This window comes from Dama dama, chromosome 22, assembly GCF_033118175.1.
Source record: "Dama dama isolate Ldn47 chromosome 22, ASM3311817v1, whole genome shotgun sequence".
NCBI classification, from domain to species: domain Eukaryota; kingdom Metazoa; phylum Chordata; class Mammalia; order Artiodactyla; family Cervidae; genus Dama; species Dama dama.
The window spans coordinates 9,569,109-9,702,409 of NC_083702.1; the positions used below are offsets into that span (position 1 = coordinate 9,569,109).

The 133,301-nt window shown below is 48.5% G+C and overlaps 3 protein-coding genes, 2 long non-coding RNA genes and 1 pseudogene across 11 annotated transcripts; 2 read left to right on the top strand and 4 right to left on the bottom strand.

Moving 5' to 3' along the window:
- Window positions 1–8,991: 8,991 nt before the first annotated feature.
- Window positions 8,992–25,479, bottom strand: LOC133043566 (uncharacterized). Its single transcript, XR_009689723.1, has 3 exons — window positions 25,262–25,479; window positions 21,172–21,374; window positions 8,992–11,251 (listed from the first exon to the last, which is right to left on the bottom strand). It is a non-coding gene; the product is annotated as an uncharacterized LOC133043566 (long non-coding RNA).
- Window positions 18,398–38,595, top strand: CBX7 (chromobox 7). 3 transcript variants are annotated; one of them, XM_061124524.1, is made up of 6 exons: window positions 18,398–18,527; window positions 21,017–21,060; window positions 27,745–27,810; window positions 31,795–31,861; window positions 34,504–34,855; window positions 35,237–38,595. In XM_061124524.1, the coding sequence occupies exons 1-6, from the start codon at window positions 18,459–18,461 to the stop codon at window positions 35,392–35,394; spliced, it is 756 nt and encodes a 251-aa protein (XP_060980507.1). In that variant the 5' UTR covers window positions 18,398–18,458; the 3' UTR covers window positions 35,395–38,595. The 3 variants fall into 3 exon arrangements, with proteins under 3 accessions (XP_060980507.1, XP_060980508.1, XP_060980509.1); XM_061124525.1 differs by having other exon boundaries at window positions 34,681–34,855; XM_061124526.1 differs by having other exon boundaries at window positions 34,783–34,855.
- An 18,132-nt stretch (window positions 38,596–56,727) lies between these two features.
- On the bottom strand, window positions 56,728–71,337 carry LOC133043567 (DNA dC->dU-editing enzyme APOBEC-3B-like). Of its 3 annotated transcripts, none has more exons than XM_061124530.1 (8): window positions 71,124–71,337; window positions 69,464–69,620; window positions 66,298–66,577; window positions 66,030–66,144; window positions 59,467–59,623; window positions 58,287–58,554; window positions 57,913–58,028; window positions 56,728–57,187 (listed from the first exon to the last, which is right to left on the bottom strand). In XM_061124530.1, the coding sequence occupies exons 1-8, from the start codon at window positions 71,186–71,188 to the stop codon at window positions 57,176–57,178; spliced, it is 1,170 nt and encodes a 389-aa protein (XP_060980513.1). In that variant the 5' UTR covers window positions 71,189–71,337; the 3' UTR covers window positions 56,728–57,175. The 3 variants fall into 3 exon arrangements, with proteins under 3 accessions (XP_060980513.1, XP_060980511.1, XP_060980510.1); XM_061124528.1 differs by lacking the exon at window positions 56,728–57,187 and adding an exon at window positions 57,194–57,694 and having other exon boundaries at window positions 58,287–58,551; XM_061124527.1 differs by lacking the exon at window positions 56,728–57,187 and adding an exon at window positions 57,194–57,694.
- Window positions 71,338–71,501: 164 nt separating this feature from the next.
- Window positions 71,502–84,622, top strand: LOC133043569 (uncharacterized). 3 transcript variants are annotated; one of them, XR_009689725.1, is made up of 4 exons: window positions 71,502–71,639; window positions 71,778–72,030; window positions 82,741–82,970; window positions 83,757–84,622. It is a non-coding gene; the product is annotated as an uncharacterized LOC133043569 (long non-coding RNA). The 3 variants fall into 3 exon arrangements; XR_009689724.1 differs by having other exon boundaries at window positions 83,769–84,622; XR_009689726.1 differs by having other exon boundaries at window positions 82,761–82,970; window positions 83,769–84,622.
- A 3,962-nt stretch (window positions 84,623–88,584) lies between these two features.
- LOC133043568 (DNA dC->dU-editing enzyme APOBEC-3G-like) lies at window positions 88,585–92,388 on the bottom strand. Its single transcript, XM_061124531.1, has 5 exons — window positions 92,302–92,388; window positions 91,826–91,970; window positions 90,512–90,800; window positions 89,439–89,554; window positions 88,585–88,923 (listed from the first exon to the last, which is right to left on the bottom strand). Exons 2-5 carry the CDS (start codon window positions 91,961–91,963, stop codon window positions 88,909–88,911), a joined length of 558 nt encoding a protein of 185 aa, XP_060980514.1. The 5' UTR covers window positions 91,964–91,970; window positions 92,302–92,388; the 3' UTR covers window positions 88,585–88,908.
- LOC133044088 (U6 spliceosomal RNA) lies at window positions 90,132–90,227 on the bottom strand (annotated as a pseudogene).
- Window positions 92,389–133,301: the final 40,913 nt, after the last annotated feature.

Here is a 133,301-nt window from a genome sequence, read left to right on the forward strand (position 1 = left end):
CAACCTAAAGGGTTGGGATGGGAGAGAGGAGGGAGGGATGTTTAAGTGGGCCGGGACATGGGTAAGCCTGTGACTGGTTCGTGTTGATGTTTGGTAGAAACCAACACAATACTGTAAAGCACTTATCCTTCAATTAAAAATAAATTAAAAAAAAAAAAGCAAGTCAAATTACAAAAAAAAGAACCCTCTCCCCTATTGGTCCCCTAAGTCTCTCCTTCCTGGGTTAGGGTTTGTCTGCTTCTGTGATAGCCTGGGGTGAGTGGGATGGTAGAGAGAGGGATCCCCTGTCCCCCTAAGTCCAAGAGGCACCTCAAGTGGGATGCTGTTCTGCCAGGCCAGGACAGCATGGCACTGGGCCAGCACCCCCGGCAGCGCCTGCTCCAGGCAGCTGGACAGGCTCTGGCCAAGAATGCCAGGAATGCGGAGCGGCTGTGTCCTTCCCGCTCCTTTTCCTCCCCCCACTCCGAGAACAGGATATTCCCTGTCCAGGGAAGCCCGCGGCCATCCCCTTTATGGGAAAACCACAGGGCATGTGGTGGGCACCGCTCCTGCCCTGGGATGGGCACTCAGTACAGAAGAGCCTGGGGGGGCTGGCACCACGGGGGAGCACACAGTGGGTCTGGGCAGGACAGGGGTTTGTTGAGGACCTACTATGTACCCCGTGCTTCATTCATGGGTATCAACTCAATCACACCAACCCTATGAGGTTCTCTTTCCCAGGTGAGGAAACTGAGACTCGGAGCAACCAGGGAACATGCCTGAGGGTACCAGCTGGCAAGTGGCAGAGGCAGACTTGGTCCAAGCCAGTCTGATAGTTGAGCCAACTTGCTCTTAGTGGAGGCTCTTGCTCTTAGCCACCAGGCTGGTTGGCCTCATCTCCACTGTGGCCCCTAGAGGCTGTCTCTTGGGGCCCCCCATGACACCTGCAGAATATGGGGGCATGCTGTGGAGAGGCAGACCCTTCCTCCCATGGGCAGCTTGTCTGTTTGGCAACATGAAAAGGGTCAAGGTGGGAGGTTGTCTCTGAGATACAGGGGCTGATGCTCAGCTCTGACCCCCACCCCCACCCTTGTTCTTGCAGGAGCCAAGCATCGGGGAATCCAGGAGTTTGACCAGGGTTCAGGCCCCCCGGATCCAGGAGGGACTCTTTCTGGATCCTCGGTGATGGGCAGGGTGGTTGTCACTTGTCGGAGGGGCAGGGATAGGAGGTAGCCTTCTGGGAAGGCTGAAGGGAGATTCAGGGGTGGAGGGGGGAGAAGTGAGGGACTCCAGGCTCCAGCCGTGAGATTCTAGAGGTGCCCCCACACCCCAAGCTGCGGACCCATCTCTCCCTGCTTGCTCCAGCCCTGGGTCTGGGCCACCCCTCTCGGACATCACCCTGGCCGGATCAGGTGCAGCCTTCCCATCCCTGACCTGGATCAGGCCCTGTCGGTGGGTGGGGACAGACTACAGCGCCTCAAAGGGCTGTGCAGCAGAGGTTGCCTAGAGACAGGCCCACCCGGACCCAGGCCCAAGTGATGGGAGAACAAGGGGTCATTGACACCGGAGGACCGCCCCATTAGAAGCAGAGGGCACCAAGGCTCGGGGGGCAAGTGGCCTGCTTGAAGTTCAGAGCCGTCACCTTGCAGCTGGGCCCACCAGCCCTCACTGGGGGGTCTGGGCTGGAGTCACTAGGCCCCCCACCTTGCCCTGGCCCCTGAGGCCTGTCTGGTTCTGTTCCAGCGTGTTGTCCTGCACAGGCTCCTGGTCCCCCCGGGGGGGGGGCAGGGTCAGGTAAACAGGATCCCCGGCCGCACTCCCTGACCTTGTTTACCACCCGAAAGAATGTGAGGGCGTTCTTCCCCTTCCCAGGCTATGAGTCACCCCTCAACAACGCCGCCAGGCTCCCGCCACTGCCTGCCCGGCCTCCATTCACCGCCCCCCCCCCGCCCCCAGACCCCGGCCCCTTGCCTCCTCACCCGATGATGTCAACCCTGTCTCCCCCCCACAACCCCCCCATCCCCTCCCACCCCCCGTGGAGCCCACTGGCGGGGGTGGGGGGGCTCGAGTCGCCATGGCAACCGCTCACAACAGGAAGCAAGGCCCCCTTGGAGGCCTGAGCTGGGGCAGAAACACAGGAAGCGGCGCTGAGCACCGCGCAGCATTGTCAGTCGCGGTAAAAAACAAAACAGGACAAAAAGATTTAATGAGAACAATTAGCCCAAAGAAAAAGGAAAAAAAAAAAGGGCCGAAAAAACAAACAAAGCCAAACAGCCTGAAGGCAGGAGGCTGGCTGAGCTCCAGGGACCCCATGTTTCCCCTCCCAACACAATGTCGGTTAAATAATACTTCCTTCTCAGAAGGAGGCTCCTGGGGGGGGGGGGGGGGGGCGGGGCGCGGGGAGGAGGGATCCTTCCCAGTGGCCCCTCTGTTGAGCCCCTCCCCCAAATTCTGGGGAGCAGATGGGCTAGTTCCCCACGCCACCCCAGGTATTATTACTCCCCAAGTCCTGCGCGGGGTACATCTAATTCAGGGGAAAGAAAGGGCAGAGGCCTGGGGCACAGAGATGGAAACAAGTCCCGGCTGCCCCCCACCGCCCACCCCCGGCTGGGAGATGCTGTGTGGTGACCTGTCTCTTTGCAGCCTCAGTTTCCTCCTTCATTTCCATCCTCGCTGTCATCGCCACGTCAGCATCTTCCTCCCGCCTCACTGATTGGCGCATGTGCATAGATGCGCGACACGTGTTGCATGAACTCGTGAAGGAATGAATGAATCAGCAGAGGTTCATGGAGGCAGTTTTCAGCTCAGAATGAACTAAGAGTCAGAGACGGACAGGCAGCCCTGTGAGGGGCAGCGCTGTCAATGGAGGTGGGCAAGCAGAGGTTGGGAAGACTTGGTAGGATCCTAGAGAGAGGACTGAGCCCTGGGTTGGGGGGTGGAGGGTGAAGGTTCCTCTGGGCTCTCTCCCTCCCACGTGCTGAGGGCTCTGCCTGGATGATAGTCTGGCCCCTGGGCCCTGACAGTCCTGGAGGGCAGCTGGAGGCACTGTGCCTGTTACCTGGAAGGGGACCAGGACCTCGGACGAAGCTAAGGCTCAGGGGCAGAGGGGCCAGCATCCAAGGCCTTGGGAACGTGATGAAGGTGAATGACACTGGCTGGACGGTGGCAGAGTGCAGGTCACCCTCCGTAATGTTCGCCCCAGTATGTGTGATGGGCCCAGCAGTTCCTGCCAAAGCTGGTGATGGAAGGAAGCAGTGTGTGTGTGTGGCTGGGGCGGGGGTGGGGGGGGCAGTGGTTGGGGTGAGGTGGATGCTTAGATGAAGAGGCTGACCAAGCTTCACAGCCACCCCCATGCAGGCAGTGGGGGCCGCTGGAGGAAACAGGCCAAAAAAGTTGATAGGAGTTTATTGGCAATGATGAAGAGGATCGGTATTCTACCCAGGGCCACCAGACACTCAGAGGTGTCACAAAATAAGGGGAGACCTCGTGGGAAAGAGAGGTGAGAGCTGAATCAGGGATGACCTTGAGGGCTATCAGACCTGGGAGCTGGGGTCTGATACTCTAGGCACCAGGGGGCTACTGGTGGCTTCCGAGCGTGGCAGGAATATCTGCAATTGGATAATTTAGGGAGACATCTTTGGACAGGGGCTTCTCCAATGGCTCAATGGGTAAAGAATCTGTCTGCAATGCAGGAGACACAAGAGATGTGGGTTCGATCCCTGGTTTGGGAAGATCCCCTGGGGAAGGAAATGGCAACCCACTCCAGTATTCTTGCCTGAAAAATCACATGCACAGAGGAGTCTGGCGGGTTATGGTTCAAAGGGTCGCAAAAGTTGAACGTGACTGAGCAACTAAGCTTGCTTGCTCTAGACAGATTAGGAAAGGGTTGGGGGGGACACATCAGGAAAGAAGAGGATGGGAGATCAGGGAACCTGGGCACTGCTGACTCGGTTTCTTTTCTTTTGAACTAACTGAGAATGATGCATAAGTGTTCAGTCAATATTTATTGAATGAACGAGTTATAGCCACCTTACACTGAGATATTTATCTTGCACGCATTGTTTTGTTCATTCTCACTACAGCCCTGTGAAGTAAGTCTTGTTCTTCCTAGTTTACAAATGAAAAAAAAAGGAGGCTCAGAGAAGTTGTGAATCTTACAGCACAGCATGGTGGGTCTGGATTCCCACTCAGCTGACCCACCTGCCACCTCAGACACGTCACACTGCGCTACTTGCCCCTCTGCTGGCCCACGGGGACACTCAGATGTCAAGCCCCTGCCATGCCTCTGAGGAGCCCCTGGGTTGGTGGCCTCAGCTTTCCCAGCCGTAGATTGAGGGGCGATAGAGGAAGGCCAAGGCCCCTCCAAATTCTCCCACCACTAGCCTCAAGGAAGCAGGAGCCAGATGGTCACCAGAGAGGGCAGGGAGGCTGCCCCAGGCCCAGGTGGGGGGAGGGAAGACTGGGATGGAGGAGGGGACAAGGGTTCTGAGAAGAGATCAGAAGATCAGAGAACCGCGGGGTGTCCCCCCCGCAGGAAAAGGAACCGAGACCAGGGCTGGGGGTGGAGGAAGGAGAAGCAGATGTGGTGAGGGCCGGGAGCAGGTGCGCTCAGGGCCCGGGAGGAAATGAATCTGAGTCCCAGCGCCTGGCCTTCGGGCCCTGGGCTCGCTCAGTCGGAAGCCGGGCCCCAGACACAGCAGCGTCTGGGCTTTGGGGCTGCACCTGAGGCCCTCAGGTGGGACCCGGAAAGGACTGGCCTGCCCACACCTGTCCTCCTGCCTCCTCATCCGGCGCCCCACATGCACCTGCCCTGGGAAATCCTCCTGGGGGCTGCTGAATGAGCCACAGGAAAAGGGATACAGGCTGTCTGTGGGCGGTTTGTGCCTGCAAGAGGGAGGGAGAAGGGCTGGGCATTGCAGGGAGGGGCCCCTGGGGGAATGGGATGGGTCTCCCAGGACAGAAGGTGGCAGAGGGTCATCACAGGTGGCTAAGAGTCCTGTTCTACCCCAGGGGTGGGGCCTCTGTCGAGTTGTTCCCCTCTGGGCCTCAGGTTCCCCATCTGTGAAATGGGGGCTCTTTTTCTCCGGAGAGACAGGAGGCTGGCCTAGCATTTAAGGGTGTGTTAGCCCCTGGACCAGCCGGGGCTCAGTCCTGCCTCCGCAGCCACACCAGATAGATCCAAGGGTGAGAAGTTCTAATAACACAGAATCCGATGTGGTCTGCAGTGTGGAATGTTCTGGCTCTGTCGTTCGTTCACTGTGTGGCTTGGACAAGATGCTCAACATCTCTGTGCTGTTTTCCACCTGCAAGAAGAGGGTTGTAACAGGGCAGGCCTCCTGGGGTGCTGGAGGACCAGAGAAGTAACACACCTGTGAAGACAGGATATGGTTGTAAGTGCCTAGAAACCATCCTAACATGCTTTCTAAGTGGGGATCCCCAAGACAACTCCATTTCTGGGCTCTGTGCCCAGCCTGGCCCTGAGGACAGAGGGCAAAAGGCCGAGAAGAAACAGGGAGAGAAACTGGGAAACTGTCTGACCCAGAGATCGGAACCGTCCCCTTCAGCCTCGGCCTCCTGGCCCTGATCATAGGCATTGTAGGTGGGATCGAGCCCTTGGGTCCTGCTCCATGGCCTCTCTCCCTGGACTGGGTGGGGGCTTGGCACACAACAGGAGTCGCTGGGAGGCACCGGGGCCTGGGAGGAGAGTGCACAGCCTGGGGTTCCCAGTGAGTCACTGAAGGCCTCCATGTGCTCCTTGTAGAGTGAGAACTGGAAGCATGAGGATCAGGGACATCATCGACGTGGGCCGCTCACCCTGCACCCAGGAGGTGCTCCCGGTGCTGTTCGTCTCCCCCAGCTTCCAGAACCATCAGCTCCTCACCTCCCACCAGCTGCCTCCTCTCTACTGGTTCTTCCCCACCTCCCTCCTCTACAGCCCAGACACACCCTCAAGTGTCTGCCCTGAAAACAGACAAGCCCCTGGACCCCCAACTCCCACCTATGCCTCTCCCCTATTCCTTTTGTCCACACCACCTCTCCACCTTCATGGTCCCTCTTTAGCCCGATAAACCTCTCATCAGCCTTCAGCATCTTCCACGTGTCTCTCCCTCTTGGTTCCAAAGTGCCCCTCCCCAGCCGTTCTTCTCTGAGCCCTGGGCAGCTCCTCCTCAGTCTGGTTGGCCTCCCCTCATAACCTGGACCCGCTGGCCTCCTTCCTGTGCCTCCACGCCCGCCCTGTTTTCTCTTCCCAGCCCCGGGCATTGCATCCACACTTAATCCCTCCCTGGCAGGACCCACCTCCTGGCTGTGTAATCTTTAGCTACTTAGCTTCTCTGTGCCCTAGTTTCCTCATCTGTAAAATGGAGCTAATGGTGGTTCCTACACCATAGCGAGATGGAGAGATTAATGGAGTAACTCAGAATGTGCCTGCTCATAGCAAGACCCAGCCTCAGTGCTGGGTACCTGTCACACGGCCAGTAAGTGTCCGAGCAGAGACTTGAACCCTGGGACCCTGGATCCATGTCCCATTCTCTTCTGCTGTTCTGGTGACACATGCATTATCCAAGGCGCTCCTCTGAGGAGCAGGGGGATTGCAGTGTAGTAGAGTCATCCCAAATCCAGTAGGTGGGATCTCAGGCACAGAAAAGCAGATGGGCCAGGACCCCTTGAGGACCTGAGGTGACACCAAGGGCCGGCCTAGAGGAACCCTCTTGTGTTGCTGCTGTGGGTCCTGCAGGTTCTGGCTCTGGCTTCCTTGGGCATCTATCCTATGAAGGAAGTCGCGGAACATGTGCTGGGCAGTCAGACACTTGGGAGCCTGGCGCCACCTGGCGGTCAGAGCACATCTTGCTATGTTCCCAGGCTTAAGAGGACACCTGAGATAACTGTAGCCTTCCCTCTGCAATCCACAGGGCTTCTTCCTCCCACACTCCCCCCCCCCCTTTTTTTTTTTTAGTGATTGTGCCAGTCTTTTTTGAAAAAAATGTATTCATTTATTTGGCCGCATGGGGTCTTAGTTGCAGCATGCAGGACTTTCAATCTTGAATGAGGCCTCTCAGATTTTTAGTTATGGCATGGGGATCTAGTTTCCTGACCAGGGGTCAAACCAGGGCCCTCTGCATTGGGAGCATAGAATCTTAGCCACAAGATCACCAGGAAAGTCCCAAGGCTGACTCCAGCAGCCTTCCCGCCTCCTGCTGCAAAGCCCCCATTTAGTGCCCTCTTCCCCTGGCTTTGCGGAAGGCCAGCCTCTCACTGAGCATGTATTTATTCACTCAACAAATGCAAAGCCCCTCTTGTGAGCCTGGCCTTGGGCAGAGCACCAGGATGGTGAGCTGAATCAAACATGTTCCCTGTCCTCCAGGAGGAGCTCCCAGTCCGATGGAAGAGGCGCACACAGACAGACAGCAGGATCACAGCTGTCACTGAGTGAAGCCCAGAAAGTTTTGCTGGGGCAGGAGAGAGCGGCCCAGGAGGCTTCACGAAGGAGGAAATGTTTGAGATTCATTTTGAAGGATGGAAACAATAGTGACTGGCTTAGGCCCCTAGCAATCAGAGGAGGGATGGGGGAAACAGTCACGAAGGGAACAGCGTGTGTATAGAGGCCCTGAGCTGAGAGTCACTGAATGGTGATCCTGGGTGTTTTCCCAGCACCACCAAATAGGGAACAATTCTACCCTGAGACAGTGTCAAATCCCATAGGTCAAGGGCTCAGTCCCACAAGGCCAGCCGTCCCCACCCCATCCCCCATTCCAGAAGCTAATAGTAAGTCCAGGTTGTCATCTGTGCTTCTGTGCATCATTTCTGGACTTGATTACTTTGCTAGAGCAGTTCACAGAATTAAGGAAAACAGCCTACCCACTGGATAACCAGTTTATTATAAAAGAATACAACTCAGGAACAGCCAGGGGGAAGAGATGCACAGGGCAAAGTATGGGGAAAAGGTGTGGAGCTTCTATGCTCTCTTTGGGTGCACTATTCACGCAAGACCTCCAGGTATTCACCAATCCAGAGATCTCTGAACCCCATGCTTTTGGGGTTTTATGGAGGCTTCATTACATAGGCATGATTGGTTAAATCAGTGGTCACTGGCTATTGATTCAACCTTCAGCCCTTCTTTCCTTGGAGCTAAAAGCTCCAACCCTGTAAGCCTCTGGTTAGTTTCCTTGGCAACCAGTCCCTACCTTTAGTCACTTTCCAGAAGTCACCTTATGAATATAAACTCAGATGCGGTTGAAAGAAGTTTGTTATAAATATCAGGATACCTTTGTCACTCTTATCACTTAGGAAATTCCAAGGGATTTAGGAGCTCTGTGTCAGAAATGGGGAAACCAAACTGATATTTCTTATTAGAATCACAGTATCACAAGTGGTTAGTAGGGAAGGATATGGTCACTCTGGCTACAGTGCCAGATGAAAGAGGTGGCAAGGACTGAAGTGTGACATTCTGATGGCCTGGTTTGAGAGGGTGGTGGTAGTGGTGGTAACCACGAGGGTTGGGAGGAAAGGACGGAACTGAGAGATGAGTCGGAAGTGAGTCAGGAGAGCCTGAGACACCCCTTAGGGCCTGAGAGTATCTATTTTAATACTAAAAAATAAAACTTAAAAATATATTTAACTTTATTATTGATTTAGAAATCAAATGTTAATCCACCCTGTTAATGAACAGGGAAAGCCATGGGCTCATCCCAATAGATGCAGGAAAAGGTATTTGACAAAATTCAATGCTGTTATAATAAAAACTCACAGCAAACTGGGGATAGAAGAAAGCTCTCCTAACCTAATAAAGGGTGTCTTCCAAAAAATCTGTAACTAATATCATAAAAACCTGAGTGCTTCCTCCCAAAGATCAGGAAAAATGCTAAGATGTCTGCCCTCTATGCTTCTAGTCAGCACTGCATTGGATGTCTTAGCCAGTGCAACAAAGCAAGAAAAAGAAACGCATACACACTGGATGTGAAGGAAAATTCTTTATTCACAGACAAGATTATCTACATAGAAAACTGGATGGGATTTACAAAAAAAGCTAATAGAACTAATAAATGAGCTTAGCAATGTTGTATGATACAGGTCAATACAAAATATCAAATTTAGTTGTATATAACAGTCATGAACAATTGGAAACTAAAATTTTAAAACACCACTTTTAAAACAGCATGAAACACTTAAGGATAACTCTGACAAAGATATGTAGCAACTACACCCTTGAAATTACAGAACATTGCTGACAATTTTGACATTTTTGAAAAAAATCAAATGAAAACTAAATGTTCAATGCTATTGAATGGAGAGTCATAACATTTTAATGGATTGGAAAATTCAATAATAAGATGTCAGTCAGGGGCTTTCCTGCTGGCTCAATGGTAAAGAATCTGCCTACCAAGGCAGGAGACACGGGCTCGATCCCTGATCCAGGAAGATTCCACACGCCGTGGAGCAACCAAGCTTGTGTACCACAACTATTGAGTCTGTGCTCCAGAGCCCAGGAGCTGCAACTACTGAACCCATGTGCCACAGCTACCGAAGCCCACTCGCCCTAAAGCCCGTGCTCTGCAACAAGAGAAGCTACCTCAATGAGAAGCCCCCCAGCCACAAGTAGAGTGTAGCCCCGACTCATCGCAATTAGAGAAAAGCCCGTGCAGCAACGAAGACCAAGTACGGCCAAAAATAAATAAATAAAATTACATGTATATAAATGTCAGTCATTTCCAAATCAAACTACAGATTCAAAATAATCTTAATAAAAATTCTATCAGTCTTTTTTGGTAGAAATTGACAAGATGGATAACCATGTGGAAAAAATGAACCTGATCCTTATGTCATATCACATACAAATAGTAATGAATCACATATCTAAAGGTAAAAGCTTTTGTTCTTTGAAAGACACCATTAAGAAAATGAAAAGACAAGCCTGTCTGGGAGGAAATATTTGCAAAATATATATCTCATGAAGGACTTGGGATATTAAAAGGAATCTTATAAACTGAAAATAAGACAAAGAACCTGATTTGCCAAATGGGCAAAATATTTGAAGACACATTTTACTAAAGAGGATGTGAAAGTGAAAGTTGCTCAGTCGTGTCCGACTCTCTGCAAACCCATGGACTATATAGAGGCCATGAAATTCTCCAGGCCGGAATACTGGAGTGGGTAGCCTTTCCCTTCTCCAGGGGATCTTCCCAACCCAGGGATCAAACCCAGGTCTCCCACATTCCAGGCTGATTCTTTACCAGCTTAACCACAAGGGAAGCCCTAGAATACTGGAGTGGGTAGCCTTTCCCTTCTCCAGAGGTTCTTCCCAACCCAGGAATCAAACCGGAGTCTCCTGCATTACAGGAAGATTCTTTACCAACTGAGCTATGCAAATAAACATATGAAAAGATGCCCAATATCAACAGTCATTAGAGAAATGCAAATGCTCTATCAGTATACCTGCAATAAATAGCTAAAATGGAAAAGATTGATGATATCAAGTGTTGGCAAGGACATGGAGCAATGGATCTCTGAGTGTTGATGGGAATGTAAAATAGTCCAGCCATTGTAGAAAACAATTTGACAGGTTCTTAGAAAGTTGTCATTTACACTCCAATGATTCCACTCCTAGGTTTCTACCCACGAGACATGAAAATTGCTTTCTAAGCTTGCTGCAACAGGTATTTTCCTGAAATTTCTTTCCACTGGTTGTTGTTCAGTTGCTCAGTCATGTCCCACTCTTTGTGACTCTATGAACTGCAGCATGCCAGGCTTCCTAGGCTTCACTATCTCCTGGAGTTCGCTCAAACTCATGTCCATGGAGTCGGTGATGCCATCCAACTGTCTCATCCTCTGTCACCTCCTTCTCCTCCTGCTCCCAATCTTTCACAGCATCAGGGGATTTTCCAATGAGTTGGTTCTTCATATCAGGTGGCCAAAGTATTGGAGCTTCAGTGTCAGTCCTTCCAATGAATATTCAGGGTTGATTTCCTTTAGGACTGACTGGTTTGGTCTCTTTGCTGTCCAAGGAAGGTCTCCACTGGACTCCTAGATAAATCTCTTTGCTTTATCTCCTACAGCTTCCTCTCAGTATCCACCCTGTACAGAGACTGCAGCTACTCACCAAAGCCCACCAGCTCTGCTTCCTTGGCACCTGGTGATGACCCACTTCTTTCCATCTGCACTGGGTCACATGTATAGTTAGTTCTTGCCAATGGAATGTGCTTCGGAGGCTTATTAGACTTCTGTGAAGATAATGTGTCTTATTTACTCTCTTCCCTTGTCATCCGGCTTGATGTCCCTGTGGAGAACACAGATGGAAGAAGTCTGGGTCCTAAATGAATATGTAGAGCAGACTCTCCCAGCCCCTAGCCTCCTCTAGCCCCTCCCTGGCCTCAGTAACTGTCACTGGCTCCAAGGTGGTCAAGAAATGAATCATTGGTGTATTTAACTACTGAGACTCTGTGTGTGTGCGTGCGCGTGTGTGTTGGTCTAATAGCTAGCCTTACTTACTCTGAGTAATACCTTGCCATTCTTGATGAAGTAGATGCTCAAATAATTTCCTAATGACAGATGCTCAGGAATTACATTTTCAGAGTTCTTGCATGTCTGAAAATTGTCTTATTTAGCCCTCACATTTGAGTTTGGCTAGTGAGGCTAAACTGTTAGTTCCCTACCCGGTACCCATTCCCTTACTTATTTCTTGCCCCTTTTCTGTGTATGAGGCAGCAATGTCATTTGGCTGAATACCCGTTTTCTCAGAATCTCTGGCAACTGGGAGAAGCTCTGCAACACATTTCTGGCAACTGAACCATAAGCAGTTTCTCTGGGTAAGCTTTGTTTTCCTGCTAAAATCAGGATAAAAGGGAACATAGGCACATGGCACCACCCCCTACCCTCCTTCTCAAAAGGAACATGGGTGTGTTGTCTGGAGCTGAAGCAGTCATCTTGTCAGTCATCTTACCATATGGCAACAAATATAAGCTAAAGCCCGTGGATTCACAGAGATGCTGTCCTTGATGTCTCTGATCTACTGAATAAGCAAGCAATGCTTCCTTATCTGGTTAGATGAGAAGAGTAGCCTCTTATTTGTTTACAGCCCTGTAAGTCATAATTTCTGTTGAATAGAACATTTTAAACTGGCCCAGAAGGTATATACTTTTAGATTCAAAGTAATTTTCCTTTAGAATTCAAAGACCTTTCTCTGCTGTCTTCCGGCCTCTGTTACTGGTAATGCCAGACTAATTTGTATTCTTTTCTTTGCAATCTTTTTTAAACAGAAAGCTTTTAAATTAATGTTCTTTTTATCCTGATGTTCAGACATTTGTTACTGTGTGTCTACCCTGCTCATCACTTGATAAATCCTTTCAACGTGATGGCCGTGTCTCTACTCACGTCTGGGAAATTCTTTTCTATTTGGTCATTTCCTCCCCTTTGCTTTCCCTGCCTTCTCTTTCTGGAACTCCTGATACAGATGTCAGACCCCATAGATTCCTTTTAGCTTTTGTCTTTTCTTTCATATTCTTTTTTTTTTTTTGGTTCTATATTCTATAATCCGCTAACTCTTCTGTTCATTTTTTAAATTTCAGCAATTTTTTATGTTCAAGAATTCTTTCTTATTTTCTGATTGCTACCTTCTCAAAGCAGCTTGTTTCTGCTTTTCACATGTGGGATCTCCTAAAATATCTCTGAAGAGGTTTCATCCCAAACTTATCTTATACCCTGAATTATTTTGAGTCAGTTTTTCTATTATTCTTTGTATTGCTCTTTCAGCTGCAATTTTTCCTCAACAATCTAGTACTTTTTAAGATAAAGACAAAAATCCTTAACACAGTCTAAAAACGCCCTGTAGAGTCTGGTCCCTAACTATAGTTTCAGAAAGATTTATTTATTTATTTATTTATTTTATGTATGCACAGTCACTTTATTTTTATTATTTTTTTTTTAGCATTCTTTTTTTTTTTCATTTATTTTTATTAGTTGGAGGCTAATTACTTTACAATATTGTACTGGTTTTTGCCATACATTAACATGAATCAGCCATGGATTTACATGTGTTCCCCATCCCGATCCCCCCTCCCACCTCCCTCCCTATCCCATCCCTCTGGGTCTTCCCAGTGCACCAGCCCTGAGCACTTGTCTCATGCAAGAAAGATTTCTTTTAAATTTAATCTTTGGATTGTGACACATCATGCTTACAACAAGAGTATATAAAACTTATGGACATTCCAAGAATAATAATAAAGCTGACATCCACATAAACAGCTTTCAAATCAGAAAAGGGGATATCACCAGGACCGTATGTTCCCGTGCATCCACTTTCACATCTCTCCAAAAAAGAAAACCACTATTCCACTCTCTGCAATCATAATTTTCTTGTTCCCTCATTAGTTTTTACCATCCACACCTGCATCCATGTACAAAGTAGTATTTAGCTTTGCCTGGTTTTGAACTCTATGTGAGTGGCACTGTATAGTTCATATTCTTACTTCTTTTGCTTAACATTATTTTGAAAGACTCATTCACCCTGATGTGTATCACTGTATGTAGTTTACTCAATTTCAATGCTGGGTAATAAGCCAGTGTGTGACTATTCCAGACTTGCTCAGCCTAGTGGATGTTGGGGCGGTTTCCAGGTTCAAGTTTTTGCAAATGTCCTTACCGTGAACATTTTTAAATGGGTTTTCTGTTGCGCATGTGCACAAATCGTCCTCACATGTGTCCCTGGGAGACAAACTGCTGGCTCCCAGGAGATGTGCAGGTTTCCACTTCCTCAGTCGCGCTAAACTGATTTCCGAAGTGGTTGAGTCCACTACTCTTCTCACCATAAAGTATCTGAGAGTTCTTGTCGGGACTTGCCGTTATCAGCCTTTACAATCCTTGCTTAGCAAGTCGGAGTGAAGCTATATCTCATTGTGGCTTTGTATTTGCATCAGTTGTGAGGGTGAATGCCTTTTCATTTGACTGATCACTTGTGTTTCCTCTTTACAAGTGCCTGTTCCAGCCTTTGCCCACCTTCCCCGCTCCTGGATTTCTGTTCTAATTTGTTGTCTATCCTCCTACAGGTTCACAGGAATTCCTTACATATTTTCCTTTGTCCATTTATGGTGTTTTAAATGCTGTCTTCTCTTTTCACTCTCTACATACAGTGTTTTGAAAAAGAACGTTCATAATTTGAATGTAACTGAAGTTATCAACTGTTTCTGATGTGACTTACACTGTTTCTCATGTAAGAAATTAGTTTTGATCTCATATTAATAAATATATTTTAAAATATTATTTTCTAAAGATTTCAGAGTTTTGCCTTTCACATTGAGGCTTGGAGTTAATTTGGGGAAAGGGAGAGGTCTACTTTCACCCCCCCCAATATGGAGAATTGATAATCCCAGTTACCCTTTACTGAAAAGTTCATACCCACTGACCAGCAGTTTCAGCCTCTTGCTCCTTCTTTCCAGATAGATTGATCTGTCTGTGGTTATAGTCCTCTGGGCTTTCTTTTTGGTTTCACTGTCCTATTTATCTGTTCTTGTGTCAATGGTTCACTGTCTTATTTGCTTTAGCTTTATAATGTCTTGGTATCTGCTAGGGGTGATCTCATCACTACCAGCCTCTCTCTCTTCAGCTCCTTCAGGGGCACCTTGACTTGTCCTAGCCCTTTGCACTTCCATAAAAATTTTACATTCAGTTTATCCAGTTCCCAAAAAATTCCTGCAGTGAGTTTGATTAGGCTTGCCTTGACTCTTGACTTAGACCGATTTGGGGAGAATCATCATGGTTCCAGCACTAGGTCTTTCAATCCATAAGCATGGTTTAACTCTCCATTTTTAGATAGTCTTTAATATCTCACAATGAAATTTTATGATTTTATTCCATAAGGACCTAGATGTATAAATCAGTAGATTTATTCTTAGGTCCTTTACTTATTTTTGTTATACTAAAAGTGATATTTTCTAATTATTTACTGCTGCATAGAGGAATACAAAACACAACAGATTTTTGTATACTGACTTTTTTAATCCAACAATTTTGCTAACTTTTCAATTCTAATATTTTGGAGAAACTTTTATTTTCTACACAAAACCAGAAAATAGTGACAGTTTTGTTTATTTCTAATCCTTTTCCCTTAGTTTCATTTTATTATCTTACTGTCTAGTCAACACTGTTCAGAAGAAATCTAATGTAAGTGATAAATGCAGACCTCAGGTATATTTTAAAATTAAAATTAACAGCCATGCTAAAAATGTTAAAAAGCAGATGAAATGAATTTTTGTAAAACAGTTAATGTAACCCAATGTATTAAAATATTCAATATGTAATCAATATACAATTATTAATGAGACATTTTATGGTGTGGGTTTTTTTTGGTACTATTTAAAATTCAACATGTATTTAGTTTTACTCTTACACATCAATTCAGACCAGTCACATTTCAAGATCTCAGTAGTCATAGGGGGCTAGTGGCTACCATGTTGGATAACACAGGTCTAGACTATTCTGTGCCATGTTTAATGGAAATGAGGATTGCAATCATCCTTGCCTTTTTACTAATTTCAACATTTCACTATTAATTAGAATAATTAGGATATTTGCTGTAGGATTTTTGTAGATACTTTTACCAGGATAAAGTCATTCCCTTGTATTCCTAATTTGCTACAGGTTTTAAAACATAAACAGATCTTGAACGTTCCCTGTATCTTTTGTGATAACAATATGTCTTTCTTCCTTAACTAATGGTGAATTATGTTAACTGATTTTTTTTCTTTTGCTTTGCAGTGTTTGTTGCTAATGAGTGGTAGCATTTTCCCCAGGGTTTTCAAATTGAGGTATGCCTGCTTGCTGTTTCAGCTGTGTCCTACTCTTTGCAACCCTATGGACTGTAGCCCACGAAGCTCCTCTGTCCATGGGAAAATTCAATACAACTAGTGTTTTCATAGAAATAACTTTTGCTTTTGCTGATTACTTTCTGCCCTTCACTTTGCTGCTTTTGTGAATATTTCCTATGTCTTGAAAGGAGAGTATTCTGCAGTTGTAGCTACACTGTTCTGAAAAAGTCCCCTAGTCAAGTTTCTTAATATTATCTTCATTAAATATATTTCTGCTTGTTCTGTTGATTACAGAAGGATGTGTTTTTAAATCTCCCATTGTAATTGTGGGTTTGTCTATTTCTCTGTATAGTTCTCATCTTCGTTTTTTTTATATTTTAAGACTATGGTATTTACATATGAATTTGAAATTGTTCTTTCTTTCTGGTCAGTTAGACCATTTTCATTATGAAGTGACCTTCTTTATCTCTAGTGATTTTTTTCTGATACTAAAATAACTGCACCAGTCTTCTTTTCCTTAGCCTTTGTATTATAAGAATTTTTTTTTTTACCATGCATTTCCTTTCACCCTTTCAGTGTCCTTATGTTTTGGAAATGTTTCTTGTGGATGTCTTTTGTAAATTACAGGTAGTTGGATTTTTATCCTGCCTGGTAATCTTCATATTTTAACTACAACATTTAGTCCACTTGGATTGTTTTATAGTACATTTGAATTTATAACTGTTATTTATTTGTCCCACCTATTTTGTATTTTTCTTTTCATTCTTGCTTGTTTTAGGATTGATTGACTTTCTCATTCTGTTTTCCCCCTCTAATAATTTAGCTAAATACTATATACTGCATTTCCATTCTTTCTGTTTACCCTGTTAATGACAACTTACAGTCTTAACTCATCAGAGTTTAAATATATTTGGTATCTATTTTAGTTTTCCTCCTGAGGAATAGAAAGATCTTGGAACACTTTAATCCATTCACCCAAGTTCTATGCCATTGTTGTGTATTTTAGTTCTATTTTTATCCAGAAAACATTGTTATTGTATTATCAATGTTCTTCATTGTTCTTTATTCTCTGTTGCATCAGACCTCTGTCTGTGATCATCTTCCTCCAGCCTGAAGTTCTTCCGTTGGAATTTCCTTTAGGGAGGGTCTGCTACTGGCAAAGTCTTAGTTTTTGTATTTGTAAATGTTATTATTTCTCCTTGTTCTGGAAAGACATTTTCACTGGGTACATAAATCTTGAAATAAAATTTCACTCAGTTTCTAGGATGACGGTTATTTTTCTTTCAGTGCTTTGGATTATCATTTTACTGCCTTCGGGATCCTCGCCTCTCCCGTTGCTCCTCATAAAAAGTCCGTGCAAATCATTTCTTTTTCTTTTCTCTTTTCCTACCCCGGACGCCTGGACTTTATTCTGAGGGACACAGGGAGCTAGGGAAGGTTTTAAAGCACTAGGGTGATCCAGTCAGATCTGCATTCTAGAAAGCGCACTCTGGCACTGTGGACTCGGGCTTGGAGGACGTTGAGAAGTGAGAAGGCGGTTGCTGCAGTCCAGAGGAAGGACAAGGGGTGTGGAGGGCAGGGGGTCAGAGAAGCAGGACTTGGGGGGCCAATGCAGGCAGGCGGTTGGGAGCCCAAGGGGCACGGATGACTCGGGTTCCTAGTGAGGACGAAAGCTGGCGCCGTAGGGCAGACAGAAAGGTGTTGGAGTGGATGGGGATAATGAATGGATTTGTCTGAGACCTCAAGATCCATTCATTCCACAGAGTCGAACACCTACTACGTGCAGAGTGTCAAGTGACCGTGACTGGGGACTTGGGGCTGCGTGGCGTCAAAATCCGTCCCGCTGCGCACCTTAGATTCGCCGCGGCCAGACCTGCCGCCAAGTATTGCCTGGCGGGGGGCCTTGAGGCAGCGGCCGCGTGGGGACCGGGCGTCTCAGCACAACCTCCCGGACGGACAGATGGACATTAAGCATGGACGCAGAGGCGCCTGCTCAGAACTGGCAAACCACGCAGCTCCCGAGCCCGGATCCAGAGAGGCCGTGGTACTGAGACGCCCTGACAGGTTGAGAAACCTTGGCGGTCCCCGCCCTCCTGACGCCCGAGGGTCCGCGGAGCGACCGCGTCTATTCTTTGTGAGAGGTGAGGCAAATGGCCTCACCGCTCTCCCCCGGGTCCTCATATGCCCAACCCTGGCTAGGCCGTTTTCAGACCCTCAGAGTCACCGGGAGGACTTTAGAAAACACTCCTGGGTATTATTAGTATTTCGTCCAACACTCTCTCCTAGCGGAACCCGCGCCAAATAAGTCCCGCGGGCCGCTGGCTTTGGAGAGAGACGCCAAGCGCGAGGCCCGGGGGCGGACCTCCAGAGGGGGCGGAGCCATGGAGGGGCGTGGCCGACTAGACGAGAGCCGAGCCCCCGCTCCGCCCCGCCCCGTCCCCGCCCCCGCCCGGCGCGCTCGCCTGCCGGCTCGCTCGCGCCGAGGAAAACGTTGCGCAGGTTCAAAAATGGAACGTCGGCGGCGTGAGGGAGCGCGAGGGGGTGTGCGCGCGTGCGCGTGCGCGTGCGCGCCCGGGCGAGGGTGACGGGGACCCCGCCGGCCCGAGCATCGCGCGCCGCAGCCGCGGCCCCGCAGCTCCGCCCCCGGCCCGGCCCGGCCCCGGGCCCGCTCGCCCGCCGCCCCGCATGGAGCTGTCAGCCATCGGCGAGCAGGTGTTCGCCGTAGAGAGCATCCGGAAGAAGCGCGTGCGGAAGGTGAGGCTGCCCGGGGGGCGGCTCCCAGGACCCCTGTGGGGTCCCCTTCTGTCCCCAGTACTGTCCCCTCTACCCTGGAGGCGAGGGAGAAAGTGGGGGCGGGGGGACCCAGGCAGCCCCGCGCTGCCGGGCCCGTATCCCCAGCCCGTGCCTCAGTTTCCCCCGCCACCTTGTAGGGAGAGTAGAATTAAAAGTTGTCGCCCCAGGATGTTGGGGGCAGCTAAGCCAGCCAAAGCCGGAGATTAGGATCGGACTGGAGGAACCCCGAACGCTATCCTTTCTCATCCTCCTCTCATTAAATATGGGGAGACTGAGGCCCAAGTTGAAGAAACGGCTTGCCTCGTGTATTCGCATCGGAGCTGGGTCTCGAACTCAGGACTCTGTACTCTTGGTGCCAAGTCCTTTGAAGTTGGAGGAGCTTTGGAAAAGCCTCCTCCCGTCTCTTAAGTTTAACTGCTGGACTTCGACCTTTGCCGATCCCCTCCACACCCCCACCTCCGCGTCTCTCCCCCTCTTCCAGTGCACACCCCCTCAGTCTTCCCCTCCCCGACTCCCAGCCCCGCCCGGCGGCTCAGTGAAGCCGCCTACGGCGCTTCGGCATCCTCAAAGCTCCTCCCCCTTTGCCTTCGCCTCCAAAACATACACCCGGCGATTTAAGGAGGCATCTGTTCTGCTGGGTTCGGTCCCCGCTCCTCGGGCCTGGACTTTGGCCGTGCCCATTTCCGGTGCACACGTTTGCAAAGTAGTCTGGCCCCAGGCTGGAAGTTGGGAGTGGAAGGCTTTGGGGAAATTTCCTGTCCCAACACTTAAAACCACTGTCCTTTTATCTCCTCCCTGCCGCCCCTTGGGAAGCTCTAGCGGCAGGGCTGGTAGTTCACCTCCTCCCATTTGACGGAGGCACAAACTGAGGCCCGGACTGGGGAAGTGACCTGATCAAGGTCACACAGTAAGTTAGAGATGAGTGCAGAGCAGGAGCTCAGGTTGGCTGATTGCCAACTCATCTTTCAAGGGAGAAAACTTAGCCCTGGTATCTTGGGCTAAGGGTCATGGGTTCAAGGTAGGCCATGACCTTTTCTTTTCTTCCCCCAACTCCAATGGGGTTGAGTTTTGTCTTCCTGTCGGGGCTGCCCCTTCTCCTCCCTTCCCTCAGGGTTTCCTCAATTTGAATTTGTTCCTCAAAACCCAATGCTTTCCATGCAGTGTAGCCTAAACACATACATTAATTACCCCTTTCTACATGGGGCCTGAGAAAGTAGTGCCAGAGAGTGAGGAGCACTGTTCCTTTCACATTCATTCAAAATTTTGAGGACCTCTTATATACCAGGCACCAGTCTAAGTGCCAGGGGAGGGAGCTCCAGCCTTTGTGGAGCTAGCATACTGGTAGAGGAGACAGGCAGCAAAAGAGGAAGTAAACAGATGCTTTCCACTGGGGTTGTGTACCACACAGAAAGAGAACTGTAAGGTGGCAGGGAGGGTGGCCAGGGCAGGCCTCTTTGAGGAGATGACATTATCTTGGTCTTAAAGTTCTAGTGTGGAGGGGTATCACCTGTCAGATGGGGTTGGACTGGAAACTTTTAAAGGCCCCTATTACCTGTGCAGAAGGGAGGAACCTGGCTCTTATTTTCTCACTCCTGGAGGGAGGGATGAGCACCCTTTCTCACGGTGGGGACTGTCCGCCTTCTCTGGGGCCCTTCCAGGGTCTTTTGACTTGAGAGTAAGTTGAGAGTCTTGGAGTCACTAGCCTGTCCCCCCTGTCTCACAGGGACGCGGCTGATGGGGCTAGAGGCCTGGGGGACTCCCCAACGAGGAGTTTTCTAGGACTTGGAGACTCTTCTAATTAAAAAAAAGAAAGAGAATCATCGTCTTTGCACTGGCACACTGGACACTAGATCTTTGGCCATGCACGTTCCCCACTCGTGACATGGGCTCCAAGCTTCTACCACAGGTGCCCCTGACACGTGACATGGGCTCCAAGCTTCTACCACAGGGGCCCCTGACACGTGATGTGGGCTCCAAGCTTCTACCACAGGGGCCCCTGACACTGACGTGGGCTCCAAGCTTTTACCACAGGTGCCCCTGACACGTGACATGGGCTCCAAGCTTTTACCACAGGTTCCCCTGACATGTGACATGGGCTCCAAGCTTTTACCACAGGTGCCCCTGACATGTGACGTGGGCTCCAAGCTTTTACCACAGGTTCCCCTGAGGTGTGTAGGCCCAGTGCACTCCTGTGCTCTAGCAGGGAGGACGGTCTGGGATGGACATGGAGCGACCAGAGTTTGAGGATCTCTGGTTGATGGGGATATATGTGTGTGTGTGTGTGTGTGTGTGTGTATATATATATATATATATATATGGGGATATGTATGTGTATATTGTGTATATGTTTTGGGGGACTTCTGTCTGCAGAGGGGATTGGGCCTTCAGCCCTGCAAGTGGTCCTAGGGGCATCTGTGTATCTCACTGTGTCTCCTTCTCTCTCTCCCCAGGGTAAAGTTGAATACTTGGTGAAGTGGAAAGGATGGCCCCCAAAGTAAGGCTCCTTTGTGTCTTGTCTGCCTACGTGTACATCCTTCCATCCGCCTTTTCCCCCCTCTCCTGCCTTGCTTTTCACTCCAGCTGCTCTAGTAATTGGCCAGCTTACCTTGATTTAATCGTCCTCTTGGCTAGGCCTCAGTTTCCCCTCTGCCAGCTGAGGGATCTGGAGTATATGAGGGTCAAGGTGGGCGCCAGCTTCTCTTCATAGTTGTGCTCCATCTTCTGATTGGAGCCTCTGCTCCCCTGCTTCTGGCCTCTCCTGGCATTCAGCGGGTGAAGACGCAGCGTCTTGGCTTCAGAAATGGCCACCTGCAAGGTGGAGGGCCCCTCAAGCTGTAGCATGTACCAGTGCCAGGTGGGAGTTTGTGGTATTGAGCAAGACAAGTTTAGCCAGTGGGGCATGAGTCTTCAGTGCCATAGAGCTGGGGACAGAGCCACCTTTGGATAGCACTCTCCAGTCTACAGAGCAGGTTCTTCCCTTACAGACTTGTGAGACAGCTGTGGTCCTCATCTCTAAAGATGAGGAAACAGGTTCAGAGAAGGTAAGCAGCTTGCCTTAGGTCACACAGCAAGGGGAGGCAGAGTTGGGGCTTGAAGTGAGCCCCTCTTCTATGCCTCCTCCATCTCCCGGTTGGGAGGCGGCCAACTTGGGTCTAGGACCTCTCCCAGTTGCCCCTCCTCTCCTGCTGAGGCCTAATCAGGAACCTTCTCACCAACCAGTCACCTCCCAGCAGGAGTTGTTGGGGGAGGGGAGGGAATGAGCAGGTTGTGGGGCCTCCCCATTGGTCTGTGGGCCCCCCACCTCCCTGCCTGGCTTCCTTAGAGATAGACTCCTGGAATCCCCCCTGGTTCCAGAGCTCCTGGTGTCTGTGCCAGGGGCTTTCTGCTGTGTTGCTGTTGGGGGTGACCTGATGTTTGGGTCCTGGGAATGTCTTGGACACACAGTGGTGAGAGACACAGCGGAGGGGAAAACAGCCATGCTGCCTCAGCTTCCCTCTCTACAAAATGGGTTCTGTAGTCCAGGCCCAGCTCTCCTCTCACAGGCTTCTTCACTTTGTGGGGTGAAAGGTCTGGGGTGTGTCCCAGGTGGACTGCAGGCATCCTGCTGATTAGGGCTGGTGGCTGGCCAACCAGGTAATACACTCATCCATTCCTGCTGCCCCTGCTGCCCTTTCCCAAACACCCTGAGACTGAAGGATAATCCCCTCCTCCACTAGGCAGAGGGGAGGTGGGCTTCCAGTCTGGGTGAAGGGGCAGTAAGAGGAGGTGGAAAACTAGAAAAGGAAGGTGCTCAGAGTGGGCATACTCCCTGGGTACTCACTCCTCTTTTAGCTTCTGCACCAGAAGCCATTGCATTGGACTGTGGACACTAGCCTGTTGGCCTTCAAGGCATTGTTGGCTATTTTTCCTGCTGTGTAGACTCCCTTCTCTAAACAGATGTATTTGTCTATTTCAAGTTCCTTCCCCCACTTTTATTTATCCTGAATGAGTATGTCTGCCCATCAGAGCTTCGGTCACAGGAAGGACCTGGCATTCTAAGAGCGGTCCCTGCGTAGTTCTGCTGGCCTATGCCCATGCCCCTGGGGCCCCCTTGTTCCCTAACATGCTGGAGACCACCAGATGGGCCCTCATGACTACCTTTTGTGACCCACCCCCACGGGAGTTCAGGGAGTCTGTCTGGCCAGAAGACCTGGGGCATCTCCGACTTCCTCACACTTTGGTCCTTGTTCACAGCTAAACAGCTGGGATCCCTTGGACAGGCCCCCAGCAGAGCAGAATCTCTGCTTCCTCATCTCCAAATTGGAATGAATCCTCCAACACAGCAGTGATGTGAGGATTAGATGATAGATACAGAAGTACCTAGTGCATGCTTAACCCAGACAAGGCACTTAGTAAATGTTTGCTATTAATAGTAAGTTACACAGCTGGGCTCCTAGGTCTCTCACCAGCCAGGAGAGGGGTCTGGGGGGATTCTACTCCCATCTAAAGTAGCCTTAGCCCTCATTTAGATCAGTCCTCTCATGTTTCAAATGAGGAAACCAGGGCCCAGAGAGGAGAGGTCACTACAGTAATATAAATGCCAACACAGTGCAGCATGGTACCCACTTTATGCCAGCCACTGCCACCCAACTTCACTTGGGGGACAGCAGATTCAGTCACAGAAAGAAGGAGGAGAACCAGGGCCTCTCTTATCACCCACTTTAGTCTCCCCTCCTCAGGGGGCCTTGCTTGAAGAAGAGGCTGAGAAAGAGGGCGGGGAGTGGAGTAGTTGGACTAGCTGCTCCCTGCAGGCCTGGGAGCCTCGGCTATCACAGTGCCAGCCTGGGTGGGAGGGGGAGTCAGACTCTCCTGCTCCCAGCACCCTCCCCATCCTGGGCAGGGAGCTTTCTATTAATACAGAAACCACAATGTAAACCAGCACTCACTCTGCCCGGCCCCTGTTGAGCTTTAGGGTGCTTTGCCTGTTTGGAGGAATAACTGCCCTTCCTCCCCAGCAGATGGGGTAGAGGAGCTATCCTGCTTGTTCTGGAAAGAACAGCAAAGGGTACAGGGAGGGGCTGGGGGCACAGGGTGGAGGAGCTTAATAATCAGCTGCATGCTCTCAGCCCCACGGAGACCCTCAGATACCGACTCTCATCTCAGCCTGCTGCCCCTCTTTGGGAACACTTTCTTTCCCTCTGTTCTTACCCACTTGTGAATGCTACCCCATTTGTGGGGAGCACGGCCTCCATGGAGCTTTAGGAATGATATTATCCGTGTATCAGGGTACAGCAATAATCAGGCTGATATCAATAAGCCTCTATTAAAATCAGGCATTGGCCCACTTAACTAATTTGCCTAATGGCAACCCAGTGGACAGATGAAGAGACAAACCCTCAGCAGAGGAGGCCCTCCCTCAGATCATAAAGGTGGCATGATTTGAACTCTGGGCACCACCATTTCCTCAGCTGTAAAGTGGGACTCTAGCCTCACGAAGCCCTATGGAAGGCAGCCTGAGACAAGAAAGGGTTCATAGCAGTGCCAGACACAGACGAGGCGCTTCTTTGTCCTCCAAGGCCCTGCTGAGTAGCAGCAGCAGCAGAGTCCTGAGTTTGGTCTTGGCAAGTGTGTGTTTGTGTTCTGGAAGCTTTTGATATTGACTTAATTACTGCTTGTTTGCTTTTATTATGTACCACATTTTATTATGTACCACAAGTGCTGTATGTGGCTTGACACATCTGATTGTCACATCACCCCTAAAAGACATGGACTATTGGTAGCTCTGCTTCACAGATGAAGAACTGGAGGCCCCAACAAGTGAGTCACCTGCTCACCGCCGCCTCCGCCAGTCTCTCTGGTAGCCCGGCACACTCCTTCTCATTTGGGTGGCTGGAAATCGGAGTGGGGGGGCTGCTGGGTGGCCTGGCTCTATGGGGCGCCCATCTCCCGGCACTGCGGGAGCCTACGCGGCAGGGCCCAGGCGGGGCGGCGGTGAGCCTGTTTACCCCGGCTCGGGGGCGGGGTGGCGGTCACGTGGCCGTGTTTACCTCGGAGCCGGCGCGCGCAGTCCCCGCCCCCCGCCCTGCCCCTCATTGGTCGGCCGGGTAATCTGGCGCGCGCGCCCCCGCGTGCGTGCGTGTGCCCGCGCGGCTGCCCGGCTGCTGGGGGCGGGACCCACGGCGCGGCTGAGGGGAGCCCTCTGTCGGCCTTCTTGCGTTCCGGCCCAACCGGCGGCGCGGAGACCGAGTCCCAACGGCCGCGCACTCCTGTCTTGTCTGAACCCGGGTGGTTCACAAAGCGTGACCTACACTCGCCACGGCCTCTGGCTCCCCACACTACAGAGGGCTGCTGATGGCCGCCTCTTTCGGAGGGGCGAAGGTGTCCGAGAGGGTGAAGCGCCCGTCCAGCGACCCCCTCCCGCCTTTCCTCGGCGGGGCCAGGCCTCCTGCTGCCAAGTCTCACCCTTTCTCTGTACCCGCTGTGTGCCAGGCCCCGGGTCAGACGCTGAAGACGTGGGCAATCAGACCGTGCCCCTCTCCCAAACACATCACAGCCCGGTGGGTAGCCAGATACTTCGCCATGTGAGGACCCAAAGGGAGAGGGTGGCCAAGATTCAGCTGAGTTCCAACCACAGACTGGCTACTTACTGGTTCAGTGACCTTGGCAAGATGCTTCGCCTCTCTGCCCAAGTTTCCTCTGTAGCGTCTGTAACCTACCTCATAAAGGTGTTACAAGGGATGGATGAATCCCTGCGGTTGTCTGCTCTGGCATCTAACCATTACGGTGGTGGCGGTGGTGATGGTGATTCTTAAGATGAGGAAATTGAAGTACAGAGAAGGTTAGGGACTTGCCAGGAACCACACAGCAGCTACATCACCAAAAAATGGGCAGGGCAGGGGGGAAGTGGGCAGGGCAGAGGAGACTAGAGCACTGAAGAGACTTCCACAGCTAGAGAATATGGGGGGTGGAGGGCAGGCAGAGGACAGAGCGGAACACAAAATTCCCCCTCTCTTCTTACTAGGTACAATTGAGGAAATTCAGCCTTTGTGGGGAGGAAGGGTTGACGTCTCTGCCAGCTGCTAATTGCTTTCAGTTTGGTCTTTACCAAACTATATATATATTTTTAAAAATCTCAGTTTCACTTTCGCATTTCTTCAGAATGAGCAGAACTCTGCAGTGACTTCTACAGCCATTCCCAGAACACATGGGGGCTGGGGCCTGGCTGGGCAAGCTGGGGAGAAGTCACAACCTCCCAGCCAGGACACCAGCTTGATTCATCAATTTGTATGGCAGGTGCCAACGGCAGCAATAGGGCCCTGGAGAGCAGCTGAGGGGAGGGTTCATTGTGCTTGGAGAGGATGTCAGGGAAAACTGCAGGACCCTGACTCTTAAAGGATGAGGAGGTCACTGGAGGAAGAGGGCCCCCAGGAGGAGAGCACAACAAGTGCAAAGGATAGGAGCTGGGACGGTGCTGGGCATGTCACACTCAGGGCGTAGACCTTCACAGCTGAGTTCACGGGGCCTTACACAAAGTGTGCAGAAGTGTCAGTGAAAGAAAGGAGGAAAGGCCTGTTGTTGGGCAGCTTATCATTCAGATATAGATGGGACTACTGTTAGGTTTCACAGTAACCAGGACAGTTGAAGATGAAGGTTTTAGCTTGGCTGGTTAGAAGATGGCAAGGCCCAGCTTCTCTCTGCCTTCTAATACTTCCCTAATACCTACTCACCTCCCTTCTTGTCCAGCAGTCCTGGGGGCAGCCTTGGCCAGAATCACAGCCTGTTGCTTTGTTTTTTGTTTTTTTTTTTAACATGCCCATACACATTTGTGTGCATATTTGTATACATACATAAATGTTTTCAAGTTACATTTTTTTATGTACTAGCATCTGTTTATAATGAATCATCCTCCCCCCACTTTTGGAAGTTATATAAAGTTTGCTTTTAAAATTATTCAAATAAAATAGCAATCTAAGTTAAAGGCAGATGCTAAGTAAATAATCATGCAGATGGAAGAAGGATGGCTGAGCTCTGGAATTACCCAGGTCTGTCTCAGCTGTCTGGAATGCTGTCTGGCCTGGGAGTGGTGGAAGGTCCCTTGTGGAAAGACCTGGGGTCTGCTGTAGGATCACTGCACCAGACAGTCTCTGAGCATTTACCAGATTTCCTGCTATGTGACAAGGGACCTTCAGAGCTGGCCTTGATGATGCAGGTGTGTGCTGAGGAGGAGGGGAGCAGCTGGGCCAGGCAGAGCCCACACTGGGGCTGGGGCATCGCGGGGGCTAGGGACAGCAATAGTAACAAGCACAGAGCACTTAAACATGTGAGCGCATTTAGTCAGCACAAGAGACCTTTCAGGTCAGTCCAGTCGCTCAGTTGTGTCCGACTCTTTGTGACCCCATGGATTGCAGCATGCCAGGCCTCCCTGTCCATCACCAACTCCTGGAGTTTACTCAAACTCAAGTCCATGGAGTCGGTGATGCCATCCAACCATCTTATCCTCTGTCGTCCCCTTATCCTCCCGCCTTCAATCTTTCCTAGCATCAGGGTCTTTTCAAATGAGTCCGTTCATCACATCAGGTGGCCAAAGTATTGGAGTTTCAGCTTCAGCATCAGTCCTTCCAGTGGATATTCGGGACCAGTTTCCTTTAGGATGGACTGGTTTGATCTCCTTGCAGTCCAAGGGACTCCTAAGAGTCCTCTCCAACACCATAGTTCAAAAGCATTTATGGATTGGGAAATCAGCACAGAGACATTGAGACACTTGTTTACAGTTGTACTGCCAGCCAGGGCAGAGCTGGGGTTTGAACATGGGCAGTCTGGCTCCGGAGCCCCTGTTCTTTACCACATGCTCTTGCCTCTCATGGGAAGGGAATCCAGGGATGTATGGGGCCTGCCCTCTTTCAGTTCAGTCACTCAGTCGTGTCCGACTCTTTGTGACCCTGAGGTGAACATGGGGATCTAGTCGGGAGCTAGACGAAGTCATTTTTAGGGTGACGTGATCAGGATGAGGGGAGTTCTGGTGTTGAAGCCCCCAGAAGGCCCCCAACCTAGTCTGGTGGGCCAGGGACAATTTATGGGATTAGGTGACAATTACAGGCTGGATCAGGAAGGGGCAAGTCCTGCCCACAGCGGCTGTGGCCTCTGAATGGGAGGCAGGGTTGGAGGCGGGGCAGCTCTGACCGCTTGTTTGTCTCCCTAGGTACAGCACGTGGGAGCCGGAGGAACACATCCTGGACCCCCGCCTGGTCATGGCCTACGAGGAGAAGTAAGGGGCTCAGCCAGCCCCGGGGCTGCGGGGGGATGGCAGGCTCTGAGGTTTTGTGGGGAACTGTCGCTGGCTTGACTCCAAACAAGGGTCATGGGCCCCAGGAGACAGGGGTCTGGCAGGGACAGCTGCAGCTGGGGAAAGGTACTGGGTACCGGGTCCCAGGGCAGCCGAGGGCCTTGTCCATTTCCTGCTGCTGGGTGATGTCAGCCGCTCTGCTAACCACCCCAGGCCTCGGTCTCTTGGCCATTGTCGGCCACCCCCAACCACACCTGCCCCGATTTCCCCAGAAGGTAGGGGTTTCCGTTGCCATGAAAAAGGTGAAAATGGGCATAGAGATGCCCTGCATGTGAGGGGTGGCAGTATCAGTATTGTCCTGTCAAGCCCAGCGATGGACCTGAGAGAGATTTCCACTAGAGACCCTCTCACCAAGTCTGATGAAGCTCAAGAAAGGTCGGGGTTGGGGGGAGTGTGACTTTAGAGCCAGTACAGCTGAGTTGCTGTCCCTCCTGCTTGGCCCCCTCCTAGCTGGGTGGCCATGGACAAAGCTGCCCCCAAGTCTCAGTCTCCCGTGTCTGCCAGGGCTCTGCTGCAGTTCTGAGGGTGGGTTAGTGATTGGCAGCTCCTCCAACGGGCTGTGAGGGCACACCTTTAATGGAGAGCTTTTGCTGAAAGTGTCGTTTCTCCTGGTAGGAGGGCTTTTTTAGCATAATCTAGCCATTCCCTTCTGATGAGCCTTGCTGTTCCTGGCCTCCTTGCCAGCAGACTGCCCAATCTTTCTGCCTGTCCCTGACCCATCTCCCCTGTAGAGTGCAGGACCATTTTATAAAGTCATTTTTATTTGGTTCCTTTTAGTAACCTCTTGAGACAGGGCTGAGGGTCTCGTTTGACAGATGAGGAGACCGAGGCTCTGAAGAGCTAGGGGGCTTGTCCAGGAGCCTCACGGCTGGGGGACAGTCCAACTAGGGCTTAGCGGGGTGGGCCTCCTGACTCCCAGTGATGCTGTTCCTCTGCCCCTCCCCACCCCCTTCTGATTGCTTCTCCCCCAGGAGGTCTCCTGCTGCTGGTTCAAAGGAAATGTTCCCACTGGTCTTTCCTTTAAAAATCACAGTGTTCCTGTCCCACAGCTTCTTTCTGTTTCCCGAGTGCTGGTGGGACCTTGATCCAAAAGGGTTGTGACACTGGGAGAACCCTGTGGAATGTCCTGGATTGTGGTAAGACCATTGGGCAGGCATCAAGGGCCTGGATCAGCATCCTGGCTTGGCCACTCCCCAGCCGTGAGGTGCTAGGCAGGGCCTTTTTCCTCTCTGAGCCTCAGCTTCCCTGTCTGTGAAATGGGGAGAACAGTGCTGACCTCGTGGGCTCTTGTGGGGAGCAGAGGTGTGTGAACGCACTTCACGAGCCATTAAGTGTGGACACTCAGGTGCGAATGTCTTCCTCATGGTAACTGGGGGTCACCCAGCTCACACTGTCATTTGTTCAACCAGTCTTAATTGAGGTCCTCCTTTGTGCTGGGCACTGTTCCAGGGACTGGGGCACAGCAAGGCACAAAACCAGCAAGTGTCCCTGCCCTCGTGGGGCTCACGTTCCAGTGTGGAGGCCCACAGTGAAAAGTAGGCCAGTGATAGTATAGATGCAAACGTGTGGCTGCTGTTCGGACAGGGGCGGGGGTGCTGCTTTCAGCCCGGTGGTTGGGTGCTGGCGTTTGACCAGAGACCTGAGCTGAGTGAGGGAGGGAAGGAGCCCAGTGGGCATGTTACAGAAGACCATCCAGGGAGAGAGCGCACTGATGCAGAGACCCTGGGCTGAGGAGTGGCATGGAGGCGAGCGGGGCCCTGAGCCTGGCTGGCTGGACTGGTGTGAGCTGGGCAGGGGTGGGGCATTGCGGAGTGGGCACGGGCAGCTGAAGGAGTGGAGCGCAGCTCAGATTCTACCTCTGAGTCCTGTTAGAGAGGGTTTGGATGTTCCTTTGAATCTGAAAAGTCAGTAGTTAAGGGACAAATGAACCCACTGTCTGGGACCTGCAGACCCACTGTGTGGTTTGACTTCTTCCTCCTCTCTGGGTCTTGGTGAGAAGGACATAGAAGAGGGGTGATGACCATTCTAACACCTGCTTTGCAGTGTTTTTAAGGGACTCTGGTCAGGGAGTCCCTGCGTCCTGGGAGGGGCCGAGGGGACAGAGGCCCGGCTGGGGCCACGATCCCCACAGCCCTGGACACTGAGGAGCCGAGGGTTCCAGGGTTGACAGAGACTGGTCCCTGGGTAGGTCAGGACTGGACGGAGTGGAAGCCCCCACCTTGCCCTCCTGCTCCCCCCACCCCCACAGTTACAGGGCAGAAACTTGGGCACTACAGGAGGGAAGCCAGGTCGTGTGGCCTAGGCTGCAGGCCTGCCCCCACTGGCCCTAACTGGGCCAACAGGCTTGACCTCGCCAGGCCCGGCACCCGGAGCTCAGCATCTTCACCAGTAGCAAAAGTTGTCAGAATTGTGGCACCGGTTAAGTGACTAAACCTCTGTGTGCCTCAGCTGTAAAATGAGGATAGAAACTGTGCCTCCCCATAGGGTGAGGGTTACAGCATTGAGAACAGCACCTTGTACAGCGTGCCCAGGACATGGTAGGAAATATAATGAACAGCACTTATACGGGTATAATAGATACCTTCTTCTTTTCTCTCAAGGCCCTTTCCCTTTCCCCCCCTCTCTATTTCCTCCTCCTCTTCCTCTTTTTTCTTTTTCTTCCCTCTCTTCCTCTCTATGATCTTAGTCTTTCTACTCCCTGCCCCCACTTTGAGAAATGTCAGGGACCTCTCGCTCCCCCCAGGAGCCCCAGGGCTCAGCTAAGAAGGGAAGCTCATGCTCCAGACCAGGAAACTGAGGCCCAGAAAGGGAGAGTGGCCAGCCAGGGTGTCCCCTGGGTCAGGTAGGGGTGACCGGGCTCCCAGCACCAGGCTGTGAGATTAGATTCTCACTCTCCAGGATAGGGGAGGCCTGATTGGGTATCGCATGCCCTTGGTGCTTCTCTCAAACACTGGTTCTGGGACCCCAGAGCAGACCTGCTGAAGCCAGCTCCACAGGGTGGGAGGGACAGCTCCGCCCCCAGCACCCCTGGAGTTTGATGCCTGGAAGCAGGTGGCAGCCACTCCTTCGAGGAGGGAAACAGGAGCCATGGACCCACTGGCTTAACTGGGCTCAGACTGAGAGACTGGCCTAAGGCCTCAGAAAGCGTGAGTGGAATGAAGTCAAGCGCAATGACTTTGAATCATCCCACCACTTCCAGCACATGGTTGGGGTATCTGGTGTTGTTGTGTTGTGTGTGTCTTTGTATGCGTCCTCACGTTGTGCCTTGCATGTGTGTGAAGTGAGGAAGGCATCCGGCAGAGAGTCTGGCATCTACTGGGGACTGAATGCAAGCTAGTTTTTCTCCCCTTCCCCAGCCAGACGATACAGGCAACGGGAGCCTGTCTTCCCCACCAGGTTCGTGCAGATGCCAAACTGGCGGGGAGTTCTGGGCAGAGCCTCATGTGCAGAAGGACTCATCCGCCCTTCTCCTCAGCTCCCCTGGGCCTGTTCAAGACAAATTTGATTGAGAGGTCTCTATACACGTCTCCTAAGAGTGGAAACTGGAAATTGTTCTGGGGGTTGTTCCCAGTGCATGGAGAGCAGAGGTCTGGCCTGACCTTGGGGCCATGCAGACCACATGTTTTTGGAGATGCCCCCTGAGTCCCACCTCAGCGGTTGGGACCAGTGGCTGTGCCCTCACCTTTAGTCAGCTGAGAAGAGGGAGCCCTGGGAGTTGAACACTCCACCCCATTGTCATGGCCTAAAGCGAGCAACGGGAGGAGCCCAACCCCAGGATGGGCGGTAGCCCGTGGTGGGTGCCCCCCTCCTCCGTAGACAGCAGAGGGCCAGGTGGAGCGGACGCCTTACTTACCCTTAAATGTCACCAGTGTTTCCTTTTCTTCTGCCATTTGCTTTGCACACCAGGGAGGAGAGAGACCGAGCGTCGGGGTATAGGAAGAGAGGTCCGAAACCCAAACGGCTTCTGCTGCAGGTAACCCCGCCAGCTCTGGTGCCATCCCTTAGGGCCCCTTGCTCCCCCACCCCCGCCCCTACCATCTGTGCCTTTGCACCGGCTAGTCCTGCTAAACCACTAACCCTCCTCTGGCTCCATCCAGGGCACTGTGGAGGGTGGGGTGGGTGGGGCACTTAGTGGGTAAGTTTCAATGAGAGGAGTTGGGAAAAGTCAGAATTTGGGCTGGTGCCCAGGGGAAGACAGCATGGATGGGAGATCGGTGGAGGGAGGGAGGGTGGATGTATCGCTCATGGGGTCCTAGAATATTGAAAGCTTAGAATCTCGTAAATAAGCCTCTTTGATGCTCACAGTCCCCAAAATACAAAGTTGTAGTATTTTAGAACATTAGGAGCATAAACTTGAGAGTTGAGGAAACAAGGGGAGTCAGGAATGTTAGAATCTAAGAAAAGGAGATTCATAGAATTTTGGAATTGTAGCCTTGGAATGTCCTAGAAACGTGTCATTTTGAGTGAGAAGAAACCCTCTGCTTGAGGTCTTCAGGGCACTCTGCTACCCTTCGCTGGTTTGCACTGAAAAGAGGATGTAGGCTAGAGTGATGTAGTTCTGTGATTCAAGGCATGTCTCTGAGCTCGAGTTTTCTCTTCTACAAAATGCGGATGATAACAATACCAGCTGTCCTTAATTAGGCCCACCTGGGACTTTAAAGCCAAAACATAAGGCTTCTTGGTCCATGTGCAGTGTGAGCCATGTCCAGCCTCCTGTCCACTCTAAATTGTAGATCACATGAGGCTTTTGTAAAATGTAGATCACAGGCTTTTGCCAGATTAGATGGGTCTCCCTTCCTGCAGTGGGTGTGATCCCTGGGGTTTGGTGTTAATTGGGTCCTGAGAAAGAGATAGCACGTCAGACATCTCCATGCTGAGCTCTGTGCTCCGTGCTCTTCATGAACGAACACAGTTTATCTGCACACCAAACCCACAGGGAAGGTGTTCTCAGTCATCTATTGCTGTGTAACAAATTAACCCTTAACTGAGCAACTTAAGGCAGTAAACACTTTACACTGCATGGTCTCAGTCAGGAATCAGGGAGTACTTTAGCTGTTTCCTTAGTGATTCTGGCTCAGATTACAGTCATGTTGTCAGCTGGAAGTCCACTCATCTGAAGGCTCGATTGGGGCTGGAGGATCTGCTCCTAACGTAGCTACCCATGTGCCTCGTGCATCAGTGCTGGATGTTGACAGGAGGCCTGGTTCCTCAGTGCTGGGCCTTTCCATGGGGCTGCTGGCTGGCCTCATAGTAGGGCCACTAGCCTCCCCCAGGGTGGGTGAACAGGAAGAGCAAGGACAAAGCACCGTGTCCTTAGTGACTTAGCCTCAGAAGCCCCACACTGCAGTATTCAGTATAGAGGGGACTCCACACAGGTGTGAATTCCCAGTGGCAGATACTTGGAACCATCTTGGAGCTGGCTGCTATGGTTTCTTCATTTCATTGATGGAAGAAACTGAGGCTCTGGGAGACCAGTACCAAGTCACACAGCTAGACTAAAACCCAGGTCTGACTCCTGGTGCTCCCAGACCCATTAGTAACTGTAATTCTCTCATGGTGAGGTAAAGAAGAACAGAACTCTACGAGAGTTTACTCGGCCTGTGAGCCAGGTTGAAGGAGTGGTTTCTGATAAAGCTGCATATGGGATGAGCCCTGCAGTGCTGAGGCATTGCAGTAACTTCACAGTCTCCTCCCAGTTCAGCCCTCTTCCCATCATCATGACAACCCAGGCCCATGCCAAGTGATGGAGCTTGCACCTGTGATGACCTCTGTCCCCAGCTTGAGATGTTTGACATGCAGGTCGCATCTGTGGGCCTCACTCTCTTCTGGGAACTCTTGGCCTCTGGTGACAGCAGAGGAGCTCCTGTCCCAGAATGGCCCAGGCCCTCAACATCTTAGCACCGAGGATCTTTCTTGGATTTGTATAAATTTCCCCTAGGAGTCAGTAAGACAAGTGCACAAATTTTAAAACTTCAGCCTTTGAATGATGGAAGCACATGTTGTCCAGCCCCTTTTAACATGAATGAGGCAGGACATGGACTGGAGTCTGGACCCAGACAGGACCCCTCCCTGCAGCTCAGAGCCGAGGAGGGCCCTGGGGGAATCAAGGGGTGTCTGTGGCCTGCCAGCAGCACTTCGTCCCTATAGCTGGGTGGCACGGTGCACCCCAATGCTGTGTTAACTTTCTCCAAGAAACTTCAGAGCCCTGTGCCTCCCACCATCTCCCTGGCAGCTGACCGTTTCAGCTTTGGGGGCCTGTTAGAAGCAAAGATTCCTTTCCTATGATGAATAGCTCCTTAATTTATCAGCCGCAGAAATCCAGGTGTGTTTTCTGTTGGTCAGCTTTCCATCTGTACTTCTTGTCTGCTCCTCTGCCGTGGATCGAAGGAACGCGACCTGCAGCCCTGGCCCTTGAGATGAGGCCGTGCCTCGGCAGCCAAGATGAAGGCCGAGCTGGGCCCGGCCGGGGGGCTCGGGTGTCGGGTGGGGTGCGGGCTGGTTCTGAGCCCCGAACCTTGGGGAGGGGACCCCGGGCGGGCGGGACGGCGTGAGCCAAGGCGCGGCCGCGGGCGGGAGGGTGGGGCTGACCCGCCGTGCCCTGGCTTGCCCCCGCAGCGGCTGTACGGCATGGACCTGCGGAGCTCCCACAAGGCCAAGGGCGAGGAGAAGCTCTGCTTCTCCCTGACGCGCCCACTCGGCAGCGGGAGCCCCGAGGGGGTGGTCAAGGCGGGGGCGCCCGAGCTGGCGGACAAGGGCCCCTTGGTGCCCACCCTGCCCTTCCCGCTCCGCAAGCCCCGCAAGGCCCACAAGTACCTGCGGCTCTCACGCAAGAAGTTCCCGCCCCGCGGGCCCAACCTGGAGAGTCACAGCCATCGACGGGAGCTCTTCCTGCAGGAGTCACCGGCCCAGGACGTCCTGCAGGCGGCCAGCGAGTGGGAGCCTGCCGAGCAGCCCCCCGAAGAGGAGGGTAAGGCAGCCCGGCCCCCGGTTCAGACCCAGGGGCCCTCAGAGCTGGCAAGGCCCCTCGAGTTGTCAGGGCCCAGAGAGGGTCCCCTCAGCCTGCAGGGCACCCTGGCACCTAGCCCAGAGTTCTTTCCGTGGTCCCACTCGGAAGGAGTGCGTGTCCAGCTAGGTAAGATAAATGTTGTAATCTCTCCCCGTGTGGCCAGGCTCGAACTAGGCTCTGACCTGGCTGGAAACTCAGAGGAAGTTGTGGTGTTGGGGGCGGGGTGAGGGGGTAGAAGGGGGGTTCACACGCGGCAACACGCCCACCTTCCCTGCCTTGTTGCCAACGCTGGCCTCCCCTGACTCCCGTCTGTCTGTCTATCCGTCTGTTCCACGGCTGCAGCAGAGGCAGATCTGGGCGAGGGGCCACCTTCCTGGACACCCACGCTCCCCTCAAGTGAAGTGACAGTGACCGACATCACGGCCAACTCCATCACCGTCACCTTCCGCGAGGCCCAGGCCGCCGAGGGCTTCTTCCGAGACCGCAGTGGGAAGTTCTGATCCGCCATTTTTAACTCTTAAACTGTTTTCTTTGGGGCTCGGGGTGGGGACTTCCGGAGATGAGGAGGGGGTTAGGGCGGGATAATTATTTTATTTAAAAAAAACAAAAACATTGACCAGGAGAAGGGGTGATGCTCCCAACACTGTCCCACCCACCCGCCCCTTTCTCTGCGCTGACGGACAGACGGACATTTTCAGAGCTGGGGCGGGGCGGGGCCTGGGGAGGCCTGGCACTGCTCTGTCACTTGGGGCGCCGTCTCCAGGGCAGGACGGGGACAGGGCCAGCCTCCCCGGACCCCTCTGGCCCGCTTCTTCTCCGGAGAGACAGCAATTGGTCTCGGGACTAAAGGAGGACTGGAAGACCTGAGCCCTCCCCCGCATCCTGCCCCCGCCTTTCTGGTTGGTTACCCCTTTTCCCTTCTGTGTGTGTGTTTGGGGAGGGGTCTTTCTTTTTAACTTTACACTCCAGCTCTTCGGGGGAGATGGAGGCTGGCTTTGAGCAAAAGCGACGGGGTATGAGAGCTGAGGGGCCGCAGGGAAGGGTTGGAGATGGCTGGCCATAACCCAGAGAGGTCTCCCCCGGGTGGGGTGGTTGCCAGCTAATAAGCCCCTTCCGCTGAGAGCTACTCCCCACCCCACCCCCCAACCTGGCCTGTGAAAACTGCCCACGTGCGCACCCGGCCCTGCAGGTGTGTGTACTGGCCCTCGTGCCCTCGTGACTGCACGCACATGTCCATAGCCATGTGCAGCGGGTCTTGCAAACTTCCTGTTTAGAAACCCTGACCAGGTGAATGGGTGAATGAGGGGGTGAATCACAGCACAAAAGAGCTTGCCATAGGTAACCCCACTCACCCCACCCTCCCTGCGCTTCACCTGACAGGATCTGTCCAATCAGCGTGCTTGCGCCGTCACTGTAGGGCAAGGGTCCGGCGGGCGGGGGAGCGGGGCGGCGGTCAGGGGGCGGCCAAATGGCCTTCAGTGCTCCAGGTGTGGGATGCCGTCTTGTGGTTTCACCTGGCCAGTCACAGGTGTGCAGATGTGTGCATGTGTGCCCTGCACCAGCGCAGTCACGGGTGTGCAAGTGTGTGTGTGTGTATGCCCTGCACCAGCGCAGCCACAGGCGTGCAAGTGTGTGCATGTGTGCCCTGCATCAGCGCAAGCTCTGAGGCAGTTGGGTTCCATTCCTCTCCTGCGCACCCCTTCCCCGCCGGGGCCCCTGTTCTCTCTGACTCAGGTGACTTTCCAGCCCTTCCCCTCCCCTCTTTTTCTGCCCCCCCCCCCCCAAGTCAGCCAACCAGATGTGGGTGTGGGTGGTCAGGGAGGGAGGGAGCGTCCCACCACCTTCTCAGGGCAGCCCTTGACCCCTGACACCCTTCCTCCTCCTGTTCTGGGTCTCCTCCGCACCCACCCTAAATGCTGCAGCTGGGACTAACCTTGTTTCCCCGTGGGGGGACTTCTGCCATGTCTTCCTGTGATTGGGCTGTAGCGGAGGGTGGGTCAGGCTGTGTCCAAGCCCCGCCCCCTGCCCCCGCCCTGGCAGGGCCTGTGTGTGCCAGAAGAGGGGGCGCTGTTTCTAGTTTGCACAGACACGTCCTGTGGACTAGTGGCTTCTCCCTCTAGTGAGGAGTGACCTCTTCCCTACCCTGGCCCTGTAGGGGAGAAGCCAGGTTGGGGGTGGGCACCAGGGGAGCAAGCTCAAGACTGGCTCCCTCCCCTGTCCCCATCTCAGGCCAGGCACTGGGTCCCGCCGCCCCAGGGGCAGCTCTATGCTCTGCTTTGTCCTCAGGAAGTAGGCAGAATCCTGCTGAGGCTCCTCCAATAGGGCAGTTTTTCCCCAGACCCCTTCTTCCCAAGTTCCCAAACCAAAGACACGCTGCACCCCATTTTCCTTTGGGGTGCCTTGCTGGCCAGATCCCAGATCCCTGCGTGTGGGTCCCCCCTTCCTTTGCAGTCCTTCGTTGTCCAGGGTCAATTCAGTGCTTCCATTGGGGGATGGCACCACCCCCCACCCCATGACTTGATTCACCCCCAGCCTAGGGGTTTGTGTCTAGAGGAGTATGGGGGTGGACCGGGGAACCGAGGGGCTGTGGGGAACCCTCCTGCCTGGAGCCCTGGGGAGGGGATGGGCAGCCAGAGTGGGCGGCTGTCCCAGGTCAGGGGCTTCTGGCATAGGGGAGGCTGGTGGCAGGGGCCTCGCTGTGACAGAAAGATGCTGGCCCTGGCTTTGGACTTGGCTGGCAGCTTCCAATAGAAGTCACACTCACCCCATCCCTGGGGACAGGTGGCCTCCTCCAGCCTCACTTTGAAGAGCTGTTTGTGTCATGTGCTGGTTTGGGGTAGGGGGCTCTTTTGTGGGATGAGGTGACTGCTGCGGTGGAACACTGCTTGACTCTCAACCCTTCATGGCACACAGGGTGCCCTGCTGTCTGGAGGGCTGAACCCTGGGAGCCAAAGCTCTTAGGACCCACCCATCCAGGACACAGGACGGAGACCTTTGCAAGGGGTTGGAAGTGGCCTTCAGGCCTCCTCCAGCCCTGAGCATCCCAGCAGGGCTTGGGGTGAGGGGACAAACTGGGCACGACCTCCCTCCCCACCCAATAGCCACCCCAGAAGGCCAGTACTCACTTGGGGAGGGGGCGTTGAAAAAGTTAGACCACCTGTCTTCCCTTCCCCAGCCTCACCTGTTTTGAATGTAGACACCGGTTGGTACTTCTGTTTTGCTATGGGGTGGGGCAAAGGGCATGTTCTCTGCCCCTGGCACGGCCACCCCCCTGCTGATGCCGCAGGCCCCTCGAGGACCACCTCTGCTCTCAGGATGGTGGTCCCATCGCCAGCTTCCTCCTTGGCTCCTGCCCCGGGTGAGGGCGCTTCGCTGGTCCGGTGGTTTTTGCCTTTGCTTTATAACTGGCCCGCCGGGCTTCCAGGGCTCAGCACAAGAACGCTTCCTTTGCACAGAATGAGCGTCGAGCTTTGTTCAGACTAAATGAATGTATTTGGGAGGGGTTGGGGGGTGCGAGTCGATTCCAAGCACATGCCTTTTTCGAGTGAGCGTGTGCGGGGAGAGCTGGAGCAGATGCAGAGCATGGTTTTATTTTTCTACTGATGTTGGTAAGAGACTGTATAGCATCTATTTATTTAGATGATTTATCTGGTAAATGAGGCAAAAAAAATTATTAAAACTACATTAAAGATGATTTTAGAAAAAAAGCTGTTGGACTCCTGATCGTTGCTTTCGATGGCGTCACAGCCATGCCTAGGGAAGAGCTGCAGCCCTGGGGTGATCCCTGCAGGCCTCTCAGATCCATCCCCACCCCAGACCCATCTTAGCAATACACTGGGCCGGCGCCAGGCATCCGTGTAAGCTGGTTAATCTTGAGATCTGGAGGTGCTCTCATATCCATACATTCTCCCTGTCTGGTTAATTTCCCCCTCTTAAGTCTCAAACCCTCCATGCAGTCCCACACGTGGTCTCAGCACTCCTGCTCGAGTGTGTCAGTGGGCCTTGCAGTTCTTCAGAAGGGTAAGGCATTTCCTCCTGTGAAGGAGTGAGCTGTCTCTGGTCAATGCTGGGATCAGGAGGGGAGATGAAGGTGAATTGAGAAGGAAAAGAGTGATCTTGAGGGGTATCTGTCTCAGGTGGGGCCCTCAAATGGGCACCAGGTGGTCCATAGGCTGACGATGCCAGCCAGAGGGGTCAGGGGATTCTGGTGGGCAAGGTTCTTAGATCCTTTATCCCCAGTGTTTTCATCCCAGGGCTTCAGGTTCTGCTTCCTTCCCACTGGCCCCCAGCTTAGCATAAGAGGCCCATGAAGCTGCTGCTTCAGTCTCCTTTGCAGCTCTGCCTCTCTTACGACTAAATATTGGGCCTCACGGTCTGCAGCATATGTCCTATGGCTGCGGGACGTCAGGGGCACGTTATAACACTGTCATAAATAAAATGCAAAAACTGTGATTCATTTACATACATGAGGAGCTTCCCAGGTGGTGCTAGTGGCAAATGCAGGAGACAAGAGATGTGGGTTCAGTCCCTAGGTTGGGAAGATCCCCTGGAGAAAGAAATGGCAATCCACTCCAGTATTCTTGCCTGGAGAACCCCATGGACAGAGGAAGCCTGGTGGGCTACAGTTCACAGGGTTGCAGAGTCAGACACTACTGGAGGGACTTGGCACACACACCACGCACATCTATGAAAAATAACTATACTTTCCAAAACACCATCTAGAAGAGGGACTTCCCTGGTGGTCCAGTGGTGAAGAATCTACCTTCCAGTGCTGGGGATGAGGGTTCGATACCTCATCTTGGAACTAAGATCCCATATACTGCAGGGCAACTACTGAGCCCGAGAACCACAGCTAGAGAAGTCCAGGTTCCGCAGCAAAGAGCCCATGGGCCGCACCTAAGATGCAGCCAAATAAATAAAATATTAAAAATAGAAAAAACCTAGAAAGCCCAAGTTGAGAGCGGGCTAACCTGGGTCTGCCAATTCTTTGTTCGAACTTTCACACTGAGCCAACTCCACATTCAGGGCTATCGTCTTGTATCCAGTGCTTCATCTCTGCTGCCCGTCCCAGTGCAGAGCACAGTCAGGGATTATCACAGAGGTCTGACTGTGGGGCACCCGTGTCCACGTCCCACCCTACAGGTCTGTTTCTGAAACCCGTGTCCATGATCCTCTCTTAGCTTCAGTTTCTGTTACGGGTGGAATTGTGTTTCCAGAACCAGCTCCAACCCCCTCAGCTCCCTGAATCCACAGGTTGAAGTCCCAACCTCCAGGGCTTCAGAGTATGACTTTATTTGGAGATTGAGTCTTTACAGAGATAATCAAATGTAAATGATATCATTAGCCTGGACCCTAACCCAATCTGACTGGTGGGAAATTCGGGCCCGAGACACAGAGGGGAGGTGATAAGAACAGACATGGGGAGAAGGTGGCCATCTACCAACCGAGGAGAGAGGCCTGGAACACATCCTTCCCTCAGCCTCAGAAAGAACCAGCCCTGCCAACACCTTGATCTCAGACTTCCAGCCTCCAAACTGTGACAGAGTAAATTCCTGTTATTTAAGCCATCCAGCCTTACTTTGTTAGAGCAGCTCCTGAAACCTGCTGCTGTATCTGTGAGAACAGAGTCTGAGACTAGGCTTGGGGATAGGTCTGAGACTTTATTTTGGAGGTGGTTCCAGGGACAAGGGTAAGGACTAGGGAGAGAGGGACAGGAAAGGAGGAGAAGCCAAGATAAGGCATGTCACTGAGGTGGATGCCATGGGCAAGAGGGGTTGGTTCCACTTGGACTTTGTGAGAAGCATTCCAGTGCCCCCCTCCAAATGGTCCCCCACCACCCAGAGGACTGGAGATGGGAATGTTTATCCAAAGCCTCCAGTCTGTCATTGGCAAGGGTGCCAGGGCACTGACTCCCTTGTACCTAGAGGTCAAGGGTATCGGGAGAATTCATAGGGCAGGAAGTGAAGATGGCCCGTCCATCCTCCTGTGGCTAAAATCATAGATGAGGACAAGAGGACAGGAGGTGAGCAGCCAGAAGGAAGACGATCCCAGCTTTTTGTTCTGAGTTTCAGGTGGCCCTGGGCACATAAGTGGTAGATATTGAGGCCCTGCCCCCAGGCCACAGGTGCAAGGCCTTGCACCAAGGCCACAGAAGCGGGGTCCAAAACCAAGGATGCCTCTGAAGCTGACTGAGCCCTTTGTAACTGTTGCCCCAACCCCCGCCCCCCCCCCCCCGCCCCCATCATCACCAACAAGCTTCTTGACTCGCAATTAGAAAAAGATGCCCAACCCAGTAAAAACCCTATAGCACCCCAACCGGTCATCTGAGCCAGCCTTCCAGCAGGAATTTTCTTTGTCTTGAGGCTATAAAAATTGGGTACTGACCAACGAATACGGTCAACTCTCCCTGGCCTGTCAGGAGTTGTTGGTCCCCCACGCTCACAGTGCCCACTTTATCTCTGCTCTTTGTTCTTAATAAACTCACTCTTTTCTGCGGTACTCTGTGTCTGGAAATTCTTTTCCAACCCACGCTTGGATTGCCTCAACAGTAGATAAAGCCACAGGGGTGTTGGAGAGGGGGCCAAGGTCAGGGTTGGTTTGGAGGAGGCGAGAAGGCAGCATGTGGGTGAGTTCCAGCTGCCTCTTAGTTCCTGACCCGGGGGAGTCTGGCCTCCGCCCTGGCAGCTCCTTGAAAACTCCAGTTAGAGCTTAGGGGACTTAGCAGGCTCTGCCCTCAGCTCCAAGCCTTGACTCTGATTATGGGTCCCCAAGAAAAGTCACATAGGACTCTGGTATGAATTCGCAGCCTGACACTCAGGTGTGTTACCTGAATGCAACCTGCTGCGGTGGTATCATTACTGCACTTATTTTCATGGGTGGGACAAACAGAGAGGGTGTGGTTAGCTATTCAGGTGCACCTAGCCAGGTCGTAGAGAGCTGTGTCTCACTTCCAATGGGCTTCCCAGGTGGTGCTAGTGGTTAAGAACCCACCTGCTAATGAAGGAGAAGTAAGAGACATGGGTTTGATACCTGGGTCAGGAAGATCCCCTAGAGGAGGGCATGGAAACCCACCCCAGTATTCTTGCCTGGAGAATCCCATGGACAAAGGAGCCTGGTGGACTACCTTCCAGGGTGTCACAAAGAGTCAGACACAAGTGAGTGACTTAGCACAATGAATCCCTGGTTGGAGAAGTAGGATCCTGCATGCCTCAGCCAAAAAAAAAAGGAAAAAAGGAAACGCTGAAAAACAAGAAAGAAGGCAAGTCGAGAAGGAAGATAAAACCTGGACAAGAGAGGAAGGGTTTAAAGCAAGTGGGAGGAAAGGCAAGGGTCCGATGGAGCCCAGGAGCAGGAGGGGAGAAGACAGCGGAGGGAAGGAGCCCACTGACCTTGAGAAGCCTCGTGGAGAACCACAAGGCCAGCTACCACAAAAAGGAGAGAAGAGGACCTGCAGAAGGTGAGGAGGGAGAGGGCCCTGGCCTGGGAACAGGCAACCAGCAGCCTTCCTGACTTTCTGAAGGTCCCCAGCTGTCCTTGAAAGGGGAAGAAACATCAGCTCCTAGCATTAGGGGCTTCAGTATAGTCACATACGGATGTGAGAGTTGGACCATAAAGAAGGCTGATGGTTGAAGAATCGATGCTTTGGAACTGTGGTGCTGGAGAAGACTCTTGAGAGTCCCTTGGACAGCAAGGAGATCAAACCAGTCCATCCTAAAGGAAATCAAGCATGACTATTCATTGGAAGGACTGATACTGAAGCTGAAGCTCCAATCTTACTTCCCTCTCCAATACTTTGACCACCTAAGGCAAAAAGCCGACTCATTGGAAAAGACCCTGATGCTGGGAAAGATTGAAGGCAGAAGGAGAAGAGGGTGACACAGGAAGAGATGCCTGGGTGGCATCACAAATTCAATGGACATGAACTTGGGCAAACTCCGGGAGACAGTAAGGGACAGGGAGGCCTGGCAAGCTGCAGTTGAAAAGAGTTGGACACAACTTAGCTACTGAACAACAACAACAGCCATAAAGCCTCCCCACCCCTACCTTCTGGAGCTTCTGGAGCTTCTACCACTTTTTTTTTTTTAAAGTTAATTAAGAGTGCCTGATGAAATATGGATGGAGGTTCATGACATTGTACAGGAGACAGGAATCAAGACCATCCCCAAGAAAAAGAAATGCAAAAAAGCAAAATGGCTCTCTGAGGAGGACTTACAAAGAGCTGTGAAAGACGGAAAGCGAAAAGCAAAGGAGAAAAGGAAAGATATACCCATTTCAATGCAGAATTCCAAAGAATAGCAAGGAGAGATAAGAAAGCCTTCCTCAGTGATCAATGCAAAGAAATTGAGGAAAACAATAGAATGGGAAAGAATAGAGATCTCTTCAAGAAAATTAGAGATACCAAGGGAACATTTCATGCAAAGCTGGGCTCAATAAAGGACAGAAATGTTAGGGACCTAACAGAAGCAGAAGACATTAAGAAGAGGTGGCATGAGTACACAGAAGAACTGTACAAAAAAGATCTTCACGACCCAGATAATCACAATGCTGGGATCACTGACCTAGATTCAGACATCCTGGAATGTGAAGTTAAGTGGGCCTTAGGAAGCATCACTACGAACAAAGCTAGTGGAGGTGATGGAATTCCAGTTGAGCTATTTCAAATCCTGAAAGATGATGCTGTGAAAGTGCTGCACTCAATATGCCAGCAAATATGGAAAACTCAGCAGTGGCCACAGGACTGGAAAAGGTCAGTTTTCATTCCAGTCCCAAAGAAAGGCAATGCCAAAAAATGCTCAAACTACCACACAATTGCACTCATCTCACACACTAGTAAAGTAATGCTTAAAATTCTCCAGGCCAGGCTTCAGCAATACGTGAACCATGAACTTCCAGATGTTCAATCTGGATTTAGAAAAGGCAGGGGAACCAGAGATAAAATTGCCAACATCCAACGGATCATTGAAAAAGCAAGAGAGTTCCAGAAAAACATTTATTTCTGCTTTATTGACTATACCAAAGCCTTTGACTGTGTGGATCACAATAAACTGTGGAAATTTCTGAAAGAGATGGGCATACCAGACCACCTGACCTGCCTCTTGAGAAACCTGTATGCAGGTCAGGAAGCAACAGTTAGAACTGGACATGGAATAACCAACTGGTTCCAAATAGGAGAAGGAGTACGTCAAGGCTGTATATTGTCACCCTGCTCATTTAACTTATACGCAGAGTACATCATGAGAAACGCTGGGCTGGAAGAAGCACAAGCTGGAATCAAGATTGCCGGGAGAAATATCAAAAACCTCAGATATGCAGATGACACCACCCTTATGGCAGAAAGTGAAGAACTAAAGAGCCTCTTGATGAAAATGAAAGAGGAGAGTGAAAAAGTTGGCTTAAAGCTCAACATTCAGAAAACTAAGATCATGGCATCCTGTCCCGTCACTTCATGGCCAATAGATGGGGAAACAGTGGAAACAGTGGCTGACTTTATTTTTTGGGGCTCCAAAATCACTGTAGATGGCCATAAAATTAAAAGACGCTTACTCTTTGGAAGGAAAGTTATGACCAACCTAGACAGCATATTAAAAAGCAGAGACATTACTTTGCCAACAAAGGTCCATCTAGTCAAGGCTATGGTTTTTCCAGTGGTCAAGTATGGATGTGAGAGTTGGACTATAAAGAAAGCTGAGTGCTGAAGAATTGATGCTTTTGAACTGTGGTGTTTGAGAAGACTCTTGAGAGTCCCTTGGACTGCAAGGAGATCCAACCAGTCCATCCTAAAGGAGATCAGCCCTGGATATTCATTGGAAGGACTGATGCTAAAGCTGAAACTCCAATACTGTGGCCACCTGATGGGAAGAGCTGACTCATGTGAAAAGACCCTGATGCTGGGAGAGATTGAGGGCAGGAGGAGAAGGGTCGACAGTGGATGAGATGGTTGAATGGCATCATCGACTCGATGGACATGGGTTTGGGTGGACTCCGGGAGTTGGTGATGGACAGGGAGGCCTGGTGTGCTGCAGTTCATGGGGTCACAGAGTCAGACATGACTGAGTGACTGAACTGAACTGAATGGATTTATTTACTGGCTGTGCTGGGTCCTATGTTGCTGTGCAGGCTTCTCTCTAGTTTTGGTGCCCGAGTTTCTCACTGCAGTGGCTTCTCTTGTTGCGGAGCGTGGGCTGTATCTAGGGTGCAAGGCCTTCAGTAGTTGTGGTTCCTAGGCTCTACAGCACAGGTTCAAGAGCTGTGGCCCACGGGTTAATTACTCTTCGATACGTGGGATCTTCCTGAATCAAGGTTCAGACCTGTGTCTCCTGCATTGGCAGGCGGATTCTTTACCACTGAGCCACCAGGGAAACCCTGTAGCCACTTCTCGCTGAAGACAGGCCTGGGTGGGCTGAGTCTCTCAAGACCCTGCCCTCCACACCCTCCCACCACCCTGAAGCTGGCACTCCTAGTCTCTGTATCAGAGTCTCAAGGCCACCAGAAAAAAGGACCACAGGCGGGGGTGAGGTAGGGACTGAAGAGGAGGAACTTATGTCCTCACACTTCTAGAGGCTAGGAGCTTGGGGTCGCGGAGCTGGAAGAGCTGTTTCTCCTGAGGCTTTTCTCTTCGGCTTGTAGACGGCCGTCTTCTCCCCGTGTTTTCATGCGGCCTTCCTTCTGTGTGGCTCTGTCCCCTCTTAAAAGGACTCATACCGAACTAGGGTTTACCCCTATGACCTCACTTAATCTCCCCTTTAAAGGCTCTCGCTCCAAATGAAGTCACATTCTGAGGTCCTGGGGTTAGATCTCCAACATGATTTTTTTTTTTTGTGAGGCGAGCAGAAGTAACGCCATGGCAGGCAGCTTAGATTAGGAGTAGGCCTTCCTACTTCTGGGTGGTAAGATTATCAGGCCACCTGGATACAACCAATCAGCTTAACACTGACCGCTGTTTGCCAATTAGGAACGGGGCGGAAACCCCTGGGAAAGTCCCGGGCGCGCTAAAGTTTTGAGTGTGTTTGACCAATGAAATTGCTTTGCAAACTTGTAACCAATCCGCTTAAACCAACTACCAACGGCGTGTGCTCACCCTATAAATTTGTGTAACAGCTTGGGCTTGGGGCTCTCTGACCCCGCACCACTGCGTTGGATGTGGCAGGAGCCCTGACTCAAGTCAGCAATAAACTTCCCTTTTTGCGAGTTGCATTGTCTTGGAGGCCTTCTCTTCCCGCTCGGGGATTCGGACATCGGGCATAACATTTTGTTTTTTGTTTTTTTTTTTAAACTTTTTATTTTGTATTGTAGTGTAGCTGATTGACAGCGTTGTGATAGTTTCAGGTCAACAAGGAAGGGACTCAGCCATACATATCAGTTCAATTCACTCAGTTGTGTCCGACTCTTTTGGACCCCATGGACTGCAGCGTGTCAGGCTTCCCTGTCTGTCACCAACTCCCGAAATTTGCTCAAACTCACACCCATCAAGTCGATAATGCTATCCAACTGTCTCATCCTCTGTTGTCCTCTTCTCCTCCTGTCTTCAGTCTTCCCCAGCATCAGGGTCTTTTCCAATGGGTCAGTTCTTCGCATCAGGTGGCCAAAGTATTGGAGTTTCAGCTTCAGCATCAGTCCTTCCAATGAATATTCAGGACTGATTTCCTTTAGGATAGACTGGTTGGATCTCCTTGCAGTCCAAGAACTCTCAAGAGTCTTCTCCAATACAACACTTCAGAAGCATCAATTCTTCGGTGCTCAGCTTTCATTATAGTCCCTCACACCGATACATGAATGCTGGAAAAACCATAGCTTTGACTAGATAGACCTTTGTTGGCAAAGGAATGTCTCTGCTTTTTAATATGCTATCTAGGTTGGTCATAGCTTTTCTTTCAAGGAGCAAGTGTCTTTTAATTTCATGACTACAGTCACCATCCGCAGTGATTTTGGAGCCCCCCAAAATAAAGTCTCTCACTGTTTCCAGTTTGCCCATCTATTTGCCATGAAGTGATGGCACCAGATGCCATGATCTTAATTTTCTGAATGTTGAATTTTAAGCCTTTTTCACTTTTTTTTTTTAAACTTTTTCACTCTCCTCTTTCTCCTTCATCCAGAGGCTCTTAGGTTCTTCTTCATTTTCTGCCATAATGGTGGTGTCACCTACATATATGAGGTTATTGATATTTCTCCTGGAAATCTTGATTCCAGCTTGTGCTTCATCCAGCCCAGCATTTCACATGATGTACTCTGCGTATAAGTTAAATATGTGAGAGTTGGACTATAAAGAAAGCTGAGCACCGAAGAATTGATGCTTTTGAACTGTGGTTTTGGAGAAGACTCTTAAGAGTCCCTTGGACTGCAAGGAAATCCAACCAATCCATCCCAAAGGAGATCAGTCCTGGGTGTTCATTGGAAGGACTGATGCTGAAGCTGAAACTCCAATACTTTGGCGACCTGATTGGAAGAGCTGACTCATTTGAAAAGACTCTGATGCTGGGAAAGATTGAGGGCAGGAGGAGAAGGGGACGACAGAGGATGAGATGGCTGGACTGCATCACCGACACAATGGACATGGGTTTGGGTGGACTCCGGGAGTTGGTGATGGACAGGGAGGCCTGGCGTGCTGCGGCTCATAGGGTTGCAAAGAGTCGGACACGACTGAGCAACTCAACTGAACTGAACTCTTCGTATAAGTTAAATAAGCAGGGTGACAATATACAACCTTGACATACTCCTTTCCCTATTTGGAACCAGTCTGTTGTTCCATGTTCAGTTCTAACTGTTGCTTCTTGACCTGCATACAGATTTCTCAGGAGGCAGGTAAGATGGTCTAGTATTCCAATCTCTTTCAGAATTTCCCACAGTTTGTTGTGATCCACACAGTCAAAGGCTTTGGCATAGTCAATAAAGCAGAAGTAGATGTTTTTCTGGAACTCTCTTGTTTTTTTGATGATCCAACGGATGTTGGCAATTTGATCTCTGGTCCATACATATACATGTATCCATTCTCTCCCAACTCCCCTCCCATCCAGGCTGCCACATGACATTGAGCAGAGTTCCATGTGGTATACAACAGGTCCTTGTTGGTTATCCATTTTAAATATAGCAGTTCCAATGTGAATATTAAGGGGGGGGCATAAATCAGTTCATAACAGTTGCCTCCAGACACCCAATTCATCTTCCTGCTAACAGAACCTTCATCATTTTGGATGAGAGGAAATGGCAATTATCCAACAAAAGGTTCGTTTCCCCAGTTCCCCTCCCCAGCTGCCCACAGCAAGGGATGCTGTATGACCTATGACAGGTAAGTGAGCGTTCTGAAGTGTGTCCCCGAATTTGGGCTCATCTGATGTTTCCTCTGGGCTTCCCTTGTGGCTCAGCTGGTAAAGAATTCACCTGCAATGCGGGAGACCTGGGTTTGATCCCTGAGTTGGGAAGATCCCCTGGAGAAGGGAAAGGCTACCCACTCCAGTATTCTGGCCTGGAGAATCCCATGGACTGTATGGTCCACGATGTCACAAAGAGTCAGATATGACTGAGCAACTTTCACACATGTCTACGAAAATTCAGTTAACCCTCAAGTTAAGACGAAAAGGGGGGAATTTTAATTGAGCCAAACTGAGGATTTTAACCTGGGGAGCAGAGTCTCAGAAAGCTCTTAGAATTGTTCTGCCTATTAATTAGAAGTCAAGGCAGAGTTGTTTACATTTTTTAAGACAAAGGATCCTACGTCAAAGTGACACCCTGCTATTTCACATAAAGTTCACCGAGGATACATAGTCCAGGTAAGCCTGATCAAAGTGAGCAGTGAGTCACCATGACCCCCTGCAGAGCCGGGAAACACTGCTGTTCTTTAAGAAGTTACATTGCCAGCGTCTGAAGAAAGGGAAAAAGTCCATCTTTATGCTTGAGCAGGCACTCCTTTCTTTGAGAAACTCTGGTTAATGCGTAGTGCAGATGCATATTGCAAGTTAGGGAGGGAAGGTGGAGGCCCAAACAAGCACACGCACACAGAGAAAATTTTATGTTTAATTTTTCTTGTCCCACCCTATTATATAAATTTTATTTCATCATTTGTGATTAGGTTCAGGTCTTGGATCTCCAGCAGGAACATCACAAAAGTGATGCTGTGTTGTCATGGTACCTCGTCCGGGTGCCATTCCTCATGTTGTCCAGTTTATTTGATTAAGAAGGTGCCTGCCAGGCTTCTCCACTGTGAAGTTACTTCTTTTGCTTTGAAATTAATAACCATTTCTGGAAAAGGTTCACGCATGCCTTGGAGATATTACAGATTTGGTTTCAGGCTACCACAATAAAATGAATACTGAAATAAAGCAAGTCGCAAGAATATATGGGATTCCTAGCACATATAAGGGTTTTGTTTACACTATCCTGTAGGCTACTAAGTGTGAGATAACATTACGTTTTTTAAGAATGTACATAACTTGGGAATTCCCTGGCAGTCAAGTGGCTAAGACTGCACTTCCACTTGCAGGGGGCTAGGAGCTAAGCTCCTGCATGCTGCATGGTGCTGCCAAAAAAAAAAAAATTTTTTTATGTACATATTTTAGCTTAAAAATACAAAACAAGAAAAGCAAATTAAAATGGTAATGTCAAAGATCGCTGATCAGAAACCAATACAACTTGGTAAAGCAGTTATCCTCCAATTAAAAATAGATTTTAAAAATAATAAGAAAAAAGATCACAAATCACCATAACAAACAAAATAATAATGAAAACCTTTGAAATGTTGAAAGTATTGCTAACATGTGACACAGAGACACGAATTGAGCAGATATTGTAAGAAAAACACTGCTAGTAGACTTGCTCCAAGCAGGTTACTACAAACCTTCAGTTTGTGAAAAATGCAGTGCCTGTGAAACACAAAAAAGTGGAACTCGATTAAATGAAGTCTGCCTATAATTTGAAAATATATAAAATCCAATTCCTCCTCACACATTCAATGTAGTTATTAATATTTATTTATATTAGTATGGATTCATCGTTCCCTATTTTATTCAATGACTGTCATCCATTATTATCACGACTTGCTTGAAAACTCAAAATTTCTCAGTTTTGGCCAGTTTGAACCTAGTTGGCTACTATACTTTAGGGTATGTTTGACATTTAATATGTTCAAAGTTTTTAAATATCTGACAAAGCAATTCCCCTTTCCACAACACTGCTATTCTTTTTCAGAATTATTTTGGCTATTCTTGCAGATTTTTCTCTTTCTATATTGAGTTTAGAATTGGATTTGTCAAATTATATAAGAATTTCAAATGAAATCTTTGTTAATACTCTTTTGAATTTATAGAAGAGAGGAAAAGTAAAATATTTTCTCTGGGAACATTAAATGTTTCTTCACTTCATGTAGCTCTGTTTTATGTCTTTTATTATATTTTTGCAATTCTGTTCATCAAGTGTACATATTTCTTCTTGGGCTTCCCTGATGGCTCAGCAGTAAAGAATCCAGTTTCAATGCCGAAGACAAGGGTTCCATCCCTGGGTCGGGAAGATCCCCTGGATTAGGAAATGGCAACCCACTCCAGTCTTCTTGCCTGGGAAATCTCATGGACAGAGGAGCCTGGTGGGTTACAGTCCATGGAGTCACTAGAGTCAGACCCGACTTAGCAACTAAACCACCACATATTTCATCTTCGGACTCATCCTAGGCACTTCATAAATTTTATTACAGTTGTGAATAGTATCCCCCATACCAGACACACACAAATATTTTTAAATTAGTTATCACTAATTTGTGCCCACACCTTGATTCCAGACTTCCGCTCTCCAGAAGTGTAAGAGGATACATTTCTGTAGCTCAAAGTCACCCCATTGGTGTTACTTTATTTTGGCAGCCTTGGAAACCAATCCGATGTAAGTATCTACAAACAGTGGTCTGATAAACTAGTGACTGGGCTTCCCAGGTGGCGCAGTGGTAAAGAATCCAATGAAGATGCTAGGGAAGACTCCTTCCCACGTCTTCTCCAGGTAGGGCCTTTCCCTCATGGTGTGCTGATACCCCTTGGCATTCCTGGGCTTGTAGATCATTACTCCAGCCTCCACCTCTGTCCGCACATGAAATTCTCCTTGCAAGTCTGTGTCTTTCCTCTTCTTAAAGGATTACCAGTCGTGTTAGACGAAGGGTCTACCCTGCTTCAGTGTTATCTGTCCGTACATAATTATCTCTGCAATGACTCTATTTCCAAACAAGGACAACATTCTGAGGTCCTGGGAAGAGTATTAATTTGGGCGGATACTGCTCAGCTTGGTGCATACATATTTCACATTTATTATTAAAAGCTTTCTGTCTCTCTGTCTTTTTTCTCTAAATTTTGGCTATACTGGGTTTTTGTTGTGGTACCCAGGCTTCTCTTGTTGCAGTGCAAGGCCTTCTCTCGTTGTGGAGCATAGGCTGCAGCGAATGCAGACTCACTGACTTCTCAAGTTGCCGTGCTGGCTTAGTTGCCCCAAGGCATGTAGGATCTTAGTTCCCTGACCAAGGATTGAACCCTGCATTCGAAGGCAGACTCTTGTTTGGGCTATTCGGAGTCTTTTGTATTTCCACACAAATTTTAAAATTATTCATTGTATTTCTGTAAAAAAAAAAATGCCCATGGTATTTAGATAGTGATTGCATTGAATCTGTAGATTGCCTTGAGTAGTGTGGTCATTTTATTTATTTATTTTTAGTTCTACCACTTTATTGCTACCAACCCATTTCCCTCCACCCTCGTGCACACATGCTCAGTCATGTAATCCCATGGACTGCAGCCCGCCAGGCTCCTCTGTCCATGGACTTTTCCAGGCAAAAATACTGGAGTGGGTTGCCATTTCCTTCTCCAGGAGTGTGGTCATTTTTAACAACATTACCAAGGACACTGTATGTCTTTCCATCTGTGTCATCTTCAGCTTCTTTCGTCAGTGTCTTCAGTTCAGTTCAGTTCAGTCACTCAGTCGTCTCCGACTCTTTGCGACCCCATGGACTGCAGCACGCCAGGCCTCCCTGTCCATCACCAACTCCCGGAGTAATTGTTGGCTGCATTGGGTCTTCATTGCTGCCGGTGGGCTTTCTTTAGTAGTTGCAGCAAGTGGATGCTACTCTTCATTGTGGCACACAGGTTTCTCTTTGCAGTGATTTCTTCTGTTTCGGAGCACAGACATAGTTGCACAGGCTTTATTAATTGCAGCTCACAGGCTAAGTTGCTCCGAGGCAAGTGGGATCTTCCTGGACCAGGGATCAAACCTGTGTCGCCTACATTGGCAGGTGGATTCTTAACCTCTGGACCTCTAGGGAAGTCCCAAACTAAATTTTAAAGGAAAGCAAGAGTGGCACTATTACACTAGGTGGAGTATAAGGCTCAGCTGGTTAAAGAGGAACTAAATACAGTAACAAAGGAAAAATTAAAGAATAAAATGTAACAATTATAAACTTGTATGTACCAAATAACATAGCAGCCAACTACATAAAGGAAAAATAATTGTAAACCCTAGTTGAGTTGGAGTGGCAATGTTTATACCCCAGGGAATGGATCACGGTTGGCCTAAATCTGTTCAACAGTATGAGAACCATGAACTTCCAGATGTTTCCCCCTCAGTCAGTCTCTCCCATCTGGAAGCTTCCGTAAGCCTCTTATTCTTCTCCATCAGAGGGCAGACAGACTGAAAAACACAATCACAGAAAACTAACCAATCTAATCACATGGACCATAGCCTTGTCTAACTCAATGAAACTATGAGCCATGCCGTGTGGGGCCACCCAAGATGGACAGGTCATGGTGGAGAGGTCTGACAGAATGTGGTCCACTGGAGAAGGGAATGGCAAACCACTTCAGTATTCTTACCTTAAGAACCCCATGGACAGTATGAACAGGCAAAAGGATAGGACACTGAAAGATGAACTCCCCAGGTCGGTAGGTGCCCTATATACTACTGGAGATCAGTGGAGAAATAACTCCAGAAAGAATGAAGGGATGGAGCCAAAGCAAAAACAACACCCCGTTGTGGATGTGACTGGTAATAGAAGCAAGGTCCAATGCTATAAAGAGCAATAATGCATAGGAACCTGGAATGTTAGGTCCATGAATCAACGCAAATTGGAAGTGGTCAAACAGGAGATGGCAAGAGTGAACTTTGACATTTTAGGAATCAGCGAATTAAAATGGACTGGAATGGGTGAATTTAACTCAGATGACAATTATATCTACTGCTGTGGGTAAGAATGCCTTAGAAGAGATGGAGTAGGCATCATAGTCAACAAGAGTCTGAAATGCTGTACTTGGATGCAATCTCAAAAACAACAGAATGATCTCTGTTCATTTCCAAGGCAAACCATTCAATATCACAGTAATCCTAGTCTATGCCCTGACCAGTAATGCTGAAGAAGCTGAAGTTGAAAGGTTCTATGAAGACCTATAAGACCTTCTAGAATTAACACCCAAAAAAGATGTCCTTTTTGGTATAGGGGACTGGAATGCAAAAGTAGGAGGTCAAGAAATACCTGGAGTAACAGGCAAATTTGGCCTTGGAGTACAGAATGAAGCAGGGCAAAGGCTAATAGAGTTTTGCCAAGAGGACGCACTGGTCACCCTCTTCCAACCACACAAGAGAAGACTTTACACATGGATATCACCACATGGTCAACACTGAAATCAGATTGATTTTGTTCTTTGCAGCCAAAGATGGAGAAGCTCTATACAGTCAGCAAAAACAAGACTGGGAGCTGATTGTGGCTCAGATCACGAACTCCTTATTGCCAAATTCAGACTTAAACTGAAGAAAGTAGGGAAAACCACCAGACCGTTCAGGTATGACTTAAATCAAATCCCTCGTGATTATACAGTGGAAGTGAAAAATAGATTTAAGAGACTAAATCTGATAGAGTGCCTGATGAACAATGGACGGAGGTTCATGACATTGTACAGGAGACAGGGATCAAGACCATCCCCAAGAAAAAGAAATGCAAAAAAGCAAAATGGCCATCTGAGGAGGCCTTACAAATAGCTGTGAAAAGAAGAGAAGTAAAAAGCAAAGGAGAAAAGGAAAGATATACCCATTTCAATGCAGAATTCCAAAGAATAGCAAGGAGAGATAAGAAAGCCTTCCTCAGCTATCAATGCAAAGAAATAGAGGAAAACAATAGAATGGGAAAGAATAGAGATCTCTTCAAGAAAATTAGAGATACCAAGGGAACATTTCATGCAAAGATGGGTTCAATAAAGGACAGAAATGGTAGGGACCTAACAGAAGCAGAAGATATTAAGAAAGGTGGCAAGAATAGACTGAAGAACAGTACAAAAAAGACCTTCATGACCCAGATAATCACAATGGTGTGATCACTGACCTAGAGTCAGACATCCTGGAATGTGAAGTCAAGTGGGCCTAAGCTAGTGGAGGTGATGGAATTCCAGTTGAGCTATTTCAAATCCTAAAAGATGATGCTGTGAAAGTGTTGCACTCAATATGCCAGCAAATTTGGAAAACTCCGCAGTGGCCACAGGACTGGAAAAGGTTGGTTTTCATTCCAATCCCTAAGAAAGGCAATGCCAAAGAATGTTCAAACTACGGCACAATTGCACTCATCTCATCTCAGTTCAGTTCAGTTCAGTTCAGTCTCTCAGTTGTCTCCAACTCTTTTGAGACCCCATTAACCACAGCATGCCAGGCCTCCCTGTCCATCACCAACTCCCGGAGTTTACTCAAACTCATGCCCATTGAGTTGGTGATGCCATCCAACCATCTCATCCGCTGTCATCCCCTTCTCCTCCTGCCCTCAATCTCTCCCAGCATCAGGGTCTTTTCATATGAGTCAGCGCTTCTCATCGGGTGGCCAAAGTATTGGAGTTTCAGCTTCAACATCAGTCCTTCCAATGAACACCCAGGACTGATCTCCTTTAGTATGGACTGGATCTCCTTACAGTCCAAGGGACTGTCAAGAGTCTTCTCCAACACCACAGTTCAAAAGCATCAATTCTTCGGTGCTCAGCTTTCTTTATAGACCAACTCTCACATCCATACATGACCACTGGAAAAACCATAACATTGACTAGATGGACCTTTGTTGACAAAGTAATGTTTCTGCTTTTTAATGTCTAGGTTGGTCATAACTTTCCTTCCAAGGAGTAAGCGTCTTTTAATTTCATGGCTGCAATCACCATCTGCAGTGATTTTGGAGCCCAAAAAAATAAAGTCAGCCACTGTTTCCATTGTTTCCCCATCTATTTGCCATGAAGTGATGGGACCGGATGTCATGATCTTAGTTTTCTGAATGTTGAGCTTTAAGCCAACTTTTTCACTCTCCTCTTTCACTTTCATCAAGAGGCTCTTTAGTTCTTCACTTTCTGCCATTAAGGGTGGTGTCATCTGCATATCTGAGGTTATTGATATTTCTCCTGGCAATCTCGATTCCAGCTTGTGCTTCTTCCAGCCCAGCGTTTCTCATGATGTCCTCTGCATAGAAGTTAAATAAGAAGGGTGACAATATGCAGCCTTGACGTACTCTTTTTCCTATTTGAAACCAGTCGGTTGTTCCATGTCCAGTTCTAACTGTTGCTTCCTGACCTGCATAAAGGTTTCTCAAGAGACAGGTCAAATGGTCTGGTATTCTCAGACCTTTCAGAATTTTCCAATGCAGGGGACCAAGGCCCGGGTCTTGGTCCCTGGTCAGGGAACTGGTTCCCACAAGCTGCAACTAAAGATCCCACGTGGTGCAACTAAGACTCAATGCAGCCAAATAAATAATTAAAAAAAAAAAAAAAGAAACAGAAATTGAGGAAACAATCCCATTTACCATCACATCAAAAAGAATAAAATACTTAGGAATGAATCTACCTAAGGAGGCAAAAGACATATACTTGGAAAACTGTAAGACACTGATTGAAGCTGAAACTCCAATCCTTTGGCCACCTGATTTGGAGAGCTGACTCATTTGAAAAGACCCTGATGCTGGGAAAGATTGAGGGCAGGAGGAGAAAGGGACGACAGAGAGTATTTTTTTTTGTAAGCAGCATGGGAGTATTTATTCTGTTCACATTTTGTGTTGTGTTAGTCACTCAATCATGTCCGATTCCTTGGGACCCCATGGACAGTAGTCCACCAGTCTCCTCTGCCCATGGAATTTTCCAGGCAAGAATACTGGAAGCAGGTTGCCATTCCCTTCTTCAGGGGATCTTCCCAACCCAGGAATTGAACCCAAGCTTCCCGCATTATGGTCAGATTCTTGAGCATCTGAGTCACCAGGGGAACCCCTCTGTTCATATTCAGTGTGATACGTTAGATTTTACTCTTCTCATCTTATGCTTGTTCATTATTTATTGTAACTGTTTCCTGTCCCCTTTCCTCCATCCTGATGGGACTATTGGCATTGGGGCAGTCGAAGCAGGGGTTCTTTGTTAGTATCCAGCTGCTGTGGGTGAAGCTGTCACCAGCAGTCCTGGTCACTAGAGCAGCTAGCAGCATAGTCTGGAGGCTTCCTGGCAGTGAAGCCTCCAAATCCAGTTCCTTGTCTTTCCTAGAGATTCCATGAACCATCCAACATCATTTTTTGTTTCAATTAGCCAGGGATGCCTGTTGCTTCAACCAAGAACACTGGAAAACACAGTTTCAAGTGTGTTCTTTCCCCAGTCAAGTCTGTGGTCAACTTCATGCGATAAAGTTTTACTTTACCTATTAAAAATATTTGATTTATTATTTTACTTGGCTGTGCCAGGTCGTAGTTGTAACCTGTGGGGTCTTTTGGTTTTGGTTTGCAGGATCTTTAGTTGTGGCATGTGGGATCTTGTCGTCCCCTGATCAGGGCTCAAACCCTGGTCCCTTGCATTGGAGCAAGGAGTCTTAGCCACTGAACCACGAGGGAAGTCCTTATCTTATTTATTTAGACAACTGTTAGATACAGAGAAGGAATAGAGCATAGTTGAACCACAAAATAATCCCACTATTTCACTCTACTAGGAATTCTAAAGCAAATTTTTCCTTAGTGCTGTAACACTAAAGTTCTTTGTACTCATCTTTTAATGAAGAGAAGACAAATCCTAACCTAACCCTTTTAGAAAGTAACCCAAGTTTTACAGACTTTCAAATTGTCTTTATTTTTTTTTCAATTAAAAATATTTTCCCACTTAGAAAACAGAAGAAAGGTCCCTGGGCTCGGGCGAGGGTCAGGCATGCCCATGGAGCTTGTTACTCGATCCTGAGAGTCAGCAGTTTATGAAGCATTAAGATGCCCCAGAAACTGTCATCTTGAGTCACTTCTTAATAACAAAGGGGATGAAAGTCTGATGCTCAAGCCTCTGAAGATCTTTTCTAAGTTGGGGCCTGTTGAGAGAGGAATGAGAAAGCTTTGATTGTCAGGAAACTGTGAGGGAGGTAGGGGAGGAGAGGTGATACTGAAAATGCAGGGACTGGAACCGAGTCACGGTGTACCATGGAGGCCTGGAGAGAAACAGAGAGCTAACGAGAATTTATTAAGGGACTTCCCTGGTGGTCCAGTGATAAAGAGTCTGCCTTCCAATGTAGGGGACTCGAGTTCGAATCCTGGTAGAGGAACTAATATCCCACATGCTGCAGGGCATCTAAGAGGCTGCGTGCCACAAAGAAGTGTCAGTCACTCAGTCATGTCTGACTCTTTGCAGCCCCATGGACTATAGTCCACAGTAGCCCACCAGGCTCCTCTGTCCATGGACTTCTCCAGGCAAGAACGTGGGAGTGGCTAGACATTCCCTTCTCCAGGGGATCTTCCTGATCCAGGGATCAAATCCAGATCTCCTGCGTTGCAAGCAGATTCTTTATCATCTGAGCCACCAGGGAAGCCACAAAGAAGATCTGAAGCAAACAAACAAACAAAAAGGGTCTATCAAGGGAGAGATGGAAGGAACTGCCAACGCCTGGGAGAGGGGCCCAAAAGGAGGTGTCATGAGAGAAGAGAAAGGAGTGGGGAGTGGGAGACAGCAAGGAGATGACAGATGACAGAAGGGGGGAGGCTGAAGCTGGGAAGGGAGTGGGGGAGAGGCCAGGGACCTGCCTCGGGGCCAGCTTCTCACCGTCAGGATCCTCTGGAGCCTTCGTGTTATGCTCGCACTGTATTGCTGCAGCTTCTCCCAGGGCTGGAAGGGCCTTGACTGGTTGTCCACAAACTGTTCCCAGCAGTCTTCAAACTCTTGAGATGAGAGAGAGAAATGGAGTCAGGCCCTGAGGGCGGGGGAGCAGCAAGCAACCCAGGTTCCCTCCTTCCTTCCCCCTTTTTTCTCTTCCTCTCCCTGGAATTTCCCCTTCCAGGTGGTATCACACCTTGTGTCTCAGCTGGGCCTCCATCCTTCCTGCCCAGCCTCCCCTCTTCCCCTCTCCCACTCAGTGGCTTTCCCTCTTGGAACTTGCAGACCCTCCAGGCCACCAACAGCTCTGTCTCTCTTCCTACCTGTGTGGGTCATGACAGCCACTGAGATCCCGGCTTCCTGCAGTTGCTGCAGCCCCCTCTGGAACGGCTTTTTCCAGTGAAAGTACAGGCGGGAGGCAAAGATCTGCAGGTTCAGGTGGTCGTTTCCCATGATGAAATCGACCAGCTCACTGGCACATCGCGGGCAAGGGCTCCATGTGATATAGCAGATGATTTTGTAGCTCTGCCTCGGGTCCAGATTCAGTGAGTTGATCTTGTCAATAAAGCGAATTTCTGCATGCCGCTGCTTCTGGAGAGGGTTCCAGACAGACAGCAGGAAGGGCTGGTTAGAAGGCAGAGGCCAGAGGTCACACATGGAGGGTGAAGTTGGGGATGAGGGGCTCTATCCTGTGAACTTTCCAGTATGTGCGCTTGCCTATAGCACAAGGAAAGAACCTCCTTTCATTCATTATGGATTCCTTCACTCACTCACTCATCCATTAATTCCACACATCTGTATCTTGATCGGAATCTGATCAGGGTCCTTGTGACCAGAGGAGACGGGTTGTAGACCAGACAGCCCCAGGGCTTCGTGGTTATTTAGTCACTAAGTCGTGTCTAACTCTTTGCAACCCCATGGACTGTAGCCCACAAGTCGCCTCTGTCCATGGGATTTCCCAGGCAAGGATATTGGAGTGGGTTGCCATTCTCTTCTCCAGGGGATCTCCCTGACCCAGGGATCAAACCCACGTCTCCAGTATTGGCAGGCGGATTCTTTACCACTGAGCCACCAGGTAGAGTGTGACCTGGTATTTGGACACAATCAGGAGGTTGTCTGGAGATGTTTGAACCTGAGGATACCAAGGAGCAGGTCAGGGAGGGAGAGAGGAAGAACAGACAGGTAGAAAGATGAGCAGAAAGACAGAAATGTGATGGAGATCTTGCAGGTGAGGTTAGGTGCTCAGTCCTTGGAAGAGTGGTTGGCTTCCTGGAGTGATGACTGAGCTGAGACCTGGAAGATGAGAAAACATGAACTTCTCAAAGAGGAGCAGGAAGACATTGTGCCGGAGGGAAGGGCTTCTGTGGTGGCCTGGGGATGGGGAAGAAGGAGGAGAGTTCCCAGGAAGCTGGGTTAACTCAGACTCTGCTAAGCCTCGGGATTTTCCCTGCATGAATGGGGTTAGCCCCTGCCTGCCCTGTACCTGGAGGACCCATTTGGCACCTTGTTTCGGAAGCAGCCTCTGTCAAGCGTTGAGTCGTCAAGCTGCTTCAGCTGGTAACACAGGTAGGTTTTCCTCCGATAGTGAGGTGGTGGGACCCGGGGCTGGTTGCCAAACTGATGCTTGAACAGAGTTTCTCTTAGCAGATTCATTGTGTTTCTGTGCAATAAGGAAGGAGAAAACCCAAGATGCAGAGAGCATTCTTTCTCTGGCGTCACCCTAGGCTCTGAACCTCATTCTGAACCCAATTCCTTGGGCTCGCCTGGGCCCTTAAGGGGAGGTATGGGAGGGTCTCTTCCTTCTTGGCTGACCAAGGGGACCAGGGAGGGAGACGGAAGAATGTGAGTTCTCCCATCTCAGAGACCACCTCCCACCTCTGGCCTGAAAGAGACCCCCCGCCCCACTCCAGCCCACACTAGAGGACTCTGCAGGCAGGATGCCTGGGCTGGGATGGGGCGGGCTGCCCCGAGAATTGAACATGGCATGTCCTTCCTCGGCTCTCACATCTTTGTCCTGAGCCCCAGAGCCCTCTGTGTAGGTACCACAAGCACCTCAATCGCATTCAGAACCCCTTCCCTTTGGGGAGTTGGGGGATGGAAGCTGGCATTTTTTCCTTTAACTCTTTGTGCTCCTGGCTGAGCTATGTGTATCACGCTTTTGTCTGTAGAAAGAGCACAGAGGCACATGACCAGGAAAAACTGCTGTCACCAAGGGTGTGTTGTAACAGACACTTTTGGCAAAAGCACTCACTTAGCTTTTTTCCCCCCACCCATTATGCTTGTACTCTGTAAAGTATTTCGTTTTGTATCTTGCTTTCTTTCATGTAATACATTGCAAAGTGGCCCAGCCCATGTGGGAATGCAGAACCACCAGGTTCTAGTATGTGAGCTTGCCTACAGCACAAGGAAAGAACCTCCTTCTTTCCTTCATTATGTATTCCTTCACTCACTCTCTCATCCATTAATCCCACACTCCTCAAGCATCTATATCTTGATCAGAATCCAATCAGGGCCCCTGAGGCCAGAGCAGTTGGGTTGTAGACCAGACACCCCCAGGGCTTCATAGTTGTTTAGCTACTAAGTCGTATCTGATTCTTTGTGACCCCATGGACTGTAGCCTGCCAGGCTCCTCTGTCCAAGGAATTTCAATAAATCCCATTTCTTTTCAATAAATGCTGCTAGCTCTGCACAGATTGAAGTAGGTGGACACAACCGGGAGCCTTCCTGCCAGACCCCAGGGAGGTGCGTGAAGGCATGCTCTGGCTGGAGCCCAACTGCACGTGCACACTCAAGACCAAGCAGATGCCAGTCTGAACAAGCTTGGGAGGCTTGATGGCCTCAGACCCAGTGGTCCTTTTGGACCCTCCACCCAAGGTAATGTCACTTGGCCTATCATTGCATCAGACACAGGTGATCTCAGAGCATCAGAACAGGCATCTGGACTCAGGAACCAAACCAAGCGTGCCCTCACAGCCCAGACCCCGGGTTGCAACAATCTGTGCCTACAAGGCCGGAAAAGCTTCACCATATTTCCAGCTGACTCACTGAAATACCACCAGTTCCACCAATGAAAAACCATTTCTGGTATCTGTTATGCTAATTAGCAAAGCCACAGATTTCACCAGTGGAAACCTATCTCATCAATGGAAACCTAACATCCCTCATGTTAATCAGGAAAACTTTAGGTGGATTTGGAGAACAACTACTAAAGAGACCATCTCTGACTGCGACCTTTCGTTACCAGCCACTGACCTCCCCTGAAGTTCATACTCCCGGGGAGGGGAACAGGTTGCCAGATCAGAAGGGAAATCCCATTTGCAGCACATCTAAGACAACCACTGCCCCATCTGCCCGGAGTCTTCCTGATTTTAGCCCTGAAGTCCCCCATGTTCTGGGAAACTCCCCAGTCCTGGGGACACACAGACAACTCAAGGCTGAGACCCTTCACATTTCAGACAAGAGGACTTATCTTCATAGCACATATGTTGCACCTTGACCTTGAATAGCTAAAACTGTAGGTGTGACAGAAACAACCTTTAAGAAGTATTTAAAGACCAATTGAATTTTTCACACTTGATAGTGTCTTCATGGGAAATGAGCTATCTTCTTATCTTGGAGAGTATTCCCCCCACAGAGCAGAAATGAGAGTATTCTTTTGCAAAATTGTGCCTTTAAAATAAAGTTTTACAAAAATGCTTTTGTAGCTGACTCCAGACATTGTTTCAATCATCCTTGAACCTAACGTCTAGGATTGAGGGTGCACAGAAAGCTTCAGAAAGACTTGGGGGCCATGTCTATGGAATATGGCCAGGGGCAGACAGACAGATGGCCAGGGGTACAGACAGACAGGCTGTGGCAGAGGCGGGGCTGGGAGGCCTGAGGCAAGAGGAGGAACAGAAGTGGAGTCCTGCAGGGAAGGAGCCAGAGAGAGAACCCAGGGCTGGGAGTGGATGGTGGCAGAGCCCGAGGCTGAGAGGAGAACTGGCATCGACACCTGGTCCCTGCAGCCTTGCTCCAGCCCCCTTGGCAGACTCATCTCGGCTTGCCCTGGCACTGGGCTCTCTGGCTCCACCTTCCTCTCAGCAGGCTGCCCTTGGCCTTGGGAGAGTCCCTTATCTGAGAATGTTCCCCCACAGCTTTCCAAGTGGCAGATGCCCTTCTGGCCTGGGGAAGCCCAGGCGGGAGGTCCTAGGCTGGTTTTCTTTTTCTCCATCCTCTTCCTCCTCCTGGGCTCTTGACTTACCTGGTCCCGGGAGTCCAAACGCAATCTCCTTGCCCAGGAAGGCCTGACCCAGCCCAGCCCTCTGTCATAGACACTCTGCCTCCGTTTCCTCTCCCAGGACCCTTGCTTTTAGGACAGCCCCTGATCTGAAAGCAACCTCCCAGCCAGCTCAGCCAAGGCCCCGCCCCCTTCCTGTTTTGGCACCAGGGGTGGGAGGGCCCCGGGGTGCTTTGCTTCCTTGGGCTCAGACCCACCTTCTCTGGGGCCCTCCCTCTTGGCAGAGCTCAACCTCTGATGGATGGGCAGGACCGACAGTACTGCAGAGGGGAAACAGAAAGTGAAGATGCCAGCGAGGGGGATGGGCCAGACCCTGGCTGTAGAGAGCAGGACATAGGCTGCTCCCACTGGGGGAGGGGCAGGCTGGTGCTCTCTCCACCCCACCCCGGCTTGGTACTTTGTCGTCATTCAGTATCCTGGCAAGACTCTGGGAAGGATGGAAAAGGAGGGCTGGGGGTCAGCACTCCAGATCTTCATCTCCAGCCCTGTGTTGGGCAGATCTGTGCACCATCAGTCACCCTAGCGCCCCAACAGCCTCGAGCAGGGAGGATCGTTATCCTGACATTTTAGATGAGGTCCTAGCACAGCGAGGCTAAAACACTCTCTTGAGGTCACACAGCAAATAAACTGAAGAGCTGGAAAGCTGTCCAGGCAGCCTGGCCCAGCTCCCTCCCGCTGCTTCCCCATTGTTCCGTGAAAAGGAGTGGGCGGAGGGTGGGTACAAAAGAAAGGGTAAGCTGCTTGCTTACCCTTGTCATGTCAAGACCTCCAGAAGAAAAAGTAGCTCTGGGGAAAGGGGAAACCTAGGGAGGAGGTCTTAGAGCAGTCACGGCCACCTCCGGTCCAGACTGCACACAGATTCGACTCCTAAGTCAATTTTTCCCAGCTTATCATCTCACTGCTCTCAGAACCTGCATGTACCCCCTTCTGCCCCACAGGCCCTGGTGTGGCCTCGGGGGCAACAAGAGCTTGGGCAGGAAGTTAGAGGATCTGTAAGAATGGTGTCCCCTTTACCTCCCTTTGTCCTAATGCCCAGGGTCAAAGCCAATGGAAAATTCTAGAATGATCTGGGTCCTTCTGGGAAGACTGATCAGATCTGCATACTGACATGTTGGTCAGACTCAGTGAACTAAGTCACCCCTGGCCTGAGAAGCAGGAAGGATGGACAAGAAGGTTGAAACCCTTTGCTGGCCTTTGCCTGATGACAGCAATCCTCTAGCCCCGGCCCTAGAGATCCCCGTGAGCTGCCTGAGATGGGCCGAGATGCAGGCGTGCTGGGAGCGGGACATTTTGAGCTGGCCACTGTGGCCTTCTTAATGCTGGAGACAATCAGGAGGTGTGCCATCCACAGGTGTACCTCCCTCCTTGAAGGAAACACCGACAGGGAAGGCATCAAGGCAGATGAGCTGAAGCAGCCAGGGACCCCCGGGACTCTGCTGAGGACCCCCAGGCAGCAGTGCAAACAGGAGAGGAGAGCGAATGGGCAAGCGTTTGCTGCTACTGACAATTCACAGCCAGACGCCAAGAGGAGTGGGACCCCCCGACCTTCTCCATGAGGGCTTTATGACAGATGCCAAACCGATGGCTTCCCACTTACTAGTCCTTCCTGTACCTCTGGTGACCCAGAAACCCAGCTCATCAGGAGCTTACTCCTTTTACCCCTCGCCACAGTCCCCACCACCCTTTCTGGAATCTCCACTGAGTTCCTCCTCGGTGCATTTACGTGGCTGCTGGCTCTGCAATCACAGGGCCAGACACTTGAGTTCTGATCTACCTTGAGCAGCTGAGCTGTGGTCTCTGACCTGACTCCTGGCGGCCCTTCCACTTTCTGTTCTGCTTTTGGGAAAATCTCCCATCATCTCAATCCTCATGTGCCCAATCCTACTTTTTCCCCTAAAGGCTTATTTAAATGTAAACTTAACCATTAACTTTCCCCCTCTCCCACTCACTCTCCATCACCATCCTCAGAGCCTCATCACTGGCAGCAATGTGGGGACAGGACCAGGAATGAGCAGAGTGAGCTCGGGCTGTGACGATGTCGAGTGAAGGTGGGGTGAGAGTGGGGTTGTGGGGGCACCCAGGTCTAGAATGGAAGCCAACGAGTCAGGGTCAAGGGGTGGGGGCATGATCTGGAGAGAGGCCCACAGGACCAGGATCCCGCCGCCACTGCGCCCGCTCAGCTCAAAGATGCCCTTGGCCATTGTAGGGGCTGAACTGTGAGCCCCAAATCCATATTCCGAAGTTCCCACCTCCACTTCCTCAGAACGTGACCGTAACTGAGATAGGACCTTGAAGGCAGTAATTGAATTAAGAGCAAGCTCTTAGGGCGGGGGTCCCGAACCTCGGGGCCATGGACTGGTACCTGTCTGTGGTCTGTTAGCAACTGGGCTGCACAGCAGGAGGTGAGCGGTGGGCAAGCAAGCAAAGCTTTATCTGTATTTACAGCCACTTCCCATCGTTCACATTACTGCCTGAGCTCTGCCTCCCGTCAGGTCAGGGGCGGCATTAGATTCTCACAGAAGCATAAATAGGGCTTTCCAGGTGGCATCAGTGGTAAAGAACCCACCTGCCAATGCAGCAGCCAGAAGAGACTCAGGTTCACTCCCTGGGTCGGGAAGATCTCCTGCGGGAGGGCTTGGCAATCCACTCCAGTATTCTTGCCTGGAGAATCCCATGGACAGAGGAGCCCGGTGGGCTACAGTTCATGGGATGGCAAAGAGTTGGAAATGACTGAAGCAACTTAGCTTGCACATACAGGAGTGCAAACCCTACTGTGAACTGTGCAATCAAGGAACCTAGGTTGTATGCTCTTTATGAGAGTCATCCCCAAACCATCCTCTTCCCAACCCTCCAGTCTGTGGAAAAACATTGTCTTCCATGAAACTGGTTCCTGGTGTCAAAAAGGTTGGGGACCACAGTCTTAGGGTGACTCCTAATCCAATCTGACTGATGTCCTTATGTGTGCTAAGTTGCTTCAGTCATGTCCGACTCTTTGCAACCATATGGTCTGTAGCCTGCTGGGCTCCTCTGGCCCTAGGATTCTTTAGGCAAGAACACTGGAATGGGTTGCCATGCCCTTCTCCAGGGGATCTTCCTGACCCAGGGATTGAACCTGCATCCAACGTCTCCTGCATTGGCAGGTGGGTTCTTTACCACTAGCGCCACCTGGGAAGCCCCGACGTCCTTATAAGAAGAGGAGATTGGGACCCACAGAGGGACACCAGGGGCTCCCCAGGGGTCACGCACAGAAGAAAGACCATCTGAGGACACAGCGAGAAGGCAGCTACCTGCAGCCGAGGAAAGAGGCCACAGGAAAACCCAGCCTGCCAGCACCTTGGTCTTGGACTTCTAGCCTCCATGACAGCAAGAGTAATAAATGCCTCTTGTTAAGCCACCCAGTCTGCGGAGTTTTGCTGCTGACGCCCTAGCGAATAAATACAGTCACTCCCATCAGGAATCCTCATTCTCTGATTCGTCAGGTCAGTCTTCAGGGTTGTTTTTTCAAATCTCATTTTCACACGTATACATGTTCATACCCACTTATGTTCAGTTCAGTAACAAGGTTGGGTCAGCGCGCGAGATGGGAGGAGGCGGGGGGCCCCTTGCTGGGGGAGAGGGAGATGCTGGGGGAAGAAAAGAGAGAGGAACCGAGGAAAGGCAGGATGGTTCAAGGGCAGGGGCCCGGCAGGGCCAGGGGAAAAGAGGAGGCTGAGAAGGGAGGTGACGGTGGGCAGAGGTGAGGGGGAGGCCATGGGTCGGGGTCAGGGAGAGGCTAGGAAGCCCTCACCCGAGAATGTCGTCGAGCTCTGCAACCAGCTGCTGATAATTTATGTTCAGTTTCTTCCAAGGCTTGAAGCGCCTCCTCTGACTGTCTACAAACTTTTTCCAACAGTATTTGAATTCTGAGATGAAGAGGAAAGCAGAGCTGTCAGAGCTGGGCCTGCCCTCTGCTGACCCTCTCCCGGTGCCCTGGGCCTTCCTCCCTGCTCCCCAGGCTCCCCTCCCCCGCCCCATCCCTCCCCTCGCCCAGCCCCCCAGCCTCCCCCTGCTCTCACCTCGGTAGGACATAATGTCCACCCTGGCCCCCTGCTGGCTCAGCCCAAGCAGCCCCTGCCTGTACGCCACGTCTTGGAAGTAGTAGAGGCGGGCAGCGAAGATGCTGAGCGTCACATTCCGGTACCTCGCCAGGAAGTTAGCCACCTGCTTCGCGCACTTCACGCAGGGGCTCCACGACATGTACCAGGTGATGTGGTAACACTCGTCAGGGTGCAGCTTCATTTTGCAGAACCAAGACAGGAAGTGGAGTTCGGTGTGGCAGCGAGTCCCAGCATTGACCTGGGCGAGACAGAGGAGGAAAGCGGGGTTGTTCTTGGTGGCAGAGCGGGCCACGTGCCTGGGGCGGATGGTGGGGGAGAGGAGGGGTCAGGGGCTCGTGTCTCAGAGGCAGGTGGCTTCCTCGTTACCCCTTCTTTCCATCTGTCCCCTCCCTTCTTTTTTTCCTTAGATGTCCCTTCACACAGTCATCCACTCATCCATTCACTCCAACATCCATCCTCTTAAGCATTCATTCTACAAGTATCCTGAGTGCCAGCTTTGGGCCAGGTCCTCTTGGGTCCAGCTTGGTTCCCTGGATGCTGTCTGCTGGGAGGCTCACAGAACTGCCCTGCACCTCGGGGAGCCCACCAGCCACACACCTCTACACCTGACGTGTGGCTTGAGTGAAGGGAGATGTGTGGCAGGTGTGAAAATACACAGTTCAGGGCCTTCCCTGGTTGTCCAGTGGCTAAGACTCTGCTCTCAGTGCAGAGAACCAGGGTTCGATCCCTGGTCAGGGAACTAGACCCCACAGGCCGCAACTAAAACAGATCCTGTATGCTGCAACTAAAAGAACATGCCACAACTAAGGCCTGGAATAGCCAAATAAATAAATATTAAAAATAAAAAACACATCTTATTTCAGTGACTTAGTATGAACAAAAAAAGAATGCAAACTATCTCATGGAGTTTTATATTAGTTATGCATTAGAAAATACATATAAATCTATAGCTTAGATATACAGTCAATTATCTGTATCTGAGGGCTGCTCATCTGCAGATTCAACCAACCACCTATTGAAGTTATTCAGAAGAAGGAAATTCCAGAAAGTTTCAAAAGGCAAAACTTGAATTTGCCCGACTGGCAACAATTTATACAACATCTTGTTCATTCGCTAAGTTATATCCGACTCTTTATGACCCCATGGACAACAGCACTCCAGGCTTCCCTGTCCTTCACCATCTCCCAGAGTTTGCTCAGACTCGTGTCCATTGTGTCGGTGATGTCATCCAACCAGCTCATCCTCTATAGTTCCCTTCTCCTCCTGCCCTCAATCTTTCTCAGCATCAGGGTCTTTTCCAGTGAGTCGGCTCTTTGCATCAAGTGGCCAAAGTATTGGAGCTTCAGCATCAGCCTCAGTCCTTTCAATGAATATTCAGGTTTGATTTCTTTTAGGATTGACTGGTTGGATCTCCTTGCTGTCCAAGGGACTCTCAAGAGTCTTCTCCAGCACAATTCCAAAGCATCAATTTTTGGTGCTCAGCCTTCTTTATAATCCAGCTCTCATATCCATACATGACTACTGGAAAAACCATAGCTTTAACTATACGGACCTTTGTTAGCAAAGTGATGTCTGCTTTTTAATACACTGTCTAGGTTTGTCATATGCTTTCTTCCAAGCAGCAAGCGTCTTTTAATTTCCTGGCTGCAGTCACCATCCACACTGGTTTGGGAGCCCAGGAAAATAAAACCTGTCACTGTTTCCACTTTTTCCCCATCTATTTGCCATCAAGTGATGGAACTGGATGCCATGATCTTAGTTTTTTGAAAGTTGAGTTGTAAGCCAGCTTTTTCACTCTCCTCTTTCACTTACATCTACATTGTATTTACAAATGTTTATGTAGCATTTACATTGTATCAGATATCACAAGTAAACTAGAGGTGATCTAAAGCATATGGGAGAAATGTGTGTGGGTTATATGCAAATGCTGTGCCATCTTACATATGGAATTCAGTATCTGCAGATTTTGGTGTTACCAGGGGTCTTGGAACCAACCTCCCGCTCCATATAGAGGGATGACTGCATTGCCCAATACCTTATCAATATTAATTTCATTGGTTTCTCTTAACTTTTTGAATACTGGGTAGTAGAAAAAGTCAGATGACATGTGTGACTCGGATTGTATTTTGATGGGGTAATATTGCTACAGCACACATTCCCACCCCACCCAGCCCATGACAGCTGCTCAGGTAGGTTCTGAAAAGGCTGCAGATGGGTGGGGGACATTTTGCAGGAGTGGTGAGAGGTTGACACAGGAGCCGCAGGGCAGTGGACTTATTAGGCACTGCTGATGCTGCAGTGGTCATCCAGGAGATCTGGCCATGCACTCAGAGGCAGCTGGGGGGCAGGCAGAATGAAGGTTGTGGGTCTCCCCTGTGAGATCCCAAGCCCTAGGCACAGAAGAGGAATGGGTGTGGCAGGCAAGGCCCTAACCGGCAGAGCAGTTGCTAGGGTCTGATAGGCACTGGAACACAATAGACCAGACTTCCTAAACAGGTCCTTGTTGTTGTTAAGTCACTAAGTTGTGTCCGACTTTTTTGTGACCCCGTGGACTGTAGCCCACCAGGCTCCTCTGTCCATGGAATTTCCAGGCAAGAATACTGGAGTGGGTTGCCATTTCCTTCTCCAGGTGATCTTCCCGACCCAGGGAACGAACCCGTGTGTCCTGCGTCTTCTGCACTGCAGGCTGATTCTTTACCACTTGAGTCATCCAGGAAGCCCCATCACTGCTATATCTGCATTTTTTTATTTATCTAGGCCCCACCAAACTGCTTGTGGGATCTTAGTTTTCCATGCCCCCTGCACTGGGAGCACTGCATCTTAACCATTGGACTGCCAGGGAAGTCCCTATAACTGCATTTTTTATGAAAACTGGACGCCCTGCAAAAAGAATTTTCCTAATATCTGACATAACACAGTCTGAAACCCAATGAATGGCAGTTGTAATTATATCCCCCAGTCATAACTTGGGAAAACATCTTGTGCAAGGATCCTAAAACTTCAGCAGTTTGCCCATCCACTCCCCGCTCCCGGACTTTTTCCCCCCTTGGCGGGACACAGTGCTGCCTGCACTGCAATTCTAAGGCACCAAATAAATGCAATGAGAGTTTCCTGGGGCCCGTACCTGGTTATGAAAGACCCCCCAGTCGAAGGCGACACATGAGCGGTGTTTCCTTCTTTCTACCCGGTAGCAGATGTAGGAGCAGTTCCGCCCGTTGGCGTAGAGCAGGTTGTGAAACTGGAAGTAAAAGGTATCAGGATCTAACCTCCACACGTGGTTCCTGAAGCAAAAGAGAGAAAAGAGAAAATGCAGAGAGCTCCCCGCCTCCACCCCAACCCCGGCATTCCTCCTGGAGTCTCCGGAGCGCAACGCCCTGGCCGCCCTTGGTGCTCTGCTTCCCAGCAACCCTCCTGGGCCTGGGGGATTTCCTGCAGCCTTTGCAAGCAGGAAGGAAGACTGGGGAAGAGGAGATGGTGCTGGGTCAGCAGAGTGGGTGACGTCTCCCCCTGGGGCCCAGGCTCTGCTCCTTCCTATAGCACCCTAATCCCCACTCCAGTTTTCCTGCCTGCCGTTAGTAAAACATAAAAAAGTAATAAAAACCTCTCCACTACAAAATAATAGCCTTTGACTCAGTTCCATTCATTCCTGACTTTTCACTTGTGCATTTGTTTGTATTAATTTTTATTGGAGTAAAGTTACTTTATAACACTGTGTTAGTTTCTACGGTCTGGCAAAGTGAATCAGCTCTACACACACATGCATCCCCTCTTTTTGGATTTCCTATCCCATCACAGCATACTGATTAGAGTTCCCTGAGCTATGCAGTAGGTTCTCACTAGTTACCTATTTTATACATGGTATCAATAGTTGTTTCAGTTTTTTAATGTGAGGTTAACACCTCAATTCACCGGCTCAGGCTACTGTTTCAAGTGATTTCTGTATCTGAACTCATCAACTCCTCCCCAAAATCCCACAGGAGCCAAGCCCATTTTATAGAGGAGGAAGCGGGGACACAAAGCGGGCAAGTAGCCGGTCCAAGTCACACAGCAGTGAGTGATGGAGCCGGAGCCCTGACCGGACCAGGCCATTTCCAGCTGTGCCATCCTGTGACCTTGCAGCCGTGTAAAGTCTTGGATGTGGCTTTCTTTCCTACTCAGTTTTAAAACAGGAGCATTTCCCCTTATCTTTCCTCGATTCTAGGCTCTCGGTACAGTTATAAACGTGAAGCGTGGTCACCTAGGTTGTGGCCAGGTTGCAAACCATTTAATGGTTTTATTTAAACCAATGGTTGTAAATAAAACCATTTATTTTTCTGCTCGGAGCTGAGGTATCCTTGGAAGAGGGGATGTCTCTACTTGCCTCAGAGAAGTATTCTCACACTTAGAGTGGTCTAAACAGTAGAGAAAATGGATCGGAGTGCTGTAAACACGATCCACCAGCTGCTTCAGCCATCCTTTGGCCAAATTCTAAGTGTTCATAGAGGGTGCAGGCGGGAAGGGAACTGGCCCGACAGCATTTCAGGCTGAGAGCTGGGCCAGAGGACCCTTAGAGAGGCGTGGAGGTGTGGGAGCGGCCAGTTCAGAAGCAAGAGGGGGCGCCCCCTCCCCGGAACAGGGCAAAGACTCCAAGTGGGAGAGGAGCCTTTCGGAAAAGGTGCCAGAGGGGGAAAAAGGAACGGAGCTAGAGCTGCAGACTTCAGGGAGAAGGAGGCTGAGGGACGGGACACAGCCCTAGGGACCTCGGGAGAGGGGGCCCAGTGGCCAGAGCGGGCGGGCAGCGGTACCTGATCCAGGGCATCTGGTTGTAGCCCCGGTAGGCTGGGCTTTGTCTTGAGTGTGGGGGCTCCATTTCCTCTCCCAGGACTCTCGGGTAGAAAAACCCCTTATCTGTGAGTGACCTCCCAGGCCGGCTCTGCGGAAGCCCGCCCTCCTTCCTGCTTTGGCACCGGGGGTGGGAGGAGGGCCCTTGGGGGGAGGGCCCCGGGGTGCTTTGCTTCCTCAGGCTCAGACCCACCTTCCCCTGGGCCCTCCCTCTTGGCTGAGTTCAGCCTCTGATGGGGCCAGGCCCCTCCATGGGATAGGACCTGACGTTACTGCAAAGGGAAAGAGAAAGTAAAGATGCCGGAGAGGGGGATGGGCCAGACCCTGGCTGAGGAGAGCAGACGGAGGCCTGCTCCCCCTGGGGGAGGGCAGGCTGGATCCCTCTCCACCCTGCCCGCTCACCCAGCCCAAGCCTGCACCTAGCTCTACACCTGCCTGTTGAATGAATGGACGCCATGGGGGAGTGTGGCCCTTATGAGGTAGGAGACAGGTGGGCTCCAGGTTGGAAATTTACAATAAGCCACCCTTCTGCTTGCATTTCCTGAGATAAGAGATAGGTGGACTCCAGTTAAGGAATTGACAGGGTCAATAGCCAGTCTTTGTCTCTTACCTCAAAGGAATAATCACGGCAAGGACAACGAAAGGAAAAAAACCTGTCTGACAGAGGAGACCCTACACACGCGCAGAAAGTCTCCTTGGAGTCAAGAAAGAAAGTAGAAAAGAATTAGTCACTCAGTCGTGCCTGACTCTTAGCGACCCCATGGACTGTAGCCCGCCAGGCTCCTCTGTCCATGGAATTCTCCAGGCAAGAATACTGGAGTGGGTTGCCATTTCCTTCGCCAGGAGATCTTTCCAACCCAGGGCCACCAGGTAAGCCTTGGAATCAAAAGTCAGAGGATAATTCCAGGCCATAATGAGTCTTGCTCCTCCCAGAAGCCTTCATTTCAAGATCCAACTTGGCTAGGGTGTGCGTGCGCACCCCAGGGGAGGGTCCCGAGACAAATTAACCAGGGAGGACAAAATAAAGTGACTGGCTTGACGGAAGACATAGACCCAGAAAACTGCCCTTTTTTGAAGGATTTATTATAAAGGATTTAAACTTCCCAAAGGTGTGATTTTCTCTCTCTCCGAGCTCTCCCCTGTGCCTTTCTGAATGTACTTTTTCTTTTCAATAAACTTTTTACTTTACTCTTTACTTTCTGCCTTCTTGCCTGAATTCATTCTTGATTAGGCAGGCGAGACTAGGAACCTTAGTCTTACCTGCTGACTCCTGCGGTCCAGGGGTTAGGGCTCCTGGTCTGGGAAATGAAGATCTTGCTTCCAGTTGCCCATTGCTGCCCTTTTGCTCCTGACCGCATCCAAAATCATTCCTACCTCCAAGTTCCAGCCTGCTTGGGGTTCAGAAGAACAAATCTGACTCCATGTTGAATCTGTTCCTTTAGCTCTGACCTTTGTGCTCTATGGCCTCTGCTCAGTCATGCTGCTCTGCAGCCTTATAAACCAATGTTGCTTGGAATTTCCCACGGATTCAGGATCTGGGTCCCACTCTAGCAGGGGTAGTAGACGCTGGCCCCAGGCTAACCACATGATTTTTTTTGTAAATAACAGCGTATTGGCACTTTTAAAAAGGGGGAAATCAAGGAGCTCCCTGGTGGTCTAGTGGTTAGGATTTGGCACTTTCACCACCATGGTAGCATTCAATCCGTGATCGGGAATCTAAGATCTTCACATGCCTTGCAGCACAGCCAAAACTAAAAAAAGGGAAAATCATTCAATAAAGATTACTTCAAACACACACACACACAGACACACACACACACGCATATATAAGAATGCTGCCTAGAGCCAGGAATATATGTGACAGACCATTCTCCAGCCAGCCTCTGACCTTTAAAGGCACTTTCCCATTCACATAGAGATTAAAAGTTGCAGGACAGAAAGTAACAGTTGTCTTATTGGAGGTTTACAGGAACATGGTGACCAGATTTATCTGGACAGCTGCAAGAACAAGGGATTCCCACAACAACCAGCAACACCCCCTCCCCTTTTAGGGTTAAAGAAGCCTGAATTCTAAGTCAGATAAGGTGGTTCTTTGGGACGCTAGTCCACCGTGTTCTTGGTCTGCTGGCTTTCCTGATACAGTCACTATTCCTTGCCCTGACACCTCTTCTGTCAATTTGTTGGCATGTACTGTGGAGAGCAATATGAGTTTGGATTTCAAAACAGGGTTTCAACATACAGATTTGCACACAGATATTCACTGTGCACAAGCGACACAGATTTTTAGCCCAGACCAGCCCGTGACCCACAGGATTGCTTTGGTTGCCTCCTGGACAATGATGGTGTAATATCGCTCTCAATATGCTAGTTGCTGCTTTACACCCAGAGCTGAAACTGTGGTGCACCTGTCTTCCCAGAGGTCGCGTTCATTGCTACAATACCTCAGCCGGAGGCCTGGAACATGGCTCGTTTCAGCTGGGGTCCTGCTGCCTTTACAGGCTCGACATCTCCTTGTGGGAATAAAATGCCTTACTTGGCACTCACTGCCAAACTGCTTTAAAAAAAAAAAAAAAAGATTTACCTATTTATTTGGCTGGGAGACGTCTTGGTTGCAGCATGCGGGATCTAGTCCCCCACCAGGGATGGAACCTGGGCCCCCTGCCTTGAAAGTTCACAGTCTTAACCACTGGACCATCAGGGAAGTTCCCAAGTTATTTTCTAAAGCTCTCTGCCAGCAGACATCTCCAGGAGAAACAGTAAAAAATGGTAATAGAAATGGTAAAAAATGTTACCATTCTGGGAGAGTCAGTTCCTAGGCAGATTGATAACAAGTCCAAGGTCCCCAAGGAGGAGAAAGGGGTCTGGGGCTCTCGAAGCAGAGATTGGGGGTCTGGAATTATCAAGGAGGAGAAAAGGACAAACTTTTTTGCCCTCTACATTCCTTAGTCTTAGTCAATTACACAACTCAGTTTAAACTGTGTACCAGGTGCCGGGGTCCAGCCTCGGCAGGATCCAGGGGGTACCCTCAGGATGAACGGCGTCGGCGAGAGAGAGAGAGAAGACACGTGAGACCAGCCTTGATAGGGCCAAGTCTGCGAGGGAGAGAGAGAGAAAGAGAGAGAGAGAGAGAGAATGACCAGACGGGGGTGCAGCAGGGTCTGGCTGAGTCTGGCAATGCCTTATTTTTTACCGTAGCTTTTATACCCTTAGTTAGTACATCTCTAAGGGGAAGATAGTTTAACATTACATCAGCTTGTTCTTCACGAAACCAGGGTGTTTTCTGCATACTTCTTTGTTTATGAGGGTCGTGTACATTATCTTCTGGCCTTGGGGCCCATTAACATTTTATGCAGGTCAGGTGAATGTAAACCTATTTTCTGTTTCTGTGGTGACCTTAACTGAAAGGTAGCAGTCTCATAGGGCAACAGTACAGAGTAGAAGTATAACCTTGTTAACACAAAAATTAATCCTTCTGCAGAAGTTGTCAGTTGAGGTTATCTAAGAAGTTTACCCCACACTGACTCTGCGACTTTGGTGAGGCAGCCTCTGCTTAGCACTCCTGGCTGACAATTAACAACCATCTCATTGTTACCACACTAGGGCTAAGCTCTTATTTTTCTAGATCTATAACTATATTAACAATGGTTTCTATAACACAACCTTAGCACATTAAGAGCAAAAACACAGCAAGCAAATGTTAACCCAATAGCTACTTTTAGAATAATTTTTCTTGTGTTTTCTAATAGGGCTTCCTCACCCCCCGAAGGGCTCTATGTCTATTAGGGCCTTTGTATGATCAGGTTCTTTATGTTATTTTATGATTAGGGTATTATAAGCAATCATGCGTATTAGTACCAAGGGCATAAACGCATTTGCCAAACAAACTATTATACCAGCAAAAGAGTTTAAATTAAAACACTCCTTTCACCCTGGATAATCTCATAAAATACCACCACCCAGGAAACTTAATGATTAAAGTTCTAAATTGATTCTTATTTGGAAAGAGATCGGGGAAGGCCTTCTGCCTGTGTCATAGAAATTAGGGAGCAGCCTATTGAAGCAAGCATCAGAAAGACAGATATCATCTTTAAGGTGAGCACCGGGGGCAGCTTTTCGGAATCCCTGAAAACCTGATCCGCCTTGCCTGTCAGGTTTTCTCCTCGTGACCTTGTCATGGGTGGGATCTCCTGTGCCGGCTCCTGGCAACCAGGGATTATACAACAACAATGTATCCGTCTGGAGGACAGTTTCTTCTTCCTGAAAACCTTCTGACTAATCCTGATATTTTAGAATGTATATTATGGGAGTGGGTCTGGAGGATCTTTCTATTGTTAAATTCTAATCTTGTTATCCTAAAATGTAAATTGTGGGAGTCGATCTGGTAAAATTTTCACAAACTTGAGACATTCTTTTGATTCATTGTAATAACTAATTAGAAGTTATATAACTTCATTGCTAACACAAGCAAGGGGGTACTCTTTCTGCCCCTTTCTGATGTCTGTGTCTGAAGCTTTCTCTATCCCTTTTATACTTTAATAAAACTCTATTGCACAAAAGCTCTGAGCGATCAAGCCTCATCTCTGGCCCCAGATTGAATTCTTCTCTTCCAGAGGCCAAGAGTCACGGTGTCTTTTCATGGGTCAGCAGCAACCTTTCAATTCCCTGTATCTTCACCAATACTGGTGTTATGAGACCTCTCATTTCCCCAACCTGATGGAATGTGAAAAGTTATCTCATTGAGGTTTTATTTTATATTTTCCAGATTTCTAGGGAGATCAAGTGTCTTTTCATAATTTTCTGCCCCTTTCTAGAATTGTTGGCTGCATCCTTTGTCTGTTTTCTAGTAGGAAGTTTGTCTTTCCTTATTGCATTATAAGAATTTTTCAATATTCTGCATAGTAATCCTTTGTCAGTTACACACATTGCAGATACTCTCTTCCAATCTGTGACTAGGCTGTTAGTTCATGAAGTCTTTCCATAGGTAGATGTTTTAATTTTTAATGTTTTCAAATATATCAGTTTTTCCATGCATGTGTATGACATGAGGCAGATATCTAATTTTTTTTTAAAATTTCATTTCTTGGCCATGCTGCATGGCATGCAGGATCTTAATTCCCTGACCAGGGATCAAACCTGTGCCCCACGCAGTGGAAGCTCAGAGTCTTAACCACTGGACTGCCAGAGAGGTCCCAAGAAAATTCTTCTAAGATAGGGAAATAAATATTATACGTCCTGTATTCTTTATTTTGGGCTGTGCTGGTTCTTCGTTGATGCATGGGCTTTCTTCTAGTAGTAGGGGGTAGGGGCTACTTTCTAGCTGCATTGCAAGGGCTTCTTGTTGTGGTAGTTTCTCTGGTTGCAGAGCACAGGCTCTAAGGCACGCAGGCTCCAGAAGTTGCAGCATGTGGGCTCAGTAGTTGCAACTCCCAGACTCGAGAGCACAGGCTCAATCAAGAGTTGTGGCACATGGGCTTAGTTGCTCTGAGGCAACTTTCCGGATCAGGGATCGAACCTGTGTCCCCTCCATTGACAGGCAGATTCTTAACCACTGAACCACCAGGGAAGTCCATAAGTCCTATATTCTTTAAGTCTTCTTTGGCGTGAATATTTGTTAACAATTTAGTTATGACTTTTCACATCTATGTTTATAAAGAAATATGGGTATAGCTTTTCTTTCTCACATTCTTCTTACTCAGTTTTAAAATCAAGATTATTGTAACTGCTCAAAATCACTTGGGGGAGGTTTAACTTTTTTTTCTTATTTCTTTAGAAAGTTTAGTTCTGACTCTTACAGGGTTGATTGAACTCAGCCTAAAACTTTCTGGGCTGGTAACATGATATGATTGCTTTTGTGACCTTTTTAACTAATAATTGCATTTCTTTAAATGGTTTAGGGTTAACTGGTGTGTTCTTTTTCTTTTGGCATAATATCTATCATTTTTTTCTAGAAAGTTGTTCATTCTGCCTCATTTTTCAGATCTATTGGTGTGTGTTCATAGTATTCTCTTCTGACTTTTTAACTTCTATAAAAGGTACAGAGACTTTTTATGGTGTCTATAACTATGACTCCATTTTACTCATAATGTAGTTTATTTATTTATTTTTATAATGTAGTTTATTTTTGCTTTCTCTCTTTTATGAAGAGATTTTTCAGCTTTGTCAGCTTCAGTGTACTAGGTTTTGATGTTAATCCTTTTGCTATTCCCTTTTCTTGAACTGATCACTTAAGCTTCAAATATCAATTTTTTTTCTTTTCTAATACATGCATATTATGAGAAAAATTTTATCTTAAGTACTGTTCAATTATATTCCACAAATTTGCTCTCTATTGTTTTAAATGATCAATGAGTTCTAAATATGTCTTTAACACATGAATTATTTAGCAACGTGCTGGTTTAGGTGAAAGCAGGGATCCAATTCAGATCCTGATGCCCTAGCTTGAACCCACTGGAAATCAATATCCAACTGTCCATTGGTACCAGGGACACTCAGGGCTCAGCCTTCATCAATCCCCCAAGAAGCAAATACATCTCACACAAAGTAGAATGAGCATTAAAATTTTACTAATGTTCTTGGATAGTTGATGGAGGAGGGTAACACTTCAGGGATGCATTCATTAGTCAAGGTTTAACCAAGAGTCAGAACATCTGTGATATATACATTTCATATAAGGACTTCTCTTTTTTCCCAGTTTTATTGAGGTATAATTGAAAAAATACGGTTGTATGTATTTAGAATATACTACATTATAATTTGATAGACATAATCATTGTAAAATGATGACCACATTCAAGTTAACACATCCAGGGTCACCTTTTGTATGGTGAGAACTCTTAAGATCTACTTCCAGCAAATTACAAGTTTCCAATACAGGATTATTAACTATAGTCACCATTATGTATATTAGATCCTCAGAACTTACTCATAACTGAAAATTTGTACCCGATGACCAGTGTCTCCCCATTTCCCCCGCCTCCCCTGGCAACCACCATTATACTGTCTGTTTCTATGAGTCTGACTTTTAAAAAGTTTCACATATAGATGATAACATACTTTGTTTTGTCTTTCTCTGGCTTATTTCATGTAGTATAACGTCATCCAGTTTCACCCACATTGTCACAAATGGCAGGATTTTCTTCTTTTTATGACTGAATAATATTTCAGGATATGTGTGAGTGTGTTTGCAGTATCCCCTTTACCCACTCACCCTCTGATGGGCACTTTGGTTGTTTTCTTGTCCCGGCTGTTGTGAGCAGTGGTGCAGCGAACATGGAATGCCTCACAAAGCCTTCTCTCTGACACCCTGATTTCATTTCCTTCCAATGTATACCCAGAGATGGGACTCCTGGATCAAGTGGCACATATAAGGGTTTCCTACAGAACTCCCACTTTCTGGAATTGTGGGGGCTGGTTAAGTAGTCTTTGTAAGATGCTGTCTTCGTGTCTGATGCTGAAGTCTGCAAGAAAGCAGCTGGCAAGGGAAGATGGATGTAAGTGTAGGTGAATGAGAACAAGCGGGGACCCTCAGTATGAGCTGTGGAGCACTTGAGGGTGAACAGAGACCCCTACAGTCATTCTTGCCTCTGACTTTAGTGGTCTGGGTGTCCTGCTGGGGCCCTTCTTCAGCGAGATAAAGATGCGGACAAGGGGGATGTGGGAAAGTCCTGGCAGCCGCAGGCACAGTTACTGCTTCACACCAGCATGCTGAGTCTGGTCAGCACATCAACACGAGAGCACCTAGAAAAAGTGCTACTTCACGTCCTCCCTCGAAACCAGCCAGGATAGTCCTCTCAGGGACTGGGCCAAAACTACTGGGAATGGAGCTCTGGGAGATGTCATTTGGCCTGGCCAAGCCTGCACATTGCAAAGCTACCACAAGGGGGCAGGATTGGGATTGCATGGAACCTACAGGATTGACACCAGTGAACGATAGTGAACCTTCCCATCCACAAACATGGTACCTCTGTGTATTTAGGTCTCCTTTCCCTTCTCTTGGGCTTCCCTGGCAGCTCAGACAGTAAAGGATCCACCTGCAATGCAGGAGACCTGGGTTTGACCCCTGGGTTGGGAAGATCCCCTGGAGAAGGGAAAGAATACCCACTCCAGTATTCTGGCCTGGAGAATTCCATGAACCATATAGTCCATGGGATCGCAAAGAGTCAGACATGACTGAGCAACTTTCACTGAATTTCTCTTGGGGCTTCCCAGGTGGTGCTAGCGGTAAAGAATCTGCTTGCCAATGAAGGAGAAACAAGAGATTCAGTTCGATCCCTGGGTCAGGAGGATATCCCAGAGTAGGAAATGGCAATCTGCTTCAGTACTATTGCCTGGAAAATTCCACAGACAGAGGAACCCGTCAGGCTACAATCCAAGGGGCTGCAAAGAGTCAGACACACACACACAACTTGTCTTAGAGATGCTCTCATTGTATGGGCCTTACACAACATTTTCGTGACAATGTTTAATGCTCTGTTTTCAGAGACAGGTTTCTAGTAATGGATAAGAGCAAACACATGTATACTGCTTACAATGGGTCAGGCACTCTTCATAATACCTCACAGCCACCTATGAGGAAGTTCTATTACTGTCTCCATTTTACAATAGAGGACTGAAGCACAGAGGGGACCCTTCTCCAGCAGATCTTCCTGACCCAGGAATCTCCTGCATTGCAGGCGGATACTTTACCGGCTGAGCTAGCAGGGAAGCAAGTAACTTGTCAAGTGTTATAATCCAGCAGGTGGTGGAGACGGGATTGGAACCCAGGCAGCTGACTCCAGCTACTCCCAATATTACCCTATTCTACTTGGTAGTAGCTACCAGCATTCATACAAGAGTCCACCAGCCCCGAAATCAACACTGACGCTCTGTGAATATAAGATTCCATCTGATGATGTTCAGAGTCACTGAACTGGTGCTTTGAACTACTTCTATGACACAGCAAGGTCTCTCATAACTGCTGTGGGGCGAGGGGACACTCATCTCTGTCTTACATTGTTCTGTGTTTATGAAGATTAGCAAATATTTTTGAGCAAGTCCATGGAACTTCATCTGTAATACGAAAGCCAGTAGCAGGCTGGTCAAGTCAAATTTTACAAGAAGAAAGAGAGTGAGAGGGATAGGATTTCCCTTCAAGAGAGTAAACAAACACACCGTTTTCATCTTGTCCTTAGTGTAACCAAGCAGGATCCCCCAGCTCCCTCCCAGTGTCTTCCACCCACTTCTTTCTTGTCTGTAGAAAATCTTTAGTCTTCTAAGTCTTCCCTGAGTTCCAAAGAATAAATTTAATTGGAAAAGTGAGAAAATGCAGAAACAAAGGACAATAGTCAAGCAAGACAAAATAATATAATAGTTTAGCCATTAAACAAAATCAAGGGCATTTAGAGTCCCCCCAAGGGCTACGGATAATATTCTGAGCCATGTCCTCTGAGCTGTTTTGCAGAAACTGAAACCCCCAGCAAGTGAAAGAACTTAACTGTATGTTGCCCACGAGCACGTAGACCCCAGATCAACTGGAACCAGAAGGTCGATGATGCTGATTCCCCGTTACCTCACCACCCACCATTCAGAAGAATGTCCATGAGCTGATCACGCACTTCATGACCCCCTCCCTCACCCTGTCTCTGAAAAATTTTTCTTTGAAGGTCATCGGAGAGTTGGAGTCTTTTGAGCACTGGCTGTCTGGGCTCCTTGCTTGGCATCTGCAATAAGCACTGCTCTTTCCTTCAACACAACCTGGTGTCAGTAGATTGGCTTCACTGAGGGTGGGTTTGTGGACTCAAGTTTGCTTCAGTAACCTCAGGAAAGTACAAATTAGAACCAACATGAGAGCTTATCCCCATATAGGATTGGAAAGGGTTGATGGGATTGGTTGTACAGACACATGAACAATGTTCAGGGTGGGGAAAGAACACGGTTCTTTCTGGGCTCAGGCATTCTCTGTTCCCCTCGGGCTCCTCATGGTCTCTTAAGCTCTGCCACAGTCACTGTGCCCCTAGCCAACGACCATCAACCGACTCTCTGGCCTCCTGTTTACTGGGTTTCTCCCGCTGCCCACCCCACAGTCACCTCTGTCCCTACAGGTCCCCCTGGACCTCTCCTCTTAGGGTGCAGTGGTCAGCCAACATGGGGCTCTAACTGGGTGAATGCTGAGCCCGGGTGTGTAAGGTCTAGTCTTTATTCAGAGCGATGGAATCGCAGTAACACTGGGACTTTGTTCCAGAATCGTGGCTGGGACCTGCTTTGAGGCTGAGCTCCTCTCAGCCTGTGGGTTGACTCCTATTCTTTACCTGACCAGGGACAACCCCAGACGCAGAGGAGCCAGGAGACAGTGGTCCCACAGGGCCCTCTTATGCTTTCCCGCTGGGAGAGGAGTTCCAAGAAGATTTTCATAGGAAAGTGTGTCTAAATGCACCAAAAGCTTGGTGTCCAGCTCTTAGGAAATTTCTTAGCCCCGATTGTCCAAAATGCCAGAGATTTTTAAACTCAGTGTCACTGCCTTATTGACAATACTGAAAATTTGGAAACTAAATGCACTCCACTGAGAGGTTGATTGTATCAAATCAATCAGGAAATACCCAGACATAGACCAACATATGGCCTTTTGAGTAATGATGCATTCATTTCTATATTTGATTGTTATGCACGTATAATGAATCTTTATAACTTGAGGAAGTGTTTATGACGTGCTATGAAGGAAAAGCAGGACTCCAACTTGAGGGTGCTGTGTGGTGTCAAACGCAGCGCAGTTCATGACCTGGAGGCCTGCTCTGTTCCCAGGACTGTGTCTGTCCTCATCCCGTTAATCCTTTTTCTACCCTGCACTTACTGCTGAGGCACAGCTGAGGTTACACCGGTAGGAGGAAGAGTTGCTGGGAGTTGAAACCCAGAAATCTATACCCACAGATCATGGCTACATTCTGTCTTCTTTCTTGTGAACATATTGGGCAGGAAAAAAAAAAATTAGGCAGAAGAAATATGAGACTGTTCCTAGACTTACTTTTGAGCTAGAAGTCAAGCATGATTATTTTTCCTGAATCTTAAAAGTTGAAGGGAGATGGGGGTGGGGAAGAGCCCTGATGTGCTGTTTCCTGTCTGTATCTTAAGCTGGGGAGTGAAGTGAATGCTTGGTGTTCACGTAGTGTCACATTAGGGGGTGCAGGTTTAGTCCCTGGTCTGGAAGCTAAGATCCCACATGCCTCAGGGCTGAAGAAACAAAACATAAAACGGAGGCAAAATTGTAACAAATTCAATAAAGACTTTAAAAAAATGGTCCACATCAAAAGAAAAAAAAAAAAAAAAAACTCTAACCACAACCAAAAAAAAAAAGTTTTAGGGGTGCACTTACACTTTGTAAAAAGAGTGATTTTGATTGTAGATCTGGGAACATTTTCTCTGTGACATTAAAGAACAAGTTGACTTCCTTTCTGAAAAGTAATAGTTTCCTGATAGGAAACTGCATAACCACTTCTTCCTCTACCAGGAAGCTTTTTGTTTTTTTTTAATTGTGTCTAGATTAGGAGTTTGCTTATAAAATTGTGTAAACCTTTACATTAAAAAAAAAATCTTGGCAATTAATTTCAGACCTTCTTCAATCATCCCAGGCAAAGGGTTCAAGGACCACGTGGATGAGAGGTGCTGACTGGTTCAGACTAGCTCTGCTTTGCAACCTCTGACCCCAAGAGCATCAGTTTCCTCACCTGTGCAGTGAAGTAAGGGATTGATCCTCACTGCTGAGCTGGGCAGAGGTTTAAGTGAGCCACTCACTCTGGTTCAGACATGAGGACAAGAATGTGGTGGACATTCAACACACAGTAAGTGTTGCTTATTTTCACGTATTTCTGCTTCAGTTTAAGTCCTTAGTTTACAGTACAAGAGTGTTGTGAGGACCAGGGGTCACTTCCCAGGACATATGGTTGCGCATACTCAAGGGCCAACAGCACCAAAGACAAAAACCAAAAGCAGAATGTAGAGGAGGGGATGGGAGAATCAAAGGTGACCGCAGGGGCTACTCTCTAGTTGTGGCGCACAGGCTTCTCATTATGGGGGGCTTCTCTTGCTTTGGAACAAAGGCTCTGAGGCATTCAGGCTTCAGTAGTTGTGGCGCACAGGCTTAGTTGTCCTGCAGCACACGGGATCTTCCCAGATCAGGGGTCAGACGTATATCCCCTGCATTGGCAGGTGGCTTCTTTACCACTGAGCCACCAGGGAAGCCCCAAGACATGCAAATTCTTAACCTGAGCCTCTTGCAGACCAGGAGAGAGCCCAGGAGCTAGACTATCGCAGCCATGGTTCCTTGGGGCTTTCTGATGGCCTGTTTCACCCAGAGCAGGGGGAGGGACAGCTCCAAGTTCAAACTCCCTTCCCCGTGGGCTCATGGTTGGACCCCTGCTGTGCTTTCGGGCCCATGAGATTTTTGGCTGTATTGCCCTCCATCACATGCTTTCTAAATCTAACTTCTTTCTTTTACTATTTTTACCTAAGTGGTAGATTTTTAGGTTCAAAAAGAGGCAAAAGCATTATTGTGTTTTTCTATGGACTTTTATTAAATTTACATATTACTTTAGTCTTATCCATTTCTTATTAATTTTATTACAAAGCATTTTCTACAGGTCTTGTCCCTGCTGCAAATGAAATGAGAAGATATTCATGTAAGGACACACACCATGACAAAAGCAAAATGACAAGGAAGCACCAAACCAAAAGCAAAGTTGTGTCGTCATTCTTGTTGACTCCAGACCTGCCACCTCTCTAACTTCCACCGTCATTCCTTACCGTTACATCATGTGTTTGTGCTTCTGGGTCTTGATCCATCATCTTTTGACATCACTTCTGATTGGGGAGAATATACACGGCTCCATCTTCCCATCACTCTTCTCTGCCTTGGAAGTGGTATCACTGTTCTCAGACCCTCAACTCGGCCCCGCCTTCAGCTTTAATTCCCTTTTTCACTCTGCCAACCCTGAATATCTCCCTTGGCTCCCATGTTTATAAAAGGAGGACTCAACCTCCCCTGTGTTTCTCCCCGCCGGACCACCTGCCCTGAAGGTCCAGATTTTCATTTTACATTTCAGAGCAAGTATTCTGCGGTTTAAACACCCACCACTTCCTGCAGTGTACAGTGGAATATGACTCAGCCAGAAAAAGGAAAGAAATTGTACAATCTACAGTGATATGAGCGGACCTAGAGTCTGTTATACAGAGTGAAGTAAGTCAGAAAGAGAAAAACAAATATATTAATAAATATATACGGAATCTAGAAAAAGGATACAAGTGAACCTCTTTGCAGGACAGGAATAGAGACACAGTCGTAGAGAATGAACATGTGGACACAGTGGGGAAGGGGGAGTGGGGCGAACTGGGAGAGTAACAATGGCATGTATGACATCTGTATGTATGATAGATGGCCGGTGGAAAACCTCTGTGTAGCACAGGAGCTCAGCGCTGTACTCTGTGATAACCTAGATGGGTGGGATGGGAGTGGGTGGGTGAGAGGGAGGCTCAAGAGGAAGGGGATATAGGTATACATATGCCTGATTCACTTTGTCACAGGGCAGAAACTAGCACAACTTTATAAAGCAGTTATACTCCAGTAGTAACATTGAAAAAGCAATTATACTCCAGTAGTAACATTTTTTAAAAAAGGGTGTGCAAACATTTGTTGCTGAATGAGCAGTTATCCTTCCTTCCACAGTGTTGCAATGTTGCTTGTGCAATGACCCTCCTGCAGCTCAAAGGAAAGTCTCTTGGTGTCACGTTCAAAGGATTTCCCCCTTTTGATATTCCACAACCAGGCAGGAAGCATGCCCTTGTTAACTGGCATCTTGTTTGGAGCCAGTCAGCAGCCATCGTGGGCGAAGGGTGGGGTGCTCCAGGGAGCTCATGGGAGGGAAGATTGGAGCCAAAGGACCCCCAGCGAGGGTGCAGGACCCACTCCGCCCAAGCAGGGCTTCGACCAGGATGGGAGCTCCTGTAAATGTCTCCTGCATGAAAAGAGCAGCCAGGGCTTCCCTGGGGGCTCAGTGGTAAAGAATCCGCCCGCCAGTGAAGGAGACTCAATACTGATCTCTAGTCCGGGAAGATCCCTCATGCCGCAGAGCCACTAAGCCCGGACACCACAACTACCGAGCCTGTGCCCAGAGCCCGGAGGCCACAACTACTGTGCCTGTGAGCTGCAACTACTAAAACCCAAGCACCCTAGAGCCTGTGCTCCTCAATAAGAAAAGCCACTGTAATGAGAAGTCCGCACGCCGCAACCAGAGAGTAGCCCCCACTTGGTGCAACTAGAGAAAAAGCCCTCGCAGCAATGGAGACCCAGCACAGACAAAAATGAAAAGAGCAGCCAGATTTAGGCGACAAAAATACAGGACCCCAGTTTAATGTGAATACATTTTTGGTTAAGTAAATTCCAAATTATTTATTGTTCATCTGAAATTCAAAGTAAACCGGCTGTGCACTCCGCCCCTGCAGTCCTCTGATACAGTGCTGTGTCTGGACCCCGGACACCACACAGAGCCTCGTGTCTTCACGGGGGTCCAGGGTGATGAGAGACCACCCCTCCAGCTCCCTAGGTGACAAATGGCCTTGTCCCCTCACGCCGGGCCTCCTCCAGGCCTCAGCCCTGCCCCTCCTTCGCCCTCTCCCCAGGTCTCCCCAGGGATCAGGTCCCGTCTCAGTCCCTCCCCCGTGCTCTGAAGTCTCCCTCGTGCGCTCTCGGGTCTAACCAGGTCAACTCCAGACTCCAGCGCTGCAAACCCCAGCTTTGCTTGCAGCCTTCTTCAGCCTCCCTGTGTGTATCCTGATATAACTCACAGCCCTTAGGAAGGTCTCTCAGGGTTGGCTGGGGATTGGCAGGGACCCAGGTGTGAATGTGGCCTCGACCTACCTGTGAGACCTTGGGAAGAGAGAAAGAGGACTTTGCTTCATAGCCAAGTGGTGCTAAGCAGTGACTCCCTGAGATTTGGTAAAGCCAGGATGAGCTTGGCTGTGAAAAGGGCTTGATCAAAGCTGGGAGACATGGTGTTTGTAACCAAAGGTGGGTGTTGAAGACAAGTGAAAGGGGCCCCCTCTTGGTGCATCTTCCCTCTGTGGGCATGACTCCAGCGTCTCTGGGGACTTGCAGGCCCCCTGAAACACCTGCAGAAGGAGGAGGAAGGGACACAGAAATGAGGGCATCAGTGGAGTACATGGTTGAGACCCATGGGAAGAGGCCAGGCCCAGGGTCAGGAGTGCAGGAGGAGCCCCCAGGGGTCAGAGAAGGAGCCCCCAGGAGGGAGGAGGTGAGGCCCCATCAGCAATGCCGAGAGGAGGGAAACAGGCCTGGCCTGGGTCTGGGCCATAATGACTCTGCTGCCAAGGCCCCAGATGCCACTTGTCACCCACGTCTTCCCTGGCACCTGCTGCACGTGGTGTGAGCCAGAGCGAGCTGGAGGGCTGATGGTTTATTGTAGATTGAGTGATTTATTAAATGGGTGATCTCTCCCCCTTTTTTAAATAGTGACATCATCGGTTGAAGAATAACTATGTCAACATCGTCCTAAGTACTTGATGTTTCACTCCCCAACAGCCCTCAGTTCAGCTCAGTTCAGTTCAGTCGCTCAGTCATGTCTGACTCTCTGTGACCCCATGAATCACAGCATGCCAGGCCTCCCTGTCCATCACCAACTCCCGGAGTTTACTCAAACTCATGTCCATTGAGTCGGTGACGCCATCCAGCCATCTCATCCTCTGTGGTCCCCTTCTCCTCCTGCCCCCAATCCCTCCCAGCATCAGGGTCTTTCCCAATGAGTCAACTCTTCTCATAAGGTGGCCAAAGTATCGGAGTTTCAGCTTCAGCATCAGTCCTTCCAATGAACATCCAGGACTGATCTCCTTTAGGATAGACTGGTTGGATCTCCTTGCAGTCCAAGGGACTCTCAAGAGTCTTCTCCAAAACCACAGTTCAAAAGCATCAATTCTTCGGCACTCAGCTTTCTTCACAGTCCAACTCTCATATCCATATATGACCACTGGAAAAACCATAGCCTTGACTAGACAGACCTTTGTTGGCAAAGTAATGTCTCTGCTTTTTAATATGCTATCTAGGTTGTCAGTCACTATTATTCTCCATATATTACAGGTGAGGAGCTCAAGAGCCAATCTTGTTCCCTCTGCGGCCCAAACTGGGTCAAGTGAAACGCCAATAGAGTTTTTCCCACCAGCCGCCTCTCACAGTAAGACACTACTAGTGTCCATTAAAAGAACATATGGGCTCTGAAGTTCTGGGGTTTGTCCTATCTTCTTTCTTCCCCTCTGGAATGAGGTGTGATGTCTGGAGTTAGGCAGCCATTCGAGGCCCTGAGGAGGCAAGTACTGAGAGCTGAGCTGAGGGAACAGCAATAGTGGGCCATGTCTTGACAGCATCACTGAGTCGCCAAGCCAGGCCTGGACCAATCTACCTGGCCCACATGGTTTATTTTATGAAATGAGCCCTACTTCCAGCTTTTCCAGACAGCTCTGACCCTGTCCACCCTCCTTCATCCCAGCATCCTTTCCTTAGGCCCCTTGTCTTCCCATCGTTGGGTCTCAGCCCTGCTCCTCTCCTCTCCTTACCTCTTCCCTCCCCCCTCCCTCCCAGGTTACCTTCTTCTACCTGTCCTTCCTTCCCTCACATGCACCAACCCTCCCTGATTTAGTCCCTTCATCCCTTCTCAACTATCATCATCATCTGTCCCTCATTTTCTATTGCTTCAGGTCTCACACCGAATGGTTCTGCTCCCAGCTTCTTAGAGTCACACGTTTGTGTGAGGTTGCGACACAGTTTGGGCCCCTTGTGTGAGGTTGAGACACATTTGGGGCCCTTGACACAGGATCAGAAGTCTGACGGGAGAGACCTGGGGAGACTTTGCTGTCTGGACGCCTTGTGCAAGGCTGGCTCAGCTCAATTCAGTCCCCACAGAGTGAATGGCAGGAGAGAAATCTAGTGCCTGAGACCAGTCCTGCTTGGGTCCATGTACTGTGCAGAGGCCGGTTCATCATCTGTGCACAACAGCCCCTCCCTCTGGCTTCCTCTCCAGGGCAGTAGAAGTCGCAGTGGTGTGGGGACTGGGGTAATTCCTGGAGTTATCTAGCTGCGGATTTGAAAGTTCTCTTTCAATATTGAGACTCATTCTTTTCTTCTCTTATCGCATGGTCTGTCACTTCAAAAACAGTAGTGTTAGCAGTGTGATAGGTTGTTGATGGCTGCAGATTTTTGAATCCTAGGTTTCCCTCCTAGAAGGTTTAGCTGATTTTTACTCATACCAGCAGAAATTAGTGTGACCACTATACCTCCACCCCACCATGAATCAGATCCACTACAAAATAAAAAGGCATCTGCATCTTTGCAACTTTTAATGAACTATTTATAGTTCATGATATATTTACTAAGGGAAAAAATCGAATGAGAGATTCTTAATATTTCATTTTATTGCTTTGCATTTAAAATCAATTACAATATTCACTTATCTAAAAATCGGAAACTATTCTGATAGTATTGAATAGAATCTTACTGACGTAGATTTGAAACACAACATAGGTTTGAATGAAAAGTAAATCTACTCAGATTTTTATTTTAAAAAAGCTATTTCTTTTCAGCCATTTGCTTTTTGCTGGTCTGTTTGGATCAGTCTGGAGACAGTAGCAAATGGCATGTTTATATTTCTTAAAAGAAGGTGTTTTGTTCTGTTGTTCAATAGGGGTCTCCTGTTCTCTAGAGAGGCTGGCGTCCATCCTTCAGTTTTGCTGAGTCTAGGACGAAGCAGGGAATGAGAAGGTTGGAAGAGGAAACACGGAGAGGAGGTCTGGGGAGTGTCACACAGATGGGGAGGGAGGGAGGGACACGAGCCTGTGAGGAAGTGGAGGGACCCCTGGGGAAGGAAAGAAGGGATGGAGCCGGTGTCCCAGGAGGGAGCAGATCACCCCGGAGGAGGCTCTAAAAAGAGGGGAGAGGCCCAGGCAGGGACTCCCCTGGTGGTTTAAGAAACTGCCTTCCAAGGCAGGGGACACGGGTTCCACCCCTGGTCTGGGAATGAAGATCCCACGGGCCTCAGGGCAGTTAAGCGCACGCCACAACCAGAGAAGTGTGCAGCCCACCCTGGAGCCGTTGCTTAGCAACAAGAGAAGCCTGTGCCCCCCGAAACTAGAGAGAAGCCCCTGCATGCTGCAATGAAGACCTTGAGTGGCCCAGACATAGATAAAGGCCCAGGGAGAGAAGAGGAGAGGATGGGGGGAGGTCCAGGGAAGCAGCCGGGAGGAACCCTCACCCTGAGAATGGCCTGCAGTTCCTCACAGAGCTCCTGGCTCTTTGCCTCCAGCCCCTCCCAGGGCTGAAAGGGATTTCCCTGGTGGTCCACGAAGGTTTCCCAGCAGTACTCAAAGTCTGAAATGGAACAGGGGAGAGAAAGGTGAGCTCCAGTCTAGGGGTGGACTTCCCCATCATCATTTCGCTGCCTCCTCTCTCTTTTCCTTTCAAGGACTTAGTTTACCCCTCAAATTCTTTCTTCTTTAAAAAATTTTTTCATTTTATTTTTAATTGAAGGGTAATTGCTTTACAATGTTGTGATGGTTCCTGCCATACACCAATATGAATCAGCCATAGGTATACACATGTCCCCTCCCTCTGGACCTTTCCTCCCATCTTCCACCCCAATCCCACCCTCCTCAGTTGTCACGGAGTCCTGGCTTTGGATCCCTTGCGTCACATAGCAAATTTCCACTGGCTATCTATTTTCCATATGGTAATGTACATGTTTCAATGCTACTCTGTCAAATCATCCCACCCTCTTCTTTCTCCTCTGTGTCCAAAATTCTGTCCTTTATGTCTGCGTCTCCTTTGCTGCCGTGCGAACGGGTTCATCAGTACCATCTTTCTAGATTCTATATATATGTGTTAATGTATGATATTTGTCTTTCTCTTTCTGACTTACTTCGCTCTGTATAATAGGTTCTAGAACTGAGTCAACATGTTCCTTTTTTCACCTGTGTCATCCTTGCCCAGGGGCCATGCTAATCTCTGCATCATTACAGTGTTTGCCTATGTGCAGCTGAAGCAAGCCCTCAGATTCTTTCTTGCTACTGGAATCTGTGCCAGCCCGTTCTCCTTCTTTCTGGAAACCCACTAGTCCACCCACATTCACCCACCCACCGGCCCCTCCTGAACCACCTCTGCCCCTCTGAACTCTCTCTTCCCACAGGCTCTTTCCAGAGTCTAACCTCCCTTCTCAGGCAGCACACAAAGGCCTCTGTACCAGGGATTCCCACCCTGCCCACCTCTTTCTGGCAACTTCCCACAGGCCTCTCCCTGCCACTGCCCCACCCCCAGGAGACTCCTGCCGACCCTGAAAGGTCATGATGGTGATTTGGGCCCCAGCCGCTTGCAGTTTGCGCAGGCCTGTCTGATAGCACCCAAAACGGTTGCTGGTATAGAGGCGGGAGGCAAAGATGTGCAGGCTTATGTGGCCGTTCTCCTTCAGGAACATAGTCAGGTTGTGGGCACAAGAGTAACAGGGACTCCAGGAGATGAAACAGGTGAGCCTGTAGCGCTGATTCTGGTCCAGATTCCTAGAACGGATCTGTTCCAGGAAGTAGAACTCCGCATGGTGGGGTCCCTGCGGTTGATCAGGACCCTACGAAAAAGAGGAAGACACGCGTCCTGTCCTTTGCTGTGTACGGGCCAGCACGGAGGGAACGACCATGGAAGGAAGGCGGGTGAGGCGCTGGCCCCCAGCACGAAGTTAGTGGGGGCAAGCCTCAGCACCCAGTGAAATGCTATTTCAATGCAGGATTTACACGATCAAAGGAATGCCAAACCCCTTGAGAGATGCTGTATCCCTATGGCTCTGCAAAGCTCTGAAACTGATCAGTCTTCAGGCAGATGTTGCTGTTTCCTGCATCACAGAATTGCGTTAATTTTGATTTTTAAACTATTGAGTTTAAGCATGACTCATCTTGATTTCTGAGTTTGCTGGAGTCCCTCTTATCTTGTGCCCGTGATAGGGCCTAGTCCAGCCGTGCCGGGAGGGAGGAGGCCAGGGGAGCTCCGACACTGGCCTCTTGCCATGGAAGTGGGCATTTCCTCCCTGGAGTGATTCACTCTGCTCTCCAGCTCCTCCACGACCCTACCCCACTAAACCCAAGTGTGTGCCCAAACTTTTACAAGCTTCTGCTCTGGGCATCGCCCTGTGCTGGGCCCAGCGCAGCCCTGGACTACATACAGCTGGCAGCGGCGGGGTTGTGGCGATCAGTACCCTTGCCAGAATCTCTCAAGCAGTGGGCGGATGTCTCGCCTGGCCGCCCAAGCCTGTGGTGATTGAGAGAGGATCGGGCTCTCTGGAAAGAGCCTGCCCTGGGCAGAGTCCAGGGAAGAACCCAGCCCCTTGTCCACATGCATCACCCTCCATCCCAGCTCCTCCCCAGAGGCGGAGCAGGAGAGGAGTAAGTAACCAAGACACTGGACTGGAGGTGCCAGGCGCTGGGTGGCTGTGACTGGCTTCTGACACGTGGCTCAAAGCTGTCAATCACACAGAAAGGGTCCCCACCTGATTCCTGGCAGAGAGCTTGTGGGACATCCCGTGTGCCACTGACAACCTTCTACCCTGCGTGTCCCACCACGGGGAGGGCCCGCCTGCTGCGGGCGGGCTGGGTGGGTTACCTTGCTGCGCACAAATCTCCTGTACTCATCCAGAGGGATCAAAGTGTTCCCATCCAGCCTCTCCACCTTGTAGCACAGGTAGGTCTTGAAAGGCCATTGTTGATTGTTGAAGTTCTCAGTGAAGGTGTATCTGTCCATCAGGTGTCTGAGGACAAAGGTGGGAGAAGTCACAAGACACGGGGCTTCCTCTGGGACTGCCCAGGGCTCCCCTCCCTGCCACACCCCTTCCTCCTGCACCCCACATCTCTGCTGGAGCCACTAGACCTCCCTCTCTGACCCCCGCTGGGGGCTCCTGGGGAAGTCAGGGTCTCCCCGCAGGAGCAGTGCAGGGTGCTCAGAGCCCCGATGATGACCCAATCCTCCGCCCGGAGTCTGACTGGACACGGCCTCTCAGTGCCACTCTGCCCCCGTCCTGGGTCCCCTGTCGTATGGTATCCGGCCCCGCTCTGCTGGGCCCCATGAATCAACTTCTTTACCGTCCCTGGCTTCGAGTCCTCTGATTCTATGCTCAGTCACAGCCTGTGGCTCCTCCTTGAAGGTGTCCAAGCGGCAGGAGCCTTATATATCATCAGAGCGCCTAGAAGCTGTTGTGTCAGCGGAGTTGGGCCTCACCCCTTCCTGAACTTGGGCCACTCATGCCACCCATGAACTTCCCCACCCAGATGTCACACCTTCGTGGACAGCTTCGGTTTCCATTTCCCTGTTCTGACAAAGGCCCTACCTGATGCCACCGGGACTGACCATGGACCAGTGCGGTCTGGGAGGGTGTGTGGGAGGTCATCTGGGAAGCAGCGGCCAGTCAGGCAGGCAGTGAGGGGACACTCCTGAGTAGGAGATGGCATCTGCATGAGGACCTGGGTCGCAGAGACTAGGCTGGGTCCGCGAGAATCTCCCCACCACTGTGCCCCAGTTCTTGCCTTCCAGGGACGGAAGATGTGGTCCTGATTCAAAACCAGCCCTGCTCTCGCATCCCCAGTGTTTCTTCCCATCACCCAACCCACTAAGTGCTCCTGGTTCCCCCACCTTCACCCCCAGGTTTCTGAGGGAGGGTCTCTGGTGCCTGAAAGCTGGTGCTGGGGGCAGAGGATGGCCTGAAGAGTCTGGGGCTCCTGTTGCTCAGCCCCTGTGCCCTGGAGGACCCTCAGAGTACTGAGCCCCCAAATCTGCCCCACCCTTTCCCAGGTGGCTCTAGCAGCCAGAGTGCCAGGATCTCTCTGAGCTCAGCCCAGCATCAATTGCCCCTCAAGGCTGGGCGGGAGCATCTTGTGGGCAGACCAAGGCAGGGGTCCATCGCAGGGAGGGCACCCGGCTCCCGCATCCCCAGGGGAGGTCTCCCGGCAAGTGTAGCTCCTCATCCAGTAGCTTTGAGGTCTCTTCTAGAATGTTCTCCAACACCGCCTCCTTCCTCACTCTCCATACCCCAGCCTAGCCAGGCACCCCTGGACCTTCTGTTCCCTGCTGAGGCCTAGCTGCCCCTCTCCAATGCAGACAAGCCAACCTAGCTTGTTTCCACATCTGGGGGGTGGGGGGAGAGGGGTCCAGGTGCCAGTGACCGACCAGCACACAGCACAGGCAGCTAAGAGAATCCATGTTTGGTGAAGTTTGGAGGGTTATCAGAGGTGGCAGTGTTTGACTTTCTCGCCAACATTTTCAGTCTTGAGTCACCCGAGTCACAGAGAAAAGAGATAAGAGGATGAGGAGCTATTAACTCAGATCTGGGTGGGCCTCACCCCTCCCTTCTCCCATTGCGCCCGCCAGCACCCTCTCACATGCTCTCCCTGGAGCCCAAGGCCCTTGGGGCAGCAGGAGCCCCGGGACCAGCACACCCCCTCGCCATCTCCCTGAGGCCAGGGAGATGCTGGTTTGGTAAAGGCCTTAGTAGAACCTAGTGATGAACATCCGGACCCAAAATAGCGCCCGACACCACTGATGTGATGATGAGATGAAAATGTGCAGCTCACCTCCATGAGGTGAGAAGAGGGAAGAAAAGACATCCTGTCCTTTCTGGGGCGCAACAGCCCCTCCTCTATGTCTGCCTCCATCACATAGAGTGAAAATGTGGGAACATTCCCCCATGCTGCTGGAGATCTCCACCCAAGTGTGGGGAGATCCCAGAAGGGAAGGCAGGACCTCGGTCCCCCCGGAGAGGGGTGGGTGCATGCAAGGAGCATGAGCTCCCTGGCAGGCGAAGGTTTTGTCCGGTTCCACCACCAGGAAAACTGGGAACAGGGCCAGATTCCCTGGAGGAGCCCAGATTGAGGCTAGAGAGACAGACTGGGCCAAAGGACCCCAGGGAGGGGGCAGGGTGGCTCAGCCTGAGTGCCCTGGGACTGGGGTGGATGACCCTGGCAGTGCCAGCCAGGCTGTCCTGTGAAAGTTCCCAGCTCTGGCGTCCTGTGGGTGCCCTTCATTCCCTGGAGCAGGAGGGAGGACGGGCTGCCTGTGCCCGGGTCTCAGCAGGGTTCTCAAACAGCTCCGGGGTCCCTGCGTCGTGGGTGAAACCCTGAGACCAGAGCCTGGGGAGATGGGCCCCTGGAGAGGGGGCCCTGGGGAGGTGGGGAGGGGTCTGTCCGGAACCCTCCCTTTGACAGCACAGGGTGGGGGCCCTTCTCCCAGTGTCAGCCCACCTGTGCACCTGTTGCCCCCTTTGCCCCGAGGGACTACACCTCTGGATTTGGGGGTCATTTTTAAGAATGGAGGGGGTGGCTGTTGTCAGAGCCCAGGAGCCAAAACCGAAACTGATAAGGAGTTTCCGTCTGCCAACCACCCTTGGGCAGTGACGAAATTCTCTGATCTTGGTCAGCGCTGGGAAAACCGGACACTGTTTCCCTTTTGTCAAGTCACTCTGTGTGTCTTTAGGTTTTCCTTTCGGGTCAGGGCTGTGGTTGGGCTGTTTGCTCAGGCACAGTTGTGTGCCAGGCCTGGTCTTGATCATATACGCAGTTCCTGGGGTCCCACAGCACACCCTAAGGTGGGCCCTTCAGCTGTAGTCAAGCAAACTGGCTACACGTCCCCAGTGGCTCAGATGGTAAAGCATCTGCCTGCAGTACAGGAGACTCAGGTTCGATCCCTGGGTCAGGAAGATCCCCTGGAGAAGGAAATGGCAACCCACTCCAGTATCCTTGCCTGGAAAATTCCCATGGACGGAGGAACCTGGCGGGCTACAGTCCATGGGGTTGCAAAGAGTCGGACACGACTGGGCAACTTTACTTCCAGGCAGGAAGCAATGCAGAAGGCCCCGGGGCAGGCCCCTGAGCCAGACCAGACACTCTGGGCCCAGCACTGTGGCCCGCCTGCTCCCTGAGCCTTCTGCTCCAGGACTCCCCCCTGGGCGGGGTCAGGGGAGGACTCTGCCTCTCGATGGCTGCTCCTCTTCCTCGACCCCTCTCTCTGGGCACAGCCTTGGACACCTGCCCCTTCCCCAGCTCCTTCCCCAGGAACTGGCCCTGTCCTGGGTCTCAGCCCAACCCCTCTGCTGAGGTCCCCTGTGCACCCCCCGCATGCAGGATGAGCCACAGTGTGAGTTCGGGTGGATTATTCGTGGTTTGAGTGATATATTGGAGGAGGGTGCTCTCCACTTGTTAAAAAAAAAATCAACATAACATCAACAATATTACACAGTCCTAATGTGTCCATTCACATGGTCATCTAACTGTCACAGGAGCCCCCATGGTGGGTCACTGTCCATGTCTCTATGTTTCAGGGAAGGATCTCAAGGGCTGGAGGTGAAGTCCTGTCCAAGGTCCCTGAGCATGAAGGGGGCCAGACCCAGAGTCAAGTTCTTCTGACTCTGAAGCATCCCCCACAGAAAGCTGATGCAGCTGCTCAGACACCGAGAGAGTGGGAGGAGGGGACCCTGGGAAGAAGGGTCTTCCCAGGAGTCTGGGGGCAGGGGCTACAGGTGAGGTGTGTGGCCAGAGCAGGACCAGACCTAGCGAGAAGTACCAGGCTGGGGGCCAGTGCTGGGGATGCCCAGAGGGAGAGGCAGGCAGGCTGGCGGGCCTCAGTGAGGGAGGAGAAGTGGGGTCTCAGAATGAATGTTGCTGCTATTCAGTCATTCAGTCGTGTCCAACTCTTTGCGACCCCAGTGGCCTGCAGCAACCAGTCCTCCTGCCCTTCACCATCTTCTGGAGTTGGGTCAGACTCATGTCCTTTGAGTCGGTGATGCCATCCAACCATCTCATCCTCTGTCATCCCCTCCTCCTCCCGCCTTCAATCTTTCCCAGCATCAGGGTCTTTTCCAGTGAGGAGGCTCTTGGCATCAGGTGACCAAAGTATTGGAGCTTCAGCTTCAGCATCAGTCCTTCCAATGAATATTCAGGGTTGGTTTCCTTTAGGATTGACTGGTTTGGTCTCCTTGTTGTCCACGGGACTCTCAAGAGCCTTCTCCAGCATCAGTTTTTCAGTGCTCAACCTTCTTTATGGTCCAACTCTCAAAACCATACATGACTCCTGGAAAAACCATAGCTTTAACTATATGTTGGTAAAGTGTGGTCTCCATTTTTAATACACTGTCTAGGTTCGTCATAGTTTTTCTTCCAAGTAGCAAGCATCTTTTTATTTCATGGTGACACTCAACATCTACAGTGGTTTTGGAGCTCCCCCCAAATAAAATCTGTCACTGTTTCCCCTTTTATTTGCCATGAAGTTATGGGACCGCATGCCATGGTCTTAGTTTTCTGTATGTTAAGTGTTAAGCCACCTTTTTCACTCTCTTCTTTCACTTCAGGAAGCTCTTCAGTTCCTCTTTACCTTCTGCCATTAGGGTGGTGTTATTTGCATACCTGAGGTTTGTGATTCTCCCAGCCTGGCATTTCACATGATATACTCTGCATATAAGTTAAATAAGGAGGGTGACAGTGTATAGCCTTAAAGTTCTCTTTTCTTAATTTTGAACCAGTATGTTGTTCCATGTCAGGTTCTAACTGTTGTTTCTTGACCCACCTACAGGTTTCTCAGGAGACAAGTAAGGTGGTCTGGTATTCCCATCTCTTTAAGAAGTTTTCACAATTTGTTGTGATCCATACCGTCAAAGTCTTTAGCACTGTCAGTGAAGTGGAAGCAGATATTTTTCTGGAATTCCCTTGCTTTCTCCATGATCCAACAAAACGTTGGCAATTTGACATCTGGTTCCTCTGCCTTTTCTAAACCCAGCTTGAACATCTGGAAGTTCTTGGTTCATATACTGCTGAAGCCTAGCTTGAAGGATTTTGAGCATAACCTTATTAGCATGTGAAATGAGCGCAACTGTTCAGAGTTTGAACACTCTTTGGCACTGCCCTTCTTTGGGACTGTAATGAAAATTGACCTTTTCCAGTCCTGTGGCCACTGCTCTGTTTTCCAAATTTGCTGTCATATTGAGTGCAGAACTTCAACAGCATCATCTTTTTAGGATTTTAAATAATTCAGCTGGAATTCCATCACTTCCATTAGCTTTGTTTTTAGTAATGCTTCCTAAGGCCCACTTAACTTCACAGTCCAGGATATCTGGCTCTAGTTATGACCACACCATCATAGTTATCCTGGTCATTAAGACCTTTTTTGTGTAGTTCTTCTGTGAATTCTTGCCACCTTTTCTTTTTTTAAAAATGTAATTAATTTATTTTAATTGGAAGCTAATTACTTTACGATATTGTAGTGGCTTTCACCATACATCAACACGAGTCAGCTATGGGTGTGCACGTGTCCCCCATCCTGAACCCCGTTTGCCAGCTCTTCTTAATCTCTCCTGCCTCCGTTAGGTCCTTGCCATTTCTGTCCTTTATTGTGTCCATCTTTGCATGAAATGTTCCCTTGATATCTCTAATTTTCTTAAACAGATCTCTAGTCTTCCCCATTCTATTGTTTTCCTTTACTTCTTTGCATTGTTCATTGAAGAAGGCCTTCTAATCTCTCCTTGCTATTCTCTGGAACTCTGATTCAGTTGGGTGTATCTTTCCCTTTCTCCCTTGCTTTTTGCTTCTCTTCTTTCCTTAGCTATTTGTAAAGCTTCCTCAGACAACCACTTTGCCTTCTTGCATTTCTATTTCTTTGGGACAGTTTTGGTCACTGCCTCTTGTTAAATATTACAAACCTCCATCCATAGTTCTTCAGGCACTCTACTGGATCTAATCCCTTGAATCTATTTGTTACCTCCACTATATAATCATAAGAGATTTGATTTAGGTCGTACCAGAATGGTCTGTTGGTTTTCCCTACTTTCTTTAATTTAAGTCTGAATTTTGCAATAAGGAGTTCATGATCTGAGTCATAGTCAACTCCAGGTCTTGTTTTTGCTGACCATACAGAGCTTCTCCATCTTCAGCTGTAAAAAATATAGTCAATTTGATTTCAGTATTGACCATCTGTGATGTCCACATGTAGAGTCATCTCTTGTGTTGCTGGAAACGGGTGTTTGCTGTGACCAATGTGTTCTCTTGACAAAACTCTTGTTAACCTTTGCCCTGCTTCATTTTGTACTCCAAGGCCAAACTTGCCTGTTCCTCCAGGTATCTCTTGACTTCCTACTTTTGCATTCCAATCTCCTATGATTGAAAGGTCGTCTTGTTTTGTTGTTAGATCTAGAAGGTCTTGCAGGTCTTCAAGGTCAGAAGCTTCAAGTCAACTTCAGTTTCTTCAGCATCAGTGGTTGGGGCATAGGTTTGGATTACTGTGATGTTGAATGGTTTACGTTGGAAACGAACCGAGATTGTTCTGTCATTTTTGAGACTGCACCCAAGTACTGCATTTTGGACTCTTCTGTTGACTTTGAGGACTACTCCATTTCTTCTAAGGAATTCTTGCCCATAGCAGTTGATATAATGATCATCTAAATTAAATTCGCCCATTCCCATCCACTTTAGTTCACTGATTCCTAAAGTGTCAATGTTCATTCTTGCCATCTCCTGCTTGATCATGTCAAATTTACCTTGATTCATGGACCTAACATTCCAGATTCCTATGCAATACTGTTCTTTATAGTGTCGGATTTTACTTTCATCATCAGACACATCCACAGCTGAGTGCTGTTTCCACTTGGGCCCAGCCACTTCTTTCTGGAGCTATTAGTAATTGCCTTTCACTCTTCCCCAGTAGCGTATTGGACCCCTTCCGAGATGGGGGGGCTCACCTTTCAGTGTCATATCTTTTTGCCTTATCATACTGTTCATGGGGTTCTTGTGGCAAGAATATTGGAGTGGGTTGCCATTGCCTTCTCCGGTGGACCACGTTTTGTCAGAACTCTCCTCTGTGACCCATCCGTCTTGGGTGGCCTTGCATGGCATATCTCATAGTTTCATTGAGTTGCACAAGCCCCTTTGCCATGACAAGGCTGTGATCTATGAAGGGGTCAAAATGAATAGAAACTGTAAGTCAATGGGTTTCCCATCAGCTGCCTCACAGTAGATAATGACAGTTATCCTTCCGAAGGACGGACAGGTGCCAAGGTCCGGGCTTTGCTCTGGGGTGAGACTGATGCCTGGAGGTGGACAGTCATCCAGAAGCCTGATGACACCAGCAGAAGGGGTTAGGCTTGGGGATCTGAGCTGGGGGAGCAGGTGAGGACGCCTGAATACCAACAGGACCGCATGCTGCTGTGCGGGCTTAGTCGCTCACTCGTGTCCAACTCCTTGCAACCCCCTGGACTATAGCCCACCAGGCTCCTCTGTCCATGGGATTTCCCAGGCAAGAATACTGGAGTGCGTTGCCATTTCCTCCTCCAGGGGACCTTTCCGATCCAGGGATCGAAGCCCTGTGCCTTCTGCATTGGCAGGCAGAATCTTTACCACGGGAAGACCTGGAATTGCTGACTGTATGAAATGAACATTTCTGGGCACAAAAAAGAGAGCCTGAGAGAGAACGTTTGCCTGGCACAGAGTGAATGTGCAGTACACTCACGCTGTCATGATCAGCAGACAGCCGTCTCCTTCCCAGAGCCTGGGATGGAAGCCAACTTCTGCTAACCAACCCTGACTGGTACATCACCCTTGAAAACCTTTGCAAGGTGTTGAATTTGCACACATGTTGAGCACCTGCTGTATGCACAGCAGAGGGAGCTGCGGTGGATCCAAAAATCGATCCAAGAGTTCACGGACCTGAGGTCTCAATCTCTACCCGAGGTGGTGCTCACTCACAGAGCCCAGTGATGGACGCCAGCCACAACTGTCTGGAATAGCATCAGGTTGTCTGAGCCTGAGAAAAAGAAACAGCCTCTGGGTGCTTTCCTCAGAGGACTCAGGTGGGCGTGGTGGGGTGGGGGGTTCCTACGTGGAGTGTGTGTGGTCAGACTCCTCTGAGAAGCAAAGGAAGCCAGGTACGCTGGATGGATCCACAGTTTCTCTCTCTCTGACCTCCTGTGTCTCTCTGGAGCAGGTGAACACTGGCAAAGTGTATAGGGTCAATAATATAGGCCATTTGTCAAGTGTTTGCTCAGTTCTAAGGATCACCTGCTGGTATGTGACAGTGTCACGGGGGGCCCTGAAGACACACTGGTGGGGGGGCCAAGAGGGAGGGTCCTGAGGAAGGGAGAATGTGCCAGTGCAGAAAAGAGAGCGGGACCCCGGCATGTACCCTGTATCAGCCAACAGCCTTTCCTCCGAGCTACCTCGAGGCTGGACACCTTGCCTCCATCTTTGGGCCGTGATCCCTGGGGGTGACATCTCGTGCCCCGCCCCCCACGATGTCCTGGAACACCAGAAACCACACAATGACAAAAAAAGAAAAGAAAAAAGAAAAACAGGTCTTGCACATAGTTTGCCAGAGTAAAGAGACACAGCCACGCCTGGCTCAGACACACAGCACCCATAATCCCTTACTCACAGAATTGACAAAAAGAAACATCCTGGGGTTCCCCAGGCACACCCAGACTATCTCAGCTCTGAGCCAAATCAGAGGATTGTGACACATCTCATGCATGTTTGGTGGGGGAACTTCGTCACTGGTATCTCATTTGGTTTCAATTCCTGGGCTCTTGACAGCAGCCCTCCTCCATTCCTCGAAGCAAGTGACCAAAACAATCCACAAGGGGTAGTACTTCTGGGCAAAGAGAGCCACGCAGATGGAGACTAGGTGGGCTTACACTAGGAGAAGGGCCCCCACCCTGGGCTGTGAGAGCACCGGTCCCAGGCAGACCTGTCTGCATCTCCCCAGGGTCCCCGTTCCCAGGGTCCAGTCCTCCCAGGTCCTGCTCTCAGAACCTGTTAGACCACCTTGTTCTCAGGGACCCAGCCTGGGTTCTGCAACCCAGGTCCTCATAGAGATGCCATCTCCTGCTCAGAAGGACTGGAGGCGCGGGGTGCGCAGGGTCTGCTCAGCGTGCAGACTGTGACCTGGCAAGCGTGGGTGCTGCTCAGGACACCCCACTCCCCGGGTCCGTTCTCACCCAGAAACCACCTGCCACAAAAGTGGGGGCTGAGCCACCACCCAGAGGACCACATCTGTTCTCCGGGGGCCCAGGTCTAGCGGACAGGGCGGACGGAGGGGCCTCAGCCCAGGGGTGGGGTGGGGGTGGAGGGCACCCTCCTGGAGGAGGAGCACCCTCCTGGAGGAGGAGCACCCACCCGAGGAGGAGGGCGACGCTGTGCTGAGGGTCCACCCCGAGGATGGGTGTGAGCAGCATGGTTCTCAGTGCGGGAGGCCAGGCTGGGATTCGGGGTGCAACCAGCTCCCTGGGAGGGAGCGCAGGGCCAGGACCTGGGGGTCTGAGAGGAGCAGGATGGGAAGTCAATGGGACAAAGGGGCAGCCCCTTGGGGACGAACAGGGCCAGCTAGGGGCTGGAATACGCAGTCCCCACATTCCTCAAGCCTGGAGGGGGCGGGAAGAGCATAGTTGGCTGGGCCTCTGAGGCAGATATATGTCCCACAGCCAGCTGTCCTTGTGCCATTCCGGCCAAGCCCAGTCCCTTTGGGGGCCTTTCTCCTCTCCTCCATGTATTGGTTGGGGCGGGTGGAAATCTCCATGTCCCAGCTGCTGACCTTGCATGGGGGCGCTCCTAAGGAGAGCTCAGCCCATGGATGTCCTTTCTCCTCTCTTCCCCAAGGATAAAGTCGGCTGCCTGCCTATAGGACCAGCTTCTCTCCTCCCCACCGCGCATCCCTCAGGCCCACCAGCCCCGTGGGCCCTGGGGAGCCTGGGCCGGGCCATGGCCCATGCTGGCTGCTGCAGGAGGCTCAGCAATGGGTTGTCATGGAGCTTGTCCTCTGGGAGACTGACCCTATCCTTTGGCCTGTCCCCTCACTGCCTGCCTGGCTGGTCCCTGCTGCCCCGATGACCACGCTGTCCCAGACCTCAGTGGTCCGTGGTCAGCCTGGGGGCATCCAGGTAGGGCCTTTGTCAAAATGGGGAGGTGGAAACCTCTTCATATGAGAATGGGCCAAACTGAAGGGAGCAGGGATCCCTGGCTGATGTGGGTGAGAGGCGGCACGGAGCTGGGGGCTGTGGTCCTCGTGGGTGGATGGATGGCTGCTGGAGGGGGAACAGGTTGTGGAAGGTGATTTCCTCACTTCTCACAGCAGCACCAGCCTTCAGGGAGCATCAGATGAGCCCCCAAATTTATTATGGAATGAAAGATGTCACATATAAAGGTGTTCATACTGATGCCATCTATATGAAGTTCAAAACCAGGCAAAGTCAATCTATGATCATAGATAGTCCCAATATGGGTTCCCTCTGGACAAGGCTCAGCTGGGGGGAGGACCTGAGGGATCCCCCATTTGGGATTCTGGGAACAGCCCCACCTTAGTCTGGTTGGTGGTTGCACTGCCCAGAAACCTAAGATTTTGCACTTAACTGTAAATTATATGCCAATTTTTTAAAAAAGGAAAAAAATTCACAAATTTTTAACAAGGAAAAAGTTTTACTAAAAAACTCAAATATAATGTCCCAAATAAACTGATAGACAGGAATGCAAAACAAATTCAGACGGAATCACAGTGATAGCTCTTAGGGTTTTGTTTTGTTTTTAATGAGAAAAGAAGGCAGGGGAGCTATTTATCTCCAAAAGACAGACTAAATGTGGTTGAAAATGAAGAAGTGAGGGACAAATGGGGAAGTGGTATGAGGTAATCCTTACACTATCCTAAAAAACAGAAAAGCTATAAAGCCTCTGTAATCAAAAGCATGTGATGTGAGCCAGGACCAGAAATGGAGAGCAGGAAAATACCACAAAGGAGGATGTTTGGGAACCTAGTTGTTGACAAAAGTGGAGTGGCAATTCACCAAGGGCAAGGTGGGCATCATTCGTTTGACGCTGTCAACTGGACGGGAGATGAATTCTTATGGCATCTTCACTGTGACGCAAGACTGACCCCTCTGCCATGCCATTGCTCCGCTTCGACTCTGTCAGCCCCCTCCCCTCCCCATTCCAACCTTCCCTTAGCCAACAGGAGCAGAAAGCCCCCTCCCCACTTCCCCACCTGCCTCGCTCGGTACCCTCATTCATTCAGCCAACACCAATTTTATTGAGCACCTTCCAGCGCCATGTACTATTCTAGGGGCTGGGCGTTCATTGAGAAAAAGAGACAGGAATCCTGGCTCCGTGGTCGGCCACAGTCTGTCTCCCCGTTCAAAGTCCAACCTTCCATCTGTGCTCCGGGGCTCATGCCTTCCCTTTTCCAGTGGATTTCTCTTCCGTGGCTTTTGGCATCGTGCCCTGCACTGCTGGATTATTCCCATCAGCAAACCGCATGCTCAGATATCTCCCACCTTGAAAAACAAAACATCTCCTTTGAGTCACGTCTCCCTGCATTCTCTTCATTGCTTCATGGAGAAAAATAGCTGTAAATAAACACATGTCTGTCCAAGAGTGTTCTGCATGTTCTGTTCTGTATGCTCTGCTTCCCGCCACCTGTCTGCGGGGGTATTTTTCACTGCCCTTCTTGCCCCTCCACCCAGCAGCAAGTGACACAGCTGAACACACTGCCTTCTTGAAACTCTCTCCTCACCCGCTATAGTGACAATCCTGTCCCATGGTGTTCCTCCTCCTTCTATTTCCCAGTTCCCCTCTTCTCCTGGATGATCTGGGTTCCCTCCCTCCATCCTCCATGCATCCCACCATCTTTCTGGGAGACACAGCCTGCACTCGGGCACACGGCCTACATCTCCAGTCCTGCTGCTCCCCCGAGTTGGACACTCAGGTACCAGCCTCTTACTGGATATCTGCCCTCGGACATCTGATGGGCACTGCACACTTAACCTGCCCAGTAGAACTCTGTGTGGGGTATTTCGCCCTAAAGCTTACTTTTCTCAGATTTCCCCAGCTCTGTACAGGATGTCACCACTTAACCCAGCAAGCAGTGAGACTGCGCCGAAACCCAAAGGCCTATCTTCAGTCCTCCTTTTCCTAACATCTAACCCATAGTGTATATTCTCAGTTCCTCAGTCGTGTCTGACTCTGTGACCCCATGGACTGTAGTCTGCCAAGCTCCTCTGTCCACGGGATTTCCCAGGCAAAAATACTGGAGTGGGTTGCCATTTCCCTCTTCAGGGGATCTTCCCAGTCCAGGGATGGAACCCTCATCTCCTGCATTGGTAGGCAGATTCTTTCCCACTGAGCCACCTGGGAAGCCCAACCCATAACCAAGTCCTGCTAATCCATGTTACCTCTAAACTCATCCTGTCAATCTCCACCCCGATGGTCTCCAATGTCACCTCTCTCTGGGCTGACTGGACAACCTCTGGCTTCCACTCTTCCTCCCTCTATCAGTGTCCTCAGAGCCCTTGGAGGGAGGCTTTAAACAGGAGGCAAGGCACCTTGATTCAGCTCCTTACCCCTTCAACACACACACACACAAACACACATAGTCTTTTTTTCTGCGACACTGCACGGCGTATGGGATCTTAGACCAGGGATCGAACTCATGCCCCCTGCAGTGGAAGCGTGGAGTCTTAACCACTGGACCACCAAGTCTCACAGTCTTGTACTTAGTATACTATCTAAACTTCTGCTTATGACCAGCTCCCACAACCTCCCTGCCCCAACTCTTTGCTCCTCAGACACAATTTTCTTTTCTCTTCCTGCCTCAGGGCTTTTGCACTTGACTTATCTTTGCCTGGAAAGCCCTTCCCCCAAAGTCCTCCCAGGGCTAACTTTTCCTCCTCCTTTCTGTCTCGGTACAGCAGGTACCAGCTATTTAAACAGCTTCCCACCACAGCTTGTCTAACTCAATGAAACTAACCCATGCCTCGTGGGGCCACCCAAGATGGGCGGGTCATGGTGGAGAGGTCTGACAGACCTCCACTTCTCCACTGGAGAAGGGAATGGCAAACCACTTCAGTATTCTTGCCTTGAGAACCCCATGAGCAGTATGAAAAGGCAAAAGGATAGGACACTGAAAGATAAACTCCCCAGGTCGGTAGGTGCCCAGTATGCTACTGGAGATCAGTGGAGAAATAACTCCAGAAAGAATGAAGGGATGGAGCCAAAGCAAAAACAACACCCCGTTGTGGATGGGACTGGTGATAGAAGCAAGGTCTGATGCTGTAAAGAGCAATATTGCACAGGAACCTGGAATATCAGGTCCATGAATCAAGGCAAATTGAAAGTGGTCAAACAGGAGATGGCAAGAGTGAACGTTGACATTCTAGGAATCAGCGAACTAAGAGGGACTGGAATGGGTGAATTTAACTCAGATGACCATTATATCTACTATTGTGGGCAGGAATCCCTTAGAAGAAATGGAGTAGGCATCATAGTCAACAAAAAAGTCCGAAATGCAGTATTTGGATGCAATCTCAAAAATGACAGAATGATCTCTGTTCGTTTCCAAGGCAAACCATTCAATATCACAGTAATCCAAGTCTATGCCCTGACCAGTAACAGTGAAGAAGCTGAAGTTGAACCGTTCTATGAAGACCTACAAGATCTCTTAGAACTAACACCCAAAAAAGATGTCCTTTTCGTTATAGGGGACTGGAATGCAAAAGTAGGAAGTCAAGAAATACCTGGAGTAACAGGCAAATTTGGCCTTGGAGTACAGAATGAAGTAGCGCAAAGGCTAATAGAGTTTTGCCAAGAGAATGCACTGGTCATAGCAAACACCCCCTTCCAACCACACAAGAGAAGACTCTACACATGGACATCACCAGATGGTCAACACTGAAATCAGATTGATTATATTCTTTTGCAGCCAAAGATGGAAAAGCTCTATATAGTCAGCAAAAACAAGACCGGGAGCAGACTATGGCTTAGATCATGAACTCCTTATTGCCAAATTCAGACTTAAATTGAAGAAAGTGGGAGAAACCACTAGACCATTCAGGTATGACCTAAATCAAATCTCTTGTGATTATACAGTGGAAGTGAGAAATAGATTTAAGGGACTAGATCTGATAGACAGAGTGCCTGATGAACAATGGACAGAGGTTCGTGACACTGTACAGGAGACAGGGATCAAGACCACCCCCAAGAAAAAGAAATGCAAAAAAGCAAAATGGCTGTCTGGGGAGGCCTTACAAATAGCTGTGAAAAGAAGGGAAGCGAAAAGCAGAGGAGAAAAGGAAAGATATACCCATTTGAATGCAGAGTTTCAAAGAATAGCAAGGAAAGATAAGAAAGCCTTCCTCAGCGATCAATGCAAAGAAATAGAGGAAAACAATAGAATGGGAAAGAATAGAGATCTCTTCAAGAAAATTAGAGATACCAAGGGAACATTTCATGCAAAGATGGGCTCAATAAAGGACAGAAATGGTAGGGACCTAACAGAAGCAGAAGATATTAAGAAGAGGTGGCAAGAATACACAGAAGAACTGTACAAAAAAGATCTTCATGACCCAGATAATCACGATGGTGTGATCACTGACCTAGAGCCAGACATCCTGGAATGTGAAGTCAAGTGGGCCTCAGGAAGCATCACTATGAACAAAGCTAGTGGAGGTGATGGAATTCCAGTTGAGCAATTTCAAATCCTGAAAGATGACAATGTGAAAGTGCTGCACTCAATATGCCAGAAAATTTGGAAAACTCAGCAGTGGCCACAGGACTGGAAAAGGTCAGTTTTCATTCTAATCCCAAAGAAAGGCAATGCCAAAGAATGCTCAAACTGCTGCACAATTGCACTCATCTCACACGCTAGTAAAGCAATGCTCAAAATTCTCCAAGCCAGGCTTCAGCAATATGTGAACTGTGAACTTCCAGATGCTCAAGCTGGTTTTAGAAAAGGCAGAGGAACCAAAGATCAAATTGTCAGCATTCGTTGGATCATCAAAAAAGCAAGAGAGTTCCAGAAAAACATCTACTTCTGCTTTATTGACTATGCCTTTGACTGTGTGCATCACAACCAACTGTGGGAAATTCTTAAAGAGATGGGAATACTAGACCATCTTACCTGCCTCCTGAGAAATCTGTATGCAGGTCAAGAAGCAACAGTTAGAACTGAACATGGAACAACAGACTGGTTCCAAATAGGGAAAGAAGTATGTCAAGGTTGTATATTGTCACCCTGCTTATTTAACTTATACGAAGAGTTCAGTTCAGTTCAGTTGCATCATGAGAAATGCTGGGCTGGAGGAAGCACAAGCTGGGATCAAGATTGCCGGGAGAAATATCAAAAACCTCAGATATGCAGATGACACCACCCTTATGGCAGAAAGTGAAGAAGAACTAAAGAGCCTCTTGAAGAAAGTAAAAGAGGAGAGTGAAAAAGCTGGCTTAAAGCTCAACATTCAGAAAACTAAGATCATGGCTTCCAGTCCCATCACTTCATGGCAAATAGATGCAGAAACAGTGGAAACAGTGGCTGACTTTATTTTTCTGGGCTCCAAAATCACTGCAGATGGTGACTACAGCCATAAAATTAAAAGATGCTTGCCTTGGAAGGAAAGTTATGACCAACCTAGACGGCATATTAAAAAGCAGAGATATCCCTTTGTCAACAAAGGTCCATCTAGTCAAGGCCATGGTTTTTCCAGTGGTCAAGTATGGATGTGAGAGTTGGACTACAAAGAAAGCTGAGCACCGAAGAATTGATGCTTTTGAACTGTGGTGTTTGAGAAGACTCTTGAGAGTCCCTTGGACTTCAAGGAGAGCCAACCAGTCCATCCTAAAGGAGATCAGTCCTGGGTGTTCATTGGAAGGACAGATGTTGAAGCTGAAACTCCAATATTTTGGCCACTTGATGCGAAGAGCTGACTCATTTGAAAATACCCTGATGTTGGGAAAGATTGAGGGCAGGAAGAGAAGGGGATGACCGAGGATGAGAGGGTTGGATGGCATCACCAAATCAATGGACATGAGTTTGGGTAGACTCCAGGAGCTGGTGATGGACAGGGAGGCCTAGAATGCTGCAGTTCATGGGATCTCAAAGAGTTGGACACGACTGAGCGACTGAACTGAACTGAACTGAACCACCAGCCATTAGTTTCTATTACAGCGTCCTGTTTATCCCTTCCAACAATTGCCTCAATCTGGAATTATCTTACCCATTCCCATTTTTTGTTATTTCCTTTGGGTCTCCTTCCTCCATGGGTCTCCTTCCACCTACCCCTGAGGTCTGGAGTCCCCTCCACCTTACTCAAGTTTGTACCGAACACCTTGGACCAAACCTACCCTCCCCCCAGTAGATGCTCAATCAGTATTAGTCAAAAGAACAGACAAAAAAGAAAACAAATGAATAAATAAAATGATGCAGAAACGAAACACAAGTTTTTCTTCCTCTGTGGAAGAGGGAGATTAGAGAGGAGGAGGGTTAGTGATGAGAGACTTGAAACTTTCCCGTGAGCTATCTCTGTATCACCTGACTTGTTTCATTAATGTAGCACCTTGTGAATCATCAAATGCTAATAAAGTCACTGCGGAAGAAGAGGTTTGCAGGCTGACAAAGATAGGGAAAGCCAGGTTCAGGCTGCCAGGGCCAAAGTCCACCCAAGCATCAAATGCTACCTGTAATTACATGGCTGGGAGGAGGAATTCTGGTTCAGAGCCAACTGGCAGTGCCCACAGGGGAAACAGGACAGCAGAGCTTCACGGCTGTGATAGAATAAACCTCGCTCCTGTACCCAGGTTAGCATATTACACGTACATTACCCTGCGTAAAATAGATCGCCAGTGGGAGTTTGATGTATGACACAGGGAACCCAAAGCCGGTGCTCTGTGACAACCTGGACGGATGGGGTGGGAGGTGGGGGGGTGGAGGAGGGGACACATGAATGCCTATGGCCAATTCATATTCATGTATGGCAAAAACCATCACAATTACTGTAAAGTAATTGTCCCCCAATTTTAAAAAATTAATTAAAAAGAAAAACACACCACCAAACAGTGAAAGGAGACAAGGCAGTTGAAGATGAGCCCCTGAAAACTAGACCCCAATGATGACGAGTCAGGATATGTTAGCCGTCCCAGCAAAGGGACAGTAAAATCCAGATTTCAGTCTGGGCTCTGGAGGGTGTTCCCACAGCAGCAAGCCCACACTCCCCACCAAACTCCCCTCACGGCTGATCCCCTGGGCAAGGAGAGGCAGGGAGCAGGAAGCTGCAAAGAAAGGAAAATAGGAGTTATGTGGAAGGATGTGACCAAGGATGAGGAGTCCACGATGAAGGGCAGGACTCCCCCACCCCGACCTGGACCCTCTCCTGGCAGTCATCTTTTCTCTGCTTCCTGGGGATTTCCCAGGTGATGACTCTGTCTCCTTCCCTGGAGGGCTCCTCTTCTCCTGGCCTCTCCCTGGATCTTCGCTAACACAGCCACGGCCACCTGTCTTCCCTCTGCCTCCCCCCCAGGAATGGGCTCTGTCCCCTAGGGGCCTGCTCTGCTGAGGCCCCCAAACTGGCTTCTCCAGCCCAACCCCCTCTAGGCTCCTGGTCTGGATCCTTTTCTGCCTTTGGTGCCAAACCCTGTCATTCCTGGCTTTGCAAAGGCTCTGGGGCCTCTGGTATCTCCGTGACTATTGGACAGATGTGTGCTCACCTTCTAACTCCGTAACCAGATTTCAGGGCTTGCAGAAAGTCTTGGACCTCTCAGAGCATTGACTGAGATGGAGCTGAAACTATGTCGAGATGGATTTAGAAGTTCACTACATGTGCAGAAAGAATATCCTTGTTTCGTGTCTTATGACCCAAAAGTCAGGTAGCCAGGCAAGATCACACTGGTACCTATGTGGACACTGTCAATTGTAAGAGCATCTTCTTTGCTCTTAAGTCCTACTTACTAATTATTTGTATTATAATTGCAGCCTATGTGAGCAATGCTTAAAATATTATAACTTTAAAACGACGCATTCAATATCTGATAAAATAGAAAACGAGCCAAATAAAAAGAACGAGAAGAGAAAATTGTACTCAGGAAGTCACTGCAGAGGGACTTCCCTGGTGGTCCAGTGGTTAAGAATCTGCCTGCCAAGGCAGGGGACACCGGTTCAGTCCCTGGTCTGGGAAGATTCCACATACCATGGAGCAGTTAAGCCCACATGTCCCAACTACTGAAGCCAAAGGGCTCTAGAGCCCATGCTCCGCCACAAGAGAAGCCACTGCTATGAGAAGCCCCCGCACCGCAACTAGAGAGTAGCCCCCACTTGCCACTACTAGAGAAAGCCCTCACACAGCAATGAAGACCTAGCGTAGCCAAAAATAAATGAAAAATACCAATTAGCAGCTTACATTCCTTTTTTCTTTTTTAAAATCTATTTATTTTTAATTGAAGGATAATTGCTTTACAGTATCGTATTGGTTTCTACCAAACATCAACATGAATCAGCCATAGGTTTACTCGGGTCCCCTCCCACTTGAACATCCTTCCCACCTCCCTCCCCATCCCACCCCTCTAGGTTGTTACCAAGCAGCTTACAGTCTTTTTTTAAAAAAAAAAAAAAAAAGCTCTTTCAGAAACGGAAGAACGTGTGAAAGGAACTGTATAGGTCCACAACTGCAGGATTCCATTCCAATATTTCTCAAAATCTCCCAGGATAGCTTGCCTTTTAGACACAACTGGTGGCCATTTGGTTTCAGCATGTGATACAGGTTTTAAAATCTTGTTTCCTTCAACAATGAAAAGACCCCTTCCCAGCCTCTGGGGAGACCAGAGCTGTACCCTCCCTCCTGCTCCGTGATCCCCAGATCTGTCTACACTGCATTTCAGGCACCGCTCCTGAGTTTCCTCTCACCCGCGTCAGTCCTTTCACAGCCCAACGCACTTACCTGACAAGGTTACGGGGCGAAGGCCGTGACACAGTGAGGCTGCGGCGTGCACCCTGCCGTAGACAGAGCTGGCATTTCTGCAGACACCTGGGCCTGTGCCAGCTGGCCCGTTGGAACCTACCTTGGCTGTGGGAATGGTGCCCAGAGCTGCCAACTATCACACTCCACATGATGAACTGAGGCGACCCATGTCGGCTACCAGTCTGAGGCTTGGGGTACAGCAGGGACGTGATGGCCAGGCCCCTTCTTTCACACAACCACAGTGATGAATTCTGTACAAAGGGGTGGCAGGCCCACCTGAAGACAGAAAAATGTCAATGTCATGATTAAATGAGAAGTAAGTGACCAAGAGGTAGATAGACAAAGATAGATAGATAGATAGATAGATAGATAGATAGATAGATAAATGATGGAGATGATAGACAGAGGGAATTCCTTCGCAGTTCAGTGGTTAGGACTCTGAGAATTCACTGCAGGGGTCAGGGGCTTGATCCCTGGTCAAGGAACTAAGATCCCACATGCAGTGTGATATGGCTCCTCCCCACCCCAAGAGATAGATAAACAGGTAGACAAGTAGACAGTTGGAAGATAGACGATAGATAGACGATAAAGACAGACAGGTAGATGGAAAATAGATGAGAGATGATTGTTTGGTAGGAAGAGAGCACTTGAATGTTGAAGCAAACGGGGAAAAGATTGACAACAGGTGAATTTGGGACAGGGTATATGGATGTTCTTTATATGCAATTTTCTGTAAGTCTGAGCTAAAATAAGAAGTTTAAACAAATAAAAAGTAAAATTAAAATGCTCAATATCTCTAGGTTGGTAATATGAATCATTTTCTGTCGATTATCTCTGCTTTTCAAGCTTCTACAGTGAGTGTTCTTCATAATAGCTACAGATGTTATTAAGAAAGAAGTCTTGAAGCCATCATTTCTCCAAGGGTGGATCTCACCCCAGGCACAGTCTAATAAGGCCCCTACCATGGGAGCCATTTCAGTCTACAAAGAACCCAGCAGGGCGAGCAGGGGCTGACCCTGTGCAGAGTGCCTCCCAAGGGCCAGGAAGAGACAGGACACATGTGGGCTGTAGGAGTCAGAAGTTGAAGGATGGAAGCCATGTTCACCTAGAAAGAGTGTGCTGCTTTTTTCTACCTCCTCGGATCTTTCTGATCAAGATGAGTTTTGCTAATGCCCTTAATACCTTAAAGCCTAAGGACAGTACGTTTCCAGACTGTGCCTCTGGCTACAGCAACTGACGGGTAATGACAGCCCAATCTTACTGGACACTGGTCCCTTCAAAACCAGAGATCAACGGAGTCCAATTTTTCCACAAAAGATGGACCTGCTTAGCCCCAAATGTCATGTTTCATGATTTTAAATTCTTTAAACTCCATATCCTGAGATGGCATGGTTTTCTGTTGCTTTAATCTGTTTGGGCTGCTATAATAAAGTCCCATAGACTGGATGGTTTAAACACAATATACATTTATTTCTCTCAATTCTGGAGGCTGAGATCAGGGTGCCAGTATTACTGGGTTCTGGTGAGACCCTCTACTAGGCGGCAGACGGCTGACTCCTCGTAACCTCCCATGGCAGAGGGCAGAGAGGAAGTAAGCTCTGCGGGGACTCTTATAAGGGCACTAACCCTCATGACCTCAGCTAATATTACCTCCCAAAGGCTCCACCTAATACCATCTCATGGCCAGCAGTGGCGGGAGGCGGGGGGTGGGGGGGGGTGGGGGTGGGGTGGGGGGGTGGGCGCAGGGGCAGGGCAGTTTTCTGTTTTAGGAAAACATATTCAGTTCATAGCATCCTCCAAGACTTCCCAGGACCCTGACACCTGGACAGACCTGAACCTCACCCCTTTTCCACTGGAAGTGCTGGGGAGAGGAGTGGCCAGGTAGGGTATGAGGCTTTAGAACCAAGGGGAAGTTTGCATCACAGCTGCTGTGGCCACACAGGCTAAGGTAAAGGTCAAGAATTTCAAGGGCCCCAGAACCTGCCCAGGTATGTTCTGACTCACTGGCAACTTCACTGCAGATAGAAAGGACAGAATGTGGAGGACTTAGATCGTGAATGGATTCCCAAAGCTGATTTTCGTAAGGCTATGATTCCCAATTGTCTTCTTCCTAATTCAGAATGATGGGGGAAGAGGGGAAGGGCGGGGAATGGACCAGGTGAAGAGGAAGAGGAAGGCCCTGCAGACAAGGAGCCGAGCAGAGCAAAGATGTAGAAGCCAGGAGAGGCAGGGCTGTTGAGGGGGAGGTCAGAAGTACAGCACGCTGATGTCACTGGGACATGACCTGAGGGCCAAGAGGGGCTGAGCTGGTAGTGAAGCCAGGACACAGAAGGCCTTTTTTTAAAATTGTTTGACCTTTTTTGTTTGTTTGCTTTTTGGCTGCTCCACGTGGCTTGCAGGGATCTCAGTTCCCCAACCAGGGATTGAACCTGACCATGGCAGTGAAAGTGACAAATCCTAACCACTGGACCACCAGGGAATTCCCATAAACTTAACCTTTTTTTTTTTTAACTTAACCATTTTTAAGTGGACAGTTCAGCGGCATTAAATAAACACTTTTGTGCAGCCGTCACCGCCAACCAAGTCTTAGAATGTTATCACTTTCCCAAACTGAAACTCTGTGCTCATTAAACACTACCTCTCCATTCCCCTTTCCCTTCCAGTGGCAAAAATGTCAGCTGTTTGCAAAACGTGTCAGACAGTTTCTACTTCACGTCTGCAAGTCTTCACTCATTGACCAGAGACACATTAATGTCACAGGCGTTAGTTTCTGCAAAAATCCCCATTAAATAAATAAAGTGTTATTTCACTTTAATAAAGTTAAAATTTTACTTTAATAAAGTGTTAATTCACAACAACAAATTCTTTTCTGATTTTTTTTTTAAGAAGTCTTTTAGGATTGCAAAATTAGCTGCCCAATTTCATTCAGCCACCACACAGAAAACAGACATAACAGTCCCAATGCTGCGAATTTTGAAAGGATTGCGGTTATTTGATTAGAGTAGTTGTGACTTGTTTCACCCAAGACTTTTGGCTTATTCTCTTAATAAAAACCAGTCTGTGTCAGGTCTAACTTTGCAAGACTGGGCTCCAGAAGCATAGTGAACAAGAAACACAAATTCAAAATATGACAACTTTAAAGTCAATCTGTTACGTATACAGACAGAAAACTTAGGAATTTTGCAAACTGCATAAAGACAGTTGTTTTTTGTGGTTTTGTTTTTTTTTTTTTACAATGTTGGGTGAGTTTCTTATATACAGCAAAGTGATTCAGTAATGCATATATATATTCAGATATTCTTTTTCACAATGGTTTATTATAAGATATTGAATGTAGCTCTCTGTGCTATAGAGGACTTTGTTGTTTATCTATCCTATATACAATAGTTTGCATCTGCTAACCCCAAACTCCCCACCACTTGGTAACCACCAGTTTGTTCTCTATGTCCTTGAATCTGTTTCTGTTTCATAAGTAAGTTCATTTGTGTTATATTTTAGATTCCACATATAAGTGACATCATATGGTATTTGTCTTTCTCTTTATGACTTTCTTCACTTAGTATGATAATATCTAGATCCATCCATGTTGCTACAAATGGCATTATTTCATTCTTTTTATGAGTGAGTAATATTCCATTGTGTGTGTGTGTGTGTGTGTGTGTGTGTGTGTGCCACATCTCTATCCATTCATCTGTCAATGGACAGTCAAGTTGTTTCCATACCTTGGTTATTGTAAATAGTGTTGCTATGAACATAGGGATGTATATATCCTTTTTTAATTAATTTTTTTGTTTGGAGTGTAGTTGCTTTACAATGTTGTGTTAATTTCTGCTGTATCGCAAAGTGAATCAGCTGTGCGTACACATGTACCCCCTCTTTTCTGGATTTCCTTCCCATCTAGCTCACCACAGAGCACTGCGTAGAGTTCCCTAAGCTAGGCAGTAGCTTTTCATTACTGACATTTTTGTTTGCTTGCTTTATTTATTTTTTAATTGAAGGATAATTGCTTTACAGAATTCTGTTGTTTTCTGTCAAATCTCAACATGAATCAGTCATAGGTATCCATATATCCCCTCCCTTCTGAACCTCCCTCCCATCTCCCTCCCCATCCCACCCCTCTAGGTTGATACGGAGTCCCTGTTTGAGTTTCCTGAGATATACAGCAAATTCCCGTTGGCTATCTATTTTATATAAGTTAATGTAAGTTTCCATATTACTCTCGCCATACATCTCACCCTCTCCTCCCCTCGCCCCTTGTCCATAAGTCTGTTCTCTATGTCTGTATCTCCACCGCTGCCATGCAAATAAATTCTCCAGCACCATTTTTCTAGATTCTGTATATATTCATTACTTACCTATTTTACACATAGTAGTGTAAATACATCAACCTCAATCTCCCAATTCATCCCATCCCCCTCCCCCCCTTGATATCCATATGTTTGTTCTCTGCGCCTGTATCTCTAGTTCATTTTTGCAAATAAGTTCATCTGTATCATTTTTCTAGATTTCAGATATAAGTGATATTATATTTGTTTTTCTCTTTTTGGCTTACTTTACTTTGTATGACGGTCTCTAGGTCCATTCACATCTCTGCAAATGGCAAAATTTCCTTCCTTTTATGGCTGAGTAATATTCCATTGTATATAGGTACCATATCTTCTTTATCAATTTAGGTTGCTTTCACGGCCTGGCTATTGTAAGTAGTGCTGCAATAAGCATTGGGGTGTATGTATCTTTTTGAATTATGGTTTTCTCTGGGTATATGCCCAGGAGTAGAATTCTTAGGTCAAATGGTAATTCTATTTTTAGTTATTTGAAGAGCCTCCATACTGGCGGGCTACAGTCCATGGGGTAGCAAAAGAGTCAGACACAGACACGAGTTAGTGACTAAAGAACAATTACTACCCCTAAGGACATTATGCACAAGATAAACCCAAGTGCTTATGACAGTGTTTCAGGTGGAAACAATCTTATGCAAAAACAGTCTAGTGTCTCTTAAATTTGAGGGATGACTGAGAGAAAAAAAAAATCTTGGTCCATTAAAGATTGATAGAAAAAGTCCGTTTGTGGGATTTTAAATGCTTGCTTAAGAAAAAAATTCAGAACACATCACTTTCCACACAGAGAAAAATAGCAGACTTCTGGATGACCATATCCAATCACACTACATGATTTAGAACAGGGGTCTCCAACTGGGGTCACAGACTGGTTCCAGTACACAGTCTTTTATGAACTGGGCGTTACAGCAGGAGGTGAGCGGCTGGGCAAGCGAGCGGTTTCATCTGCATATCTACAGCCACTCCCCATTACTCACATTACCACCTGACCTCTGCCTCCTGTCAGATCAGTGTGGCAGAATAAATGTAACGCACTTGAATCATCCCGAAACCACCACCACCACCACCCCACCCCACCCCGGCGCGTGGAAAAACTGTCTTCCGCAAAACCAGTCCCTGGTGCCAAAAAGAGGTTGGGAACCAATGATTTAGAACGAAACCATGTCTATGGTTAAAAGCTATTTTCTGCTGTACTCATTCCTTAAATAGCATCAATTTGTGAGCTAAAGTTCATCTTTAGTTCAGCTACATTTATGGCAGGAGATCTTGTTTCCAAATCAGTGACACTAATTTTCCTTAAGTGTAACAGCGCTCAATTTTTAGTAGCAATTATATTTTTTAAAGGTTAACAACTTATAGGACAAAAAATATTCTAGCCATATTTATTTTCTACCTTTTTATTCACTATTTATCAGTTACACTATTTGCAGCAAGAGTAATCTACCTACAAGATGGTCTTTCTTATGCTCCCATCCCACATCTTATTCAAAGGATTTTCCTTCCTCCTTCCTCATTTCTAGTTTGGTTGGTGCAAGTGCAGGAATTTCAGAAGAGGTACCTGCGTATTTTGGATAGAATTCTAGCTTTTGAGTGAGTATAAAGGTAGTGTGTTAATCACTCAGTGATGTCTGACTCTTTGCTACCCCATGGTCTGTAACCCACCAGCCTCCTCTGTCCATGGACTTCTTCAGGCAAGAATACTGGAGTGAGTAGCCATTCCCTTCTCCAGGGGATCTTCCTGACCCAGGGATCAAACCCAGGTCTCCTGCACTGCAGGCAGATTCTTTACCATTTGAGCCACCAGGGAAGCCCCAAAGGCAGAAAGAAGACAAAAAATCCTTAGTTTTACAGTGTCCCCAAAATTAGATATGAGAAGTAGTTATGTGTCAAGAATCTTGAGAGGATGGGGCCATCGAAAGTCCCGCTCTGTGTAATCTGATACATATGCAACAGTAGATTAGCAAAAAAGTCACCTTAGTTAACTAGTCAACTAGTCATGCAAACAGAACTGACAGCAAGTAGTAAATACACCTTCTGATGCAAACTGATGAAACCTGTTGTTAACAATACCTTCTGAGAACTCCCCAGCTCTACAGAGTTACGCTTTGTGTTAAATCACTCTTCAGGACTTCTCTGGTGGTCCAGTGATTAAGAATCCACCCACCAATACAAGGGAAACAGGTTTGATCCTGGGACGATTCCACGTGCCATGGGGTAACTAAGCTGGGTGGCCATAACAACTGAAGCCTGAGCTTCAAGAGAGCCACTGCAAAGAGAAGCCCATGCTCAGCAACGAAGACCCAGCGCAACCAAAAATAAAATTAAAATAAAGAAATTAAATCTTTAAAATACATAATCAACCCCTAAGTTATTAGAGGAAATACTCATAGGAAGTAACTAGTGGCAAAACACTTGTGAAAACTGAAGCAAATGAGTTGACAAATTCCTGAGAAAAGCCAAGTGACATCATTTGTCAGAATAAACACTGGACTATACAACACCGGTCCAAACCTGAAATGTGTAAATTAAGATGGTGATCCTATCAAGCAAGTTTTGGAATTGATGGAAAATTTCTCGAGGTGCTAGAAGGAGCATGGTCACCAGTCTCCCCCCACCAAAGGAGTGGCTGAAAATGTAAATACTGTGAGAAAGCAAATGCGAAACTGTACCCACAGGAAGTAACTCTGACTTGGAGAAGCCACCATGAGAAAACAAACCACAGACTGATGTCCAGTGGACTCCCCAAAAAACAAGGGGGCGGGGGCAGAGTTAAGGCACCTAAAAAAAATTTTTTTTAATCCAAGTGACTTTGGCCTTTTACAATATTTTACACTATTTTTTTAAAAGAGGATTTCAAGCATGTGGGAAACAGGCAAGTTGTTTCAAAAACCCTGCCGTGGCAAATTCAGTTTGCAAGTGTCCTTCAGATGTTTGCCAAGGATAATAAAGCCGACTCTTGGCGGTGTCCGGTCCTTCTTCCTCCCTGACGTTCGGTGGAACCCCGAGGACGATGCAGAGTCACAAACAAGTGGTCTGCAGGAAAGGGGCGTGGCATCTACACCGCTCGAAAACAGCTCGGCTCTCGCTTGGCAGATTTCCGAGAACCGTGATTGCCTCTTCCACGTGGAATCATTCTCTCGCCATATTCACAGAATTTCTCCAGTCGTCTAATATTTCAGTGACAGTCAGGACATAAACACGTGTCCTGCGCCGCATTTATGGCACAAGATCTCGTGTTCAAAACCGTGGCCCCGATGTCCCCTGTAGTAACAGCACTCGACTTGTAGCGGCCATCGTATTCTTTAAAAAGGTTAAAACTTGGCGTCTTGTTACAGGTCACCTCTGCCAAGCGTCTCCCTCACTTTCCTTTGATGCCAACCTCTTCGTAAACCTGCCTTCCGACTGCACGGCCAGGTTCTCGCGGCGGCCCCAACCCTCCTTCCCCTCCGCTGGGTCTCCTGCCTGGCTGCGGGGACAGGTCCCCCGCTCGCTGCTGTTCCGGCCGCAGCCCGAGGAGGGGCGATAGCGAGTCGGGGGCGCAGGTGGCGCGCGCGGAGGGCGGCCAGGCGCGTCCCTGGGGTGCACTGGGGCCGGGCTGGGCGCCCGCCGACATCCAGCTAGCCTGGGTCGCAGCTGGCCCCGCACCTTGCCCCCCCCCCCCCCCATGCCCCGGGACATCCGTGCCAGGGTAGAACAAGGCTCTGCGTCAGGCGCGGCGATGCCAGGGACTCGGCCGACTGCGCAGCAGCGCCGCGCACTGGAAATCTCTGAATATTGCATAGATCCTTCCTTGGTATGCGAGATAATTGACTCAACATCAAGCTTTGGTTTTGCTTAAAAAAAAAAAAAGGGGGGGGCTTTTGGGATTATTTTTGCTTTTGAAAATCCATACCGATAAAATGATATACTGAGAGTAGCCCTGATTTGGGGTGTGTGATTGGCAAATTAAAAATGAAAGAATGGCGACTAGAATAATAAGAGGTTGAGAATATACGAATGTACTTCTCTAAAAAAAGAAAACCTTGGGGAGTCGGGAGAAGGGGTTGGGGGGCAGGCCCGCTCATGGGATTCTTCGGATCGCCGATCAGGTTAAGCTCTCAGAAAGCGCATCTGGCAAAGGGATCCGTGCTCTTTATTTTTATGTGCCCCCACCCGTTTGGGTCAGAAGAAGGCTAGTTACGCCGCAGGAACAAGCAGTCCTTGAAATCTCAATGGCTTACATCAGTGGAGTCTTTTTCTTGCTTGTGTTCCCGGTGGACCGCAGGGGTTAGGGGACCCTCTATCCGGTAGTGCTCACCAGCCTCCCGGATGCAGGCTGAAGCCACCGAGGCTCCACCCGATCACTCAGCAACCCGGCAGGGACACTGGACATCACGCTCCAGCTCTTAAAACTATTGCCAGAAAGTGGTGCGTCACTTTTGCTCCCATTTTCATTGGCCAAAGCAAATCACACGCTTCCCCAAAGGTATGGGAAAATAAAACTTCAGCAGGGGCAGGAACAAGGATAATGGGAGTGTTCTAAAGTAGCCCTGATGGCCATCACATCATCCACTGTGCTGAGCCAACTTCTTTGTTTTTTTCAATTTATTTTACTGAAGTATTTCAATACTTAATGATTTACGATGTGTTCATTTTTGCTGTAGAGCAAAGTGATCCAGTTATTCATGTATATATGCATTCTTTTTCATATTCTTTTCCATTATGGTTTATCACAGAATAGTGAATCTAGTTCCCTGTGCTCTATATATCCAGCAGGTTGTTCTTTATCCATTCTATATTTAATAGCTTCTATCTACTAATCCCAAACTCACAATCCATGCCTCCCTCATCTCCCTGCCCTCTTGGCAACCACAAGTCTGTTCTCTCTGTAAGTCTGTTTCAGTTTCATAGATAAGTTCATTTGCATCATATTTTAGATTCCACATATAACTGATATCATATGGTATTTGTCTTTCTCTTTCTTACTTCACTTAGTAGAATACTCTCTTGGTCCATCCATGTTTCTGCAAACGTTCATCTGTCGATAGACATTTAGGTTGTTTCCATGTCTAGGCTATTGTAATCATTGCTGCTATGAGCATAGGGGTGCATGTATCTTTTTTAATTATAGTTTTGTCTGGATCTATGCCCTGGAGTGGGATTGCTGGATCATATGGTAACTCTATTTTTAGTTTTTTAAGGAAACTTCACACTGTTTCCCATAGTGGCTGCACCAATTTATATTCCCACCAACAGTGTAGGAGGGTTCCCTTTTCTCCACACCCCCCTCCAGCATTTCTTACTTGTAGACTTTTTGATGATGGCCATTCTGACCCATGGGAGGTGGCACTTCATTGCAGTTTTGATTTGCATTTCTCTAACAGTTTATCTGGGGCTTCCCAGGTATTCTGCCTGCCAATGCAGAGGATGCAAGAGACACTGGCTTGATCCCTGGGTCAGGAAGAAATCCCCCGGAGTAGGAAATGGCAACCCACTTCAGTATTCTTGCCTGGAAAATTCCATGAACAGAAGAGCTGGCAGTCTACAGTCCCATGAGGTCTCAAAGAGTTGGACACAACTGAGTGACTGAGAACATATACACGCAGTAGTTTATCTAACTTCTTTGGGAAGGTCTGATGAATAAATAAGTCCAAGAAAGGGAAAGAGGTAAGATAATAGGAAAGAGGTTACACTTGTCACTGTTCTTCTATTGTAGCTCCCCTTAAAAGGACAGAGGCCACAGCCTGGCAGAAGTTGGCGTCACTGTCCCAACTCAGCACAAGTATGAGTTGGCTTAGATACAGAGAATGCACATGCCTGGTGTGTTCCCTACACACTTAGCTACCAACCACCTCCTGGCCAGTGAAAAAGCAAAAAGCTTCTATAGAAAGGTCAGAACAGAGGGAAAGAGACCAAAGACAAAGTATTAATGGTCTCACAATTTTGATATATTTGTTCAAAGACTTGCCTGCTCTCACCCATCTCATTCCACCCCCAACCCCATTTCTATTGCTCTCTCTCTCTCTCACACACACACCAAAAAATGCCACTATGAAGCTTCAGAACATCAGGAATAAAAATAAAATCTTCAAAGCTACCAGATAGAAGAGATACACTGCCTAGAAAGGAATAAGAATCAGACAGCCCTGGCAGAGGGCTTTTCGCTTGCAAGTTGCTGTTTATGTTTGCTATTTTTGAATTACTGTGGCTACTGTTATGCTGCATTTTTCCCCCCAGTTCACAAAAATGGATCAATGGCTCAAAAGAGGTTCTTCAAAATGTAAAGGAATGATGAAAATGGCATCATGAATCATCAGAAGAACACAGTAAGCATAATGAATAAATAGTTCTCCGGTGTATCTATGAAATATGAAACTGCATATTCTAACATAGATGAATTCTTGGGTAATGATTTTTACACATGTAGACATAAATGAAAATTGTGAGTGTAAGTTCAGTGAAAAATATTTGAAAATTTTATTTATTGGGCCAGCAATCCATTGCCCCTACTCCTCAACATGTTACCATTAAAACTGTTAGTTGCTCAGTCATGCCCGACTCTTTGCGACCCCATGGACTGCAGCTCACCAGGCTCCTCTGTCCATGAGATTTTCCAGGCAAAGATACTGGAGTGGGTTGCCATTTCCTTCCCCAGGGGATCTTCCCAACCCAGGGATCGAACCCGGGACTCCTGCATTGCAGGGAGATTCTTTACCGACTGAGCTACAAGGGAAGCTCCCACCATTAAAATTAAAACTTTGATAAATAGTAGTCTGAAGTCATTAAAAAAAAAAAAAAAGGCTCCATTGTCTTTCAAAAAAGCAACCAATCCAGTTTTCCGGGAACAAACATGAAATAATACTTTCTAAACATAATTAATATCCTTGTTACTAAAAGTGCAAAGGAGACCAAAGCATCATTCTAGGCATCGTTTTAAGCTGCTGCCCTCTTTAACAAATGTCACACAAACTACCAAAAAGGCTGTAAACCAGCTGCAAAAACAATGATAACGACTATTCTTGGAGAGAGAGCCAAAGAGACTATTGACAAAATTCCTTTATCAGATAACACGGTTAGACATTGCATAACATTAAGAATACACAAAAGTAGAAAAGCAATTAGTGCCTACACATGCTATCGGATAGTTTTGCTTTTCAGCAAGCCAAAACTGCTCACGTGGGGGGTATGAAGCAAGCCCTTGGCATATATGGGGTTCCAACATGAAGGAAAATGTTGCCTGGCTTGTCATTTTGTTTGTCGTGCCAAAGTATGATAAGAGACGCCTCAATTACAGATTATTTACTTGGTGAGTCATGTGCTGGAAATGGTACTTTAGGATGGGTGCCAGAGTTGAAGCGGCCATGGCTGCCACAAGCAAAGCTCTGCACTGTGGATAAAAGAGGTTGCCCCCTTACATGCTGCTTTATTCACAGAAAAGCGTTAATGGTCAGCAAAATGCAGCTGGACCTTGATTCCGGGTTAGAGGAAGTTAAAAAAAAAACAACACAACAAACTATCATCTAATTCTGGTAGACTGAAATGCACATCTTTTCAGCCTATGGGGGGAGGGGGAACAGGTAGTATATAGGTCAGTATGCTTTTAGTTAGGGACAATAGAAACCCAAATCCAAGTGGATTAAACAATAAATGGAACTAATTAGATCGTTTGTGATGTCAGGGCTCTGGCTCCATTTCACTGCAGGTGCCTTGGCTCTGTCCTCCTCCTTTGTATTGGCTTCGTTTCAGCTTCCCCTGTGGTAGAAAACGGTTACAGCAGCACGAAAGCCCACACTTTCAACCCACACACTCCAGACCAAAAGAATGGCGGCATGCCGAATCCCCATAAATATCCCGAGGTTCACACTGATTGGATGGGTTTAGGTCATATGTCCACTTCTGAACCAATCACAGTGTGGCTGGTGGGGGCGTGGAACCCTCTGATTGCTCCATCCCTTGGAGTAAATGAAGAGGCAAAGCCAGAAAAGAACAGGGGATGGAGTGGGAGGGCAATCTTACAGATACAAATTATTCTTCATGCTTAAAATACTGTTTTATCTTGTAATTTAAAATAATTGTTGAAACTCTGCTTTTTTTTTTTTTTTTGCTACAGATTGGTGATGCGTGGTGTGAAACCTTTGAAGAACTCTGCTTAGTGGTAAAGAATGCAGGAGACGCAAGAGATGTGGGTCGGATCCCTGGGTGGGGAAGCTCCCCTGGAGACAGAAATGGCATTCCAGTATGCTTGCCTGGGAAATCCCATAGAGGAACCTGACGGGTTAGAGTCCATGGGGTCACAAAGAGTCGGATAGCACTTAGCGACTGAACATGCATGAGCGTGCTTTAAGAGGATGCTTCAAGGATCTAATACCTAATGACCATCCCTTGCAAATCCACGTTTCCCTTAGTAGCACATACTTAAACAACTATTACAAATTCACACCTCCTAATAAGTCTCCTTCATCCGTTGCTGTCACAGGGAATGGAGTCACTAAGCGGCAGGGAAAGAGCTGGAAGCATCAGGGCTGACTTTCTGCTGTGCCATCGTTCCCAACTCTGCCCACCTGGCACCAGCTCCGCAATGTCAGTGTCCCCTGTCAGTTGTCCTCACCAAGGCAGCGCCTCTCTCTGCCTCATCCTCTCTCTTTCTGCTTCTCCTTCTGCAGTTCCTACATTCCATCCCTCATCAGTCTGGTCTCTCTTCCTGCACAAGGACTGTCATGCCTGTCCCAAAATGACCTGCTCAGCCCCAGGGCTCCCTGATCTTCCAGGTCCAGCAGCCAAAACTCACCTAGGAGAACCACTGCCTCTTAAGTCTAAGTCTCCAGAAGAGAGAAATTGTTCTGCTTGCATCAGGTGTCCACATCTGGTCCCATTAGCTGTGGAAACCTGTGGGTCCCACTGATGTGGGGGAAGAGGGAAGATCACAACAAAGGGGACACTGGCTCCATAAGTGCTTCAAAGTGTGTCTATAGATCCTTTACACAACATCCTGACATCCTCCTCTAAGTGTACCTTTTGAAGACAGTTCATAGGACGGCATGGTCTTTGCTGCCACCTTTCGAAGACAGTTCATAGGACCACATGGTCTTCGCTGTCCCGTGAGTGGAGAACAGCACTCCAGTGAACCAAGTGGAATCAGGGTAAGCTCCCTGTAGGCTAGAAAAACTTCCATTTCCTGCTGACATGAGGAGAGAGCTGACCTGACATGGATCCAGAGTTGGCTGCACCCCTGCATCTGATTGAAGTCTGGGTGATTGCCAAGCTGATTCATCCAGGATCTGGAGAAAACCACTGGGTTGTAGCTTAGACCAAACCTCATACCACATCACCTGACTCGTGTCTTGTTCCCCTGCCAGATCTGTTGTGTCTTTATTGGCTCTCCTGATGACTTCTTCTGTCATTGAAAGTTACTCATTACTTTGGCTGTACAAAACTAGAACATGCATGAGGCACTGAAGCAGGAAAAAACCCCTGAGCCCTGCTGAGGGTTGAACCCCAACTCCTGCTCCATCCCCTACCCTGGATGTAAGCTCCTGACCCCAAACCCTTACTGGCAATAGTTGCCATCCCAAACCAGCTCTCTAACCTTTTAACATGATCTCCAGACATTAAACAAGATCCTTGGACTTCCCTTGCGGCTCAGTGGTAAAGAATCTGCCTGTCACGCAGGAGACACGGGTTCGATCCCTGATCCGGGAAGATCCCACATGCTGCAGAGCAGCTAAGCCTGTGTGCCATAACTCCTGAGCCTGTGTTCTACAGCCCAGGAGCTGCAACTCCTGAAGTCCATTCATCTAGAGCCTGTGCTCTGTGGCGAGAGAAGCCACTGCAATGAGAAGCCTGCGCATCACAACTAGAGAGTAGCCTCCACTCACAAAAACTAGAGACTTGCCCACACTGCAATGAAGACCCAGCACAGCCAAAAATAAATAAACAAATAAATAAAAATAAAAGCCAGGAACCTTGGATTCCTTGACATAAAATAAAACAAGGTCCTTTTACAGACTACAAGCCCACTTTTTTTCCCTTATGGAATTTTATCTCTCTCTCCTTGCATAAGAAGGAAGTAGAAGTGATGATGAGGAAAACATGGCTTTTGGGATAAGTAAGACCTTGATTTGAGCCCTTGACCCACACGGGAGCAATGGGATCCCATTCAGGAGGCTTGTCTCTATGACCCTAATTCTTGACAGGGAAATTTGTGATAAAACTTTCATGAGAATTAAACTAAAGAACCTAATATCAAATGGCTGAAACACTTGAGTCTCAAATGTTAAGCCTTTTGTCCTCCTTTGGGGAAGGGATGAAAGCAAAACCTATTCTAGGTATCTACTCCACACTCTTTCTCTTCCACCCAAAAGCTGATCAATCCCACCAACACTTATTGAACATCTGCCATATACATTGACAAGGTAATAAGAGAAGCCAGCATGAACCCTGAACTCCAGGAAATCACATCTCCATATCTCTATCCTCACCTATAAGCTTACCATCAGTAGGAAATAGTGGAGTCATGTACTTCCCAACCTCCCAGAGGTCTTGGTGACCATAAAACTTTGTAAATGACACTCAAAAGAAATAGTGCCAGTTTCTTCTCTCCAGGAATGTCTCAGCAGCAGGATTCTCCAAAGGAAATCAGTCTGATTTTTCCCCTTCTCTCTACCTCTTACATCCTTGATCACTTGGTTCCCAGCCCCCGGGAGGAGTTGAACACGAGTCATCACTGCTCCAGTGGAAAGTGGAATAACAGTGCAAGAAAGACCAGTAGCTGTGGTTCAGGACCATGAACAGCGCCAGATGGACTCCTCCTGGTCCAGACAGGTGAGTCCTCCTAGCCCAGGGCCTCCCTGCATACAAGATGACAGAATGGCTGCCTCTCATAGGTTTGGCTCCTGCTGCTGGAGTCACTGGGTCTACAGCAGGGCTCATGCTGTGAATTAGGATGACAGCCCTCCTCTTGGGGCTGGAAGGTGGCTCTGAAAACCAAAAATACCAGGAACACTTTCCATTTGGACCCATGCATGGAGAAAGGGGAGCTCCAATTGTCAGCTTTGGAGGTAAGCAGATGTAAAGGGATGGGGCATCTGTGGATTGGCCTAGGAGCTATTCCTAAGCCAAGTCACAGTGCTTTTCTGCTGTAAGCCTCCTGTTCAAGTTAGTCAATGACTTTCAGCTACAAGAGTCCATGGAGGAGTGTCCCAGCAAGGACCAAGCCCAAAGGAGGGCGGAGCCTTTTCTGCTGGTCTTGTCTGTTGCACATCTTTCCCTCCTCGAGACTCCACTTTTAGAGCGATGCCTCTCATAGCAAAACTCCTTGACCAATGTTGCTTCCTCCTCCAATCCCTCACTGAATGCCTTGGAGAACATGAAGTCTGTTTACTTCATCTACTGTCTGTTTACTCTCTCACTGTCCTCCTTTCCTTGTGTCTCAAGCCTCAGGTGTCACCTCCCTGTCTTTGCCTACAAAATCTGCTTCACCATCCTAGATGCTAAATTCTCGTCCCTCAGGCTAGCAATGTGGAATCACCTTTGATTCTTCCTCTCCCTCCTCCTCTGTTATATATGCTAGTGAAAACTTTTATCCATTCTTTAGAAGTCTCTAAATCAACCATTCATCCAAAATCTTTGTATGAAGGTTTTTAATTATTTTACAGGTTGCCAGTTGAAACTGAGGAGGTGACCACACACATTTAGCCTATTCACCCCAGGAGATCCTTCCAAGATGATGGTAAAGAATAAAAAGGGAATAAACCCCAAATTAAGGAGAGAATAAAAGGGTAGTCCCAGAAAAGAAAATAATCTGAAAGACTGAAAATAGATGGAGAAGAAAAAACTGATGATGCTTGGGTATGCATGGACAGAAACTCAACCAATGAATGAGATTTGCCCCCAGGGACTGCTCACAAAATGGAGGGCAGGGCCCAGGCTCACTGTCTGAAATCTTGGATCTTGGGTGGATTGTTCCCTGCTTGTGAAAAGAAGATCTAGAGGAAGGGAGGGAGGGAGATAGAAACTTTCTGGCCAGGGGCTGTGCTAACCTCCCACTGTTCTGTAATGGGACCAGTCGTCACCCAATATCATAGCAGAACAGTAACCACTTGAGCTACCACTGTGAAGTGGGATCAAGGTTGGGGCCTCAAGGATCCAGCAACGGAAAGATGCTGACAGGGAGGATGATTAAGAGAGAGGGAGGAGAAGGAAAGAGAAACAAAAACCAACGTTTCCTCTCCAAAGAAGTCTGCAAACCAAAATTCCCAAAACCTAGAAAGAAAACTAATGCTGAAAAAGAAACTCAACAAAATCAACACATGAAGTCACCACGTGGAAGGTGATCTTTCTTTTCTTGAGACTCCACTTTTAGAGCGACGCCTACTCATAGCAAAACTCCTTGACCGACGTTGCTAACCTCTGATGATGTTGGTCCTTATAAACTCCTTGACTGATTAAGTAATCTCATAGAATAATATGACAGTGGCTTTAAAGAAGTACAGGAAGAGGATTCAAAGACGTAGATGCCTGCTCTGACTCTAGGTTGGGAGACACTGCTGAGAAGCTTCCTTTGGGGTTTCTGGGAGGTGATGTCACTGACAGAAGCCACCCTTGAACTGGCACACACAGTGTACAACTTCCCTGCTGTTCATCACTTGCCAAGTTCTTGCCTTTGAGAATATCCCAAAACGTTCTCAAGGAAGGTAACTGAGGCACCCCTGCAACCAGAGGAAGGAAGATCAAGGTGAACAATTAGGACACAGGTCTAGTGGGGTAGGCTGAATGATGCACCTCTGAAACATGTCCATGTTGTAATCTCAGAACCTATGAACATGTTGCCTTATATAGCAAAAGGGACTTTGCAGACATTATAAAGCTAAGGATTTTAAGATGGGAGAGTACCCTGGATTATCTAGTGGGCCCAATAAAATAACAAGGGTCCTTATAAGCAGGAGGTAAGAGGTCAGAGTCAGAAAAAGATATGGCAACATCACCAGAGGTTAGAATGGTGTGGTTTGAAGATGGAAGAAGTGGCTGTGAGCTGAGGGTGGCCTTTGAGAAGCTGGAAAAAAGCAAAGAAGTAGAGTCTCCCCTTAGAGTCTCCAGAAGGAGCCAGCCTTGCTGACACCTTGTTTAGACTGATTTTGGACTTCTGACCTCCAGAATTAACAACAGTAAGATAGCAAATTCATGTTATTATAATCCATTGAACTTGTAGCCATTTATTACCGTAACAATAGGGAACTAATATACCTGATGAAATAGAATCCAGGTGGATTTCATTTTTTTTGTTTACACACACACAAAATTTCTTGGGGCATAAAACGTGGTTTTCAACTAAAAAAAAAATCAGCAGGTAAATTGAAGATTATTCATATCCAGTTAGCAACTCTGAAGGTGACATGCAGGAAACATCTCAAAAATAGGGAGAAGAAAGATAATCCCCCTCAAAATGTAATTTATGAGGGAAGAAAGAATTGGTGGACAAAATCAATGGATGTAATGGACAAATAATAGCTGTTCCAGATGGAGATAAATGCTAACAGATGGGGGAGAAGTCATAATCAAATATTAGAAGAAAATTTTTCCTGAGCTGGGGAAAATACGCCTACCAACTGATTTAAAGGCTCACTGAATTCTACCTGGGTTGATGAGAAAGTCACACAGGAGGGCACATCTTGGTAAAATGCATGATCGTAGAAGATAAAAAGAAAATCTTCTAGGCTACCAGGCAGAAAGAACAACTTAAAAGGATGGAGTTCTAGCTTATGGGACGTGGTTTATTCTTTGGGTTAGAAATTGATATATGGTGCTTTCTCTCTCATCACCAGAATATTCGAGTCCAGGAATTAAGAGATAGAAATAAGAGAAGGTCCTCTCACTATTGGGGCTTCTCAGGTGGTGCTAGTGGTAAAGAATCCACCTGCCAATGAGGGAGACGTAAGAGACATGGGCTTCATCCTTGGGTTGGGAAGATCCCCTGGAGGAGAGCAGGGCAACCCACTCCAGTATTCTTGCCTGGAGAATCCCATGGACAGAGAATCCAGACAGGCTACAGTCCATAGGGTTGACTACGGACTGACTAGCAACTTGGCATACACCCACATCTCTCACTATTACACTTAATAACTTGCTTACAGAACTTTTTCTTCCCATTCCCACAACTCTGAGTACTATGGATTTGGAGGTGGTGGTTTCCAAGAGTTGGGGTTGCTACCAGCCGTTTTGGGTCTCCCTGCCACTAAGCCAAGAAAGGGATTACTGCCTGGGGTGATTGATTTTGATTCTGAAGAGAAACTGATTTGCTGCTACACAGTGGAGGCAGGGAGAGCAATATCTGAAACCTAGAGGATGTTGAAGCTGGAGCTGCAATACTTTGGCCACCTGATGCGAAGAACTGACTCATAGGAAAAGACCCTGATGCTTGGAAAGATTGAGGAGAAGGAGTTAACAGAGGATGAGATGGTTGGATGGCATCACCGACTCGATGGACATGAGTTTGAGTAGGCTCTGGGAGTTGGTAACAGACAGGGAAGCCTGGCCGTGCAGCAGTCCATGGGATAGCAAAGAGTCAGACACGACTGAGCTACTGAACTGAACTGAGAGGATGTTCTGGGATTCCCCTTAGTATTGGGTTGGCCAAAAAGTTCATTTGGGTTTTTGACACTATCATGCAAAAAAAAAAAAAAAAAAAAACCTGAATGAACTTTTTGGCCATCTCAATTTTTCATGTCAAATCATAAAACTTAATGGAAAACTATAGCAATCAGAAAGTCAGGACCACTAAGAATTCAAAGACTTTGGGAATGAAAACTTAGGTCACTCCATCAGCTAAAAATCCCTAGCCAGTTAAAAGCAAAGGATATGCAGAATGAGGAGTAGAAGAAGAAATGATAAATGTCAGCCACAGCCTCATGACCTGTTATAGAAACAAAGACTGTGTCAACTGAAATTATTTTCTTCCTTGATTGCTTTATGGGGTGTGTGTGTGTGTCTCTCTGTGTTTCTTCTCCTTCCCCCTTTCCTATTATTATTTTATATAAGTTTTGTTGGGGGTTAACTTTCCAATTTTGTATTTAGGTAACAGAATATTCAGGTGTGACTGTTACTGGATTTAGGAGTTATTAACATTGCCCAGAGATGGATACATGCCTCTTAGTACTTTGCATCTTCTCATTTGGGAGAGAGACGGGGAATGTCTTTATTTGCATGAAGGATTGTGGCATCAAGTTAAATGGAAACCTAGAGTTGTTTTCTTGTTGTGTTAAAGTCAAAACACATATGTAATGGTGACTATGAATGCTGAAAAGCCCATGAGATGGACTTGCCCCTTCTGAAGCTATTGCCTCTCAGCTCAAAAGTAAAAGTTGTAACCCCATGTGATTCCAGTCCATGGAATTTTCCAGGCCAGAATACTGGAGTAGGTAGCCTCTCCCTTCTCCAGGGGATCTTCTCAACCCAGGGACCGAACCCAGATCTCCTGCATTGCAGGCGGATTCTTTACCAGCTGAGCCACAAGGGAAGCCCAGATCCCCTTCTACGTTCTGAGTAGTGATGCTGTAGCTGCCAGTCCAAACCTCTTTTCAGCTTGGCCACCTGGTGCCGTGTTAGACTGCCAGTAGGGGACTCTAGAGGAATAATAGGAATCCAGGGGAGGAAGCTATGTCTGCCTATTTTCCATCTGCTTCCTATTTGATTCCCGTGAGAATCGCCTAGCAATTCACCCTGCAACAGCAACTGATTCCAGTTTGAAGTCTTTCCAACACCTGCAGAACCAGCCTGATCACACCCCACACGCACACATGCCCCTCCTTACAAGTTGGGTTTTCAAACCCGTGGGGTGCCTCCTCCAAGCTGAAGGGACACCTGGATCAGCTTGACCTTATCCCTTCCATTAGAGGTCTGAGTTTCATCTTTATGGACCCCCTCCTCAAAGTCACTAAATTTTAATAAATCCAACACTGTCCTTTTGTTTCCCCAATCCTAGGAGTGGTAAATGCATTCTAATGTTGCTAGCTGCAAATCTCAGAATTATCTTTTTATCCTTTCAGTTACCCAGTTACTGCCTTTGTAACTAGTTAACAATTCTTTCCATGAAATTCTCTCTGCTCAAATAACCAGTTTGTTTGTTTTTTTATTTCCTGAGTAGATCCTGAATTTTATATTATTCACTCAATATATTTAATGGTTATAGGACTATTCGTGTTTTCTACATCCTCTTGAGTCAATATTAGTAAGTTATATTTTTCTAGGCATTTGTCCAATATAAAGTTCCAAATATATTGGTATAATATCCCACTATTATCTTATGGATATCTGCAATGTATGGAATTATGTCCTCCTTATTTCATTCTGGATATTATTATATTATTCATACCTTACTGCTTTCTCTTGATCAATCCTAGTAGAAGGTTACCAAGTTCAGGTACCTGGCGGGCTATGGTCCATAAGGTTGCAAAGAGTTGGACACGACTGAGCACACACACATGCACCTATTTTCTATTGTATGAAATTAAGGCTTTAAATTACCTTCTAAATACTATTTTAATTGAATGCCACAATTTTTAATATGTGATATTTTCATATTATCTTTCAGTTTAACGTTATACTTCATCTTTGACTAAAGGATTATACAAATCCTTTATATAAGGATTTATAAGATATGAGCATCTTAATTTCCAACTACATTAATAATCTATTATCTTTGTGTTGATTTATAACTTGTCCACTATAATCACAGAAAGTGATCTGTATAATTTTAATCTTTGATGTTTGTTGAGCCTTGTTTTATAGCATAACATATGGTTAATTTTCACTAATGTTCCAAGCCAATGAAAAATAGACACATTGGGCTTTATCTAAATTAAAAATTTTTGTATTTCAAAGATCACTATCAAGAAAGTGAAAAGACAACCCACAGAACAGGAGAAAATATTTGCAAATCACATATCTGAAGCTATTGTCTCTCAGCTCTGAAATCACCATTCTATACTCTGCTTTGTCCAGTATCAAGAATGTGTAGAGTTCTTACAACTCAACAACAGAAAGACAAGTAATACAATTTTTTAAATAACCAAAGAAGATGAAAAGACATTTTCCCAAATGGCCAATAAGTACTTGAAAAGATGCTCAAGGTCATTAGTCATTGTCACTATTGTTTAGTCGCTAAGTCATGTCCAACTATTTTGTGACCCCCCCTGGACTGTAGTCTGCCAGCTTCCTCTCTGTTCGTGGGATTTCCCAGGCAAGAATATTCGTGTGGGTTGCCATTTCCTTCTCCAGGGGATCATCCCGACCCAGGGATTGAATCCAGGTCTCCTGTATCGGTAGGCGGATTCTTTCTCTGGAGCCACCAAATCAAATCACAATAAGATATTATATCACACCCACTGAGATGTCTATAATCCAAGACAGACAATAGCAAGTGTCAGGGAGCATACAGAGAAATTGAAATTCTTGTATATTTTTGGTGGGTATGTAAAATGGTTCAGGCATTGTGGAAGATGGCTTTGCAGTTAGCTCCTCAAAAAATTAAATATAGAATTACCACATGACTCAGCAATTCTACTCCAAGGCATATACCCCAAAGAACTGAAAATAGGTATTCAAACAAATACATGTTTGACAAATGTAGTCAAACAAATATGAACTCATGTTATAGTAGCACTATTCACAATAGCCAAAAAATGGAAATAACTCAAATATCCATGGGTAAATTGTAGTATATGCATACAATGGAATATTATCAATATTCAGTCATAAAATAGAATGAAATATTGATTCATGCTACAACATGGATGAATCTAAAAACATTATCCTAAGAGAAACAAGCTAAACACAAAAAGTCACATGCTGTGTAATTACATTTATGTAAAATATTCAGAATGGGTAAATCCATGGAAGCAGAAAGCAGATTGGTGGTTACCAGGGGTTGGGAAGAGAGAATGGGGATAAACTGCTTAATGGATATGGGGTCTCCCTTTGAGGTGATGAAAATTTTTTGGAACTAGATAGAGGTAGAGGCTGGGCTTCCCAGGTCCCACTC

Coding starts and splice junctions, on each gene's coding strand:
- LOC133043568 (XM_061124531.1), bottom strand. CDS start 91,963: ATGGACAGATACACCTTCACTGAGAACTTCAACAATCAACAATGGCCT. Junction 90,801..91,825: donor GGAGATTTGTGCGCAGCAAG/GTAACCCACCCA, acceptor TCTTTTTCGTAG/GGTCCTGATCAACCGCAGGG. Junction 89,555..90,511: donor CACCATCATGACCTTTCAGG/GTCGGCAGGAGT, acceptor GTTCCATTTCAG/ACTTTGAGTACTGCTGGGAA.
- LOC133043567 (XM_061124527.1), bottom strand. CDS start 71,188: ATGGAGCCCCCACACTCAAGACAAAGCCCAGCCTACCGGGGCTACAAC. Junction 69,621..71,123: donor AACCAGATGCCCTGGATCAG/GTACCGCTGCCC, acceptor CTTTTGCTTCAG/GAACCACGTGTGGAGGTTAG. Junction 57,695..57,912: donor GGCTCCAGAGGATCCTGACG/GTGAGAAGCTGG, acceptor TGTTTGCTTCAG/ATCTTCTTTGTGGCTTCCCT.
- CBX7 (XM_061124524.1), top strand. CDS start 18,459: ATGGAGCTGTCAGCCATCGGCGAGCAGGTGTTCGCCGTAGAGAGCATC. Junction 21,061..27,744: donor TGGAAAGGATGGCCCCCAAA/GTAAGGCTCCTT, acceptor TTGTCTCCCTAG/GTACAGCACGTGGGAGCCGG. Junction 31,862..34,503: donor CCAAACGGCTTCTGCTGCAG/GTAACCCCGCCA, acceptor TTGCCCCCGCAG/CGGCTGTACGGCATGGACCT.